The 144179-nt window shown below is 39.5% G+C and overlaps 6 protein-coding genes across 10 annotated transcripts in view; 2 read left to right on the top strand and 4 right to left on the bottom strand.

Annotated features, from left to right (window-relative positions):
* Positions 1 to 8877, bottom strand: part of hgd (homogentisate 1,2-dioxygenase) — a 9758-nt gene extending 881 nt beyond the window's left edge. The window contains exons 1-13 of the mRNA XM_023326307.1: positions 8726 to 8877; positions 7547 to 7618; positions 6646 to 6734; positions 6012 to 6117; positions 5793 to 5852; positions 5272 to 5363; positions 5107 to 5141; positions 4950 to 5029; positions 4547 to 4646; positions 2617 to 2741; positions 739 to 843; positions 498 to 624; positions 1 to 137 (exon numbers count right to left, since the gene is read on the bottom strand). The exon at positions 1 to 137 is cut by the window's left edge and continues 45 nt beyond it. Of these exons, the coding sequence (XP_023182075.1) occupies positions 1 to 137; positions 498 to 624; positions 739 to 843; positions 2617 to 2741; positions 4547 to 4646; positions 4950 to 5029; positions 5107 to 5141; positions 5272 to 5363; positions 5793 to 5852; positions 6012 to 6117; positions 6646 to 6734; positions 7547 to 7618; positions 8726 to 8740 (1143 nt within the window). The 5' untranslated portion in view covers positions 8741 to 8877. The remainder of the gene's footprint in view (positions 138 to 497; positions 625 to 738; positions 844 to 2616; positions 2742 to 4546; positions 4647 to 4949; positions 5030 to 5106; positions 5142 to 5271; positions 5364 to 5792; positions 5853 to 6011; positions 6118 to 6645; positions 6735 to 7546; positions 7619 to 8725) is intronic.
* Positions 8878 to 24836: 15959 nt separating this feature from the next.
* arx (aristaless related homeobox) lies at positions 24837 to 32894 on the top strand. 2 transcript variants are annotated; one of them, XM_005809852.2, is made up of 5 exons: positions 24837 to 25264; positions 25546 to 26116; positions 27403 to 27448; positions 28794 to 29122; positions 31148 to 32894. In XM_005809852.2, exons 1-5 carry the CDS (start codon positions 25075 to 25077, stop codon positions 31413 to 31415), a joined length of 1404 nt encoding a protein of 467 aa, XP_005809909.1. In that variant the 5' UTR covers positions 24837 to 25074; the 3' UTR covers positions 31416 to 32894. The 2 variants fall into 2 exon arrangements, with proteins under 2 accessions (XP_005809909.1, XP_023181662.1); XM_023325894.1 differs by having other exon boundaries at positions 31122 to 31265.
* A 10114-nt stretch (positions 32895 to 43008) lies between these two features.
* Positions 43009 to 99060, bottom strand: pola1 (DNA polymerase alpha 1, catalytic subunit). Of its 2 annotated transcripts, none has more exons than XM_005809868.2 (37): positions 98936 to 99060; positions 98013 to 98140; positions 97227 to 97323; positions 97069 to 97143; positions 96876 to 96991; positions 96666 to 96728; positions 96457 to 96558; positions 96183 to 96339; positions 95926 to 96097; positions 95147 to 95319; positions 94914 to 95026; positions 94709 to 94822; positions 94553 to 94627; positions 94332 to 94470; positions 94082 to 94236; positions 93255 to 93339; positions 92852 to 92913; positions 92415 to 92504; positions 91698 to 91814; positions 91409 to 91584; positions 91173 to 91302; positions 90666 to 90785; positions 90483 to 90573; positions 90283 to 90407; positions 90038 to 90187; positions 89650 to 89772; positions 77626 to 77658; positions 77170 to 77262; positions 76863 to 77068; positions 76604 to 76736; positions 76393 to 76524; positions 76126 to 76300; positions 75047 to 75228; positions 72063 to 72194; positions 61753 to 61869; positions 51445 to 51541; positions 43009 to 43543 (listed from the first exon to the last, which is right to left on the bottom strand). In XM_005809868.2, exons 1-37 carry the CDS (start codon positions 98982 to 98984, stop codon positions 43407 to 43409), a joined length of 4434 nt encoding a protein of 1477 aa, XP_005809925.1. In that variant the 5' UTR covers positions 98985 to 99060; the 3' UTR covers positions 43009 to 43406. The 2 variants fall into 2 exon arrangements, with proteins under 2 accessions (XP_005809925.1, XP_023182382.1); XM_023326614.1 differs by having other exon boundaries at positions 96183 to 96336.
* Positions 99061 to 100424: 1364 nt separating this feature from the next.
* pcyt1b (phosphate cytidylyltransferase 1, choline, beta) lies at positions 100425 to 110808 on the top strand. 3 transcript variants are annotated; one of them, XM_023326437.1, is made up of 8 exons: positions 100425 to 100639; positions 104232 to 104331; positions 105209 to 105325; positions 105415 to 105566; positions 106253 to 106331; positions 106439 to 106581; positions 106792 to 106980; positions 108599 to 110808. In XM_023326437.1, exons 1-8 carry the CDS (start codon positions 100559 to 100561, stop codon positions 108821 to 108823), a joined length of 1086 nt encoding a protein of 361 aa, XP_023182205.1. In that variant the 5' UTR covers positions 100425 to 100558; the 3' UTR covers positions 108824 to 110808. The 3 variants fall into 3 exon arrangements, with proteins under 3 accessions (XP_023182205.1, XP_005809910.1, XP_023182206.1); XM_005809853.2 differs by lacking the exon at positions 100425 to 100639 and adding an exon at positions 101652 to 101815; XM_023326438.1 differs by lacking the exon at positions 100425 to 100639 and adding an exon at positions 102957 to 104159.
* Positions 110809 to 110862: 54 nt separating this feature from the next.
* pdk3 (pyruvate dehydrogenase kinase 3) lies at positions 110863 to 124835 on the bottom strand. The gene is made up of 11 exons (XM_005809855.2): positions 124410 to 124835; positions 119900 to 120041; positions 119725 to 119796; positions 118740 to 118924; positions 118567 to 118656; positions 116027 to 116104; positions 115777 to 115853; positions 115571 to 115672; positions 115379 to 115486; positions 115173 to 115286; positions 110863 to 114438 (listed from the first exon to the last, which is right to left on the bottom strand). Exons 1-11 carry the CDS (start codon positions 124510 to 124512, stop codon positions 114289 to 114291), a joined length of 1221 nt encoding a protein of 406 aa, XP_005809912.1. The 5' UTR covers positions 124513 to 124835; the 3' UTR covers positions 110863 to 114288.
* Positions 124836 to 126553: 1718 nt separating this feature from the next.
* On the bottom strand, positions 126554 to 139348 carry LOC102228390 (organic solute transporter subunit alpha-like). Its single transcript, XM_014472831.2, has 8 exons — positions 139077 to 139348; positions 134489 to 134640; positions 133635 to 133708; positions 133230 to 133388; positions 131177 to 131288; positions 129376 to 129522; positions 129191 to 129296; positions 126554 to 128275 (listed from the first exon to the last, which is right to left on the bottom strand). Exons 1-8 carry the CDS (start codon positions 139147 to 139149, stop codon positions 128127 to 128129), a joined length of 972 nt encoding a protein of 323 aa, XP_014328317.1. The 5' UTR covers positions 139150 to 139348; the 3' UTR covers positions 126554 to 128126.
* Between the last annotated feature and the right edge of the window lie 4831 nt (positions 139349 to 144179).

Here is a 144179-nt window from a genome sequence, read left to right as displayed (position 1 = left end):
GTTCTTCTCAAAGCAGTCAGCATCCGGGCCGTGAGGGGTCATCATGCTGTGCAGGCTGCCTCCCCCAGGCAGGAAACCTTCCTCTTTGGCCTCATAATGGCCTTTGATCAGCCCCATGAACTCACTCATGCAGTTACCTAAAATGACAAGCAGGAGGCACTGTAACACAGCTACTTGTTGAGGAACAGAGAGCGGGGTTGCCCACCAGATGGCCTTAAAGATCTGTGGTGAAAACAGACAAAAGATCCTGGCGTGTGAAGTGAGTCATTCAGCAGGTAGGGAGACTGTCTGTGTCACTAGCTGGTAAATGAATGTGTTAGCTTCTGGCTGGGTTGCTTAAATCCACAAAATATCTCACAAAGAGCACATTGTGACATTTCCATCCGAATTCATTTGCGAAATGTGACCCTGCCGTGCTAAAACAGGCGTACATAATTCATGAAGGAAGCATTTGTTATCGCAAACAATCAGACCAAGTGTGGGTGTTGAGTTCTTACGGTGGTAATACGGCGGACGGAAGGTGTTGTCAGCCACCCCCCACCTTGGGGGGAAGATGACAAAGTCCGCAATGGCCACACCTGGTTTTGTGGATTTGGCGGTCAGCACGGTGAAGATAGATGGATCCTAGAGAAGATTGTATACATGTTTCTGTCAAACTCTGTTTGGGTTTATCCCAATATCAAGAAATGGGATAAACCCAAACAAAGTGCTAGGGCTCTGTTTGAGTCACCAACATACCGCATGGTCAAAGGCCACACAGTTGATCACCATGAAGTTCTTCAAGTTGTATTTGCACGGTGTGTAGTTCCCGTGCCAGGCAACGACATTGAAAGGAGAGAAATCCTGCGTGTAAAAGCACAAAACAAAAAAAATGGAAAAAGAAAATAAGAGAAGCCTACCTGAGCAACAAACACAAAAGACGTTAAATTGAGCTTTTCACAGGGAAAGGGGGAACAATGAATAATGTCTTTGTAATCTTAAATTCCAAGAAAAGTACTTCTTGACATAAAGAGAGGGAAAAAAATGGCCATAATGAAAATTGTAAGAGGGTGTTGCTTCTTTCAATCTTTCTTCTCTTTCATTCCCCTCCCGGTTCTTTGTGAAATGAGGCACCAGGTATTATGGGGTAATTGGCTTCACAATCAAACTTTCCCAAACTTTGAGCATTTTGACGCTCGCCGCGGTGCAGTTATTGGAGGAGAAGGGTGGGCTTCGGCAAGTGTGGGTGTAGAGATATTTCTTTACCTTGATTGTTAAAACCACAGCAATTTTATATAGTTTCTCTGTTCTGATAATGTCACTGTGAAAAAGACATTCAACAGAAGCTCTGAAATCAATATAGTTCATTACAACTGAAGCTGCTGCCAGGCTGACCTCCATGCTCCTGTGTGCGCACAGGGGCGTTTCTACACAAATGCCGGGTTTTTCTCTTTTCTAATTAAGAAATTGAAATAAAACGAAATCAATCAAAAAATTTGAATAAGTAGCTAAAAATAGCTAAAGAGAAATACAAAAAAACAAACAAAAAAAAGGTGTTTCTTTATGCATCCGACTGTCTCCAGTTATCATGGAAAATGGCCTTTTGAGAAACCCTGGTGCAGGTAATTTCTCGGACATTCATCTGTGAAAACTCCCTTACATTCGATTAAAATAAAGACGGGGATGAAGGAGGGAGCGGAGGGAGGAAAACTGAAGGAGAACAACTTCGCACACACACATGCACACAGAACACAAACATATTGGCCCAGTCAAGCAAATAATAAGTTAATTTGAGCAATTTTAGCACTCTGCGGGTGAACAAAACAGCAGGACCAGACAGGAGCGGCAGCATCTTCCCCTGAGACGAGGCCCTCTGTCAACCATGTCTTGGTTTTCCAGCCTCACTCTCCAGTTTCAATGAACTGGGAGGGAGTGTCACCACTCACCTCCAGGACATAATCCCCAAGAAGAAGAGAAGGGCTCCAAAAATTAGGAAAGCTCTGTTTTGTTTTAAAAAAAAAGACTTATTTATATTATCTGTATAGGTAATTACCAAGAGGCTTGAGACGATTATAACCCCAAATCCTTTTCCTCTAAAATAAGAAAAACACCTCTCACCTCTTCCATGCACTAATAATAAAAAAAAAAACCTCATGTCAGACATTATGTGTCGATCCAATTATTCGCCCACCGGGAAATTCAGGAGAGGGAGGGATCATTTCCTGAGTGAAATATGGTGAAATTAATGCTTTACTTGCGAAAAGGTTTTCCCTGCTAAGCAAAGCCTCGCAGGTACGCCGTCTGCGGCACCAGAATGCCTTAACTAATTACAAGTGATTAAGACTCATAAGGGAGTCGAGGCGGAAACCGAGTGAAAGGATAACAGCTAACGCTTGGATATTAAATCATCAGGGATGGCAATTCAGCCGGCAGGAGCAGCTAATGGATCACATGCTTCACTTGGACCGTTTCCTGTTAGTCACAGAGGCACTTTGATGGTGTTTACTGAAGCAAACTCAAACCTAAATAGGGTAATAGGGCAAAGTGTTCAACACGAGCGCATGTCCGTTCTAAGACGGCGTGTATGTGGACAATCCTTGCCGCAGCACACGGAAAACCGCATGTGACAGTAAGCACCTGCTGGCAGGCAAACAGTTTCCCTTGATACTTGTTGATGACGGTGTAACCAGAGGGCACTTTGCGGTCCTCGTACCAAGCAACTGGACACAGGAAGTCTCTTGGGTTCGCCAGACCATTGGCTCCTGCAAAACATGCATACATGATTCCAATAGACAGGTTGTACAAAATATGAAAAGCATGCCGAAAGCATGCAAGTCAATAAATATCGACTTGCAGATCAAGTCGATATTTATTGAGAAATAGAGAAAATAGAAAGTTGCTAAAGGGGCGGCTGATGATCTTAGAGTGGCACACTAACAGCCGTAAAGGAAATTCAAAAGTTTATGTTTAAGTGTGAATATATTCCAGTAAGTAAGCCTAACACTATTCCATAACTCATTTACACTCTACTACAACAAACATAATTTTGAGTCTTTGTACGTGTGGATTACCAGGGTTGCTGCTAACATCTAGTATAAATTTTATATCAATTGGTTCTTTAGAAAAACACTTACAGACAAAACATTAAACTGTTCAACACTTATTTATTCTGCGATATTTATTTGGAATTATAGATCGGTGCTATCAAAATTAACTCAATCGAAGTGTATTGTTTGAACTACACACTGGTTACACAGTCTTTCAGAGTACAATAAACCCAATCTTTATTTTTAAAGGACCCCGCTTGTTTCAGTTATTTTCTGCATGTTGTTCTCTTATTTTCCTCTTCAAATGTGTTGCTCTGATTGTTGGCACCCTGATTAATTGTTGCAAAAATAAATGTAGCTATGGTTTAATTTGACAATAGTATCTACAAACTTTAAATTTGTATCCCTGGCAAGATTACACAACAATCAGGCTAAGCAGATGTGGATGTATCTTAAGAATTTTCTTTTTGGTGGCAAGAAAATGGATCCTTTCTTATCTTCCTCATATTGTTTCTATAACTAGAGTAATTATTTAAGTTTAAATCAATCGGAACTGGAACAAACAAGACCGGATGCGGTTTCAAGATGAAACCACCGGTGAAATAATAACTTCTATCTTGGTTTCAGTAAGTTTCCTTACTAACCTTTAGATGCTTAGAACCCTTAAAAGCTCTTTCTGCCCAAGCATTGCTATATATATATATATATATATATATATATATCACAATGAATATGAAACTAAGCATAGTGGAGGCTCTATGATGATGTGGGTCTGTTTTGTTTCCAAAGGCCCTGGGATCTAATGGTACTTATTTCTTTGAAATACCAGGACTGTTAAATCTAAATAAATCTGTTAGACTCCTCCAGAAAACTGAAAACAGGTCATCTTAACAGAAAAATGATGCAAAGCACTCAGCCAGATCAACAAAGAAACAGTTCGCTAGACACAAAATCAACCTAATACACAAACCTAAATCTTATAGAAAACTCGTAGGCTGAGCTGAAGAAAGGAAGAGGAGAAGAAGAACGCTAAAATATCCCTCGCTCTGTATGCTCTAACCTAGTAAAAGGTGGATGAGTGAGTGCAGTCCTGTCAGCAAAAAGGGGATTGTACAAAGTGGGCGTTGATTCCTGGTTTCAATTTAAAGAGCTCTTGCTATAGTGAGAGCTAGTTAATTTTTTTGCTATTCTGTTTACATAGAATTAGAATATTGCTCTGCATTTACATTAATACCTGTGCATGATATAGGAAACACGAAGACGTTTGCATACATTTGCACGTGAACCCCAAAAGCCTGAGGCAAATGCAGCTAACTGATGGCCAAGTTTGTGATGGTTCAGCCTGAGCTGCAGCGCTAGCATGATTTCAAGAGATAAGTGTCAACAATTTAGATAACAATAGCACGTTTCGGGAAGCCGAGGCAAAGTGGCTGGTGTGCGGTTTTAAAAGAAGAATGAACACATATGGTATGTTTTCATCCTTCCTTATCTACACTTAGAAGTATCATCCAAACACAAACCTATAGGCCCCAGGTCAGGCAGCTCAAAGTGGGCCCCATACACCTCAAGGATGTAGCCTCTGGTTTCTCCAAACACATCCACGCTGAAGCGCATCCCTTGCTGGAAAAATAAAAACAAGAAAAGTGGCAGTTAGAGGAGATTCGGTGCTGTTATGTAGCAAATGTGGGCTGTATCAGTGCTGAGGGGGACTAATCGTCTGCATGTGGAAAAAAAACACCAAAAAAAAACACATGTGCCGCAGTCACAATCCCGACGTCCAAAGCCTGAAACCTCTTTCCACTATTATCTACTTTTAAGGTCACTCTTGAAAAGTGCCAAACCACAGCTTTCTAAATATGGTAAGAGGAGAGTGGGGGCAAATACAGTAGCAGATGGAAAAGCACTGGAGAACTCAAAGCCCACCTGGATGACACAGATCTCGTTGGGCTCGACCATCATCTTCCCGAACTCTGTGGTGATCAAGACCTCGCCCTGCTGCGGGACTGAAGAGAGAAACCGATGATGAGAAGTGCTGAGAAAATACAATTTGAAGCAAAAGGAAACTTAACTTTTTCCTCACCAATCAGAAAGTCTCCATCGGAGTTGCTGAAGCACCTGAAGCAGACACAAAAAAAAAGAAAGAAAAGGAGCTTTGAAATATTAATCAAACCCATGACTGGATACTTTATGTGATCTAAAATAGATCTGTTTAAAAGATCTGTGTAAAAGTTATCCACTTATTAACCTGTCGACCATGGAGGTGTTGCAGGTATACACGTGGATGCCGATGCCGTTGCGGGTTTTGGCGTCTCCTGCGCCGCAGATTGTATGAAGTCCCTGAAGAATCCAGGAAAAGCAGGGATTTACTGATGAAGAGAAATTCCCTGTGATAAAGATAAATCTGTGTCTCTTTTCCCGGACTGAGTGATGCCCCTACGTCTCCTCCCCCCACACCTATCTATCTATCTTTATTTATTTATTTATTTATTTATTTATTTATTTTTCTTCCTCCTTTTTAATTTATATTCTTTTCATTGGGTGTGCACCTGTTTTGTCTTGGTCAGTTGTGTAAGAAAAACAAATACTCATAAGAGGTGAATTGTATGCCTATTTCCATCCATACATTCAGTCGCTCTCTTATACCCATGGAAAAGCTGTGTACTATGTGGCATACTGTGTCATTAGCAGTTAAAATTCCTCTTGTAATGTCCCCTTCCCTCCTAATAAAAATATTAATAATAAATAAGTAAATAAATCGAGACTCACAGCTACAAAGTCCACTTTCTTCTCTGTCGGCTTGGGGATGATGAATGGCAGCCACCGCAGCTGTAAAAGGAACCTCAAGGTCAGAATGGTCTTTTTTAAAATTCAAGGCTGTTTTGAGCATTTTGATCTGTTTCCATGACTGTGACCGTCTTGTTCTTTAAAGAAGTAGATGATGAAATTATTCTCAGTTGAAATTCTAAGTGCTTAATGTTGACACACCTGGTTCGGATCAGGCTCCACTTCGTTCCAGTTTTCAGTCAGATTCCCACATGGCACAGCGGTGAAAGGCTTATGTTTTACAGACGGGAGGATCCGGTACAACCAGCTGCAGGAAAGGAGGGAAGAATACGAGCAGTTTTGTTGAGGTTGAAGTTGAGATGACTCTTAGCCCAGGGCAGCAGGGGCAGAGGGTTACCAGAACACACAACATGTGCATTTGCACCTTGAACAGGTTTTCTGTTGCTTCTATGCATGTAAGAACTGTAAATATGGCCATATACTGTAGCTAATTCCTATTCGGCGACAAACTGTTTTCACAACTGAGGCTCAACTATGTTAAAAATCTGAATTACTACTCGTAATTCTTCATAACACTGTCTGAGCTTCATGAATCGCTCTTTACACTTGTGGAAACACAAAAACATGCCGGCATTAGAAACTTTTTGGATTTAAGTCAAACATTAAAAAAAACCACGCACACACACACAACAGCGATTATAGGTTCTTCATTGATCTTTGTCAGAAAAGAGGGAGCAGATACTTGTTCAAAACCTCATTTGTGCAAGGCCCCCCTCTGACCACAATGCTTTACATGTTTCTTGCAGTGTATTTAATGTGCTAAGTTGATAAATACCTCCTCTTGTTGGCTGGACGAGGACAGGTGAAGGCGGAGCCGGAGAGCTGCTCAGCATACAGGCCGTATGGACAGACCTGAGGACTGTTCTGTATGGACACAATGTAATCGCTTTGTTAACCCTCTCATGCATGAATTATGATCATTTGTGTCAGAATTTCTTTCCATTTTTTAACATTTTTTTCTTAAGGCATAAAAAAGGTAGGACATTTTTTTTGTAAAAATAATTTTTTTTATTTTTATGTGATCAATTGTAATTTTGTCCAATTACAAAGTTGTTATTTGAAAAATACATCAGTAGTATTGCTCCCTAGGGATTATCTGATGTCACAATATTTTTTTAACTTGCAAGAGTCGTCTACAGTAGAAGGAGGGACCGGGTCGGTTCTCGTGCTTTTTTGTTTGTCGGCCATATTGTATTTAACAAAAATAATTTCTTACATTTGCAGCTGATGGCCAGTAGTTGATGGTATATTTTATGATGCATTAGTGTCCACTTCAGTGGTCTGTGTGCATTTATAACTTAAAAATCCACAGGAAGCACAAGAAAATGGCTTTTAGATAGCTGTCCACTGTAGTGACCACTATGCATGAAAGGGTTAAATATGTCAGCATAGGATTGACTGTTTTCTCTAAAACAGGAGCTAAAGATTAAGAATCCGGAGATTATTTTTTGGCTAATTAACATTTTAACAGCTTTGATGGGATTTTTAAAAAATCATTACACAGAATCACAAATTGCAGAAAGGGTAGAGGTTATTATTATTTTTTATACATGGTTTGGTGGGAAGATATCATACTGTGTCATTTAGCTGCTCAATGACTGGATGAATGAAATAACTGTGGCTTTGTCTCCTGTAAAGTTGCCATCTTAGAGGAACAGACCGAACGTTTGTGGTACCTGTCCTTCAGGTAAGGATCCAGGACATCGTGGATCTTCAGAGGAGAACTCATTCCCAAAACCCGTCATATACTGAAAGAGAAGACAAACAGGAAATGATCAATAAAGAGTAATTAAAGAGATATATAAAAACAAAATGTTGAGACTCCTTTATGATGAAGGAGGAATATGTGCATTTTGTGTGGAAATATTTTTAATACTTAGTTCCAGTGTTGCTGTTTAAAAAAAAAAAATCCTTAACAGCTGTGAGAGTAAGAGGAGCACCTGGACCCAGTTGATCAAAAATAGAAAATAAAACAAATTATACACAATGCAAGGCAAAAATATTATTTTAATTTATACCTCCTGCAAATCAACCTCCAAATCTCTCCCTAAAGACAATAACTTTTACCTTATCTTCTGATTAACATCATAATGAACTTTTTTTTTTTAAAAACTAACTTGGTTTGATGTGAACTGCTTGTTGCTGAGTCACTGCTGCTCCGCAAGAGCAATGGTTTCCATATGTGCGCGTTTGTGTGCCTGAAGCCTAGTGTTGTTTCAGGAACATCGCTGTTGTTTTATAAAGTAGTTTTGTGTCTATCAGCAATATTCATTTTGCCTTCAAGTCAAAAATGTGCAGTCTGGCAGATGGTAAAAGCTCCACTTGCATTATGTTAAAAAATAAACAAATAAATAAAAGTTCTAATTTACTCAATAACCAAACAAAGTAAATGATTAAGTGTTTTTTGCACTTTCAACTGTGCCTTACACATTAACTTTTGGAAATTAAGGAGTCACATCATTTAACTGGTGTCCACATAATTATTATCATTTTTAAACAAGCTGAAACACACCAAGCAGCAACTTTTGTTAGTAGATGATGAAGTCAGTCTAAAACCTTTTTTACAAATACAAATAAAACTGATAACAGCAGCTGTATATGTTAAGATTGTTAAGGCATCTCTCAGACCACATCTGGGCAGCTTCTGAATGCAGCCCTCTGATTGGCTGGAGGGAACGCCTCCCTTCAGACAGCTACTGTCACAGAAGTGATGACACTTAAATATTTTAATCTTAGTGCAACACAAAAACTAAGTCGTCCAATTTCATAACCTTTCTTGCACACAGCACTAATCCCCAACATGGAAAAAGTGCATTTAGAAATAAAACTTTTTATGTAAATGAATGCTGGCTTACCTTTAGTCCTGCCATTGTGCCAGCTTTTGTTTTAAGGTTGCGGTTGCTGCGTGTTGCAGTGGTCACAGTTTAACTTCCAGTTCCTCCTGTCTTACCTCTTGGCCTAAAATCCACCTCAGGACTAGCACATGCTGGTGTGTGGACCGAGCTGCACTCAGGGGGCTGGATTTATACTCTTTCTCAATGTGGCTTTAATTACGTCCCGACTGGCTCCGTGACGCAACAGGCTGGGGGCCCGAAGCAGAAAGAGGACGGGTTAGAGGGGCTAAAATGTGTGCAAACCGAAGTCAGCGTGAAGGCCGTCCGACTGGCACAGAATCATGAAAATGGATTCGTACATTACATCTTAAGAGTTGAAACCTACGTGAAAACGTGATTGTGGAAGAAATATTTCTCATGAAGTGACACTGTTTGTGCAGAAAAGCCTCTGAATAAACACCCGTGATGACCTCTGGTGTACTGCTTGTGCAAATAACGTTGTCATGTGCATCGTCACGTCCTGTAAGGTCAACATTTAGTTAAGAAGAAAAAAACAATTTATGGCTTCATGCGAGAATCATATACCTTCAATCTACCTTATGTGTTTACACTGCAAAAGTGTTGACACCCCTTAAACACAAGCTTTGACACATTAACAGGATTTTATGTGGCAGACCAAAACAAAGTGGTGCATAATAGTTAAGTGAGGCGTAACTACCGTGTCTTTTTTTAAATTTTTTGTTTTACACAAATACAAATCTTAAGAATATGCTGTGTATTTATAATTAGCCTCCTGGAGTCGACATGAAAATGTTTTGATTGACTGACATGATCGATGGAGTCCTCCCCAGACTAAAGTCTTTTTCAGCCTCTAACACATCGTTTTCTTTCTTTCAAACGGTGCCCTGTTTTAGCTCCATCCATCTTTCCATCAATTATGACCAAATCCCTGTCCCTGGGGAAATGAATCCCCACAGCATGATACTCTCAACATTATGTTTTGGCCAAAATGTTGCATATTGCTCTTAACTGAGCAATCCATTTTCTGTTAGAATTTCTAACGGCTCCTAAGGTCATGTACGTTTAAGAGCAAAGTATCAAATGTGACAAAAAAGCAGGTTGTTTTTACTAAATGTGCATTTTATGGTTTATTGGGCATAAAATGATCAGCAATCCTTTCACATGTCCAATCAGGGTAATCCCCGAGTTGCATGGGATCTCGAATTGTGGATTGTGGGACAACTCCCACCATTAACGGTGTTTCGGTCCAGATTTGGTTGGATCAGAAGGAATAGGTCAAATTCAATTGACTGGGTAAACAAGCAATCACTGAAAAAGGTCAAGTATTCAATGAAATCTACTGACCAGCTTCCCCAGCTCAAACAGTGCAAAGCAAACTTAAGAAAGCAGTAAGTACAAATTGAAATTTTAAGCTAAACCTGAAATATTTTTAAATTAGGGATTCTGAAGATTTGAAAATTTCATATATCTTGACAAACAAATATAAAATGTTGGGATCTATGCTCAGCAGGTGTTCTCCTGATGTTTTGGAGGTTCTAACCATCCACTCATGACTCAAACGGTCTCTGACTGATGCCATGTTTAACATATTTTGTGTTTATGCAAAATTAGTTGTGAGCCCAACATTTTATTTTATTTATTTAATTTTTTTATTATTATTTACTGACTCGCAAAGAGGAATGCTGTAATGTCTGTTTGGTCTCTGTGCTGCTGAGGGCAAAGTCATTTTTGGTTGAAGGAGAACAACAGCAGCAGATGGCCTCTAAAAGGCCTATACATTACATCAAGCTAAATTTATTCAGTTCATTTCTTAAAATAGGTTGGTCAAACGAGGTGTGCCTAATGCCCCCCATGCAGCATGTATCAGAAAGAATCAATTTCGCCTCTACTGTTGCTTGCCTCGCTTCCCCTGGTTGTCTATTTCTCTTCTCTGTTTTGGGAGATGTTGGGAAGGGTAAATGATGGCAATTCTCATAGCGAGACGCAAATAAACTCGCCGCGGCAGAAGTAACTGTTCTCCGGCGATGCGTGCAGTCAGACCCGGACCCCCGCTGGGAGGCAGTCAGGGTGCTGTGCCGAAGACGAGGAAGCCCAATGGCAGGAAAATATCCCATCCCATCTCTGGAAATTGATCTGCTCCTTGTATGGAGAAAGAAAATGAGAGATTTTAATTTCATCCCCCCGAGTCCTCTGATAGAATTCTGAAATATTTGGGCCCAACCTGGATGGTGCCTCAGTGTTATAAGAGAGGAGGAAATAGCTGGAGTCTGAAGAGTTGTTGCCTATTTATATCTATGCATGTCTAAGTGAGCCATAAATGCTTTGTTATTAGGTACCTGCTGAATTCAATGTCTTGATGGCAAATGATACACTCACTTGGCTCAGTTTATCCCCATGTGCATTAAAAAAGCAATATTTCCACCAAACACACAGTTATGGAACTGTTCACAGCTCTGATAGCATCTATGGTTGTATCAAACATGCATGTGCAGACGCCGCCACATGTTTGCACTGACTAATCCTCTTCATTATAGGACGATTTTGTCAAAATAAGATCTAGAATCTTACTTTGAGTTCTGCTTTGAAGAATTTCACCACAGCCTTATGTAATAATTATTTATATTTCTTTTAAACTTTCTCCCATTTTGTCAGTTTGCATCCACAAACTTCATTTGTGTAATAGGCCAACTCAAAGCTGATTGTAGTTGTGAAGGGCTTTAACATTTCCAAACACCCACAGTTACAAGAATATAAAGAAATCAATAATGACATCCTGTAGGGGAAACTCAAGATGGCTTCTAAATACTTCACTGTAGGTATTTCCAAAGTGTAAATCATGTGAATGCAACATGGGCTAACAACTTTAAACTTGAAGGATTTTTTGGAGGTAATTTAAATATTCGGAGCATTTCCTCCAAAGGAGAATTAAGTTCAACCGAAATTTGGATTTGTTGGTTAGCAGTGAAACATGACTCAACATTAACACATCAACAAAAATCCCTTGTCTATATCTATCTTATCTATCAACAAGATAGGTAATCAGGAAGAGGATGAGGGGTGCTTGTTTATGTAAGAGACACTCAAATGTTGTAGTTAAACTGGATAAATAAACATACAACCAGAGCTGCAAAGATCAAATCATGAGTTAATATGACCCAGTTAAAGTCCAGACTTAAATTCACTTGAATCTCAGACAAGATTTGATAATTGACATTTACAGAAGCTCTCTCTTCAGTCTCACTGAGCTTGTGCTGTTTTGCAAAGTAAAATGGGTAAACAAGTCTGCAGTGTAAAGTTGGTAAAAGATCAACCCAAAAAATTTAAAATCTTTGGTATAAAAAAAAAATGTGAAAGCCGCATACATTTTCTTTCCATTTCATTCCATTACTCACTACATGGACAACAGTTGGAAATTTACATTAGGGAAATTGTTTTTGGACAAACAAAGGAGCTGTGTAGACTTTAGTGGTATTGTTGGGCCAAACTAAATCTATTTTATCCTGTCATGTCAGAGAGAAACAGATGTAATTTTTTTTTAATAAATACCTTGTTTACATTTGTAGAGCTCAACAACCATTCTGAATATTTGAACTCAAAATAAAATTTGCATCAACGATTTTTTTTTTTGCAGCGCTAGTGGCTCGTATTTTTTTCACAGTAGGCAGACAGGAAGGAGGGTGAGGAAAGGGGGTAAGACATGCGGCAAAGGTCGTCGGGACCGGGAGTCGAACGCGCGATGTCCATGTCGAGGACTAAGGCCTCCAAACGTGAGGCGTGCTAACCCCCTGCGCCACCACAGCACACTGCTGCATCAACAATTTCTGACCCTAAACTTACTGACATCAGGGTCAACGCTAACGCTAAACCCTGGGTTGAATTTAGCAATAGACCAATGTTACCATGCTAACAGCATTTTCTCCCCCTACCATCAGTCATCAGGGAGGTTAAAAAGTATCAGGTCCACATCCACACCACTCTGAAATAGTACAAATCCTCAGGAAGTGAGGGCACTCAGCTCTCATAAACCCTCATTATCTGCTTCACTTAGCAGGTTATGTCCCTTGCAGATCTTCCTTAATGCACTGTGCTTTGTTTTCAACTATTTATTTAGTTTTCTTTTATTCGGCTAACGTTGGTGTGTGGTGCTCTCCTCACATCATTATCATGCATCACTGTATATTTTAATAAATAAAGGAAATTCAGTGTATCCAGACTTTTATCCCACATTTTCATTTGGCCTAACTTCAAGTTAAATTGTCTTGTTTATTCAAAAACCTGTTCGGATTTGGGCTTGGGATCATTTACAAACACTAGGTTGTGTCCAAGTTTCCACCGTTCAGTGGATCTGTTCGCTCAGCTGACTTGAAGTGAAGACGTTGGGGGAAGTCATCCGACGTGAAACAGTCCCTGAACATGATGGTGCTACTTTGCTTGAAGTCAGGTGAAAAAACTTTATTTTAACTCCTAACATACTTTTTTCATATTGGTCATATTCTCAAAATGTATCATCATCCTACCTAACAATTATTCTCCCTATTATGATGATACCACCACCATGCTTGACTGTTTTTTTTTTGTTTTGTTTTGTTTTGTTGTCAAGACGTACTTCTTTTCATTGCAACCAAACAGCTCAATCCTTTAATTAATACTCTGTTTAAATGTTAGCATATTTGTCCAGAAGCATTTGGCTTGTGCAGCTTGTTCTTCTTTTTTAAGTGTTGGTTTTGGAACAAGGCGTTCTTTTTTTTTGCTTGGGTCCTTCAATTCTCATGCTGATGGAAACTTCACCGAGGATAGTGACACCTTTACACTAGCATTGTCTAGTTTATGATAGCCTATTTATTGTTCTTGAACATTAAATCCATTTTTCCTTTCATCTGAGAGTGGCAATTTGGGTCAGATGAGCGACACTCGGACACCAGTTGGGCAATAACCTGAAAACTGGTTTCGAAAAGGATTGTGATGGTGGATGCTGAGCTTTGATTTGCTGTTCATTGAGACAAAGCTTACATTTGTCCGTGCTCTGATATCATCCTTGAATGAGGCAACAAGAAGGACGCTCCAGCTCTGAATGGCAAAAAAAATAATGAAGTCAAGTAAGAATGAAAAAATATTCCTCTCTTCTGCTGCAAATGACTTAGTTAGTGAAAGTTGATGGGACCTAATGGTAAAATAATCATGCCCTAAAACATCTAATATTGCTAAATTAAAGAAATATATGTTACATTGGAAAATATTTTATTTTAGGAGGTTTAAAACTGATTAAATTACTCTAAACCTTTCTAAATTATAATAACAAAAAACTTTTTGATTAAATTAATCAGGCAGTAGCATCAAGTGACAGCTAATTAGCATGCACTTGCTCATTGTTTGCTGTTGTATTTCTGCTGAGTGGAGTTCTCGCAACAGGCTTCTTACAGGATGAAAATATAGTCATATTTCTAGGGAAAGCAATTCAAACTTCCCTTTTCACATAGGGCATGTAAATGGTTTTTGGTGTTTAAACATGAAATCGATCTTTTTGTTGGTGTAAGATCATAGAATGATCCAAACACTGGTGCAAAATACAACAAGAAATGGCTCCAATGTAATTTGCTCTAATTGGGTAATGCTCTGTGTGCTACAGAGCTGCTGGAACAAGTATAAAAATTACGACACATTAAGAAAAAAATAAAAATAAAGAAAATGTGATGGGAATCTACAAGCATGCATGTCACCTGCATCATTACTACCTGCTGCATTTATAGGCCACATCAAATGAGCAGCAGCTTGGATTCTTGTATTTTATAATTACAACCCTGTTCCATAGTAAGTTGCAGTTTAAGGCTAAATGACTTCTGACATGAGCCAGCCAGTGCCACACACACACACACACACACACACACACATTTGACAGCTCCATTTAACGCTGATTAGATTTGCAAGGACATGTAGTATACCCTCTCTGTGTCTCCTGCGTCGACTCTCTCTCTGTCTCTCCCCTGAGTAGCTTGAGTATCTCCTGAATCCTATCTATCGCCGTAATGTTATGCAAATGGTTTAATATGAAGATAAAAGACTGTTGCAGCGTGTGGCGCTCTCTTGGTTCACAGCCTCCTGTTTCCAGGACGATAGCTCTAACGAGGAGGGCACTATTTGGGAGTCATTAAATGATGGCCTTCCTGACATGCACCCGCTCAGCGCCATCGCCGCCCGCCCCGCGTTGGCCATTAAAGCAGCTCACACCCACACCAAGACACACACTGCAGACACCTTTTAGCGCCAGCTCCCAGTTTCTTACACATCACAGTGTCACAGAATAGAAAATTACACTCTCCTCCCACAGAGAAAATTGCTTTGGAATTGCTTGGTTATAAAGATGTGCTTTAAAGAGAGGGGGGGGGGGTGCATGCAATAAAAAGAAGGACACACACAAACACAATTACTTAAGCACTCTAAGGACAATTCTTACAAGTTAATCAGAGGATTTACCAATTATTGATGTCAAAAGGATTTTGTTGTGCGTGTGTGTATGTCTTTTGTGGCCTATGTTTATGTGCTACTTGGGTTTCTCTTGGCATTGTGGGTATTTAGTATGCATTGTGTCTGCTGCGCTAAATCATGGCTGAAGAGATCCTACACATATAAATGATGAGCTCTGAATCAGACGTTGCTTTTTGTACAGCCATTGTTAAGTGAAATGTGAAAGATACCCGCAGAGAATGAGGTTGAAAGAATGAAACATAATTTAATACACAAAGGCAAACACAAAAATGGAGGACTGAAGAGAACGGGTGCGAACCAAAGGCAGACGGGACAGAGATGAGAAGAAAATTAGCTTCACAGTTGAAACCAATACACTCTAAAAACTACTGCGCTCTTTCTGTAACCCAGATGTTGGGTTTGTACGGTAGGGAAAGTGTTGAGCAGTTTAACAGAACACTGGAATACAAAATACCATTTTGTTTGGTTGGAGAAAAGAAGACTAGAAGGAGTCTTCTAAAGCTGCCAATTGGATCTTTACAGTCGGATTCTCTTCACTGAACCTCTTCAACAGGATGAAACAAGAAATGGTAAGATGGTAAATCTATGCATGTGAGTCGTTCAGGCCTTTGGAAGTGATGTTCTGTGAAGTCACCAGTACTTGCAGAATACAAAGAATTGGTCATAAAAAAAATCATATTTAATAGACTTTTTTTATTATTTAGTTATCCAAATTTAGTGATTTGTCAATTAAAGTCTTATTGGACATTATGAAGTTTTAAATACAGAATTAAAATAAAATAAAATCATTCACTCTTTTTAAAGATGTTTTAGTACCAAATCCACATAGTACATTGAACATTGAACTCATAAACAGTGTTAGGGAAAAGATCCACCTTATCCAAACCTTTAGGATATGTGTACCAAATCTGCACATCAGACACCTCATCATAAACATAATTAACTTCCTGGACAGAACCAAAAATACCAACACCTGCTTTTCCGCAACCAAATATAATGATACTTGAGAGCTGCTGCTGGTACTTTCCATGGAGAAGAACCAAAAGGCAGGCATATCAGTTCAAATACTTGATATGGTGCCAGTTACAATATTCACTCCTCTTTCTGGAGGACAGGCACTGCCTCCTCCAAAGCTGTAGTTTGGTCAGGTAAGCTTGAAGAGGAGACTTGAGGTGAATGGTCTCTGGACAAAGAATAAGTGTGTTCAACATCAGAGGGAAAAAAACAAACAAAAAAGAGGGTGTGTTTATATCCGTGTGGTTTTCTTATCAAAGTGTGTTTGACTGCTGCAGGAGTGTGGCTGGCGTTATATCAATCTGGGAATGATTATGTGTGGGTTTTGATGTGCGTACGTCCCTCTCAGTGCGCATCCGTGTGTAGATGTTGGTCTGTGTGGAGCACCATCATTAGGTCGCAGGCAGTCCCGGCTGTTGGGAGGCTGCAGCGCGGCCGCTCCAGCGGCCTCTTGGGCCAATTTAGGTGCAGAAAAAGCACTTCGATCCAGCCCTCCAAGTCTGCAGGTCCCCAGCGGGAGGCAGCGCAGCCCTGCAATCTATATTGGATTTATTCCTTTCCCATCTACAGGCCCCACAAACCCCACAGAGAGGAAGTCCCAGCTCCACACTCTCTCTCCCTGCCTCCCCAACCCTCCCACCCATCCCACCCCCGCTCCCCTCCAGACAACGTGTTACGGGACTCAGATGAGTACAACATAATCGCGTAATACCCACACACGCACACATATGAAGGCGCACTCGGAGGCACCAGTCTATCTTGAAGGCGCACTCCCCCTAACAGCGAGGAAGTTATAACAGCTCACTCTGTAACACTGTGGGAGCTGCGCCGGGGTCAGCTGAGATCTGTGACAGACAGACGAGCCTCATCCAACCCGAATAACATCTGAGCTGTACTGAGAACCATTGCCCCCCCCCCCCCCCCCCCCCCCCCCCCTAACAGAAGTGCTGTTCAGGTTTACAAAGGCCAGAATGAAAAATGCATTTTTATGATATTAAAGCATGGAGGAAAAAAAAAAAGAATTTACATAAAACTCAGACAAGGTCAGGAACAAACGAGGTTCTTAATTTAGTCTAATCAACTATCATTTGCATCGCGCCATTTGCGCAAGGTATTGCCACTAACTGAATAAATGGACTTCTTCAGACTCAAGGGGGGGCACTCCGGTTTTGATAAGCTGGCAACATAACTGATTAGCATATATTACTTTGATTATCTCATTACCAGGATGATTCTTGCGGGATTTTTGACACTCGCGCAATCGAATTAAAATTAAGGCACGCAATCAATAAAAGGGCATCGCGGCGGTGAGAACACACCGCACTCCAGGTTGGTGTGTGTCTATATATAAATGGTCAACCGCTGATGAAGATGATGGAGGTGATGATTCGGCAGATAGCCGTGGCCGCGATGATGATTATGACCTCTTCAGCTCAGGAGCCAAAGCCGGACCTTGCGGTTGGTTTCACCAAGAGTGCCCGGGCTCTTGATTCCTGTGATCGCGGCAGTAATCAGAGGAGACAATGGGGGCCGTTAAATTGCCGCTCTTGTGTGGGTGACCTATCCACCTGTTATGAATCCACGAGTGGCCCACAGGCGTCTCAGGCCTCCCCGCCGACCTTTTCTAAATCGATAGCAGCGCTCGCGTTTAGTGTCTTTTGACTGGAAACCATTTAGGGAATTGTGCGTAAAGACCCGCATGGTCTCAGGGATAACTTCATTTCAGCTTCGATAAATGATCAGGGAGGGATACACGGTGACCGTCACAAAAAATCAAAACGTTAAACCCCAAACGAACTTATTCTAATGTTTTATTATATTAAAGTTACGTTCTTTTATCTCAGTACAAAGCCAAGTGTTCTGTGAAGACTTCATAGGCTTATTGGAGAACTTTAGAGGAAAAATACAGTAGACTATGGAAAACACAGAAATAAAGATGTCAAGTTTAAAGGTTGTCTTGCTATGAAACAGTAATTTTTTGTTTTTGTTTTTGCCTCGAATAGCTCAGAAACATAACCGGAGAGAGGATTACACAGCTTCAAATCAATCCAACCAACCAAGACATGGCTACCTAGCAGCCAATGGGCTAATGGTAACCTTGGAGGAGCTACAGCGATCTAAGGTGGAAGACTCTGTTGGTTGTGCATTTCACACATCTGGTCTATGTGGAAAAGAAGAAGTTGGGTAGAGCTACATCCAGGGACACACTGGGTAAAAAAAATAAAAATGGCTGCAGATAGCCTGAGACTCTAAGGACTTCCACCTTCAAGAAGAAAAGTGCTGACCGAAGATGGCATTATTCTTTGGGCATATTTTGATTTGGGGGCTTTGCTCTTTCTTTAAGAATATCACCTCCACAAACAGAGTTTGAATACAGAGTTGCTGGATTTGGGAGAATGGGCCAAGTGAACAAATCCAGGTCAAACTCAAAGACATTAAACTTGAAGCATCAGATTGTAATTAAAACACAACAACCAAAACTTTATATTTAATTTTTTATTTTAAATATTTTAGATTATCTGTGCTGAAACCATCAAATAAAATTTTGTAATATTTTCATCCTTAATAAACAGATGTTTCAGGCCCTATACAGCGGCTTTGGCCAGGCTGAGGTACAAAAACAAACTATAAACTCTGGACCGACAATAGGATAAAGCTTCAATTAAATACATTCATTTGATGGATGAGTCTAGTCAAAGTCCAGTCGCAAATCCAACCAATCATATATGAAAAGTGTTGTCCAAAGACATTCTCATGTTTTTTTCTGAGGTTGAGCAATTTACAAAGAAGAATTGACAGAAAGTTTAGTCTCAAAATGTGGTTTTACCAGGTATTGCCTAATGGGCAATGATTACATATTCCTGCCTCACTTTTCAGATTTTCATTGGAAAAGATCCATGTCTCTTTTTCCATCTACATCACAAATGTGTTATTTTGTGCTGCCTATCACATAAAGTCCAAATAAAACACTTTGTTTGTTGTTTCAACGTGACAAAATGGGAAAATAGCCAAGACGTGAAATTCAAAGTATTGTCAGATATCTGAAAGGACCTAAAACATTTAATTGTAGTTGGATTTGACTGCAGTTTGACGTTTCAAATTCAGCATATTGTGTCTTGCGTGTTTATGCAGATCATCCAGTCTGTTCTGGAGGATGAAGATCTGGAACTCCTCCTCTCCCTAACAGACTCACTTGTTTGCGCATTAACCGGGGAGCAAGGGCGCACGTCCGCGTTTTAAATTCATGATGCAAATAATTACAGGGTTGGAAAATTGATTTCCTTATAGGCTTCCACCTTCTCCGGCACAAAAAAAAAACGCGGCCTCCGAAATCCCCCCTCCCCTCTTTAAAGGAAAGCTACTTCTGCTGAAGCATTAAGTCATTAATTATTTTTTCCTTACATAAGGACAAATTATCGAGTCAGTTGAACGAAATTAGAACCCTTTGTTTCAGATCAGACCGTATTACCGCTGGAAATTACGGATGATGGCTGCGTGCGCGCTCGCCTTTGTTGTTTCGATCATTGCCTGTCGCTCTGAACCCGCGCTAACAAAGTCATTAAATTGACTCCCTCTCGCTCCCATTATGCCGGCTGTTAATAACCGCTAATTAACTTTGCTTACGCGCGCCTTAAAAGCTTCCCTCCTCTTCTTCCCTCTCTCCCCACTTTCTTATTATTATTCTGCTGCTTGGCCTCTCAAGCAAAGCAAGTGTCCAATTATGTCAGCGCGCGAGGATGGATGCAGGATAGGCCATCAAGGCCACTAAGTTTGGTACACAGGAACTCGGCAAAATACTCAATTTAACCTAACTGTTAGCTAAGCGTCATTTTTCCACATCTCTTCAGAGCCCGTATTCATGCTGCGGTTAATGTGGTCAACACAGCGGGCTGTTCATGAGACAGCCAGGTGCAGGAATCGGCGAAATAAGCCACTTGCTTACAACCTCCAGAGCAGCAGAGGGCGCACAAGGGCACTCTGCTCCTCATACTGAACACAGATGTGGAAACTTCAAATCAATAATGAATAAATGTTATTGGTTAAATCTGCTTGGAAGGTTTATGGTTTGCAAATTTGAAACAGGATTGCACAGTTATATAGGCAAACACATATTGCGATACCATTGTTAAATATTTCAATAACTACGTCCATCGGGAATGATTAGTATTTACTCTATCTTTTACTTCTGTGATCATTAAAATCTGAGTCATGTATCTGGTGTAGGGATCAAGGGTGATAAAAGTTGCAAAAGACATCACTCAGTCAGAACATGGATGGCAGTTTGTGTTTTATTATTGTTACTAATGTGGCTTGTTTTTGTTTGAGTGCTGTCCTCCGGCTCTTGGCTGTAGAAATAATTAAATTAAATTAATATTGACATGTTGCACTCCAGACACCAGTGCCAGATCAAATGAGTGAGTCAGATATTACTTTGTCTTCCCAGTTCACTTAGTGTTACTTATTTAATACATCATTTGAAGTGATAGTTCAGAAATAGTTCAAAGTGGATTTCTTTTACACGTTTCCAGCCAGTTAATATTGTGACATCAGTTGGATTTCTTTGTAACTCTTCAGTATAAATCCAGATTAGCTTGTCCCGGAGGACAAAGCTAACAGCTAGTCCGAGATGGGCCAAGATCAAAGTTGGCTTCAACATGTACGTCATAAAATTATTTTATAAACCTTTCAGCTATCATCATATTTGCTTTAGGGGGTTATTTAGATAAATCTAAATTGAAAGTCTTTATTTCAAGACAAAAAGTAGTCAATATAATTTAGAAAGAAACAAAAATTGAGAAAATGGAGGTTGGAGGAAGGATTGCTGGTGAAGATTGCTGGTGTTTCACCAGCAATCTTCTTCTTGAAACACCCACTGAGAACAAAACACAGGGTCATGTTTAATCATATACATAAGTAAGACTGTAAAAATCAGTAAAGTAATGTGCACATAAATCGTGAACGTATTTCTACTTTTTACATTGCCTTAATACCAGTATGTGTTTGATAGTGGAAGAGATTGCTTGCTTTGCATCTTACCTTGTTGTTCAATATAAATAATTATCAAATGGTCCAAATCAAATTCTGCTCAAGGCCAAACCCAATGTTGAGCCGGCCCTGGCTCAAGAAATCTTACAGTTGATGGAAGAGGTACAGTCTTACTAGTTCACTGTCAGTGTATAAAACTGTCTGTGCATCTATTTGAGCAGTGTGTTTATCTGTCCAGGAGATGGCGCCAGTGGAATGACCTCCAAGCCATTAAGGCCCATCCTGCTGGTCCTTGATAATGAACTTCATTGGAGCTTACAGGCTTGAAGGCCTTTACAGCAGAGGATAACCTATACTTGTAAATAAGGCATGCAGCATGTATCACAAGAAATATGGATCAGTGAGCAAATTATTTTTATAATAAAATGCTAAAAACAAAGGGCCAGAGTAAAAAATAATAGTTGAAAACAGAGAAAGGCCGCTATATTTATAATCATCAACAACAGTCTGCGCCTAGAACAAAATAATGAACTCTCCATAGCCCGGTGTTTCCCCTGGATATTATCAAGTTATGATGTTATGAAAATACAAAGAAGGCGCTGATGATGGTGCTGCAACGAAAAGCGCCATCTCTTCACCTGCACGTCAAACAGACGGAAAAATTGGAAATGTGAAAATTGCGCTCATGTCTGTCCCCTCCCTCCCATAATGTATGCGCGTAATTAGTGCATTTAAACAAAGCGCGGATGTCCTGCTGGCTGAAATGGCGGCTGACATCTCTTTTTCCGCGGGGTTAATAACAGAGTGCGGATAAATGAATCAAATTGTGGCCCCCAAATTACAGAGCGACTCTAAATACCCGTCTGTATTACGCGCGTCTGTTTGTGACCGTGCAGGGGGAAAAGAAAAGGCATAACATTTTATATTGTTATTACGCTCATTATAGTGCTGATTTGCGCGCAAATAAACAAGCTTGGGAAGTTTGTGGCACCACAAAGAAAAAAAAAAAAAAAGTTGAGGACGGATTCAACCTGACACCATCTGTGGAGGTGATACTGTGATAGAACTGCTATCGTCACAAATGCGGAAAAGGGCTTGGAGGAAGTGTGAGATGTTACAAAATAAAGATGTTATTGTTTTTCTGTTGTTGCATTTTTTTTTTATATGATAAAGCACCAACTGTTAATCTAAAATGTGGCGCCAATGTTACTGGAACATCCACATTTTAACTAAACTTTGGAGATCAATCAAGCAACAATTCCAGCTACAGTGTTTCTTTAAAATAGAAGAAACGAAAGGGATAAGGGACAACTTGTGCAATTTTTCTGGAGATATATTTCATTGTTATTGTTCGCTTTTGCTGTGAACCTCTGGGCTGATACATAACGGGGAGAACAGAGGAGAGAGAGAGAGAGAGAGAGAGAGAGAGAGAGAGAGAGAGAGAGAGAGAGAGAGAGAGAGAGAGAGAGAGAGAGAGAGTGAAGACAGGAGAGGAGAGAGTGTAAATTGCAGCTTGCTGAAGTTTTTGGATTGAATTCTGAAAATGATCCTTTTAACAGTGATGGGCTCTGAGGCGAGGATGGGGGTCATGCCATTCACAGCGGGTTAAATAGACTTTCATTTAAAATTACATTCTCGGTCCATCTCTCCTTCTCTCCCCCTCTCCACAGCGGAGTCCCTGCGCCCTCTCCCCCCGGCCACCCCGTGCGCTGTCTCATCACCGCCACCCTCACCCCCAATACCAGCCTCCAGCAGGGCGCAGGCAGATGGAAAGAGAGCAAAAACATAGATAGATAGATAGATAGATAGATAGATAGATAGATAGATAGATAGATAGATAGATAGATAGATAGATAGATAGATAGATAGATAGATAGATAGATAGATAGATAGATAGATAGATAGATAGATAGATAGATAGATAGATAGATAGATAGATAGATAGATAGATAGATAGATAGATAGATAGATAGATAGATAGATAGATAGATAGATAGATAGATAGATAGATAGATAGATAGATAGATAGATAGATAGATAGATAGATAGATAGATAGATAGATAGATAGATAGATAGATAGATAGATAGATAGATGTTTCTATTTCTATGTGGCCAACATGACTTTTGCAGGTGCTTTTCTGGGGTTGAACATAAACTCCGTTCCAGAATTTTAATGCACAAGGATTTTAAAAAAATGGTTACATTCACCATTTTGAATAAAGTTGATTCATATATATATATATATATATATATATATATATATATATATATATATATATATATATATATATATATATATATATGTATATATATATATATACATACAGAGAGAGAGAGAGACAACATGTTGTATTTCTGCAAGAAGTCTCTTATGTGTAAAATATATTATTTTTTCATTTTAAAATTCATGGTGTCTCTCTGCATTCACGTACAGTCAGACCATTGGTTCAGTGAGAGCCGGAGGGAATCATGTACATCCTCTCTTTTTAAAAAAGCATACATTCTTATAGAGCGATGTCCATGGATTAGTATGGTCTATATACAGTACATATGTGTGTGAAATAAATTAATTAATTCATGCACACTGTAAAACTCAAATGTCAAATATTTATATTTTTCAGCTGAGTATATGCACAGAAATAACACTGAAACGGCTTAGCTAACTCAACATCTTATTAGACATCATGTGCTACTTATAGGGGGTTTGAAGTAGGGGTGACGCCAAAATGTTATGAAAAGGAGTTACCAGAAGATGATACCTGCTGATATGCAACATCAATGCTACTGGGAGTTTTATGTTGCTGCTGTTATGCTATAGACCGGTAGACAGAAATGGTATGCTATAGAAAACAACAACAACCTTAAATAAATAAATAAATAAATAAATAAATAAATAAATAAATAAATAAATAAATAAATAAATAATGCATTTCATTAGCTTATATTTTCATTTCTACTCTTTTGGAAACTTTAACACGTCTTTAGGTCTTCTGCAACAGTAGGTTAGTATATTTTCACTCATTGTGTGAATCAAAAATATGAGTCAACTTTCAATTGACTTTTGTAACATGAACGACGTTTTAGCATTTCAGAAACAATCTACTTATGATTCACGTTTGAAACATTAACAACAGCAAGAACATATCTCAAAACGCATGTTTATTACAGGAGCTCTCAAACCGAACAGCCCAATAAGTCGGGTATTTTGGGCTGTGGTAATTAGACTAAAAGCACAGGTGTTCTTTATAACATAAATAATAGCCTTGAGAGAGCTGAGTGGAGTTCAGGGTTGTTGTTTACACCTGTTATGAACTCTTATGCCAGCGGGCATTACTGATTAAGTCAATGTGTTTATGTTTTTGCTGACATTGTAGAACTTCAACAATGATCTTCGCTTTTATCCTGCACGTCGGTGAAAATCTGTTAAATAAATAAAGTGTTATTTTTGATCAAACTGAAATCCCATTGACTGTACAATGCTCTGCGTGTTTATTCGCCGAGTTCGTTCCGCGGAGGAAAACCGTGTGCTATTCCATGTCGGGTTTTGTCACCTTTCCCTCAAATTGACTTTAATCGTAAAATATATAAAGCAGCTCCGCGCTGTCTCTCTTCAGGCGGACACGCACACGAGCCAATCAGGCGCGCGGTTACAGCCTCCACGCATGTTGAATGAGCGCGCGGTACAGGAGCAGAGTGCAGCGCGAGACGGACGAACCGCTTGCCTGTCATTAGCTCAGAGAGTGACAGAGCAGCGACAGAGAGACGAGAGGAGTAGAGGACACGCACCCAACACCCACACAGAGCGAGAGGACAGGGGAAGAGGGAGCAGAAGCACCCCGAGAGAAGTGGGAGACTGACAGCCAACATGAGCGCTCAGTTTGAGGAAGATATTCTAGACCGGGGTGAGAGAAAGAGCAGCAAATCCCCGACGTTGCTCTCTTCTTACTGCATAGACAGCATTCTGGGCCGCCGCAGTCCCTGTAAGGTCAGACTGATTGGGGCGCAAAGTTTGACGGGTCTGCCCGGCAGAGGAGAGTTTGACAAGACGACTGACGGTAAGCTGAATCTAAACTTTAAAAAAAAAAGAGAGAGATACTTTGGCGAGTCAGGGTGGAACTGGTGACATGTGTAAACAGTAAACCTATATGTTTGCTTAAGTTGTTAAATTGTGTCAGGTAAGTGTGCATGTTACATGATTAGATTTAAGTTGTTTCCACTAATCAGGACGAATTGTTTACTGCGATGTGAAATTCTTCGATTTTATGTTCCTAACGAGGTATTAACAAATTAATTCCTGCTTTCTTCTACTGTGTTTCCCTCACTCCAATTTCCTCAGGGCCAACGAAAGAGCCCCTTTCTCTCGGCGCTGACTTGCACCTGCCTCCCAAACTCCGTCGGCTGTATGGACCCGGGGGGAAATACCTGCACGACCACACGGAGAAGCTGGAAAGAGAGAGACTGCTGCTAGAGCAGGCCAGCGAGAGCCTCAAAATCAGCCAGGCGCCGCAGGTGAGCATCAGCCGCAGCAAGTCCTACCGGGAGAACGCCTCACTTCACCGGGGAGAGGGCGAGCAGAGTCCAGGGGAGGCCTCGGAGGACGGCGCACTCGGACTGGTGGAGCTCGGGCCCCTCAAGTTCGAGGAGGACGGCGGAAAGGAGGAGGAGGGGAGCTGCGCGGACGCGGCCGCGCTGTCCCCGAAGGACGAGGAGAGGGAGGAGATCTTGAACGCCGGAGACGGGGACGTGAGGGACGGGGAGGACAGCGTGTGTCTGTCGGCGGGCAGCGACTCCGAGGAGGGGATGCTGAAAAGGAAGCAGAGAAGATACAGGACTACGTTCACCAGCTACCAGCTGGAGGAGCTGGAGAGGGCTTTCCAGAAGACACACTACCCCGACGTGTTCACAAGGTTAGAAAATACAAACGAATAAATATAAATTAAATTAATGAATGGTTAAAAAAAATGCAAAATTTAAAGAGGATAATCTACGCAGCAGTACGTGTTTAATATCTGTAAATTATAAATATTACTTAATTTTTCTAGCTCCACGGTATAGGGGACTGCTTGCTATTTAAAAATTGAAAAGAATCAACAGTAGCAGTACTACTAATATTATTAATAATAAAATATTATAATTTAACTTTATGATAATAATAATAATCTATTAATTTTATTATTATTATTATTATTATTATTATTATTATTATTATTATTATTATTATTATTATTATTATTATTGATGTTTTAACACATTTTCCTATTACGCAAAAACCCACAAAAAATCCCTGGAATTTATGTTTATTATTTAATTAACTAAAGTTTTTAATTAATTGCATTTATTCATTTTTAAAAAAATCATCACTTTCTAACAAAGCAATTTAAAAAATCCAGCCCACGGTTCTGTGCGGATCACGTCATAAAGCTGCCCATCGTAAATAGGTTTCTTGCATGTCTTTGCTGCTCGTTTTGGGACGTTTGATGAAAACCCGAACCCGTAAAACGTCTCACCGTCAGGAGGAGAAATTGGATCAGACTAAAGAGCCGATAGGCTTACAGACCAATTCAGGCACATGTCTGAAATATTGGACAGAAGAGCAACGTCGCATTTTATTTGTGTATTTATTGTTATTTGGATTTACAGGTTCAATACGTACGTGCAGGACGAAACAAACTCAAAAAGAATTATACGGTCTTAAGAATATTCTTTCTATAAAGTCTTTTCTGTTCTCTTTGTATTTCCACATTTCCTCTATCGGCGCAGGATTATTCATCTTTTCCAGTCGATTTACTTTAAAGAGAGTCGGTCTAATTTGGACTGCGGGCCCCCATCTAAATCTGGAGGGAGCGCCAATTGCTTTGTGTCAGGCTAGTTTAGATGTCATTATTCCAACCATTATGTTGTTACAGTGACAGGCCTTGGCTAAGGAAAATCTAACAATCACTAGGCCTATTTCTACCCACGCGTGACAGGGGAAAATAGAATATGGGTATGGCGTCTTTTTGCACACACAAAAAAAAACGAAAAAAAAAACTATCCAACCTATTTTGGTCGTCTATTGTTGACAGTTAACAACAAGAGGGGACAAAACAGCAATTCTATGTGCTTCCAAACGATGGCCTGTAACCTCGACTCCTTCCTTTCCACTCTTTCTTCCTATTATTATTTTTTATATTTATATATATATTCTTTGCAGAGAGGAGCTCGCAATGCGTCTGGATCTCACCGAGGCCCGCGTTCAGGTGAGTGCTCCCTTCATCTATAAAGTGAATCATGCAGTAATGCAAATCGAAAGAGAGGGAGGGGAAGTGTGTGGGGGGGAGGGAGTGAGGGAGGGGGAAACAACATCCTCTAATGCTTTATCAGTCCTCTGTGAAATGTCCCCTGGATAATAACCTGCTGATATGCGTCACTGATTGAGGATCAACGATTATGGGCCAATTTGAGGCAATAATTTATTACAGTAAAATGTGTTAAATGGCCCCCAGTCGCTGTGCGGGGAAGGTCCTTCCTGTTATTGAATGTTATTACACGCGAACTGGGGAACGTTTTAGTGGCAATTAAGCCGACGCCGGCGATTCATAAAAGACTCACTTAGTGCAGGAGCAAACAGTGTCTGTATTCCCGGGATGAGTTGGTGTTTGAATTCCCATCAGATGGGGGCACATAGAGGGGGGCGAGGCCGGAATGCGTGCGTGTGAGCGAGGGAGAAAAAGAGGGGAGGGATAATGCTATTTGATTTCCCATTATGTGATTGCAATAGACCTGCATTGATCCGATGCTTTGCACTTGGGAGCGAATGAGAGACCATTAAAGGTGTTTGCACCCCCTCCCCGCCCGTCCATGGTTTGGCTCTGAAAGCGTGTCTTGCATGTCCAAAGGCCGAACTCATAACCACAGAGACAGTTCAAACACGATGGAAGCTCCAAGAGGTTATGGCCGACGGTAAAACAACAGATGTCTCTTTAAGGGGAGGCGGAGGGGGGGCCGTAGGTGAACAAATCACTTAACGGGCGCCATCAGGAGGTGATAAAAACTCATAAATTCCCGAGGGGCTGTGTAATGCTAAACAGCCCCCTCGGGGAATAATGCACGTTACGTTCCTGTCACTTTCCACATGTTGACATTTTGCTCATTGTGAGAGAGGTTCCTCTGCAGCGTCTGCAGAGCAAACTGTGCAGCGGCGGATGCGTGGGAAAGTTAAATACTCTCCTGCGTGGAAGTTCTGCGGCTCTTAAGAATTTAATTTAAAGCGCATTAATTGTTATTGGAGCCAGTTCAGCGGTAATTTTCTGGATCTTTTGTTAACAACGCTCTTAATTATCTCCTCCCCCCCTCCCCCCAGAAGCCCGTCTAAAAGGGAGGGAGTTTAATTAGACAGAAAGTAGATTTAAGGAGCCGTGAGCGGCGGGGTTTACCGTGCATGTAATTATTGCCGACTTTCCGCCTGTTGGCCATGCACCTGAACTAGACAGCACTGACAGTGCAACAGAGACTCGTTGTGTTGATGACAGTAAAGCTAAATTACCAATCCCTGTAATGATTTCACACCGTTAAAGTGACCTTCATCAGCTTTTCCGTCTTTAGGTTTGGTTTCAGAATCGCAGGGCCAAGTGGAGGAAGCGCGAGAAGGCAGGGGTGCAGGCCCACCCATCAGGCCTGCCCTTCCCAGGCCCCCTTGCTGCAGGCCATCCTCTCAGCCACTACCTAGAAGGAGGGCCATTCCCTCCTCACCCGCATCCAGCCTTGGAGTCCGCCTGGACGGCTGCTGCGGCTGCAGCCGCTGCCTTCCCAGGCCTGGCCCCGCCTCACAACAGCTCTGCTCCACCCTTGGCTACCCCACTGGGACTGGGTACCTTCCTGGGCACTGCTGCAATGTTCCGCCACCCTGCCTTTATCGGACCCACTTTTGGCAGGTGAGTTGCTCCTGTAGAGATGTGAACTTTAAGATTTAATCTCCATTTGAGGCATTTATTGTAATGACATTTATTGTAATGGCATTTATTGTAATGGTAACAATTCAAAGTAAAACTTCATTCACGTCTTGTGTAAACTGCATACACTCACAACCCATGATAAAAGTTGCCCATGATGAAAAAGACTTTATCATCCAGTAGTAATAATTATATTCAGACATATTTTTGAAACATAAGTGTAGTGATTGCTGAAACTCTTTTAGAAGCAACTCTGAAAAAATAAGAAAACAGCACAAGTAAATAAAAACTGGTTATTTACTGGTGGTTATGGTATATAAGCCACTCTGGGTGCAGCAGCCATACCATCTGTTTTACCAGAACAAAAGAGTAACCTAGCAATGATATTACTTTTAGTTTGTTTTAATAAACTGAATGATGTTTCATAAATCATAAATCATCAAAACATCCATAATTCATTGTATCCACCATAGAAAAATTCAGTTCAGGCTTAGCCAGGTTTGACCAGTCTTCATATTGTGTTTTCAACATTTGTCTAAATATAAAGTGTATTTCTAATGCCATTTTTTTTAACAAAGAGAAAAAGGTTTTATGAATCTTAAATTGTGCTTTTAAAATTTCTTCAAATCCAGTTCTGGTCTGTTTGGTCTCAGTATTTTGCAATTTAAACTAGAGATTATCAAATGCAGGCTTGGGTCAGTAAAAACTGTGAGACATTTCTTTGATTTGGCTCCAAACTAGATCTTGAGAATTAGACATTAACTTTGCCACGTGTAATTTATGATAATATTTTTCTTACAGTGTATGCTGTACACAGTACAGGTGGGTGCCCATTCCCCATTGATTGGACTTATAAATAAGCAATAGAAAACTCACTGGGCAACTGACATGGTACCCTGTATGTTGTGCCGCCCTGGACAGTGAGCCATAATCATACAAATAGATGACTGATTCCAACATTGCTATTTGTTTCTGGTTTTTGCAAACATCCTTCAGTAGTTTGTGTTGTCATCGTCATAGTATGATTAAGTCTTGTCATGATACATTTTTTAAACAATAACAGAAAAAGATAAAGTAATTGCTAAACCCCAGTTGATCTGATGCACAGGCCTCCTGCAGCTCCAATATTTGCTCTTTTCTCCTGTTTACGTCTCAAGCTGCCTATCTTTGCAGCAGGCCGCCAGCCTCCCATAAAATACGACCCTCACATTCATCCCTGTATTTTAAAGTAAATCACAACAATTGTGCAGAAAAGACCCCAGCTGCAACTCAGCTTAGGATAAACTCCCACTGCACAGTGCAGCTCTAATGGGCGGTGGTCTGCAGTCACACTCTTGTCTATGTTTATCTTAGTGTCTGATTATAAATGTGCTACACTGCTAGCCATTCACAGTTTGCTCTAATCAACCTGTTGAATGTGTTAATAAATTAACCAAATGTGTGAACCTGCAAATCAAGCTGTGAGGAGAGGGTGATGCCCCCCACCCCAACCCCATGTGACTCAATTAGCTTTACCAATATAGAATCCGTGATAGAGAACCTTGTTCGCTGCATTTATACTTCCACTGAACAAAGTGGAAGGTTAGAAATAAAAAAATAAATTAAATATTTATATACAATTATTTATGTATATATTTTTTTGCAAATAAAAACATGTATTAAGGTGAAATAAATAAAAAAAATATCCAATGCACAGCAACTCAATATATTTTTAACTTTTACATTGGATTAGTCAAATAATACTAAAGTTAAAAAAATAATAATAATTTTATAATGTACAAATATTTTGTCAGGATCTAAATTCTGAAGATCTAATTCCATCATCGATCGTTTTTCTGAGAGTGTAAAAGAAAGTTCCTCTTCTGCAACTCTCACACTTCACTCTAATATAAGAGCCAAACACCTTGAGCTTCAAAATAACCACCCTGATGTGCTATCTGACAATGCATAAATCAACCTAAACATGTTTATTTTAATTTAGATGGTTGAACTCTGGTCTTCCTTCAGGCTGTTCTCCAGTATGGGTCCCCTGACAAGTGCTTCCACCGCTGCAGCCCTCCTCCGTCAGCCCGCGCCCCCAGTGGAGAACCCCTCCCATGCAGGCTCTGTCCTGCCCGACCCTTCCTCTGCTTCCTCTTCCTCATCCTCTTCGGCGGCGGCAGACCGCAGGGCCTCAAGTATTGCCGCGCTGCGCCTCAAGGCCAAGGAACACTCGGCTCAGCTCACCCAACTTAACATCCTGCCAGCGGGAGCCGCGGGGAAGGAGGTGTGCTGAACACTCAGCAGCAGCTCTAGCCCCTCCCGTCCTGGGCTCGCGCCCCATTCCATGACAGCCCGCACCCCCTGAGAAAAAACAAAACAAAACAAAAAAAACCAAGAAAAGCAAAACATTCATACCTCTGGAGGCTGTCGTCCTGATGATGAACACCCCCCCCCTGCCCCTTGTTAGACCTTCCCAGTTACCTCATGTTTCCCCAACAAAATAGCACAACCAAATGCAGAAGAGCACTGGCTGAGAAAGTGTGTCTGTGTGTCTCTGATAAGCGTTGTTGCCATTCTTTCACATAGTTTCCAGAAACACATAACATTAAACTCAATATCACGAGAGCTCTCAGTTAAAAAGAATATTTTGAAAAACATCCAAAGATTAAATACATTTATATAGCTATCTATTTCAAATACTTATTGCTCCTTCCACAGTCACTCAAACGTGCATTGGGGATTGTTTACAGTGCATACATATACATATATGCTTAATAAAATATAAAGCAAACAAGTCATTAGAGGCGGAATGTAACAAATAAATGAGCTTTTAATTAAAAAACAGTTTATAATCTTTCAAACATGAGGTATTGAAACAGCTTTTTGGTGGTTTACGTTTTACAACCAGGACTTTTTTTTTTTTTTCATGGTTTCATTTCCTTTCCTGAAGTCGAGACACACACACTCACCCCTAGCGCAGAGCTGAAAAACGGCAGGGGAACCCAGACTTTTATACAACAGAGTTCCTCGGATGTGGACAACACCAGTGCTCGACATTAACTCTGCTTAATCTGTATGCATTATTATGTGGGCTGAGCCAGTCTGCATGTTTAACAAAGGCGAGTCGGAGGAGGTCCCCCTCCTTCCCCCCACACCCACAACCTCACCCACCCACACACACACACACCCTGAACCAAAGGAAAACTTGTCCATAGACCTTCCATAGCCTTCTCTGCAAGCCTGACTCCTCTCCACTGCTCGCTTGTCCATCTGTCACACTCAGCCGCACCACTGCGAACGTATATCTAATTAAAATTTACCTTCTAGATGATCTACGCATCTATGTTTCTGTATTTGGTTAAATTTGATTTTCACAGCAGTGGCATTTCAGCTGACTCTGACTCCAGGACATACGAGCAATGAGATCTGACTGTGTGAGAGAAAAATTGTAAATATTGTGTAAAAAATAAAAAGAAAAGAAAGAAAAAAAAGAGAGAAAGAAAAAGCTTGAAAAGTAAGAGAAAAAGGATCGTTTTCAAAACAAGGTCGTGTATATTTTAAGAGACCCTGTTTTGATCAATTTGCACTCGGTGTAGTGTGTAATGAATGTCGCCCTGTGTAGATTTCCACCTGTGTTTATGAATTATTAGGTTTTTAGATAATTATTTATGTCAAAACTTTTCCCAGAGGAAATGAGTGAAGGATATTTGTTTTTCATATTAAGTGATTGTAATTTCCTGGCTTAATAAGATTAATTTGAATAAATGACATTGGTAAAATGAGTTAGTATTATTATTTAAAATTCCCTCGATAATTAGAGGCTTACTCCAGGAAAAATATTTTTAAAATATATAAAACAATGAATAAAAGGTGCAAAGAAAAATATGTGCTTTCCTGTCTTACCTTGCAATGGCAGGTGCCCAAAAGAGGAATATTTTCCCAAAAGCCAAAATATATTAGTAGGTGTTTAATCCTCCGCAGTTCAGTTGACAAAATACTAACCATATATTCATGAGCTTAATCCCTACATAAGAAAGGCGCGACAAAGGCGAGGGGTTTTCAATTAAAGCGCCCACTTTATCTTTGGGGGGCCGTCACAAAACTTGCCTAAAAACCCTTTAAAGGCGCTAAATTGGTCTTAACATCTGTAATGCCATGTCGATGGAAGAGAGTCCCCTTTGTCATTAATGAAGTAACAAACCACTTCATCAAACGGCTTTCACACACACAACCTGGGAGAGTTAATTCCCCCCTCCAAATCCCCACTCTGATGCCAGACTATTACACCAATCAATGGTTATTCTGCTCAGTTTGACCCAACCATGGTACCCGACCAAACCGCGTGAAATTACCCCACGGATTAATGTAGTCCCCCTTTCTTTTATTAAAAAATATATTGTCTGCATCTGGGAAAAGCCTCCTCTATAATTCTTCCAGCCCTTCAGTTTTTTTTAAACACCAGTTAATCACACAGTTTTACTGCATAAAAAAAAAAAAAGAAAGACTCATATAATAAGGGACTGAAGGACATACTTAGAGCAGGCGTGTCTCTAGAAACTGGGCTAGCCAATGTTGCACCAAAACCAAAAGCTGTGATAGAATTTCAGGAGTTTTAATATTCTCTTTTTATTTACATGTATCAGAGTAAATACTTGAAATCAGAATGTGGGGGGAAAAAATTAAACATTAATATCAAGAAGTAACTTTTGTAACTATTTTAGGTTCATTCTGTCTTGACGTCATATTCATAGAAAAATTGTTTGTAGACTGAGGCACCAAGGGAGGAGTTGGGTGCAGGACATTTGATGGTGCCGCTGATTTACAGCCAAAGATATGAACCGATCAGGCTGATCAGTTCTGACTTTTTTTTATCTGAAGGACTTTAACACATGAAAAACAGTTTGGTACAGGCACCAATTTTGTAGCTGGTGGATGATTGGTGGAGCAAATGCTAAGGTTACCCTGTCAAACCTTTTTGGTGGGTTTTCTTTGGGGGTCTCACCTGCCAATTTTGATTTTGACCAGTGATTTTTTATTTTATTTTATTTTTTTTGTCTAAGGACTATAACAGATACAGAGGTATCTTAATAAAAGCTATAATTGCTTGTAACAAAAAGAATACAATTGTAAAAGGTCTTTTTTTTTTTTTTTTCAAAATCTTTACAAAGTGTAAAAATAGGGGGTGATTTTTGAGTTTTCATTTTATCCAACCTGTCCGGGACCCAAGGATCAGACTTTTCCCGCATGGTATCAATGTTTTGCTTTTTAGGCGTGAGCTTAACTACAGGAAATATTTATAGAGGTAGTAGTTTTTAATTCAACAGGAAATGAAGGAATTGCAAGATTACACTTAATTTCTTCTAACCAAGGTGTGAGTCCCCACTCTTTAGATATTCATTTGAAGTTAATAAAGAGTAATGAAGTTTGTTGATGCATTTATAAAGACTAAAATCAGTGGGAGGTCCGTTTTGATGCATTTAAGGAGTGGTGAAGAAAAATAATTGCTTTTAAAACATTTTATCTACTAGGAAAATTGGCCTATTCCGACATACGGCTGAATGATTGGTGCATTTCTGCACCGGAGCTGCTTCAATGTACAAAACAAAAAAAAAAACTCCAGTATGCCTAAACCAGCAGACACTATGTGAGAGAGCTTCATGTTTTTTTGTTGTTTTTTTTTTTTTTTTTTTAAACCGTCTTTTGCTGAAACTCAGTGGAGCGTGTGTGCTTTCTCTTCCTCCGTGATGAGACTGTCCGGGAGAACTTGTAATCTTATTGTGAATATAACTAATGAATGGCAAACCAATTTGTCCCTAATATCTGGGGGGGATGCCAGGAGGCAGATGACCCGCTGGGAGCGAGGCTTAAACTTTCTTTGCAGCGCAAAAAAAGGCGAGAAAATTGAAATGCTGTCGAAGGTTATAGAGTGGATTTATAAAGTCACACTTGTTGGATGTGTTCCTTTTCATTCAACACGGGCCTTGTGTTTGGGATTAAAGCCAGGAGGCTTCTTGTTGCATGAATGATCACAGTGATGGATGTTGATGGGGGGAAAAGTCCAATCAGAAACATGTTGTTGGGTGGGAGTGGGACGGTGACGGGGAATCATGGTTGGATTCCTCACAGGTAAATCCAGGTGACGGAAAATTTCCACCCATTTTCATCACTGCGTTCCCTCCGCCCTCGCTCGGCCCCCCCTCCCTCCTCTCATCTGGACTTGATTTGGCCCTGATTTGGATCCTCCCGGACCTCGTTGCTCCCACCACGTCCCTACCGAGGAGAATAGACCAAATCACTCCACAGCCTCCGCCGGATAAAGTCCTCACTCAGCCCCAGCGAGAGGAGAGGAACTCTAAAAGGCGCTTTGATGAACGACTCCCCCTCTTTTCCTCCCTCAGGCGGAGAACCAGGCCCCCGATGAAAGCCCTAAATAGCGGGGGCCACGGCTCCGCGCTCCCCTCTCGGTTCGCCCCTTAATTCCCCGTCTCTCTTGCTCTCATCCAATTAGCTCAGTGTATTAAGCGGTTTATCGTCTCATAACCACCCTTTCAGCTCCAACAAGGGAGACACTTTGCAATAGGACCAGCTCTCCTTTTGACACCCTCTCCGGTGCGGCGCTATGAATAACAGGGACAGAATAGGCGACTAATTCCCTCATCAAAGCCTACCTTGTCCATCGCTGGTCAAAACGACAAGCAATAAAGCTTAACGCCACAATTCAAAGAGACTTGTTCGACCTTATTAGCTTAGCGGGGTCGAATTAATGCAAGGGACCTCATTTGACTGGGTTGCAGGGGACAAAACTGGGGGCCCCTCACTTAAAACCCTGCGGCGTGACAGAGCACTGGAAAAAAAAAACGAGCTGTTATAGTTTATCCAATGAAACTGCGTCATCCATTCTGTTTGGAGAGATTTTAGTTAACTTATATCTTATTGGAAATGATATATATCTTAGAAATAAATTAAGTAAAGTCCCCCAACTTTTTAAAGGCTGCCACGGAATGTGTTGTATTTCAATTAATTTAAAATTTATTTTACATACATTTATTCTATTATTGAAAAAAAAAAGGTTAGTTTTAATTAATTAATAGAGAGTTAGCCCGAGTCACGAGCAAACTAAGCTGCTGCTTAGGGTGGCCAGGGCACCAGGGGGCCCTCTAGAGGCCAAACATACTTACACAATAGTGCAGATGTCAAAAGTTGAATTTCTCACGAAGTGAAACCACTGAAGTGGCTGTGATGAAGTCACAGTAGGCGACAAAACGACAGTCTGCCTCATTGTTCAATTCAATTTCAATTCAGTTTATTTATATAAAACCAATTTACAAACAACAAATGTCATCTCACGGCACTTTAGAGGCACAGAAAAGCTCAATAGAAGTTTACAAATTGATCAGTGAGTTCGAGCCCTCGCTTTCATCCTCCATGCAAACAGACAATAGGTGAAAATCTGAATCAACTTTTAAGCAGTCGTATATTTAAATAAAAATATGAATAAAGTTATTTGTCACATAATAATACCATGCTTAAAAAAATCTCTTCATTCACAGAGCGTTCATTTAATCTGAATCAAGGCAAAGGCAAACTCAAAAATCCTACGGATGATAAAACTTTAAATAGTTCTACATTTTCTTTATTTGTTCCAAAAATAAAGAAAAATATTTGGTTTATGATACCTCTACATTTGGTACAAGGGGACTCGACAGAACGGTTCCATCAAATTTTATTTTCTTTCTAAATTTTGTTTCCTAATCCATTTTTATTTCATTCAAACTGCTTTAATCTTTCATGAATCCTGTTCTTATACTGATGTAAATCTGGGAAAAGCACCAGGCGGCCACCAGCAGAGCCGGGTCAAACAAGCTGCTGCCTGGAGCCTCCAGTGCAGAGGGGGGCCCTCAAGAGCCTTCAACTTCTCAGACGGAAACTGAAAAACTCATGAGAAATCTAACATAGTGTAAATGCACTTGTTTTATCTCTTAAACTCCACTTGTTAAGCTGTTAATGCTTGTCCACATTGACTTAACTCGTCTGGAAGCCGACTTGACTTGACTGGAGCTTTTGAACTTTTGTTTCCACGTTCAAGGAGTTAAAGTTTATTATCATGCAGGGTTTATAAGTTTGCATCAATGGTTTATGGATTAGAAATATAAGATATGGAACCATTAGGCCATTAAAATATCACAGTTGAATACTGCAATGATTGACATTGACTTGAATTAATCTATATTTTCCTGAATCTTGTCTTTCTTTTCCATTATAATATCTCTATCGCTCTCCTCAAGCTTTAGTATTTTCATCACTGAAATGAATGTGAAGGGTTGAGCGTTTGACTGATACAAATTCAAGATTAGATTAAGTCAGGGAAATAACCTTCACTTTACTATTTAATTGTTGCTATTCATTTCTTTCCAAGTCATTTGAAGTTTGAAGTTAATTTGATTGCTGACTTAAAAGTAAACCATAAAATTCCAACATTATCACCAACATGCAGGACGTGGTACTGGTCACAAATACAACCCTCATCACACCAGGGTAAACCCTGTTTGTCCAGGTAATCTTTGGGATTCTGCAGTACGTAAGCTGAAGTTAATGCTATCGCATGTCTGGCTCGGATTTTTATGCACTAAATACTTCTCAAACTCAATATAATTTTAAGCTGAGCGTAAATATCAGAATAAGACATTACACAGCATTTCTGCCTTAGCTGGTCTTGACATCTCTGCTCATCGGACCTTTCAAAGCGGTTCATATAAACTCATTTTTGCTCAAACCAGACGGAAGGAAAAGCCGCAATAATCCATTACTTCCCAAACGCAGTGCAACAGAAACCCAATTGTTTCAACATGACTAACTGCTTTGTTTTGACTCAACTTTAGACAGGTCAAGTAATATTTGTCACTCTATATTTGATTAGTAAAGTGTGGAAGAACAAAACGTCTGCAGCAATAACAGTTCCTGAATAACAGGATAATAAAACTGATTTAAAATGTCCTTATGCAGTTCAAACTCATCAGTAATAAATGCGCCTGATTAATAGGGACACAGTTTCACAGCTGTGTGGATTAATGAGCACAAACAAATCTCATGGATGCATGAGATCCCCTTTTATTACACTATGGGCCTCTAATGGGGGCCTCATTCTGATATAAAAACAAATATCAGTGGATTTAAATATTAGCTGCAAAAATAATTCATAACTTAATCAAACATCCTAGTGTGTAAATGCAATGATCAATAATAATCAATCACATATTAGAAACTTTCTTCTTATAAAATATTACAAAAATATTTTCGAATCGATTGGAACACAAAATGGTGGCTCTGTCCAACATTAGCTGCTCTCAGTTACCATGTGCACCAGAGAACTGTGAGGGTGATGTGGTCATTGGGGTCGAGTTATCAATGAGTATCGCAAATTAGATAAAAAAAAAAAAGAAAAAAGGAATGGTCCTAAGAATTGCGGTTCAGAAAGTTGAAAATATCAATTTTTAGCTTATTTTAGCTACAGCGCTAATGCTACTGCTAATGCTAAAGTCAAAGCAAGCTTTGCTTCCTCCTAACCCCTCTGAATTCCAGGGAAAGGGTTACAGCATGTCAACATGGTAGGATATGTTTATTACTATCTCTGCTTCATTTTGTGCTTCAATCACAAACAAATTCATTTTAATAAACAAATTGGCAGCTGCTCAGTTATGATTCTGCTGCCCAGGAGAAGCCAGCAGAGGCTATTGACAGGACTGATCCTTTATGTCCTTAAAAGCTGTTTATGTGCCCTGGCTTCAGCTGTAAAAGTGTATCCTTATTGATCACAATTGATCCAAAGTTGTAAGTTTTACATGTATATTAAGATAATTCTGGAAACACATTTTAGGAACTTAGTCTAATCCTGTTCAACGTTTAACTTGTTTAAGTTATTTAGACTTCAGCTTTAGTCATGCAACATCATTTTAAGAAATATTTAGGCATTCAATCTAATCAGGCATAACATTATGACCAACACAGGCACTCTGCTATGCAGCTCTATACGCAACAATCTGGAATTAATTCTGACTCTTCTTTACCAGAACCATCCTTAATTTCTTTTTGGATTTGAGCAGCAGCAGCTTGTCTGTTTTATCGGACCACCCAAGGCAGCATCCTGACCCTGTCATTGGTGCACTGCTGTCTGTTCCTTGGACCATTTTGATGCAAACAGGCACTGCACAAGAGTGTAGATTTGGAAATGGTCTGAACTCACTCGCCTTTTCTAACACATCACAGTATCCGCTTGCTGCTGAAAATACTCGCCCGGATTTTAGGATGGGCTTACAGGGGCTCCAGCCCAGGGTTGCGCTTTGGGGGCCACCGAAAGATGATTTGTATTTTTGTGAATGAATAAGGTCAGAATGCCTTAATTTTATCCCTGGCTAAGAGGATTTTGACCGTGTTGTTGAAAAACAGTTTGATTTGTTCTGGCAAACGTAGACCATGAATGCTTGATCAAGCATGATTGGTCCAAATTTGAGGCGTTTCATGCATTGGGGGAGAAGCATCAGTGCATAATTTCTCACAATGGCGGACAACAGAAAGTATGACAACGGAGCGCAGGAACGAAAGAAAAAGAAGAGCTTAACAGAGAGGTGATGAAGAAAATATCCAAGCTAATAACAGGTTTTCCTAAACCTCATATTGGACATGGAACAGAACCATCGTCCCTCTCCGCTTCTCAAATCGTTAGCCTTGCTAACGGTGACTCAATGGTCCCACCAGAACCTGGATCTGTGTCTGATCTGGCGCCTGCAAAATCAGAGGCAGTGGAAGGCCGATCTTCTTCGCCAGGTGCAACGATGGGTAATCCGTACGGTTCTGATCCTGCGCTTTGGGTAAAAACTGATGAGTTGGTGTGAGTTTACTGGGCTGAACAAGAAGCAGAGAGCTGTCAAAATATGGATGTTAATTTTAAAGCATCGGTACGTGTGTGTGCATGTTAATGTGCAACTGTATAATCATGATTAAGTAGGGCCCGCACCAGGGGCCCACATCCTCCTAAATCCGGCAAAAAAAGAGAAAAAAAACCCTGCTTTCTGAATAAGCCATAAAATAAACTTTTTAAATCTATTCTGAGACATGTAAACTGTCTCCCTGACAACAGACCAAGTTGTGGTGTTTATTGCTGCGACACGGAAACTTTCTCAACTTCAAATGAGATCTCCTGAAGTCGATGCATTCATTCACAACACAACCCATATAAACACATCATCCTCACCGCTGAACACAGTGAATTACTGAGCGTTACATTTAGAAAATATGAATAATTTGAATGGCTTACATTTAAAACCTTCCAACAGTTTTTTTTATAGTGTGGGGGCCGCACTGTACATTCGGAACTATGCAGTCGACCCTGAAGTTGATTAACTCAAGAAAAGAAAGATGGGGGGGGAAAAAAAGCGACTGTGGGAGAAGAAGTGGAGCCAATATGATTTAATAAATATGTAAAGTTCTGAGCAGTTGGATGCAGACGCATGGAGACACTTTCTCACACACAGCATGTTCTATCCGTTGCAGGAGTGAATCACGGTTTAAGTGTTCAGCCCACTTAAGCTTGCCTTTTGCGAGTCACAGAGGTTTGAAGTGATTTGTGAGGCGTGCAGTGTTTATGGAAATGCACACGGCAGGATGGAGAGTTAAAAAAGAAAAAAAAAAAAACAACAGACTATTAACACAAAGGAGAGTTATTGGGTGAAAGAAAATGCTAACTTTGAGCGTGTGTGTTGAACTTCAGCAACGGCAGATTAAATCCGGGTAACATTTAGAAATGCAGAGCCATGATATACGACTCAAATGTCATAGCGGAGGGGTCAACTCGCAACTCACGGATTTGTATTGTTGGTTTTTAGGTTCTTTCACATTAACGTTGGGTATTTTAACAGTTTACAAAATAAATACAAAAGGAAAACAATCTTTTATTTGACAACCTACAAATTCAGTAAGTGAAACATCTAATTGCTCATCTGCAGGATAAGACTCTTTACAATCAGCTCATAAATAAACATATATGTTGCAGACTGATTAGAGCACATGGTGCACAAAGCAGAAGGGGGCATTAAGGAATGAAATGTTTTAAAATTAAATGTCTGCTGTAAGAACAAAAGGCCTTTGACTGTTGCATTTCTAAAGAGATCAGTTTCACACAGAGCTCAGAGACAGAGAGAATGGGTTTTAAATATAGCTGCTAACATTATCTGCCCCCTTTGTTTTAACCAGTCCAACCATCGACTCATTTTAACTGGGTTTCTTTACATTTAGGTCCTTACATTTTCTTAAACCTCTCTTTCAAAATCTGATAACGTAAATATTTGTCTCTCAGAACTAAAAGAATGGATTTACAATTAAATGTAACAAAAGATAATTCCCCTCCATCAAAATATTCATCAAGCATAAAAAGTGGGAGTCAGTTTGACGCATTTAATTATAGCATTCAGATTTTATTGTATTCGACCTCTTGATCTTTACTGGAGCCGACATCGAAAAAACTGATAGATTTTAACCAAGGTTCAGTATACAAGCGCATTGTTGTGTATTTCACTTGTTCTTCCATGTTAGCTAACACTTTCTGCTAGTGCAGTGATGACTCAGTCACTTCATTTAGTATATAGACCCCCTTCTTCTTCTTTTTTACAATTTTATGCGGATCTTTTGGCTTTTAGACCAAAGTGATTTGTAGTCAGTATTCTAGAAGCAGCTTTTGCAAAGTTCCCCGGTGGATTTATGTTCTCTCTCTTCCAGGTTTGAACATCTAAAAGATGAAACATTTAAACATTCCTCTTTGCAAACAGAGGAATGTTAATGAAGAATTTGAAGCCTTGCCATTGGTTCTTAGTTGGAATTAGATCCATACTTTGACTAACCCATTCCATCGCAAGACCTTCATTCTGTTAGAAGATGAACCGCACAATCCGCTCCAAGTCAACAGATTTTCGTCCAGGATGGCCATGCATTCATTTCTCCTGCTGAAAAGAATCCCCGCAGCATTTTTCTGCCACCACCGTGTTGTGGGAGTTATGTGTTTGGGTTGATGTACGGTATTATTACATTTGTGTTTGAAATTTGGGCCAAACATATATATTCTTTCTCATGTGAAAATCAACTCCTGTTGGTGGTGTCCCCTGAATGATTACCAGAAAGTACTGCTCCCTAATGTACTCAATCAGCTACAATTACCCTGAGATGAACTTTCACAAAAAGCAGGATTTTTGGACCAATAAGGTGACTTTCCTTCCCCTACAGATCAATAATCAGGCGGTAGATCTAACCTTCTAAAGCTGCACAAGTAATAAGTAAATTCATGTTTTTTATTTATTTATTATGGATTTACTTATTTTTTAGGATTTTTGTATAGCAAAAAAAATGAACAAGTTGATAGATTATATAAAACCATTTAATACATGGTTAATAGATAGTAGAATTGAATACATTTATACAACAATAGCAAAAGACAGAGTTCTCAATGATTAAGTTCTTAATTGAGCTTTTTTTTATTATTTAAAACATCAATATCAAAATATGCCACATTCTGGCCATTACAAAACAAAACTCAGAATTGCTACAGTAACTTAGAAAATGTATTAAAACACAGAGAGGGTAGAAGAAGAATGAAAGAGACGACTTGGCCTGAGTTAAACAGAGGCAGTGAGGGAGAAGCAGATCAGATGTTCGATACCGGGACAAAAGAGCCAAGGAGCCGCGCGTGTGGCCTTCCTCACCCCGTCACTCCCCGTATCCTCCTCAGCCCTTTCTTTCATCCCCTGATCCGACACACACCCCTAACACTCACAGACACGCAGCGTGAATGGTGGTAATCAGAACAAGTGTCCGATCGCTGCGGGCGTCCAGTGGTCTCAGTGGCTCGCGGTCACTATCATTGGCTAATTAGCTGCTCCTGGAGTACACCAGCTGCTCTAAGGAGAAGCCATTTTCACACACACACATGTACACGCATCTGGGCTCAGCTAGCTTCTGCACATACAATAGACTGTCATTTAGGTATGATTGCTGCTCCCCTTTACCATGCAACGGAAGGGTGATGGGGTCAAGTCATAACTGTGAGAGAAAGTGTGTGTGTCGGGGTGTGCGTGAGGAAACTGGAGAAAAGGAGAGGTGTGATTGGTGTTTTAAGGAACACAAAAAGCCCATCAGGGCGAAGAAAGAAGATCGGCGGTCCACCAATCACGCTGTTATTTACAAACCGAAGGAGGATTTAAATGTCTGAGGCTCTTGGATGTTTTGTCCTTGCAGATTGTTTTCATTTGAACGACGAGAAAGCTTGGAAGAGTTTGGCCAAGTTAACCTCAGAGTAGCCGCTGGTGGCCAAAGCCCTGTCTGGGACTTCCTTCAGCTTCAGATACACCTGCCGTGTGGAGCCTGATCTCTTTAAACACGCTGCAAAGACAGAAAAGAAACATATTACGATACAATGCCAGAGTTACACAGTGAATCTAAGAATCCCACCACTTGCATCCCTCATCATAAACACTCAGGATCATTTCAGTCATAAACTGCGAAGCTAACCGATCCAGCTCTGTCTGAAAGTAATGCTATTACTTTCAGGAGTGGATGGATGATCACACAGAATTAGACTGATGGATCGATGGCACATGTACCCATGCAGGATCATGAGATCGATGGAAAAGCCCAATGAGAGCATGAAGTCAATACCTCGTCCCTGTTATCTCCTCAGGTGGGCTGTAATAAGGCCAAAGAGAAGACGGAAGGACGGCTCTCCGGGACAGGATGGCAACCACAAGCAAGCAAACCTTTTCAATATACTGACGTACCAAGTGTGAATGAAACCAAGTAATAACACCATCACCACACAAAGGAGGGCAGTGGATATAACAGTGATCTGAGAGGAGCTGTTTTTTTTTTTTAAAGGAAGTTCTCTCTCATAGTAAACATTGTGTTGGGTTTGCCACGTTCCCTACATTACAGCGAAGTCACACTAAACCTGCAATAAATGTTAAAAAAACAAAAACAAAAAAAAAACTACAAATGTCATTGGCCGATATCTTCATTTTGCTGATCTTCTGTCAAAACTGGAAAACACCATTTCACCCATCAGAAACACTCACAAATATCAGTGGAAAAGAAACCTCTGGAAATGACATTTTTCTGTGGGTGTGTGTGTGTTTATTTGTAAGATCAACAAGTTTCTGAAAGCAGTGATGTCACAGCCACACCTCTGGTTTAGCCCCCGACCCAAAGCGCTAAACCATAGCAGATTCTCCAAGCTTCTTTTGCATGTTAGTGCATCCCTGTGGCAGGCTGGCACAGGTTTTAGAGTAAAGTCATTATAAGAAACACTGTTATGTTTACGTGGATCTTTTTGCGATTGGAAAACAGAAAAGTCATGTGTTTTGTTTGAACAAAGCCTAAATATTTCTTGTGTTGCACTCCACTGATGCAGCAGCATGTTTTGATATTTTGACAAGTTTCCAAAAACCCAACTTCCACATGGAAGCAGACACCTACCAGAACGATTTTCCTCATTAAAAGGTGATTTTATTGTAATGCAACAATGACCACAAGCACCTTTTATATGGGCAAAGGAAAGCAGATGATTAGTAAACATAATTAGGGCTAAGATGGTCTCCATTGTGCATATTGAAGTATATGTAGTGTTTTGAGTTACTGAAATAGGCAGTTGTAAGCAATTTTAGAAGGCGATTCAAGTATTTTGCAGATTTTAGTTATCCGTGAGTGACTGTGGTCCTAATAAGACCTAATTATCGTGCTAATCTTTAGAGATGTACTTTAAATAAAGGCCAGCTACTCATTTAGAAAAGAGGCCCATAACAGAGCCTGGTATTTGTCTACTGGTCCGTTTTAGTTGAGCTCCAATGTGCACACAAACCAAGTTGTCCATATGGCCAGTTGCTATCTCCTCGCCACCTCCATGTCCATATCTCCCTGTCTCGTCCTTCCTGTCTGCTGCATTAGTGGCTACTGGATAAATACCGGCCCACCGACGGCACAGAGGAACAAAGGTTAGATACACACAGCAGCCACACGCACTAAAAGGACACACACAACAACGCAGGTAGTTAAACACTTAAAAAGCCTAGTAACTCAGCCGCTAAAAAACATCCACGCGTCAAACAGCAATCACACATGCATGTGCTCACGTCCATGTGTGGAAGATGGTGTGGTTGACTTAAACGGCAGCAGCAACTATTACCAGATAATCCTCATTTCAGCAGGGAGAGGAAGGGAGAGAGAGGAGAGGCAGGGAGAGACTATTTATCCGGGGAATAGAAAGGGGGTGATGATGCATGATCAAGCGAAAGCAATCATGTCATCATTTTCTGAAAGGTAGAAGAAAATAATTCTCCCCTTCCCCTCCCTCCTGCTCCTTCACTCCTTTTTATTCCCCCAACCCAATCACTGTGTGGCGAACAGATAAAAAAAAAAGAACGATGTAAGAGTCACAGAGAAGAAAAGAACGACAGAGAGATCTCTCTGCGAGTCGGAGCATGGAGAGGAGCGTGGTTCAAATAAATAGTCTCCACTGCTGAGGGAATAGAGGAGGAAAGGGCCGAGGGTGACGTTGGGGAAAGGTTTGGATCCGAACTCCGAGGTTTAAAAAAAAAAAGTGACCGATTCAAAGGCGCAAAGATTTTCCATTCCACCTTTTCTACGCTTTGGAGTCCTTTAAACGAGATTCCAGAGCTTCTTCAGGGTGTAAGGGGCACAGAATAGCGCATTACGCCCTTCCCCACCTGTTGCTGCACACTGCCGCTCAGCAGGGTGAAGCAACAGGAAAAGGAAAATTCAGCTACTTGAAAGACTTCCAGGTTGCAAAAGTCATTCTATGGAGCAGAACTACATGTTTTTAAAATACGTTTGTAAGATAAAAATGGTTTGTGTGTAAAGCTGCTGGAGAAAACAGATCATCTAATAAACTGGACTGCTTTACTCTGAATGTAACTAAACAGCAGAACAGTAAAACATTCTGTGCAATAAGCACTGAGTAAATCCATGTGAACCTAAACACCATACTTATTATCATTGTTTAAATTGCTAATGCACCAATCAGGATTTTCTTGACAAATGCTAGCTTCCATTTTCCTCTGAGGTTTGATTTGCCAATTCAGACTCATAAGTTATAATCTTAGGAATCAAAACTGGATAAGAGTAAAAAAAGGGGGTTTAGAAAATGGATCACTGATATAGTGATATAGTTTGGAATATAAATGAAAATTAAGGAATTACAAGATAATGATCATATGAGTCACAAACTGTTTCCGTCGATGCTCTTTATGCATCTTTCAAAGTATGGCATTAAAAAAAGGTTGATGGAAACGGAAAATTTGAAATAACTTCCTCAATTCTGAAAAAAAAACCAAACTTTTTTCGTTCACTTGATGTGGTTTTTCCTTTTCCAAAAAGGATTCAAAGCAATAGAGGGAAGATGGAAAAACATTTGGCAAAAATGTTCTGATGAACTTTACTTTCTGTTTATTGCAGCCATGCTGGAATTAGATGGAAGCATGCCTAATTTGCATTTTTTGCAACATTTTAAAAGTTCGCTCAAAATTTGCATGGCAGTTGGATGGATTTTTTTTTAGTAAAGAAAAAAGGAGTCCAGGTTCCTTGTGCAAAATCCAACAATTTTCCCAGAGATTCGGACCATTTTTCCACGGGGGACAGATACACAGTCAGGCGTTCATATCTTCCCTCAGCATACAGACATAATTGACAAAATACAATTATTTCTTTACATTCCATTTAGTTAAATTTTTTAATGTCTCCAAACTTGAAAAATACCTCAAACAACTTCCATATCTTAACAGTCTTACTGAGAACCAAACAACATGTCGTCTGATGTGTTCACAGACTGAAGATGGTGGGAATTTCAAGTTTTGATACATTTAATGAAGAGGGGAAATCCCCCTCCTCGTCTTCCCCCGACTCTGACATCAATTATTCAGTAGGAATAAAGTTATTTTTTTTCTGCTTTACATACCTGCATGTAGATCCTGCCAGGTTCAATGTAAATACTGTGATACAATGAAACTTACTTTTCCACAAGGTGTTAATAGAACTCAAGCCTATCTGGGGATTCCCAACCATACAAATGTGAAAGACAACAAAATCAACAAATGTTTTGGACGCATTCTTACGCGCTCACACACACCCCTGCACGCACACCCCCACACACACCCCCTCATGTTGGGGCCAGCACGTGCGCGCGCGCTCAGTGAGCCTATCAGAGGTTATCTCTGCTCTAACTAGGTGTTGTCACACACTCGCGCACACTCCGGTGGAGCCGGGCACGAGTAGATCGGGGCTCTGCACGCTCTAACTAGGTGTAAATACAATAACAAGCCTGTAATTAAGTGAGCATGATGAAGTTAATGGAGATCGGCCATTCTGTCGGCCGCCTCCATGAATATTCTATTAGGCTGGTGGCGACGGGCAGCTGGAATAGCAGTTAATTTAATCACTACTCGGAGCACGGGGAAACTTCTTTGTGTGAGTGTAATTGCACAGAATGAATAATTGATTTGACAATCGCACCCGTGGATTTTGCCACCCCGCTTTGTATCAGCGGAGAAAAGGGGAGGAAGGTGGGGAGAGGGAAGCGTGGAAGAGGAAGATGGAAAGGGGAAGAAAATAGGAGAAGAGGAGAGAAAAGAGAGAGCGGGAAGAGGAGGAGGAGGAGGAGCGGGACTAAGCACGGAGCACCCGAGAGGTGGCAGGGAAGCTGTCTGTAAATGGATCATTAGAAAAGCGCAACTCAAGGACAATTTTTATTTTATCAATGCGGCAAAATTACATTATTGCTCACACACGCAATCATACTGCCCACACTCAAGACTGAGACCTAGAGGAGAGGATGGGGGAGGATGAGGAGAAAAGAAGCAGACAGAGGGAACAAGGGAAGAGATACAAAATGATTTGAAAGTCATTGATACGGCATGTTCCATGCTAAAGAACGGACAGCGTGCGTTTTTTCCCTTCCATCTCTCTCGCTTTCATTGTGTGCGCGCCTCTGTGTGTAATCTATTAGAGATCTCCTGCGGCGGATGAAATTACCTCCATGTTTTACTCAGTCGCAGCAATCAGGCACAAAAACGCAACGTACATGTAGATAAGACAGGTCTGCAGAAGGAATGCACGCACACACACAGCGGAGGGCTGCAGAAACACACCGCTAAATTACAATCTGCGTTGAGTCAGAGCTCTTTTGTGTTGTACATACAGCCCGGGCAATTTTCCATTAATGTCTTTTATTATATATGTTCAGAAGCACGGTTGAAAATATACGTTGAGCCTGCATCATGGCTACCTGCAGCATAAAAACTCAGATATTATATCGAAACTGACAGGTATAGTCATGATACACTTTTACCTTCAGCCAACAGCAGCACATGAAAGGAAAATGCTCACATATTCTGGTCCTTTCTTTCAGATAAATCCCCTCAAAAGACCAAAATCCAGCAACTCTTAAGTCATTTCTCCAGCATGTAAATATAGGCATGGAGTGTGTGGCCAGCGTGGAGAGTGACAGATTGGGAGTGCGCTCCTGAGGGGGAGAGCAGGTAGAAATACCGGCTCTTTTACCAGTGAGCTAGCAGTTTCCAGTGTTGATCAGTGTCACGGTGTTCCAACATGTTCATAATCACCGCTCTGTCACTCTGCACCTCCGTAGCATCCGCCACAGCTAACGCTAACACTAACCCAACACTCGGAGGAAAATATAGAGTAATGACAGTGATAGCTGAGGCATCTCCAGCGAGCGTGGCTGTTAAAACAAAAGGAAACTGACTTCTGACTTAAATGGATTACATGCCCGTTCAGGAAGCATCTCGTATCCTTAGTTAGCAACATATAGTTGCTAACTGATTTTGGTAAACTCAAACAGTTTACCAAAATCTGCACCAGAGAGATAAAATATTACTTTTGAATAGACTCCCAGAGTGTGTAGAACTGTATGCTTTCTCCCTGCAATCTAAACAGCGAGATCCTGGGTGTGTAATGCAGTAATATGGGGTATTACTGCCCCAGGACAGAGGGATAACACCTTCAACCTATATTTTATAGCAGCGTGAAGGTGTGTATATGTGTAGCTTTTTTCACTTTGTGTTGGAAATGAATCATTTGGTTTGTGAGTGAGACCAGAGCACTGACTTGTGCAGCCAAAACACAAGTCATAAAAGCAACAGGTGAAGCTTATTTCTCAACATCAGGGATTTGTACTTTTGTTCTTTAACACCAGACGTTTTCAGGTTTTGCTTCTGGCTAGACAAAATGTTACAAGAGTATTATATTTATTTAACATGGTATGCTTTAAAGAAAATTGGTTACACCGCGACAAAAAGTATGCATTTCTGTTTTCTTTTTTTTTTGTCACATTTAAAATGTTTCAGATCAGCAAAACTTTCATTTATTAAGGAATAAAGCTTTCTAAGCCAACCTGGTTTATGTGTATTTACTGAGGTCACCTTTGTCTTTAACTAAACTTTGTTGGATGATTTGAAACATTTAACAAATGCAAGAACAGAAGACAGAAACTGTTTCTGTAATCAACCAAAGGTCACTCAGTCACTTTGACCTTTGATCATATTCAATATTTTCTGATTCAACCACCCCAAATAGTGATTATAGACAATATCGAACTTGTTTGTCCTGTCTTCTATGAAGACCTGTCCAGTATCTCACCTAATGGCTGCAGGAGACAGACACCAGCTCCCCTGCAACCTTAAGGTCAAACATGTATAACATGATGTGAGATTTTAACCTTTTATTAAATATTTATCTCCTCAATTCTTAAAAAATACCTAACTGCCACAAGAGATGAACCGATAAGCAAAGATTGGGTGGACAGTTCAGAGATGATCAGGTTTAACAGATCTGAAAGAGATCAGATTTCTGAATTTCTGGCTGCCATCAATCAGGTCTGGCACATCTTTCTAATAAAAAGCCATTTTTGATTTATTTCCTAGTGAAACTCTTATTAGGGACTTCGCTGTGGGACTTTTGTAAGATTGTTAATGTATGATGATACATGTTGTTAAACATTTAGTGTTTAACAAAAGCTCTGGCCTGTGAATGGTGAGTACATTTCATGCAATGTAGCCCCGAATATAAATGTACTGTATAGGAGTGAGTCTCCAGAAAAAGAGCAGGAAGTGCACACAAATCAACAGCACCACGTTGCACAAGAGAACCTAAAGAAAAGAGGAAAGTCAGGAATTGATTGGTGATGATTTCTTGCATCTGGGCCAAGACGGAAATAAAAGAAAGCAAAAATGGAGGCTATAATCATGTTAGTGCCCCCCCATTCCGCCTCCCCTTCTTCTACCCTGGCCCAATCCCTCTATTTCAGCTCCCTCCATTTTCTGAGTGGTCATCTGTTGATTACACGTTATATTTAAAGTCTGCTGTCTCGATCCTTTGCTGCCTCACTTTGGCCTGAGCTCGCACACTCGCGAGACTCCGGCATACATACATAAATAACATACATACATAAATATTTAATCAAATAAATAAATCACTCGGCCCGGCGGCCCTTTCTAATCAAGTGACATCAATCAGGGAGAACTGTGGGTAAAGAGGCCTTGCGGCCGACGCCTACTGAGTGCACCCGGATCGTTGGAGTAGCGTCTATTTGAGTCCAAGGGGGGAAATATACGCTCCATGTCCCATTACAGGAGAAGGGCTATCCTTTCGTCAGCGCGCCCATTACTCGCCCTATCATTTCCCCAAATCTAAAACCTGTTTTCAATCAACACAGCCAAACGAGTGCCTGTCCAAGAGAGGCAGAGAGAGAGAGAGAAAAAAGAGAGAGGGAGCACGGGAGAGAAAGGAGCAGAGATGGACAGTGAGGGTAGAGGGAGCGAGATGGAGGGCTCTTTCCTTCTTTCTTCCAGTGATTGGAGCGTTTTGCATTCTGTATGTGTGTGTGATTGAATCCGTCTCCTAAATTAGGGCTGTCGACTCGAGGAGCTGAATGTCCTTAACCCCCCCTCCCCATAACCAATGCCTGGGTGCCGCAACTTGCAAGTGTGTGTGTGCGTGTGTCACGTTGCTGGGGAATATTTTAAGTGCAGCCTGGGTAAAAGGTTTATGTTGAGACTTTGATTGCTAATGCTATGTTGTATGTGTGAGAAAGCATTGTTAGGTTATTAAAATTCAAAGTTTCTCAGCGGCTCTGCTAACTTGATTTCAGCTCCAAAGCCATTAAAGCCGAAGAGGCTGGGAGAGACGGTGCAAAAACAAACAGGTATTGTTTCACATTAACTACACAAACTGGAATCAGAATCAGCCGAGAGTCTTACTTTTCTGGACAGTGTTTGGAAGTTTGGCCATGGCGTAGTCCCAGTCGAAGATGTAGCTGAAGAAGCAAAGCTGGTTGTACAGGGCCTTCTCCGAATACTGCGAAGAGAGCAAAAGCAACGTTAAAGCAATCGAAATTGGTTAAGTAACATCTATGTCACCAGCACTACTCCAAAAGATTGACTGATCCCGTCACATTTAAGTTAGGCACATCCAATGTCACTGGAATGACTTTTCGCTCTTGGTAAAGGGCAGGCCTTCTGTAAAAGAACTGACTAACGTTTTTTTTTAATTGTTACATATTTAAATTCCCATAAATACATTGAAGATTTGTTTGTATTTTTATAAATGATTGTATTTCATAAACTCATGATCCACTGACGGATTGTACTATTGGGTTTTTGCCTCTTCCTGCACTTTTTTTCTTAATGTATTCTCTCTGTATTTTAATTCTGCAACATAAACTAAACATTTACATTTCCTCTCCCATGTTGCTGATTAATGCTGGGCTTTTCTCCACCTCCAGGGACGGACACTCAGGATATAAGATACAGTGAGCTTATTCAAACACTGACATGTAGCTGATACACACATTTCAAAACATATGTAGTTCTCAGGGCAGTGCAGCTGTCTCTCAAGGTCATATTAGCAGGGGAGAGTATATGTTATTTCATCAAGAGGTTCACAAGTTCACAGCATGCACAAGTGTGAACGCCAGCATTCACCCACCAGATGCAGGATTCATTTTACTGCAGTCTAACCGTTAATAAAACTCGTACATTACACACACAAAGAAAAGATACTGCTGAATGTTTCCAGGATCATCATCTAATTAATCCTTAAATGGAGATTAAAAGCAGAATCGATCATCTTTATTCGACAAACATTACTCTTTTTAATAATTCCTAATGATTGCAATGTATTTAAGTCTAAACAAAAGATCATCCAGGCATTTCAATAAAAATCTTGCTGTCCTGTTGTGGAACATCAAGTAATATTACAGGCGCATTCAAAAGCTCCGGTCCATCTTCTGAGTTAATTTCAAGTCATCAGGAAGCTTACGCACCAAAATCCAACAAATGTAGCAAAACCACCAGTAGCCTTAGGGGCATTGAATGTACTCACATGTGATCAACAGCAATGAAGAAGACCTTCCTGAACATTGCTGATGACAGCACAGACTCATAATGAGAACGTGCATCGTCATGGCTTTCATGACTGTTGCCAATCACAATCAAGAACAAAATATTTGTGTAGACGCAGTGAAATGATGGTACTATAACTACAAATTTTATACAGTCGGAATCTCAAGTTTTTCTTTTTTTCATTTTCAGCCACCAATCTTACAGCTCCTCTATCTGTGTGACAGGGAACCTGGGCTATAAAGTAGGGATTGAGTAGTGATTGAGTCTGATTGAGAAAAAGGTTGCAACAAATGCAATTTTTAGTAAGAGAAATTCAGAGAAACGTTAAAATTTGAAAGGACTGAGTTATTTATTACCACGGGTTCTGATCTTTTTCCCTACTGACAGTGTTGTGTGTTCCAGCCATACAAACATTTCAACTGCTGCAGCTATAATTCACATCACTAAAAGGTGTATGCCAACACTGACAGATGTGATCATCTATGATCTGATGACGTTGTCATCTATTCCATAAAGAGTTAGATGCTGGTAGCACAGCTAAGATGAAGGACCAAGTTTTGACTATTTGCCTCTCTTACCATCCTCCTTTTAAGAATGGCTAAAGCAACTGGGTTTAACATTCATGCCATATTTATACCAAAGGAAAACAGGAAGTCATAGATTAGAAAATTAATCACTAAGGTTGAAAAAGTAAAATATATGTTACAAAAATCTGTCAGCTCCAATTATTTTATAGGAATTATTACAAATGCATACAAATAAGTGTGAAAAACAATCTACTCGTATATAAAGGCATACTCAACTTATATAAACTCTTTATGCTCTTTAGGGCCTTAGTTTAACTTCATATTTATGGCAAAGTAAAAAAAAAAATTAATGTTATGCTTTATTGCATTTGATGATATCATCCACTCATTAACATGCGAAACACTGCGTACCTTTCATCCGTCGCTGTTGGGGGTACCTTCGTTCAACAGTCTAACAAAGCCACTGATGCTACCGTCCTCAGTTATTCTGCAATGATTGTCTCAATCTGTCACGCCTTCATGCATTAAACGTATAAATGATACTCATTTTCAAGGTACAAGCTGCAACTGATATTTTATTTGTAACAAATTGTAGATGAAGGACATCATTTAAATATGAATGCATGTTTGAAAAAAAAAAGTAATTTATAATTTTGTATAAACAGAATAAAGAGTCATGCCAAAATATGCTCCATACTCAATTTTCTTTTTTTTTTTTTTTTTAAGAACGATAGGTCCTAGTTAAAATCCTGATTAAGGATTTTAACCTGTTCTACAGTCTAACAAGCAGTAAATGGCTCTGTCTTGATTTCTGCCATTAAATGGAAAATCCAGAGATGCACACAGTCTTTGAAGCCGACTTCTCATCTCAGTCTTTGAAGTAAGTGAAAGATGTCAATTTTAAGTCTTCTCTCAGGAAGAACTTCTGCATCAAAGATTGTTGCAGTTAAAGCAACTGATCACTTTGGCATGGTGTGTTAACTGACTGAAAAAAAGTAGGAATTTTTAGATTCGATCTGAAAATCTGAGATGGTCAAAGGTAAATTTTTGGATAGAAATTACACCACTTTTAGTGACTATATAAAAGCCCTGAAATGAAAAAAAAAAACACATTACAACTTTAACATGTTTTATCAGACCCAGATATAATGCTTCATAATATAAATTTTGAAAACTAGTGTACTAATCTGGACAGAAAATTAATCTGGAAAGCTTTTTCACTTCTTTACTTAAAAATAATGGAGTGGTTTCTATGCTAAATGAAATAAATAAGGAAGCAATAATGCTTAGCATTTCAGAGAACACGATAAGCTCTTATGCTGCTACTTTGATAACAATTTCTTCTTAAAGCAAAATAATATATATATATATATATATATATATATATATATATATATATATATATATTGCTCAGACCCAAAATATTCAGATCCCTCAAACTTCACGCCTACTAATAAAACAGAGGTAGCTCACTAGCTTTCACCTAGCGAGTAACAAACATTATTCCAGGCTGTTAAAAGTGGATTTGAGATCATGACAGGACAAAAAAAAAAAAAAAAAATCTTGCAAAACAGAATAATAGACCTGGTAACAAGATTCCCACTCAAATGACTACACCTCCCTGCTAGCATCCCCCTTCCTCTGTGTGACACAGTAAAGCAAGAAAACAAATTTGCTTGCTTTGTTAATTTCCACTGCAATTAAGCGGAGCCACATGACAACCTGCCAAAGGGAGAGAGGGGGGGAAAGAGACTGAGAGGATGAGCTAGACAGAGCAGTGGGAGGGAAAAAGAGAAGAGTGGCGAAGGAGAGAGAGAAAGACATGAGAGACAGCAAAAACAGAGTGAAGAGGAGAGAGAGAGGAAGAAGAGAGGGGATCAGACCTGATACACCCTCCCTCATAATAGTTTGTTGTGATAAGCCATTGTGAGAGAGGCATGCGAACAGCCGAGGCTGTCAATTTGATTAGCCATTATACTGCATGTTTAATTGCAGTTATTGGCTCGTCATTTCCCAGCTACACTGCAGAGGGCACGCTAAGCCTCGACCCCACACTGCCGTCAGGTGTGCGCCGAGTGCTTCATTATTACCACCAGGAAGAATCCCCCGACAATTCCCGCGCGCAAAGCGAGTTTGAGCGTGCCCATTATACCTGCCAATCGGCAACGTGCGTAATTGTAATTTCAGTTTTTACTGCTGTGGCATAATCAAGTGGTGAGAGTATCTAATGCAGCTAAATGCAAACTATGCGATGTGTGTGTGAGCGAGGCCGAGTGTGTGCCTTTAATGGCTTTCTAGCGCTGCCCACATGGCACGCACAGCTGTTGACCGTTGATGCACTGCCTAGTCAACAACCAAACCATGCACATCCCATAATGGAGCCTCGGTTACGGTTGCCAAGGTTGAACGAGCTCAGTCGGCACAAGCGCCGCGCGCCACCTCTTTCTCTCAAAACATAAAACACACGCACGCACACACACACTACCGTCAGAACAATGTGCTGCTGATTGTGGGCGGGCCGGCCGCTGCATACTGATTGACTGACAGGTGTCAGAGAGGTGTGGCTTAAATGTAACAGGATTGTTATTGAATTTAGAGCCCCACAACCCCACCTCACTCTCCTCCACACACACACACACACCTACCTCGTCATTCAGCTCGGCGCTTTGTTCCCGCACTGACACCATTTCAATTTGCTCCACAAATCTGCAGCATTTTCAGCCTGACTGCCTAAGGAGCAAACCAGCTGTGAAATTGCCTCTCTCTCGGGAGTGTCGGAACCCCCCTAGCCCCCACCTCGTACCCCTTTGCTCCTTTGCCTCCAGCATCCCTGACTCACCACCCCTCGTCCCCCCCTCAAATACACATATACACATTCTTACCCCCTTGTAAGGACTCAAGAACCCAAAGATACAAATGTTTAAGAGAAGAAAACGTGACGAAAGGATGAATAGTATAAAGACAATGGCGAGGAACATAAAAAGGGCCGTAAAACATAAAAATAATCCAAAACTTTCAGAGCTTCAGGATAAAATAGCTCACACAATAAAACAACCACTCAAGTCATCCCCAGACAGAGAATAACACCTGCTTCTACTAGACATGGCCTGGTTACCAAAACTCAGCTATAGCAAGTATTTAAAAAGTTAGCCTTTAACATATACCAAAGAATCATGCCCCACCCCCCACTTGTTGCTGCGCACTGCCAGTCAGCTAGCTAAAAGAAGGCTAATACATTTTCCTACCAGCCTGGACAGAAAACACAGACCCTCGGAATAAATCTGGTTCCCAAAAAGAAAAAAAGCAAGGACAGACTGAAACTCATCACTATCACTGTTTAGAGTTAATAAAAGATGGCAAGTGGGTTTTCCTTTCTTAAGAACAAAAACAATTGCAGCTGTTTGGAAATCAGAATCACAACGTGGAAATTGAAGGGGTTCCACCGATCACTCTTTTTAGTTAGCAAGCCACCTGCAGAGTCCACCCAGCCAGATAAGCCGGCGAATTAACCAGCTGATGAATGCTCTTTAGGCTCCCAATGTTATTCTATAAACAGCAAAAACAACTCTGGAAAAGACTCGACACGTCAACCACTGGGTTTGTATGCTAGTATTTCTACAAGGGTGTATAATAGCAACACCAAGCTAGTATGCTGCTTTTACAAAGGAAAAACTGACATCTAATTAAAATTAAATATCTTAGTTTCAGAAGCTTTATGCTTATTTCTTTCATGAGACAATACTGTTCCTTTTATGTTAGAATACAACATCCATTGATTGAATATGCATCAGGTTGGTTTAAGTTATTTGGTTTAATTTCTAAACAAAATCCCATATTGGGAACCACTGCAAAGAGCAAGTTTTTTTTAGAAGCAACTATTACGATTTATGCTACAACTTTAAGCATAGGCTTAAATGGTAATGTTACATGCTAGCATAGCTAATTAGATCAGGTTATATATTTCCAAGCTTAATATATGTTAATACTGTCATATTGGCTAAGAATCTCATACATGGATTAACACACGACCTCTGAAGAACTTTTCTGCAACATGTTGTCGCTCTACTACACGAGATATGCGGTTAATGAAAAGGTAATAACTGACAATGTTTCTGCAAGCAGAGAAAACAAACTCACGCTCACAGCCAGGTTGAACCGCGTTCACCCCCCTCAAGTGTTCTGGGATTCAAGCACAAACGCGGCCTCTGGCTGCAAGCTTTTTCGTCGATACTCGTCTTCAGCGTTCCTGCAAACGTGCCCTCTAAAAATTCTAAAGCTGCAACATCTAAGCCCTCGCAGAACTGCAGCTGCAGGTTAAAAAAAAAATATAAATAAATAAAAAGAAAGAATGAAAAACGAGAGGGAGGGAGACGGAGAGAAACAAACATACATTTTCTCCCCCTCAGCTGTGAGGCCACGAGGCTTTAAAACTCTTGAGCTTTTCAGATGCGATGAGCATTATTGCCGGTTGTGGTAGTCACGCCGATCAGCTTCACAAGACACCATAATGAGTCAATATATGTAAATCTTTACTAGGCAAACACGGCGGGAAACAAAGGCATTTAACTGGTGCTCTCGCCCGCAAGCCTCAAACGATTCAGCACCGGTAATTTCTCCCCATTGAAAGGCATAATTGCCTGCTATTTGAAGATATTCATGCTCAATTTTTGAAATTAATTTCAATTGGGGGGAAATGTAGAAATGTCAGCTCCAGTGAAAGGGATTTGATTTCAATTATCCTCGCTCAAAGGACTGTGATTTCCAAATACACTTAAGCAAAATTATGACAAGAATTTTTGTTCGGCAAAATTCAGTGTTTAAAGAGCGATTAGGCGATAATGGGGCAGCTTTGAGCCGGCAGTGAATGCAGCCGTCTCCCTCTGAAAGGCACTCAATTATCTCTGATTGCTCCCGCTATAATGTATCAAATAGAGATACCTGCTATTGCCGTAATTTGTGTGAAAATTAACATGCTGCAATTTCCACTAGAGGGAAAAAGGGAGCTCTAATGGGCGCCTGAGCGTACATCAATAAAACGAGGGGAGAAAAAGAGGGAGAGGCAGCGAGGGCGGAGGAGAGAGAGAGAAAGAGAGAGAGGACGTGCCAAGAGAAAACAGAATGAGCGTAAGAGCTAAGGAGGGAGGGAAAGAAACGAAAAGAAAGGAGCAGAGGAAGAAAAGGGAAAAGAAAAGGAAAGTCGGGACAGATATTTAAGAATGGACGAGGGAAGAAAGGAATTAAGCTCAGAGGAGAGATGGAGCGAGTGAGCGAGAGAGGAAGAGAAAGAAATTTAATTTACTGAAAATATTACAAATTGCACCTGTGCATAACTCCCCCAAATTACCAACCAATCAAGGCAGAGTGCCTATTACTCTCCCATTACATGGAGATCAGATCACGCTCTGAATCTGTGTCCAAAGAGAGAGGGAGGGAGGGAGGAGGAAAAAAGGGACGAGGCAGAGCGAGAGAGATGAAGAGATGGAGGGAGGAAAGGGAAGAGACGGAACCCAAGGCGATGGATAATGTACCAGAGGAGGAATGCAGCGACATAGCTGGGATGTTTCTGAACTGAAACTTCCCAGAATGCTGATATTTACTCAATATCCTGACAGATTTCAATAAAGGCAGAGAGCAACAATCAGACGAAACATTCAAACAACTCCAAACTTCGATTAAAGAAATCACATGTCTGATTGGAAAATGGTGGCTTCTTCTTCTTCTTTCCTTTTGAGCAGTCTGACTACCGCCAGCTCAAACAGCCACTGAATGACCTCTCGAGTGCTTCGTATAATTAGCACCAATTAAATATGTAAGCTGCTGGGCTATTACTCTCCGTGCACCAGCTCAATTCAGACAACTGTGTTACCATATACTGAGCAGCCAATATTAGCCGAATATGAGCCATAATATAAATGTTTCCTGGAAAATATGCAACAGAGAGAGAGTTCAGTGGCAGTAATTAGGGTTTAAGCATTTGGTTTAAGGGCACTTCAGCAGGGCAGATGCTTGTTTTGCTGACTGGCTGATAGACTTTAAAAAGGAGCATTTAGTGTCCAGACATTAAAGGCTAAAAAAAGACAAATCAACTAATGAATATTCTGATTATTTAAAAGCTGTAGGTAGTAAGAGGAACCTTTAAATTACAGGGCTGAAAAATGGACTTCAGATGCAAACTGCAGCAGTTGTGTTTAGCAAACCCTCAGTTTTGTCTCTTGATTACCAAGTTTTAAAGGCAATCTGGAGTTTTTATACATTTATGAATGTAGACAATCTTATGTGTTAATAAAGTGGAAGTGATGGCAGGATAAACACTGAAATGGAGCTTTAAACAGATGACAACAACATCAGTCAAAGAGAATAAAATCAGAGACAGAAACAGGAAAATTAGGTTACTGATATGACAACTTAAATGTCAAATTGAAGTATTTGTGCTGATTACAGAAGCATTTTAAGAACAAACCAAATAATCTTTACTCAACTTCTGCATATTTATTCGTTCGTCTCATTATCGCATCTGTTTTTGTTTGTTTAAAAAGTTGTTGTTAAAAGTTTAAGAGTAATTTAGCACAGCGTGGTAGTGGGAACCTTCCAAATATATAACTACTGTTATTCAACACAGATGGAAAAACTAATGAATCAGATTGTGGAAGGGCTTAAATAAGTTAGTATGTCATAGCAAGAATTACAGTTGGCTGTCTTTAATAGCATTTATATCTATATCTGTAAAGATCAATTTCGAGTCTTGCCACAGATTCTCAATTGGGTTTGAGTGTCTGACTGAGTCATCCAGACATTGATACGCATTGATCTCAACTTTTCAATCATATCTCTGGCAGAAGGTTTAAGGTCCTTGTCCTACTTGAAAGTTAAATTTGGCCTCAGTACCAAATGTTTTGCAGCGTTCCTGTGCATGCTGGAAGTTTTACCCACTGCATTATGCTGCCACTGTTTTGTTTCCTAGTGCAGGTGGTGTTTTCATGGAGAAAGGCAGTCACACAGTATTTAGCATGTGGGCTAAAATGCCTAGTTTGTGTTAGCCCAAATAAATAAGTATTAATTAAAAAAAAAAAAAAACCATACATTGAAGCCTTTGGTTGTAATGTGGAAAAAAGAAGAAAACTTTCAAGGAGTACAAATACGTATACAAGGTGATGTAGGTGGTCTGACGAAGGATCAGTCCAGCAGTTTAGCATAAAATGAAGTAAAAGAGTTTTGGATGTTTTGCCGTGTTAGCAGCTTTACAATCATCAAAATGAATACATAACACTAATGAACAAATCTAGGTTATTCAGTAACTTGCATTAATTACTCCGTGTGAGAAGGTACCATGTCATTCTAATATATTGCTGGGTTTGTAAATACAAAAACAGTTGAATTAAATAAGAAAATAATGTTTGAATAATGTCTCATGATATAGTAAGATTTGTGTAAAACTGTCTATTTGTGGTTACACTTTCAGCAGCTTGGTGAATTCCCTAAACTGTGTGTTTGGGCATGTAAATTATCACCAAATAATATTAAGTAAATATTTTCTTCTTACTTTCAACACTATTTTATAACAGAAAGAGCATATACATGGGATATGACAAAAAACCCATCAAAATAAAAAAAGTTCAGACACGCGGTCCTTAACCGTTAGTTTTATATTTGCAAGGGCAAAATGTGTTAGCTTTAGTGTTTAACTATGTAATTGTTGAAATAAAACAATAAACTCCTCCACATTGGTAAGAGAAATAAACAAATCCAAACACAAACAGCTTTTCTTTTCAATGGTCAGTCAAATATATACATAAAGATATGTACCAAGGACTGAGGAGTTAAGAGAGAAGTCAAATAAAGGCAGGCAGCAAATTTTGGAAAGGAAAATGTTGCATGAGCAAGCAGAGAAAAGTTAAATGTTGTATTCAGCCTGCAGTTTAAAGTGCCACGGCCCTCCGGCACAGCAATGGCCGCCTAAGTGGCTACAGTGACAGCAGAAATTGGCCTTCTGGTTTACAACCTGTCGCCACATCGCCAGACAGAGCAAAGCAGCCGGAATAGGGGGGAGACACACAGGAGCAGAGCATATATATATATATAGATATATCGATATATATATATATATATATATATATATATATATATATATATAGATATATATAAAAGACCCTGAAAAGAGAGAGTTAAGAGAGGCGATGGTGGAAACAAGGAGAGTGAGAGTGGGACAGAGAAATGTCATGCTCAAATTGAAAGGAAGAGTGTTTTTCTCAAATCCAGTGGTCAAACTAACAAAGTGTTCATAGGAGCAGAGTCACACAGACAGGTGGTTTTAATGGCTGAACCACCAACCAGCTCTTAGACACACACACACACGTGATGCAAGACAAAAAGGATATTATGTCATGCATATGATGAAATGTGACACTAATAAGCAGAGATATCCAGCACATATGAGGAGATGTTAGACTGCAGCTCCATAGCACCATCATCTGGAAAAGATCTACAGAGCACAAAGAGTTCCCGGAGAGTGACATCGCCTGAGGAGCAAAGAGGCAGCTTTGTTGTGTTTTCGTGCGCGTTACCACTATACTAGAGTGCATTTATTCAGCACAGCAGGGAAGTGCAGACCTCCGGTGAGCGTAAAACTGAGGGGCATTACCTCAGCTCTGAGCGTAGCACGGGTGCAGGCTGGGCAGATGGGTCCGTGTCGGGAGAAGGCGATCGGCAGGCGCCTGGTTCTGTTCTGGCAGGCCTGGTCCTCGCACACCAACCAGCCCTGTGCGGCAAATTCAGATCAGATTAATTTCCATCCAGTAAAGGAATATTTTCAGGTAGATTTCTGAAAGGGCTCAGAAGTTAACATGGATTCAGTTAAGAAAATGTCTACACACACAGACGTTTTCATAACATAGTGGACATTAGGTCTCAACTTTTAACTGCTTGAACAGTAATCCAGTATAGCATTAGGTCACTTCGCTGCTTTTTTGGCACCTGAACTAAAATAAATCACCTCTGCTGCAAAATTTCCTGGACTTGTAAGCACTTGTAAATAAAGATTATACTATTCTACACTAAATGCTGATCTTTTGAAGAAGAAAAAGTCTGTTTTAGTGAAATATCCATCCATCCATTTTCTTACAGCCTTGTCCCTAGTGGGGTAGGGAGGTGCTGGTGCCTATCTCCAGCTAACGTTCCGGGCGAGAGGCGGAGTCACCCTGCACAGGTCGCCAGTCTGTCGCTTAGTGAAATATATTTAAAGAAAAAAAAACAATCATAGGTTCAGTTCAACTTAATTTCCAAGTTATCAAGACTGCAATAAAGAAGCTAAAAGCAGTTTTTAAATCTTATAGAAAGCATGTACATTCTGATACTAAGTCGAAACATTAATGTGTAAAATCAAATTGTGATGTGCGACATAAAGCATAAAATTTAAACTTAAATCGACTGAACAAAGTTTGTGCATAGCTGCGAAAGTGATACATGCACCCATTTCTTTTCTGTAATTTCTGAATGATTTTCAACATCTGGATATTTTTCTTAGTCCAACTTATTTGTCTACGTTAAAAAGAGTCCTGAGTATAAATGTTTAAGAAAAAAAACGTTCTTCTAACTGAAAAGATGTTTTTTTTTTTAAATAGATGTTCGAGCAGCAGCCAACTACTTGTTTATAAAACGTGTTTATGTAGCCATTTATTTGTTCGATAAATATGTTCTACAAAAAATTGATAAAACTTCTGTTGACTGGAGACACTTAAGGGGAAAAAAAAAGCAGTTTCTCATAATGAGGAAATTTTGCTGAAAATTGTTGCTTCCATTTAGCTGCTCTAATTCAGCACAACAATCTGACAACAAAAGTACTCTGGGGAAGAGAGAGAGAAAAAAATGGATAAATAATAAAAAAAAAAACAAGTGTGTCAGATGGGCAAAGAAAAGGGGAAGAAAACAGAGGTTCACGTCTGACTTGACGTCCCGCCTCGCTGTCTTCCTTTACGTTTCAGATTATTCAGCGCGTATGAGTGTCAACGTGCTGCTCAGTCACAGGCAGAGCAGCGGACAGCCAAAACGGCAGTAGTTAGGACCCCCTGGGGTGAGGTGGCGACCCTGGGCAGGTGCTGCGTTCTAACCCTCTCAATCTTCCCATACTTTTCCAGACTCCTCCTCCCCCTTCTCTGCTTCTTATGCCCTGTCATTACCACAGGGGTTTGAAAAGGGGGGAGCTGGTGGAGGGGGTTAATGCCCAACTAATGACAGAGCATAAGACCCACCGTCATCAACGCCTTTGCTCCTCTGCTGCATCCATCTTTCCTTCCTTCCTTCCTTCCTTCCATTCACTCAAAATAAACCGGAGCACCTGTCTCCCTGTCCACACCCCTTCACTCATAGGAGCTGCACTGGTTCTGAGATTGATTTTTAAGTCTTTGTCTGGTGTCTTGATCAGTTCTGAACAGGAGGAGTTGGAAAATAGTGATGAATGCATTTTTGTCTTCAAAGTTTATTCAACGTTCCATACAAACTTGAGTATCTTTTCATGAAAAAACCCCTCCACCAAAACAAACCAGCGCTGATACAAACACAATTTGATTTTTCTATATTTTTTATTATGTCAAACGGCACATTAGAACATATTTTCTTTTTCATAAAGTTGCAGGCAAAGTGTGCAACAACATTAAAACTTCTTGCTTGATATTTCTTGTCAAAGTTCTTTGCCTGTTTTCAACACAACTTTGGTAAAACACATTTATGCTACTAATATAGCATCCTGATATGGTGCTAGGTGATAAGGTGAGTTCTATAAGTTCACAACATTCTCTAATTAGAGCTGGGACTCTTATTTTGAAGGAGGGAAGGATGTAGTTCTCAAATGGCTCCATTGACAGATTCCTGTAAGGCCTGGTCAACAATACTCTGCTATAAGAACAAATTAAAAACCCTCCTCCGTCAAAGTGACGAACCCACATGAGATGCTAAGTTAGCTGCTAATAGCGCTACAGTTACTCTTTGGTGCTAATCTAAGAAGCTATTTCAGTTTTTTGAGATGCATTTGATCAGCTCTGGTTTTTAATCAAATTACTGTCTCAACCTAAAATTAGCACTGAACAAAGGTCCTTAAAAACAGTTTGAATCTCCATTTGTGAAAATATACAAAAAAAAACTTAACTAATTTCAGCTGCTTTTGTTGAATTGGACTCAATTATTCAAAACTGATTTTTCTTTGCTTTTCCAAGAGTATTACAAAAATGTAAACTCATCTAATTTTCCTAGACCCATTGTCACACATCCCATTATGTAACGGGAGTATAGTTATGTAATGTATTTCTAATGTATTTTTTGTGGACTGAACAGAAGCTGATTTACAAATCTTCACAGGATTTTGTTAGTTTTAACAAAACTTAAAGGCACCATGACAGAACAGATCTACTAAGATTAACCAGTGGATAAAACAGCCACAATTTTCTTTTAATATACAGATTTTGAAAGTCAGTCTTGGGTCAAACCCTGAGTTCAAATTCAATATGGCTGTTGTGTAGCTAAAATACATGAAGGTTGCAGCAATAAACTGTTTATTTGCATTTCTAATTGCTTTTATTTCAAAGAATTAACAAAGTACTTTATAACCCACTACTAAAACATGTTTCTTCAGTGTCTGAAAGCGTAAAATGGTGCTAAACACATTGTTAGTGGCTTGTACTGCTAATAGCAGCTTGCTTTATATAGATTGAAACTGGACCGCCCTGAGGTTTGGCGATAGCATTCATGGATCCAAGTTCTGAGTAAAGACATAAGAATCAAGTGTAGGTGTTTTATTTTGTTGAATATAAATGTTCACCTGCAGATTGCATGAGAAGACAACTTAAAGTAATCTAAAACAGGTTAAATAACAAGAAAAAAACCCATCAACAATATGAAAGTAATATAGCTAAAGAAAAATGGTTCGACTTACAACATATGTGACACTGGGAGGTGAGATAGAACTTTGATCAAAAGAGATTAATAAATAAATTTCTACAGAGTTTATGGAGGCATTACTAAATTAACACAAAACAAAACCGTTTCATTAGTCTCATTCTTAACACTTTAAGAACAAACAAAACATGCACAATAGCTTTGACTAGAGACTTGTTTTGAGCCTCTTATCAAAAATAAAGTGCATAGCAATATTCTGCTTTTGCAAAAATCATGGTTTGAGGTCAGCTGAGGACAAACTAACAAAATAACTTAAATCATTGATAAAGTGCTGAACGTTTCCTTGTATTGCAAAAGAACATATTGAAATGGAGCAGCTCTGTGGCTATTTAAATGTAAATAAGGTCGGTCTCGTTTTTATGGGTCAGTCCACCAAAGGCATTAAATACTTTCAAGCTATGTCACAATATTGTTCAATTAAATTTTATTTAACTTTATTTTTTAAAGGATGCTTTTTCCCAACAAATGTCTCAAGGTGCTGCAAAAGAAAAAAATAAAATAAAATTTATGTGTAGAATGTAATCGCCAATTCAGTCTAATCACAATCAAGTAAAAGAATACTGTTTTTGATAAGACTAAAGCAAGTAGTGTGATCTGTAACAACCAATTGCTAGGATGCATATCTGCTTAAATTATAATATGCACATAATAATAATAGCAGTACTTTAGCACACAGAAAATGTAAGAGGTATATAAAATTGGCTAGCAAACAAACTACAAGCTGAACACACACACACATACGCACACACGCCCACACACATAGACCAAGCCAATCTCTTCTAAATGAAAACCAAACACACACATGTCTAGAATCAATTAGAAAGTCCCAGAGTTCACAGCTTTACCCACAAATCCCAGCTTCAGGTCTAATTACCTCAACCTTTAGCCACCCTTTTGTAAAAAAAAAAAAAAAAAACTGGGCATCATGGGAAACGAGGATGTTTCTCCTCCTATAATAAACATGGATGAAGTACAGTGGATCATAAAGATGAAAAAATAACAGGTGAAAGTAGGAGGCGGCTGTTCGTAGAGTTTCTTCAGTTTTGTGTTCGTGGAAGTACCTTTTGCACACATTCCTGTTCCTGTTATGACACATACATACACACACAAACAACGCGTTTGTATCGCACTCAATCTGTCAACATTCACGGGCATCACAATGAATTAATTAGAACACATTAAAGACCGAGGAGGTTCAAAAGAGGAAAAGCTTCCCACAGTGGCCTTCTGCCCAGCTTCGCTGACCCCACAGCTATTTGCACAAAGCAGAAAAATAAAAATCAAGGTAAGATTAAGTGCATTAGACCTGCAAGCCACGCATAAAGGATTAAAAACAAGAAGCACATCAGTAGTGAGGCAGGATGAAAAGAGAAAAAAAAGAAAAACATCTAATTGAGGCATTTTCCTGGAGGAGGGGGTTCGGGGGGTGTACAGTCGGACGTGAGAGAATAAAGGCTCATAATTGCATAATTATAGCAGTGGATACCTGACACACTGAATGCAGACGTCAAATGAGTTCCACATAATTTAACCAAACAGAGGCAAGACCAGGCCACGACAGGGCCCACCACGAAATATACCCTCCCTCTGTTCCTCCTCTTTGTCCGCACACTTTCCTTTCTTCCCATTTCCTCCAAATACTTTTCTGTTGCAAGTTGTGGTTTGAGATTTGAAAACACTGCATAGTGGTTTTAGTTTTGCATCGCTGTATGCTCCTGAATCATTCTGTAGTCACAGTAGCCATCCGTCCAACCCGCAACACTTCACTAAAAAGCTGTTCACAGCTGACACATTTCACTCGGTTCACTAAAACTTATTTGGCAGTATCTGTAACAAATTGATTGAAATGTATGTCATTTAGTATTTTTGTATTCATGACTGTGAATGGTTTTATGCCATTTCTAACAAACTTGTTTTGAATCAATCAACTAACTCTTTATCTCCCACTTTGGTCTTGAAATTTTATTATGTTTCTCAAACTGTGGCTCAATAGACTTGTTTCTTCCACCTACTATTTGGCAGACTTCTGCTGATCGTTTAGTGTGACTTTGTGAGCTTTCAGTCTTGTGTTCTCTTCATTTTAGAAAAACAAAAATCAGTTTTTGCTTCATTATCTCCAAATTGTAATGAATAGATTTGCTGCAACTATGTCTTTAAATATTCTTCAACATAGCAGTAGATGTAATGCTTATTTGCTGCGGTGATCTTTGTAATAAATAATTTGAGAACTGATGTAAACTGGCCATGTTGCGGCTTGGTTGTTCACATGACAACCAGATTCAACAAGTTATTTAAAAAAAACAAACAAAAAAAACAAGACATATGTAATACATTTGAATTGTTTAGACTCAGAAATTAGAAATTCCTCCATTGCTAGCACTCAAACTGGGTTCCATGCAAGAAGATTTTCCTTTCACTGAGCAGCATTGCTCATTCTGTTGGCTGGTTGGTTTGTCTACGGTACTCATCCAAAACCAAACTGAGAGCTGCGATGTCTATTCAGAGGATCAGAAATTCTTCTGTTGATTCTAAAGCATAAAATGATTAAAATGTTTTTCTTTAGATCAAATGGTGAAGTGTGAGCCACTGCAGGTTTGCATGAAAAATATTTTCCTCAGTTCCACATAATTAAAAAACTAAAAGTGATGCTGAATATCAGGTAATGCATCAATTCAAATGCACTTAGTACTCAGAGCTGCTGATGCACCAATCAGACAGCAGGTGATCACAATCTGACAATTTCTCCTCAATCACCTGTGACTGGTGATAATCAGATCAAATCTAAAAAGAAAAAAATGTTTAATTTGACAAGTTGTTTTTAGCTTTTGGGGATAATCTTATGTCCTCGTTATTCTGTTCAATTCAATTTCTTCTTCCTGAGTTAAGCTGTGTTAGGTTTACACATCAGATATATGTGTTTTATTGAGTGGGTTGGACCTCTCTGCTTAGGCTTTGTAAGTAACTGGAGAATTATGTTGTATTAAAAAAGGTTTTGGGATTGAAACTTCTACTTATGGTTATCTATGATTTTGATTACTTTTTCCAAATATGCAACAAAAAAAAAACAACAAAAAAAAAAAAACTAGTGGCCAAATAAAACAGTTTTTGGTCAGAGTTCCTCCAAAGGCTGCCTAACAACAGAGAAAATGGTTTTAAAGTTGTAAGAAATACATACTCTTAACATGCTCCACCAATAAAAATGGACTAATTAAGAAGCTGTTCTCCACTGCTATAGTGAACTATTCCCACAAGAATCCAACCTGCCAAAGTCCCACACACAGACCAGAAAGACTCCTGTCTGGTTCTTGTGTTTCATCAGTCCACATTTCCAAGGAGATCAGACCTGAAAACCGGTCCACTTTACAAACACACGCTCTCACACAGACCAGCACAGTGAAAAGAGCTCAAACGGCTCCACTTTGTACCTCCTCCGCTTAATCAAAGCTTCACTATTCAACAATTTGACCTTTTGTTCAAAACAGGATTATCACCTTCTCTGGTCTTCATGCACCCTTTTCTTTATCCACCCCTCCCTTTCTTCCCTTGCCCCGTAGCCCGTTTCCAGGGGCGACCCACATGACGAGGGTAATTGCAATAATTTGTTAAATGCCATGGCAACCGTGGTTAGATGGGAGGGGTTTAAAGAAGAAAAAAATAGGGGGACTGGGCGGATCAGGAAACAAACAAATCCTTCATTTTGCCAAAGACAGGGGTCCGAGACAACGAAAGGACAGCGTGTGTGTCTGTGTGAGAGGGCTAGTTGTGAACAAGTGTTTGCTCTTTCTCAGGGTGCCGGTTTATTGATAATCATGGAGGTGATGGTGAGGAGGGGGATAAGAGGTAATTTCCCTAATGATTAATGTGTCTCTGGTCTCAATTCAAGATGAACACACACACACACACCCAGAGGTGCAGAGCTTTCACTCTATCTGGCCAGACAAGCAGCTCTATTTGAACTCTCCCTCGGCCTGAAAGGAATCCTTAATTACACAATATTACCCCTCTTCATTGCCCCGCTGTGTGTGCTGTGTCCACTGCTGTTCAGCCTACAGTGGTGTGTGCATCTAAGAGTGTGTGTGTGTGTTGCTGTGTGACATGTAAGTATTCAGTGGTAGCAGCTGTTTCACACATAATAACAAAAGGGGCTGAGGGGGGAGTCGATCCCCTCACATTCACCACACTAATTGATTTCTGTTCAGCACTGTGGGAGAATTACCCCCCACCCCCAACCCCTCCACACATACACGCACTTTTGCAGACGGTGCATTCCACACACACTTAAAACCAAGTGTGTGTGGGCAGCTTCCAATACCAAGGTGTTGGAAGCTGCCCTGGAGAGGGAGGGATGGCACAGGCATCCAGTTTAATTTATTCTCAGGCTGCAGGCTGGGTATAGTCACCAAACAGTCCTCCATGCTCCTTCATGTCCTGTGGTCCAAATAAGGTCTAAAGCTGAATAATAATAGAATCACTTTGTGCTGATAAGTGAGCATAAGCTGAACTAATAAACTAGAGTGAGAGAGAGAGTAGGAGATGAGTGGAAGACCATATTTTTTTGCCAGATGCAGATTAGATTCAATTAAAACCGGTCAGCGGAGAAGAGTCTCAAAGCGATACATTTTCAGAGCTGTTAGCGATGTGCTGGTTCGTTCACTAAGAAAAATAAATACATTACAACCTGATTTTAGAGATCCCATCACTTTGATTTTGTTCTCAAAAACTGCAGACTGTCGCTAAAGCTTTGCAAGAGACGCTGTGATAAACTTTAAAATGATGCACTTCTAAATTCTGCCATTGGCATTTCTCAAAGATAGGTTATAAATAACCATAAAAAGAACTGATCTCTGACTATTATTAATCAATTCGGAATTGTCCATATTGGCAACTAAAAACAGATGTAATGAAACATCCCCAATATGTTGTGTATTGGTGTTAGATCAATAAACTGAGTTGAAATGCAAGCTTGACTGTTTTACAATCAAAAATGTTCAAATTGTGGTGTGCTTTGTATTTAGACTCCTTAATCAAATATAGTATAATTTATTGCCTTATAGGTATGGTTTTATGTATTTTACACGCAAATAGTGCCATTTTATTGCACAATCAAGCAAGTATGTTACATTCAGTTGTAACAAAAATGTATATATCAAACATGCCTTAAAAGAAATATGACTTCGCCTTGAAATGGGCCTCTGTCTCTTTAAGAAGCTCCTGCTCTGTCCGACACTCCACAATAATGTTTCTCCTTTAAGCAAAGAAAGGTGGAATACACTCTGGTCAGATTAGATCTTTTATGAACTTTTTGGCAAATAACTAGGTGTGGAGAAATACTACCAGCCTGATCGTAGCAACCCCCCAGAGAAACATGGCAGGGGCAGGTTCATGCTGTAAGGGAGCTTTTCCTCAGCAGTTTCTCAGCAGCACAACAACCCTAAACATTCAAACAGAGCTACAGTGGATGGTTTAGATAAACTCATATTCATGTGTTAGAATGGCCCAGTCAAAGTTCAAACGTAAAACCAAATGAAAATCTGTGGCAAGATGTTGCTTAGATACCATCTCAATGCAACGTAACTGAGCTTGAGCTGTTCTGCTCTCCAGGTGTGCAAAGCTGGTAGAAAGCTCCCTTAAAAGGCTTGCAGCTGTAATTGTCCGACTCAGCGGGGGGAATACATGTATACACCTCTTTATTTTTATTTCCAATTTTGTTCCATTGAACTGGCAAGTAGATTGATGGTTAATAAATAAAGTATCTAAACATAAAATATAACCTAAAACACAAGAGTAATAAAACTACATGAGCTTAAGGCAAAAAGTAAGGAATCACACAAGGTAGAAAAACAAAATACAACAGCCAGTGCTGGTGATGCCAAATGTGATCATTCCCACAACTCCTTATAGAGCTTCTCCTCATTTTCCACACAGAGTGTGCTCTCTGGCTGAAAATGTCAGCCGCACTGCCCTGCTGGGGTTTTTATCTTTAGTGTAACATCTTTATGATGGCTTCTCTTACTGAAGCTGCATCTGTTGGAGCCCCTGTTATTTTAAGCAGAGCTGGAACATTTCAGAGATAGTTTTTTAGAAGCATAGGCCCTTTTATTACATTATGCAGTCATTTATCTGACTACTGTAATTTGTCAGTTGGCGCTTTGATTTAATTTACTTAAGAACATGTGTCGCCTGTTATGTGTGCAACACCCGTCGAGTAGAAAAATCCTGATGCTAGAGAGGAAGAGAGAAATTGGCTGGTGACTGAAATCAAACAATTTAGAGCTTGATCGCTGACTAGCTAGTAAGAAAATGAAAAATCCAATCGTTTTCCGATGAGTGAAAGCACCATATGTAAATGCTCTGACAAATAAATTACTGAGTAAATAAGAGTTAAACTTAGCTCTGTATCAATTACGTAGCAGAGTTGGAAAAAGCGATTTAAAAGGAAAATATTTTTTAAGACAGGTTTGCTTTTCATTTAAGGTTGAGTTAAGTTCTGCCATGTTTTTTTTTTAGCTTTCTGCCTCATGAAACATGTTCCATTTAGAAATGCTTTTGGAAGTCACAGTTATGATGAGAAACTACCATGAAAAATACACGTGAAGACCCTCAATTTAGTAATGCTGGTAGTGCTAATCGCTAATCTAAGCTGCTAAAGAAAAATTAATGAAGTGCACAATCATTTGATCAATTTTAATATATTATTAAGATGTTGCCTTGGCTCATACTATAAATTATCAATTGTAATACAGATCAGAAGAGCTAAAACAATATTTTGAATGCTACTCTTATCTTCCCTTAAAGGAAATCTAAATAATTGAAAATCAAACTAAATCAGAGTAAATTAGGAGAGAGTAGGATATCTGACAACAACGAAAAAACGCAGATTTTTTTTTCCAAACCAAGAGCAAATAACACAACTGTTGATTAACATTTTTGCACTTCTATATACAAGAAACATGTCTGAATTGTACATTCATTAGAACTGCTTCAATATCTGTCAAATATACTTACAGAGTAGTATTTTTTGATGTGGCGCCGGATGTCGAGTTGCAGCTTGTTGCTTATGTTGACAACGTTGTTGATGGGACTGTTCGTACAAGGGATGTGACAGCAGCGCATCAAACTGGGCTCAGCCCTATCACCCTGGAAAAGGAAACACGTCAAATCCCAGAATATAAAATCATGTAAACTTTTTTGTAATAGTTTACAAATTGGTTAGGGAATTATAACCCAAAACATATTATAAGTGCTCTTAAAAAACACTTTAAAAAGAAGCAGAAATGAAAAAGAGGAATAAAAATCCAAATATGTCATGTATTTTTTTTAAACAAAGTTTGATTTTAAATGATATAAAAGAGAAAGAATTACTTGCAAAAGTAGAGCATGCAACACTCATCACAGCTCAATTTTTACTGCAAAAATCTGAAAAAAAAAACATTTTTATGTATTGCAACATGGAAACTTGTCCATTAACTTTAAACCACAACCAAAGAGCATGTCAAACACTGGCAATATAAAAGCTGAACGTGCCCCCGCTCATGCACAGTGAATTTTAACATTATTGTCCCGTGAAGGAAAGGGGTCAGTGTGACCCCTTGAACTGTCCACTTGACAGGATGGCTTATAGTTAATGCAATGAAGAAAGGAAGTCCCGCTACATAACAATTACACTAACTGCAATGACTTTAAACACTTGGCCCTTAGAAGCTGAACTCCATTTACCTGTCGCATTGACAGCAGAAAAAAAAAAAAAAGGTTTCTGTAGAGAAGTCAATGACAAGTGACACCCCCCAGCCAGCCACGAAGAGTGATTTTTGTTTGCTTGCATCACTTATTTTTAGAGAGAAAAATAGGATAATATTTCACTGTCTGCCTCAAACTTCTGGGCTTTTCTAATAAGAGCCACACTTTCATCCTTCCCCACTGTTCCACATTACTCCCTACTTTTCCAGGATTAAATTCCGGGTTAAATTTCTTAAACTGTCACATAAAATAACAGCCAACTATGTTAAAAGTTTAAATCAATTGGTAAGCAGCCACCCCAAAAGAACTGGTATCCACGATGTGTATCTGGGTCCTCAGCAAATAAAAGTCCAGTTCTTTTATTTAGAAGATGGTTTTCTTCTTCTGCAAATACATGCCACAACTAGTTTTTAATCAACTGTCAGGACCAGGACTTGACATCAGATATGTTATTCTAAATGAGTTGGATCAAGGTAAAACAAATCCTGACCGGTGCACACGTTTAAAAAGAAATCACAAACCTTTCAAGAGTAATATCACTGCATATTATGCTGAATCACAGTAATCATAGCAGTATCAGTGTACGCAATGTCGCGAGTGCAATATCTGGATGCAATATTTGATAGAATGCAATACATCAAGTCACATCCATTCATATCTTTAACATATTTGGCCTAAATTCCTTTAATGCTGAACCAGATATATTTCTGGTTCAGCATGTCAGAGCATGTCAGGGCTAGAGCTCTGACATGTTAGAGCTCATGGAGTGTGGTGGGGACAAAGTCCTATTCAGAATAGATAAATCATAATCAACATCCTTGATGCAATAGTATCAAGATAAAGTATTTTCCTGAAATCAAGCAGCCCTACTGTAAAGGAACCCTTCTTCTCTTTACTTTCCTCTTTTTCTTTTTTTTCCCAGTCTAGCTTAGATGAAAGCAGACTCCCTTCTTCCCACTCCACAATCTCCTTCCTCTTTTGCTTTTTATCTCTCTTGTTTCATTCCAGACTTCATTTTGATATGCGACCCCCTCTTACTCCCAACCAAACAAGTTGGGTCTAATAAAAATTACACACTATTAACTTGTAAGATTAATGATCAAGAAGCAGGTAAATAAACTAGAAAAGGTGCTAAGCAAACACGATCAAATGTCATCTTTACGTTCTGCAACTTAAAAAGACTTTGGTCTGTTTGATAATATGCAGCTTTGCATTTTAACTGCCCACACAGGACACCCAACGCTCTTTTCATCCTTCCTCTCTCTAGCTACCCCGATCAAACAACCTTCCTCCCCTCCATCGCCCATCGCCGCCGCCTCCTACCATCTCTGGCTCTGTGTCAGTGCTGGAGTCAAGGCCCATCCGTCCTCCCCTCTCACAAAGCTGTTAAACCGTGTTCACCACCTTAATTAACTCACAGCCTTATCAGTTTGCAGTGTGTCTGTGTGCATACCAGCCCTCAAACACGTGGTGGATACGGTTAAGATAAACACTGAGTTAATAGTTATTTTGAATTTTTGAAATGATTCAGACTGATTATATCCAGGTCATTCTGGTATTAGTAGAAGATTTATGACGCTCAAACAGAAATATGCTTTTCGTTGAAACACAAACGTTTGTCTAATGGCGTAAAGATCTCCTCCTTTTATGGTGAGTGCATGCTTGCGTGTGAGATACTCCTCTTTTAATTTAATGCACCTTCTTTCCTCCTGCCGAGGACAGAGGCTCGTCTGTTTTATTAGAGCCTTCCAGACAAGAAAAAGCTGTGCCCTGCTCCTCATTAGAAGCTGATAACACACCAACTCAGGACCTTGGCCTGACAAATGGTAGGAGATGAGTGTGTACATGTGTACAAGTGTGTGTCCACAGCGCAGAGGGGTTAGGCTTTTCAAGTTGCAGAATCCAAGCTATGCCAATGAAAACAAGTCCGCTTCGGAGCCAGGCAGCTGTCTAAAAATACAGCCGGAGACACAATATGGAGGACGGCGAAATCATGAATCCCTCACAGGAAGCGTTACTAACAGGCTCCCACACTGACGCTCCTTATTTGTGTCAATGACATCTTTTTTGGTCAAGGCTTTGTGTGTCCTGCTTCTGTCAAATCTTAACCCTTCTGTTTCATAATAAAGATATTAATTGATATTGGATTACTACATGGACCACATAAGTGGCATTAGAGAATAACCCTTTACTTCTTTACTTCGTACCAGCATCCGTGTGGATTCAGCGTTTGGATTGGCTCAGTCACTCACCGCTCCTTCGAAGACGCTGTCATAGATGTTGTCGGTGCCACACTGGGGGCAGGTGAAGGTGAACCTCTCGCAGTCTTTGTAGCGCTCCTCGTCGTTCAGCTGGGCCGCCGCTCCCAGCGTGCCGTCGGCCTCCTCCTCCCTCTGATGCTGCTGCTGGGATCTGAACTGACCTGGGTCCAGACCTGGGACACACATCGCCTTTCAATCAGCGCGTTTTCACAAGCGAGATCTACTCAAGTCCAATCAATATGTGAAAAAATACCTTTATGTCACCCAAGCTTATCGAGAAAAATCCTAATTGAATGCAATACCATTTATTTATTTTTCAAATATACTAAATTAGAGAAGACTTATTTTAAGTCAGTGAGTTCATGATTCTGTAGACTCCAACAAAGTCCTAGAAAAGGACTAGGTGTGGATGATAAAAATTCTATTAATTTAGAATTTTATCACAATATTTTATGGTACTATCATGAAGATGAAAATAATGACAAAAAACATATATTACTTATATTTTTAGGTAGCTGTATGGCTGTGAATGCATAGCACAGAATGCATACCACAAAAAGCACAAATACTGATCTTGAAAAACATTCTGATTTGAAATACGTTTCCTCAGGATGACAGAAATGTCATTCATATCATTAAACTGCATTTAATCACATTATTGAATGTATTTAAGCTCTAGTGGAACAAACAGAGGAGGAAACAGTAAAAATAAAATTTCCAATAACACAGTCAGTTTTCCATCAATAATAGAAATTTATTAACAATGAAAGATCAGAATTCTGATGGTGATAAGAAGATAAATGATAAATACGATAAACGCCCCTAATTCATTGTTTTATTGCAGGCCCACCAGGAATGTTTGTTTCCAAAAAGCTCATTTTTAAGTTCATCGAACCAAATCAGATGGTTCCAGTTAATACATGGTACATGTTTATATTTGGGATAGTAGGACAGAGAAAGCGTTTTTTTTTTTTGCAAGCCTCCCAAACAATTAGTTGCCAACTATACAAAGTTTGAATGTAGGCGATATAAAAGCTTCCTGAGCATATCATATTGTGTGATGACCTTACCCAACCATGAGGCTATGAGCACTGCATCAATCCCGTCAATGGGGTCGCAGATGCGAGAAACCACAGGGTGAACCTGCTGGGCCAGATAATACTGTGTGTCCACGCTGAGACCCTCCTGCTTCTGAAGCTGCTCCAGAGCGTAGGCCCTCTGACTGGCCGCCAACGTGGAGCCATCCTGGAACAAAAGGTAATACACCAATGCATTTCAGGTGGAGAGAAATAGTGAAAAGTACCTAATGAAGATGTTTAGGTCTCATATTTAAGCACCTTGCAAATGAGGTATGAGATTGTATCTCCGGCTTTGACACGCCGACCTCCCTGTGAGTTTATCCACAGAGCAACGTGCACATGAGGAAGACTCTTCTTATCTGGGTAGTCCTGAGGGTCCTTGGTCAGTGCCTGAAAAAGGAGAAACAAATCAGAAAAGGAACACAAGAGATTTCGTCGTGATTCCATTAAAAGTGAGCTGAATCTTTACCTTGTGGATCTCATACTGGTTGAGTGGTATGTTTCCGTTTGCCACCTTCTCTCCAACCTCCACCAGATGCTTCTGGATGTTCTCCACAATGACATCTCGACTCTGGTCCGACAAGATCTGACCAATCACGTAGCTGGGGAAGGAGAAGATGAGTCGCGTTTTCCAAAATCATGAATGAAAACATTCCTTCTGAATTTGTGAATGCTAGTTTGTGTTTGAATAAAACAGACACTGGGAACACTGGTTCTGTCGAACATACTTCCCACACTCCTTGGCCAGGTCACACCAATCTCTGCGAACGATGTCCAAGCCTTTGAGCTCCTGCTTCACACTGTATCGCCCCTCGCCGTGCTGTTCCACCACCAGGGCGGCATATTTCTTCTTCTTCAGCAGCAAAAGAGACTTGAAAACACCATCGATGTCTATCTCCAGGAGTTTGTAGAGCTTGTTGACCTCTGCCTTTATCTAAAAATAAATCATATTCACAACAATAACATTAAACACATAAAAACAGCTGAAAACCAGAGAGCTTTTCTAAACCAATGAGTGTAAATAAACTCGCAGACCTTATGTCCAAGTTTGAAGACTTCCTCCAGTGATTTGCTGTTCGTGTTGATCATGATTGAGTCCGTGTCTCCATAAATGACTTCCAGGTTCATCTGAGCCACAAAATCGACAAATAAAAGCAATGACTATATAATAAACCATCAGAACTCATAAAACACATACCCAATATGGGCGTTTTGACTTTTTTCTGCAATATGTGCTTGATATGAATACATGGCTTAAATGGACATACATTTTTGCAACAATTTCACCTGTAATAATTGGAGTGATTTTACTCACAAAACACAACTAAGAAAAAAAAAACTAATCCAACTGTAAAGACACAAAGGTGGTGGGAAGAGCCAAAGAAATGACAACAATCCCAACAATAAGGACAAGCAAAAAAGGACAGCAACAACAAAGAAATGAAATTAAACAAACTTCTAGTTCAAGGGAAGAATATGTTTCCAACTCACCTTCTGAACCATGTCTTTGGTGTGCATCAGAATCTGAGGGAAAGAAAAGACAACAGCATGAATAACAACCAAAATCACGCAACAATACAGCTCATACACAAGCTCAGTAAACAAACAAATCACTCAGAGACAAACAATGATTAAATATTAAGCTTCTATGTTATTGGCTGAGTTGTGTGAGCCTGTGCACTTGCATTCATGTGGACACAGGGAGCAGAGCAGGTGACTTGCTTTTAAATGGGGGATAATTGGCTAAGAGGGCAATTACGAGAGCGTGCTGTGACAGGCATCTTTTCAACCCACACACACACACACACACCTTGAAGACTCGTAATGGTCTTTATAACCAGCAGGGCGAGTGTCAGAAACAAGAGAATTCTGTTAACGCAGGCCGGCCAATGTGTGTATGAGAGTGAAGAAGGCTTTGAGCTGCAGAGCGATCCTAACAGGTGGGGGCTCCGAGGAAGGAAGGGAAGCTGGGAGGAAGGGTTGTTGGGTCGATAATCTAGGGGGGGTCAAAGCGACGGAACGCAGTGTGACCTGTCACCAGCAATCTGCTCCTCAATCAACCGCGGCCGCATATATACAACACTTCGACTCACACTATGATCCGTGTGGGGACAAGGACGTGGCTATTTCAGAGTGTGAGGAAGGGGCGGGGCCGGGCTTCCACTCCCTGAAATCAGAGTGGGATGTAAGCATGCTTTATGGGCTGCTACATACCACCGAACAGTGAGGGGAGTTGGAGTCATTCACAGAACAGCCTCCTACATTAGGGGCTGCAGTCAAGGTCAAGGTCTCACCAAAAACACACACACACATCCAAATGTTGGTCTAAGCACAGCACAGACTTCTGCCAGTATATTTTATCAAAATTACCCAACATTTTATTTCAGTAACTTTAAAAATCTACCAGTCCGGGTCGAGTCTGCAAGTGCCAATAAAACGAGAAATCGAATGCCAAAGCTGAGCCACATTTATTTATTTATAGGTTCAAAAATGTGAATCTGTGGCCAAGAGGAACACAGTCTTCACTAAACAAAATGCAGCGCATCAAATCACGACGATTTATATTACGATGTGCAAAAATTCTCGGAAAAGCTGTCCAAGTAACCTAATTTAACAGCACATATAACGCACACTAATGAAAAGGGGTTACGTGACACTCATTGCTGAGGTTCTACTGGCTCGAGAACATTTGACGGTGTTGTCTCTCAGCAATCAAACGTCAAGCAGGGAGCGGTTTATATTGCATATAAAAGACACCCGAGCGCCCGGACAAGGGTTCAAACTTGAGAGCACGATGTTTGGAGATTCTGCCCATTTCTGAGTCGGCATATGGCTGCACACAGGGTAGACGTTTTTTTTTTTGAGTGAAACAGCAGAGGAGAGTTGCACAGTATATTGAATCACAGTGTCAGTAAATGTAGTATCACACTTAATAAGCACTTCCCTCATGCAGTCATTGGTAGGCTAATATATTTCAAGTGCAAAGCATTTACACTCTGCATCCCAATAATATACTTGGCCAACAAGAGGGACTGTTACTGCTCTTAATTCCTAAATCTGATATAGGTTTGTGTCTCAGTCTCTAAAGCACCATGGGAAATGATGATGATAAAACTGAGACAGAGGAGTCAGGAAATTACAAATTAATCAACAGAAATATCAAAAATGCATGTTTTCCTAATTTTGCGCAGCCCTACCGCTGAGTTTTGAAGGTTAGTAGAACAAAATTTGCACTAGCTGAATTTTACCCAGGGTTAATCAAAGGTATTTTAAAGGATCGAGGGAGTTTACAGACTCCTATTAGACATGAGTTGCAACACTCAAGTTAAAACATTTCAGCTTGTTATTTACTGCAGTTGCGCAGGGTACAGATTATACAGAGGGTAGAAAAAGTTTCAACATGATTCATCATGGCCTCATTTTTCTGAAACCTGACAGGTTTTTATACCGACTGGGAATCACAGTTATGCTGTTCTTCTACAAATATGGGAAAGCTACAAATAAAGACACTGAAATCAGTATGACGAGCTCATTTTAAGTAAAATTTCAATAATTTGGTAATAAAAAGTAGAACAACTGACTACTTGGAACACTTCCCAAAACCACATTACAATCCTGACTGTTTCCAGGTTGACAGTAATACAATTTGGCACAAACAAAATGCAGCCTTGCATAAATTTGACGGGAACCATTGCAGCAGTTGTCAGACAATGTTGTAATTAAAACAATGTTGAGAAAACTTGCAATCAAAATATTAATTACAAATAAAACAATTGAAGCCATTCCCATTTGTTTTAGCACAGGAAAAGTCTTTAACTACATCATAATAAAGTGAGGTCAAAGTAGAAGATATAATTATACTATTGAATAATCTGCTTCAAATTTAGTCTTTCAGGTTTTACTTGAGGAAAGGCTGAGCAAGAAGCCCTGAGTTGAACACATGCAGAGGAGCGAGACTGAGCAACAGCAAAGTGAGGCGACGTGGGAAGGCGAGAGAGGCGAGAATGCGTCGATGTAATTGACGAGCGGACTCTTTTTGGTTGCTTTTCCATACGCTGTCAGTTCCAGCAGGACGAACGTCTTTGAGGAATGAACTGTGTGAAAGACAAGTCGTTTGACCATGACTCTGGCATGTGTGCGACTGATGGTGCATGAGCGCTCATCTTTAAACACATACCGACACACGCATACTATACGGACCAATGCAAACACATTTCCCCCGGGGTGGGAGAGCTGGAAGAATTCCTGAGTGTATGTCTTCGAGCCGATGAGTACCCTCGTCACCACCGGACGTTCCCCCCATACTGGGCCCAACAACTGAAAAAGCATTAAAGAGGGCTCTCCTTTTACTTGACGTTAACCAGATATCTAATGTTCTGTTCCGTTTAATTAACGTCAAACAATCTACATGGACCTATAGGGCTAAAACTATAAACTTTCAATGATGTTGTTTAAAATCCCATAAATTGTGAAATCCCATAAATAGATTTTTATGTTTCAAATTTAAAAGTTCACTTTAGTGGCAGATGTTTTTTATGGAAGTTACACTGAAAGAAAGTGAAAAATGAGAAAGAAAGGAAGAAAGGCAGATACTGCAGGTGAATAGATGTACAGAGGAATAGTAGGATATGGATTCTCTTCAGATGTGTTTGTGCTTTTTTTGCTCACATTTTCATTTCCCATTCTTCTCCAAAATTTAAACTTTTTTCCCCCCCAGAGTAAGTAGTTAACAGAAAATGTTCAACATCTCATAAAGCCTTCACGTCCTGTGTGCCGTACATCGCTGGGTTTTCTAAGCTGAGAGTTCAGCCTCTCAGCTTGTTGGTGTTAATAAACGGTAATTAGACAGGACAGTAATTGTGCGGCTCACTGAACGATCCAGGCTTGTGAACTGTTTTTCCCCCCCAGTTGTAGTCACTATTCCTGCTTATTCTGATCATGAAGACAACGGAAAGGGGAGACATTTTTATTCAATGTAAGCATAATGCCTTTATTACTTATGCTATTCGTCAAGAAAGTTTGACGTTTCACAAACATGGTTGCCTTAATTATCTTTAATGCAACATGGATTATCCAATTACATCCAATGTTCACTTGATCTCCAACAAGTAACATATAAAAGCATAAAAAGCAAACTGCTAAATTACTACAAGTGACAGTTTCAAACCTAATAAAGTTAAAAAACTTGCAGCACACAAAAGCTTCAAAAACATGGCAACCACAAGCTGTTTTTTTCTTTCCCTTTCAAAAGCACCAAGTTTGGATCCGACATTTCAAACGCGAGTGCTGTGAAGTGTTCTTTTATTACTGCTATATTTCAGCGTACAAGTGACATTTTTTCCTTTGTGCAGCCCATTTTTAAAACATAATGCACCCAACAAATCTACCTTGAGACTGGAGGGATGCAGGCGTCAAGGCACCAGAAGACATAGTTTGGTTAAGTGGTGCAACAGCAGATGGTGACACTCAGAGGTGCTGCAGAAATGACCGAGAGACGCATCTACTGGAATAGAGTTTAATTCTGTCCAGCTGACAAAAAAACAACTACAAATCAAGATTTTTTTTAGATGCAATGGATTTAAAGGCTTGATGTGTTAACAAAGCCCCTTAACAAAATGCCTTCCATATTTCTAACACCTGTCCGAATATTTCTCTCTAAGTGCTGCACTTCCCCACAGTCTGCCTTGACTTTTCGCAGCTAGCCATTCCAGTTTCATTTAGTGCTTTTACAATATTTTTTGTGTGTGTGCATGTGCACCTGGGTGCCTACTCATGAGCTGTATCCATTAGCTGCAAGTTATTACACCCTGCCGTGCTAATTGACGAGTGCTCCAGCCATATTGTGATAGCTGCCTTTTTCCTCAGTCGCTCCTGAAACTCAGATTTCCGACAGACTTATCTTCAAGATTTGTGTCTAATCATATTATTCGTTTGAATTCTCTTCATTCTTATCTGTATTAATATGCCATTTCTTTTTCCCTGCAGTAATGTGACTGGAAAAGTGGCCCTCGCTGGCCTGAGTAAAGCAGATGAAACCGAAGCAGACAACTGAGCATGCTAGTCGAAAGAAAGAAAAAAGGAAAGAGATCTGCAGGTATTTATATACACCGTACACCTTTCTGCTAATCAGCAGATCACAAGCGGCTTTTTTGAACTTCAGCGGGGCAGAGGGCCCTTGTAAAAAGAGCCTTAACTACTGACGACTGTTTTGAAAAGCACTCAGCTGAAAAGCATTTTGGGATGACAGTCGGCCGACTGAAATAGCACCTGTGGGGGGAACACGGCACTGTCAGAGCCGGGTGGAGGGTGGTTTGGCAACACACACAAAGCCGGAGTATGCGCGGACGAAGCCATGGTTTTAAACACTTATTCACCAACACAAGCTCACTTACTAAAGTGGAAGGAGGATTTGTAATTTTAAGGTGCATTTTCTTTCTCTGCTTGAAGGTAAAAATCATTATTTCTTTTGCATGTGATAATGTCTGATCGCAAATCACACATGTGCGCACACACACACACGAACACACACACCTGTCCTTGCAGATACCATATTTGTGTTCTCATGTCTGATGCTTGGAAGGTCAATCGGCTGTAAAGCTGCCTCTGATTTAATACAACCGGCTGAGATCACAACAGCCGGCTTTGACTGAAAATAATCCGACAACGCCAACAATCCTCTTGTTGTTCGCTCAATTAATATGTGTCACTTCCAGTGGTACAGCGGATGTCTTGTGGCATTGCACTACACTGGTTCTGACACAGGCAAATAAGTCCCAAAATAACTTTTATAGGCTCTGTGTGGGATACTTTACTTATCTTTACATTTCAGGCATTGGTCGTTATGTTTATGTTCCTGATGATACTCAATTACTGTAAACAGTTTTTGGCCTCCTGACTATAATTATGCCAACTCTAAGCTCCTTCAATTAAAATTGATAGAAGCCATTCTGACCGAGTCCGTCCCTTCCCTTTCAGTGGCTCACATGAGCCATAATGGCGGACAAGTAACTAAATCTGGACATTTAAAACTACTGTAAGACAAGTGAAACCAGAAAAGCCCCTTTGCAATACTGAATAAATAATAAAACAAGTGATCCTAAAGAACATGTTACACAGCCTTCACATTTCTATGCCAACAACTTGATCTAATTTAAGTGAAAAAACTATTTTGTGTCTGAAACACAAAATGAACCTGTGTTAAATAAACCTGTTTTTATGTTATTTTTTCAGCTTTCATCAAGGACATTAACACTTCTAGTAGGAATATTGAACAAGTGTCTTTAATTTAGTTTTAGTATCAGACTGGAACACAGCTACTAGCTGATCCTTATTCTTAAATGACTTCAGCAGAAATAAAAGAACAAGTTTAAGGTTAATTAAATTGCCAGAGTCTTGGAGACCCCAGAGTTTTATACCCAACAGAGCATACAGTAAAGCATCACTGTCCCTTCCCAAACACCTGCTGGCAGGAGAAAAATATCTACATTGTAAAGGTAAAACTTGGTTGTTTGTTCCAACAACACAAACATTAACATGCTGGTAGAAAAGCAACATCACCTGTCACTCTTATTAAGGTCAAACAATTGTCTGTAGGCAGCCTTTTTGAGCAGATACCACACCTAAAACCAGCTTTTTCACTTCCAGACTGATGCCCCAGTAGAAATAAAATGACCAAGTATGGTACGACTTAGTAAGTTAAAACCATTTACTAATTATTTATTCATTTACAGATCTATATGTCATCCTGAGAAAGATGGCAGATGCTAGATCAATCTTTTATCAATTATAATCCCAGCCATTAGCCTGGTCTCACATGGCCTCATTAGTAGGTGTTACTAATGTCGCAGTTTAAATGCTGAACTCAGCCCTTCCACCGTTAGCCCCTCACAGACGAGCTAACGTGGCCAAAATAGCATCGCTGCTGCTCCCATGTGACTATTTGTTAAGTCCAGCTCTATCAGGAGCAAAGCCAGCTCTTTAAGGAGGAGGACCATGGGATCATGGAAACATCACAGCCGCCAGAGACACACACAAGCATTCGGGTCCAGATCCAGACTCATGAATACCAGCGTGACCGGGCTTTAACGCTTAAATCTAATTCACAGAAATGTAAAAATGATTCCTGTGACTCTGAGCTAGCAGTCACAATCGAAACTCTCAATGAAAGAACCGGGTGCAATGTCGCTAAGTCGCAAAGTCTAAAAGACGGCGTCGCAAATGAGACGTGATAGCGTGAGTTTAAATATTCCTAGATCTAATTCTGGGAAATGGTTTGTCACTCTCGAGACAAGACAGATGATGGAGAGTCTGAACGATGGACGCCTGGGGCAACAATATTTACTTAGCCTTCATTACAGCTATTTGCACACATGTACGGGCAGAGGTTTAACCTAAACCAAACTCTGACCTCTCCCGCCACCGGGGCTCTGTTACACAAGCCCGCTTCTTCTAGTCTTCCCTTTGCATGCCTTCCTATAATGTCAGCAACGAGCTCCTGTCAGGCTGTTTTTAAACACAAGGACACAAACTCAATTACAGCAGAATGGCTTTCAGGAGTCATCCACTGTCCTGAGACATACAAACACCTGCTAATGGTTGTCAGATTTGCTGGCAAAAGGGGACAAAGGTCAAAGCAATCTGCAATCCACAACAATCAGCAGCTTCCACAAGCATTGGGGGACATAAACACACGGATGGACTAACAACTCTGCTCAAAGTACAAGAAAAACAACCATTTTGCGTCCCGTTTCAGAGAAAAGGACATGAAGTTAAGCTGTTTTGGATAAATTATCTATAAAAATTGGCCAGAGTTAAGTTGTTTTTTTCTATAGCTACAGTGTCCTGAAACTATTCATGTACCTTAAACATTTTTACATTAAGTCTTTTGGGTTTAGCGGTTTACGATACTATCAATAATGAAAAAAAAAACAACAAACATTTATTACCTATTTTGAGATTACTGTATGGCTGAAATTGCATAGCACAGCATTCATAGCACCACAAACACAAATACTGCTCTTGAAAAATATTCCCATTTAAACAAGTTTTTTCAGTATGCCCTAATTCCTATGGTCCATTTCAAAAACTGTTTTCTTTTCTCTTTTGTCAGATTTATGGAAAGCAAAATAAATCCTTGTGCTCTTAACTAATTAGGTGATTCCAAAGTAGGCATTTATTTTGGGGGCCCAAAATAAGGAAGGTTGGACACAAATACATTGTACTGTAAATACAGATACTATGAATTTTCCTGGACAATAAATTGTCTCAATTATTGCGATAAATATAATGCTGTTGTTTTGAGTCCATTTTGTAGTGACATATTGATAATGGCATAGTAATGCTGCAAGTCCACTCTATCAAAAACCAATAAACTGCAATTTTTTAAAGAACACTTAATTAGAACTGGAAGATATTTTAAATATCCAAAATAAAACCTAACAATCAAAAACCATTTAAAAACAGAAATAAAAACACACAATGGAACTCATAAATAAATTTGCCCTACAAAATATTAATCATAAGAACAAAAATTATTTAGCTCATTTTAATTTATCATGTGACAAATTGCTTATTGCGACTGGCTTACAAATACTGAAAACCATAGATAATTAACCAATTTTGCACTAATTTGTGTCTGTTTACCACAAATCTCCAAGAAAGTACACTTAAGCCTTAATGTAAATTAAAACTCAAGAGTTATACCATCCGGTGATTACAGAGGTCTTATAACCAGCAGTCAGCGGACAATAAAAGTCTGTCTCGCGGAATAAATACATTAATCAGCCAGTCATAACCCACATGTGTGGGAGATATCCGAGTTACATATATCTGTTCCTCTCTGCATTCAACTGTTCTCTGGCCAACATACAAAAGAACTCAAAATATCACAGAGGGGTTGAGGGGGACATCAATCTGTAGAGGACCCTCAGCCGTGTAATCCTAAACCTTCACCTTCCTCTTAATACCCATCAAGTCCCCCTTTTAATACCCACACATTCCGGGACAGAGTAGGCCCACAACAAATGGTCCTCCGACAAAGGGCAGAGTTCGGCCAGTAGTACACGGAGGGTGACATGTGTGCGTCTGTGCACATTTCTACAGTCGGGAGTCAGAGAAGAGGATAAGTGGGGGGCTTTCGTTACTCTTAAGTAAGCTAATTTGAGGAGCTTCGGCCAAAAGTCTGTCAACTCGCTCTAAGCCTCCACATCTGAAACCCACCGGGGGTCCGAGAAACCGTCGTGGCTCCCGGCCCGTCCCACTCTGCCCAGGCCTCGGTTTAAAACGAGAGTGAGAGAAAGATGAGAGCCGGACCAATCAATAAATACGCAGAACACATGCACATTCACCAGGGACACCCGTCCAAACAGATGAGAGCGGTGGGAGGGGAGGGATTTGTACGGCGGACAAAGTGGTGATCAGTGTACATGTTACAATTATAAAAATAAAAAGCCTCCTAAATCATGAGATGAAAGTGGAGTGCAAATGTGATGATTAAAAAGGGGGCAGGAGTGCAAATGGCAATACCCACAAATACACTAGAAACGCAGCTATAAATGCCAGCTGGCTTTTCTGGCTCGCTGCAGATGGAAACTACCGAGAACCACTCGCATGATGTTCTATTAACTTCAGGCCACCACAGAAATACAGCCAAACTTCACTATTTACTGTGTAAATCTGCAGCTAGGGGACACTCAACCTAGTTTCTCTGACTGTTTTAACTTTTACTAAGGGAGAGGTCTATCACAATCGGTCCATCTTGTAATAAAAGTGGGAGTCCCTGTGTTGTGTCTCAACATGCAATATAAATAGAGCTGCACGCAGAATCATAGATACAAAGTAAACAAACACCAAGACTGGGTGAAGCAGGATCTCCCGCTACATCAGCAAACCGAAGCGCATTTTAAGTACTGAACCCACAGAGGGTTTAGATGTTACTGATGACCTTTTGATGCTCAGCTCTGCAATGTGTCACATCACTCCTCACTGTGTGTGATGCACTAATGCAGTAGTCCCCCCTAGATCACAGTCCACTTATATTTACTGTCCCCTCAGCACACAAGGTAACTTAAGGAAACATCAGAGGTAACCCCGACCAAAAATATACGGCGCCCTGCAAAAGTATACACACCCCTTGAACTTTGAGATTTGTCCCATTAAAAACAGAAACTCTGATGTGTTTCGCTGGGATTTTATGGGTTAGACCAACACAAAGCTCTGCATAATTGAGAAGAAGGATGTTGCCTCACTGCCTGAATGTTATAAAGGAATATGTAGCTAGAAAGTGCAGCATGCATTAGTATTCAGTTGTCTTTATTCAGACACCCCTAAATAAAATCCATTGTCACCAAGTGGTTTCAGAAATGTGCTAATTTGGAGAGTCTGTCTGTATTTAAGTATTAAATTATCTGTTCTGGGACTTCAAAAGTTTGTTTGAGAACATGGGCAAATAAACAGCATCACTGAAACCAAGGAACATACCAGACCAGTCAAGGATAAAGTTAAGTTTTAAGTGGAGTTATGTTGTAAAACAATGTTTTTATTGCCAACTTCTGAACATCTTAGGGAGCTGTGTTCGATCCACCTCAACAAACTTTAGATATTCAAGTTGGGTAGCAATGCAATAATAAAATAAAATAAAATAGAAATGTGTCTAATTGATAAGTAAGGTTCCTCTAAAGTGTAAACTACGTGAGGCTGAATTCATAAACACGGCATGCTTTCCAGATTTTTAGTTCTGAACATTTCTGAAACCCTCCCATTTAATAGTTATGTGTTAATGTAATGGTAATGTGACAAAATCAGAAAAAGTTACCAATAGTTATGCAAATCTCTGTAAAAGTGACCAAATTTATTTTATGGTAAAACTAAGACTTAGAAAGAGGTGAGATCTACTTCTTAACAAAGACATACTTTTTAATTTTTTTAATCACACTGCTATTCACTCAATCTAGGTTTTGACCTTACTAAAGCATCAACTCTTAGAGATTACTGACAGTTTTAGATAAGGGCTCCCTGCAAGACTGTCTAAACTAAATACAACTCAAAACTGTTTAAGACAACTCCTGTGGGAGGAGGCCATATTTTCATTCAAAGGAAAGTGGAAAAATAGCCCACTTATCGTCAAAGACTGTTGATGCAACCAAGATGAAGCAAAGCAGGCAGGAGGGTAAATGTAATTAATCCGTCCACCTCTAGCTGGTGACAGACAGCGGCTGTAAGTGTGCAGGCAGAGAAACTCCCACCTGCACCGGCGAATCAAACACACAATTTTAACAATGTAGCTCTGTCAGATGAACATCAAGCATGACTGGAGGCACAAATGGACTGACAAAATAACAAACACGCACAGCGAGTTGGTGTCCTGCCCTCCGTCAGACAGCACAATGAGTGTGTAAGGGGATCTTAATGAAGGAGTCCCCCGAGGCAAAGCCTGATGCCTCCGTTGAGGACTTGTACCGTTAGAGCTCATTAAATGAACATGAGTACCATCACTGACATGATGGGAGTGTGTATGTGTGTGTGGTGTTCAGTTACAATGCCACCTTTAGCCGTTTGTGTCATGCAGAACACATGCTGCTTTGGATAAATTTATTGGATGTGCACCCCTGTCAGCCCTTAAATGAGGAACGTGAACATTTCCTAATCCATCTATTGGCATTTCATCCCTGGAAAGGTCACAGATTTGAAAAATAAAGACACTGAAAACATGACCTGGGATCTGGCTGAATGGAAGGGGAGAAATTTTCACATTTAAAACAGAGAAAAGCCAAAGGTGAGGAGGACACAGAAAAGTTTCTCAAGGAAAATAATACCAAGTATGAGGTAAGATAGGCCACACATAAAAGTTCAGAAACCAAAAGAATATTTGTTTTAAAAATTGGTGAAAATGTGGACTATGGCTTAACACTGCCATCTTGTGGATGAAAATCATAGTGCTTCCACAGCAAGGTCATTCAATTCACCTATCTAAACTTTATTTTATTGATCCCGAGAAGAGGCAAGAGAGGGAGGAAGTCAGGAGAGATGGTCTAGCTAAGGAAAGGGATGATAGATCAAAATCCATGCAACTCATTTTTCATTTGGAGCTGCATGATTTTAGAAAAACAATATTTCTGCATTTCACAATGATAATTTCAACAATGAACCCACATTTTCACTGGTGCCCTCTAACCTTTTCATCACCACAGAGTTGCCTCCATTTTCCATGTCTATTCTAATCTTCTGCAGTTTGTATAAGTTGAGAGCATAAAAAACAGTCAAAGTCCTTCTTTGTGGCCAAATGTTATTGGAAAGCAGAGTTACACTCCATGCCACCTGAAAATGTATTGCCTATCACCATATTATATATTTTTTTGATATTATAGATATTGAAATTGGTGATGATGATTTGCTGTCCGATATGTTCTGCAGCTCCAATTCAAATTCCTATGAATATTGTAATTGTAGAAGATTTGAAGGACTTGAATATTAATTATAATAATTAACATTTATTTGCAGAGAAGAAGCTCAGTTTACCTCTCTTCCCTTGTGGGTGACCAGAGCAGCAAGTGGTTTAGCATAGAAGCGGCTGTAGCTGAATCCAAGACAGCCGTACATGCTGTTAGCAGTCAGCTTCAAGGCCTTCTGACGGATGTCGTACTGAGGGGAAAGAAACAGAAAACAGCTTAGAAACTCACAACTATCTAGTATTTCAATCATTAAGAAAAACTTACATTTTTTACATTTGTTCTCAGCAAGAATTTATGCTGCAGTGTTCAAGTTTCACCTAGTTAATGTATTTATGTTTTATTATGATACAACCACAAGCTTTAATGTATATTAAAGGGGATTGTTATATTAAATAATGTCAATACAAAGTACAAGGACTTATGCATGTGAGAAACATCATTATAGAAGGACAAACCTGCATGTAGAGATCTGGATTGATGTCTTGTTGTTTCATGAGCTGCTTAACATGTTTACGCCGTTCAACCAGTTTTCTGATTTCCTTGGGCAGGATTCCCATTTCCAGGTTGGAATCTGGAATCTCAGGAATCTCCTCTGGCTCATCATCCTGTTACGAAGTGTGTACAAAGGTTGGGACTTAGTAATCTGCCTGACGAAGTACATCAGTTGTAATTCATCTGAACGCGAGTGAATTTCACTCACATCAGTCTTTTTGTGGGAGTTCTGTGCCTGCCTCTGTACAGTGGTGAAGCAAATGTTGAACTCTTGGATGATTGAAGGGTACAAGCTGTTGAAGTCGAGCAGCAGCACAAACTTATCATAGAAACCTGAGTGGACAAATGAGATGGGGTCAGAAAACAGACTCAATTCAGAGCTAATCAACATTTTTAGGAAACACTTACCGACTTTCGGATCCAGCACCAGACCTCCTGCGTAGGCTGCCTTCTTCTTCCTCTTACCCTTTCCTGTATCTACATCGTCCTCTCCCTCAACCTGGATCAATGCAATCAAAAAGGAAAAAACTTGCTTAAAAAATGTAATTTAAAAGAAAAAGTACATTTTTGTGCAGTTCTATGAGCACTTACAGTGTCCAGATGGGCCTTTTTAAAGCTCGGTTTGTCAGGGACAATAAAGTTTTTGTCGTGGAAGGCATGAAGCAGCAGGAACTCGTTCCTCTCAGAGCGACCACCCATTAGTGTGCGAGACTGCAGAGAGGCCGCAGAGAGAAACTCAGAGTTAGAAGCACAAGAGATTAGAATTAGGACAAAGTAAACCGTACAAAGCCAGACAATAGCTGGATATGTTTTTAGGCAAGACACGTGTCTAAAATATTAACTTTATATCTTTATTTCTCATGTCCAAAATCACTCAAACTGTGACTGCCTTCCTCAATCTATTAAATGTACTGACTCTGCAGATCATTTGGGTGAGCCTTCAGGTCAAACTTTTATTTAGAACGATGATTTAAAAAGGTGATTAAAATGCTAACGATCACGATTAACACCAAAGAGACGGACAGAAATTCATAGTTTAGGAAAACAAAAGGAACAGTGAGTTTTGAAGAGGTATAAGGTTGAATTGTTGATTGTTACCAGGACATTGCCGGCGATGCTGGTGATCTGCAGGGCGAGGGGCAGCACATTAAGCTCACACATGATCTGGAGGATCAGCTTTGCATCATTCCATGTTAACTCCAGCAGGTATAGCAGGTGAGGAGAGTCGCTGAGGCAAAAAGAGGCACATTTTACAATAAACAGCTTCATTTCCCTCACTCCTTTCTAATATGGTAGTAGCTCGCTTTGGGTTAGCCATGAGCTTTGAAATTCACCTGTAGAGATTTCTGATGCTTTCCTGAGGAACTGTGACCCGCTCCACCTTCAGTACCTGAGCTGCGAGCTCCGTCAGATGATAACTTTTACAACGAATCAGCTCTTTGGCCGAGATCTCCACGTCACACACCAGACGGCCACACGTTGCACTCTTCTCAGCAAATGCTCCACGGCCCTGAAAAACCAGGAATACAATATAGCAGAGAAAACACAAAATGGAAGATTTATTTATTTACAAACCTACTACAGTACAGAAACATATTTCTGCTTCTGATTCTGTTTTCTTACCCCCAATTTGGGCATATTTGCCCTCCTGAGGCGTCCAATCTTAGACCAGTGGGGGACCTTGCACACATTGATCCTCTGCAGGAGAACTTCCAGATCAAAGCCGAAAATATCATGACCCTGCAGGTAAAAGCAGGTGATGATTCAAAGGGTCGCTGAATACTGGTTTCCCTAAACTCTGTTGTTTAGCTGAACAATAGAAACTTCCAGGTCGCAGTGACGTATAATTAGGCAGAAAAACAATATTTCTGAAAAAATCTATTAGCTGTCAAATTTGTGACTCACACTAGTGACGCGCCAACCAGAGATGTTTGTAGACCATAAGTCTGACCCGCCAACAGATTTTATCCAGTTTTGTTAAAATTCAAAAATTATTTTTTAGCAGAAAGAAAACGTTCCTTCTGCTAAGCTACTAGAGCTAAAAGAAATCCAGTCAAATTCTGAATTTTATTGCTGAACAGATACAGTATGTCTGAATAACTACAAAAAAAAATTTGAAAATATCTTCCTTACTTCTTTACGAGAATAAAATCTACCTGACACTGAAAAGGCTAACCGAGTCTTCTTTCTCATCAAAGTGTCTCGTAAGTATGGTGCATTCACTGATCAGGAAAAACAGATCGTACTTTCAGTTCCCAACCACATGGACCAGCTTAAATGCCTCCATTTCAAATTAATGTGGATTTTTAGTATTTGCTTGTACGACTGTCTGTTGCTCACCACCAACACATCAGGGTCAATTTTGTGCATCTTGGCCAGGAAGCAGCCGAGCAAGGTCCGCTCTGAAGTTGCCATCTCCACCTTCACTTTCTAAAAAAAGATTGAGGTCAGTTGGTCTATTATTAATTTTATACAGCAAAATGTATTCTTAGTAAAACATCTGGGCTTCCGATCATTATTAGGGGACATCATTTGTACTGCTGCAACTGAGAAATGAGCTTTATATTTAAATGTTAGTGTGTCTTAAAGAACAAGAGGAGGGTAAAAAAAATGTCTTAAATATAAGTAGCAGCTTCAAGTGATGATTCAAATTATGGCTAAACAATATAAGAAAATCTTTCAAAGGTATTTATATTGGTAAGTATTGCCCATTAACTATTTTTAAAAATGAAAGCAGTGCTGCTAAAGCTAGGGTCTGTCCTTGTATGGTCACTTACCTTCTTCTTGACAGCATCTTTGAAGTCGTAAGGAAAAATGCAGTCAGATGGTTTACTGATCACTGAGGAGAAACATTGTTGCAATCAGTTTGTTTTAAATCTCATCCAAGTTTTTATTGCATTTCATTACAAATTTGTCAACTTCATTCATTACAGGTGACTGTGGCTCAATGAGGAAAGTATTGCAATCCAAAATCTTGTGGGATCACAACAGCCTTTGGCAAGGCACTTAAACCCAAGTAGCCTAATGACCTGACTATCCATTTATGAATGTGTGTTTGTGAGTGTGGCTATGTGAGTGATTGGAGTGGTCGCTTTGACTACAAAAATACTATTTAAATTTACTGCTTCTACCAAGTGAATAACAACAAAATACCAACAGCAGAAAATGTTCAACACTTACCACAGAAATGAGTTTGATAGGGAGGCTGAGGAGGAGCTTTATCCATATGGAAGCTGTAGTGGATGAGCGCAACAAGAGACACGATCTGCAGAAAAATTTATGTTGCATTAAGTGAAAAATGTGATCAACCCCGTTAATCTACTGCATATATTCCTTTTTTCTAAAAAATATATACAGCATATAGAAGTGTTTCCTACAGCAGAGTATAAAGGCAATTCTAGGTAAAAGAAAAAATATATTTGGCCACAGAGAAGAAAGCTTCCACCCAAATATTTAGATATTTCTTGAGAATTTCACATATTTACCAAAAAATAAAAAAATAAAAAATTTAAAGACATACATTTAAAATATGAAACTACAATACTATCGAACAAATTGTAAATTTGTATGAAAGCCACTTAATGTGATTATAAAGTCAAACATGTCAAATGTAAATTCATAATGATACATGGTGAATTTAAAATGCATTTCTGGCTATTTTCAAAGTATAAGTGGTACATCTGGGCTCTGGTGTCAGAACAACTCCCACATATCACAAAACAAAATGTCAGATTTTGTTCTAGCAAACTTCTGACTTTACAACGGCAGAGATTTTCCCAGATTTGAAATATGTCTTTAATCATAAAATCATATCCCAAAAACATACAACTTATTCAAGTTTTATCTTGTAAAAACTTTATCTTCCGCTGCCACATTTTTTTCTCCTCCATTTATCTACAATTGTTCTAGTAGTACTTCATTGTAGTTTTCAAACTCAATTTACCAAAAAAAAAAAAGGTTTCACTTTTACATAAATGTTTTCCAAGCGCTAAATCAGGTATTCCAACCTCATTGTGATGCGTCTTGGGGTTCTGAACCGTCTTGAGGCTTATGGACATTATGGTTATGGGTGGAGGCTGCAGATCTTTAATCACAGAAACCAAGTCACTTCTCACAGCGAGAGCCTCCACCTTACACCAGCTGACCGGTTGGTTCATCAGCTCTAACAAAGACAAGGTGGAGAAGTTAGAGCTGCAGAAAAAATTGTTTAGATACATGGATCACAGAAGTAAGTGATATTAATGGCATCATTCTTACGTGGTGCCTTGATGTCCAACCAGCAGGGGCCTTTTATCTTCCTACTGAGAAGGAAGTGCTCCAGGCTGGAGGTGTTTGTTCCAAAAACATGGGAAAATGTCGTCCCTTTAAGGTCAGATGGCAAAGCAGGAAAGTCTGCCTGTAAAAGTAAACTTATCCTAATAAACCAGCATCAACCTGAGATGAATTTTAGGACATTTTGCTCATGTGTGTCTGCTTACAGAATATCTCACTTCCAAGTAGTCGCACTGACTGGGCACGTCAGGAATTTCAAAAGCATAGCTCTTCTCCACTTTCTGCAAAGACAGAAGCAAAAAACAGGCATGGGTGCCAGTTTTCTAAAAAAAAAAAAAAATCAAGCTGTAACTGATACCAACCTTAGATTTAAACTTCATAATCTTGAACTTCTCCGAAAGCTCATTGAACTCCTGGTAAACGTCCATCATCCCCACTGGTTGGTCCGACACGGCTCCGGTTTTCGGATTTGTTTTCTGTTTTTTTTGCAATACAAACAGTTCAGATATAAGCAGTTTTCATCAGGAATAAGTCAATTGCAGTTTTCACTGAGTGTGTGACACTTACAAATTCCCGAGGAAGAAGGTACATTGTTCTGTCAATGTTCTTCACAGTAACGCAGCAGCTGACATGAGACTGCGCCGACTCGATCCACACTTTCCCGAACAGATACACCACGCCTGGGTTGCAATTTAATATCAAGTTATAAAATCTCAACAATGCTTCTTTTAAGAAAAAACAAACCGCCAAAAGAACAAAACATTTTGTTTATTTTGATAAAAAATGCCTAAATATCACACCTGGTTGGTTGTATGGGTCTTCAAAAGCATCCAACCAATAGAATCGGAAGACCTGTTCCCCATCTGGGCCTTCCACCAGAGGGAGCTTGCTGGAGTCGACCTGCACCTCCACTGGAGCTTCACTGACTCCACCTGCTGCCTCCTGTCCCCAAGAGCTTCCAACTCTGTTGGGCCTAAAAACAAGAAAAAATATAAATATCTTCTAAATACATACTTTTCACATGTTCTTTCTAATACAGATTCTAGATATGCATCTTGTTGAGATTTGTTTGTCAGATTAAACGATAATAAAGGTTCATTTATTGAAAAAAACCTTTAAACGGGTATTATGCACTTTTTATTAAGTCCACATTTCTGTTTTTTTTCTCATTGATCTGCTGTATTCAGACCTTAAATGTTATATTTTATTTGCTGGAAAAATCATCAGAATTAACCAAAACAAAAGCTGGAAAACATCAGTTTGTGTGTAATTCATCTATATATGGTTCTTCTCTTAGTCAATTTAGTTATTAAAATAATTTATTAAATGGGACTTTATGTGTCAGAAATATCTCAAGTACAATACACAGAGAATCTATTGTATGATTTTAGAGCAAGTCAATTTTTAGCTCGATTGGTTTTGATCGATGACCAGGCAGTTGAAAAAAGAAAAAATAATAATCTGATCTTTACATTTTACCCAGGTGTAAAGATTAACCAGCCACTGATGAACCAGAACTGACCTGGGAATTTACTTGATCCTTAGGGAAAAACATCTAACTTCTAAGCTACAAACTCACAGCAGAACTGGATCCTGACGTTCAGCTTTGTGCTCCACTTTAACTTCAGTCGCTGTCAACCCTCCTTCGGGTTCAAGTTTGGCTTCATCTTTAGCTACAGCCTTCTCCTCCTCATGCTCAACCTCCATTGGCTCATCAAAATCGACCCCCTCAAAAGCCAGACTGTTGTCCTCTGTAACAGACAGCAACATCAAGATTGGTTTTGTCTTATTGCGAAGGAGCTCAAGAGTATAAAAACTCCTGACATTCCATCTAACCTCTCTCTTCGTTTGGCTCCTCCAGCTCTGCTTCATGTTTTTCTGGAAGAACCTCGGTAGTTGTGGGTGGAGGACGGGCTGACGGCTGAGGAGAGGGGTCCAGAGGCGGAGGTCGGATCACCTTGGCTTTTAACCCCGAAGATGAGGGCTTCTCCTGCTACATCAGGGTGTTTGCATAATTATTCAACTGTGATGTTTGCGCTGACAGATTCTTGCAAAACCTCCACATAAAAAGCAATAAAACTACATGTAGGTCAGGATATGATGGCTTCACCTTTGGCACATGAGGTTTGATGGAGAAGAGGTTCAAGCTTGATCCCACTGGCTTCTTTTTCTTCAGGGTAACCAAAGGTGGAGGAGTGAGAGCTGAAGATTTCTGGAACCGCAGATGAATGAGATATTAGAGAGGTTAAAGGCAGCAGGAACTATTTGTTATTCCAGTCAGTGGGAGAATGTTTGGCTTAATTTTCCACTCATACAAACCTCATTGTGTAGATCTTGTAAAATATCCCCTAACAAGTCATCTTTGGACAGATCTACATCTTTCTGTAAAAGAAAAAAATGACAAAACATGAGAAAAATGTAAGAACATCATCTAATGTCTGACAAACCATCTACAGCATATGTGGCAAAAACATTAAGCATCCAGTGAGTTTAGAGAATATCTTGTCAAAGGTTCTCATAAATACCGACCTCTGCAGGCCTCTTAACATTGCTGTTCATGAAGAGACTCTTAATAGTGTTAGGCTTCGCTACAGAAGATTTCTTCAGAGTTTTCTTTGACTCTCCCCCTTTTGCGCCCCCTTTTCCTGTAAGCACAAACTAAATACTTAAGCACACAATGTCTGTATTTTTCAATTCTTCCAAAGGATTTTCAGCTTGTTACCTTTGCTTTCTACGACATCATCGTCTAAATCATCGTCGAAGATCTCTCGCCCGTCTTCAACATATCCTGTGCCGTCTGAAAGAAGGAAGGCGTTACTTGGGATAAAGAACCCTCCATCAGCCTGTGTTCTGCAGCGGTTTCTCAAAACCAGATCTCACCATCGTCAATAATCCAGTCGTCCTCCTGCCTCTCTCGCACCATTTTCGAGTACTGCTGCTCATCCACCTCTTCGTACACGCTGGTGATCTCCTCCACCTGCAAAAGGCAAACACCAGCTAAACACAGACTGAAGAGAAACACAGCAGAAATCCATCTTATGTTCACTTCAATTGAGCTTTACGAATTAATACCTAGAAAACCAAATGGGTTTTTTAAAGTTTCTTGAATGGATAGGCACTATGATGGAAAGTTGAGTGGAAGAAAAACAGCATAGCAAAAAAAAAAAAAAAGTACACGTAACATTGAAAGCCGCAGGCTTGAGTGGATTATGAAGGAAAGCCTGTTAAAGAGTTTGGGGGACAATTCACAAAATGTGGACTGCAGCAGGAGTCAGATCTTTAGAAACCACCACACAGACCTGGGACCAGCAAGCTGATCTCAGGCCTTGAGGAGAGTCTTTTGAGTAATGTCAGGAGATAAAATGAGAGAACCCGGACCAAACAATGCAGCTTAACTAAAGGCCACATGTACCTGTAACAAACCAAGACCAAGTTCTTACCTACACATAATAAATACCAAAATCAGCAGTAACAAAACACTTCAAATAAATCACTCTGTATTAAGAACACTGACTAGGAGTAATTGTTGCTTACTGCAAGATGTTACTGTAGAAAAGCAAAACAGTAAAAAAATAAAATAAAAAAAACAGTCTCAACCTGCCACTGGTTTTATGAATTACATAAAGAATCTACAAAAGCAAAACAGAAACATATTGTCTTCATCACCTCATATTTGATCTTTTCCCCCTTTTTGGCCTTCTTGAGCTGCTCCAGGGCAGACTTCCTGCCCACCTTCTCCCGCTTCTCTCGTCTGGAGCGAGATTTGGCCAGACCACAGGCATCGCCCTTCTCATCTGAGGAAAGTTACACAATGTTTTATATATATATATATGTATATATATACAAAATCCTCCAATTCTTCTACATTTACACTCAATTAGAAATAAAATTCTGATGTGGGTAATATTAGAGGTGAGTTTCAACAGCAAAACTGTCAAAAAAAATTAAAGAATTAACTTTTTTTAATTACCGGTAAACTAAAAAAAAAAATTGCTTGACCACTCTCGAATTAAGGCCAAGAGAGCCAATTATACCAAAAACAGTAATATTAATATTTACTAAATAGCCTTGTAACACTTACATGTAGCAACAATTGCTACTTTAAGGTGACCTTTCTGATTGCCATTGTGTGAAAGCACAGCTGTATGTTTCACACCAGAGGAATGTTTTCTTTTCAACCTTAGAAGTTTTTATGACACACTTTTTTAATAACTCGCTAACCAGTCAGGTGAATTTGATTAGCAGCGAATGGATGGACACATTGAGATAATTCTTTTGGAAGTAAAGTTGTAGTAAGGCTGAAACGAACAATGACGCTGAGTCAGTGTCCTTATGTGGGCCAATATTACCTTCTGAAGTATCCTAATTGTTTCTTTTCCTCTTTTTATCAAGAACAAATGCCAGATTCACGTGACAAACCTAATTTGCATCTATCTAATCCCGTCGTAAAGAAACAAGCAGTACTCTACGCCAAAGCCTTAGTTTAGCAGGTGTTAAACTAAGTTAGCCGCCGTGTTAGCTAATAATTTCATTTTGAACGCCCAAACAAGCAGCTGTCCTGTGACGGAAAACCGGAGACACAAACTCACCACCGTCCGGAACCTCCATGTCTTTATCTGGGTCTGCAACCGGAGCCATTACTTCTGTTATTTGGTCTTTATTCCGACAGCAGCGCAACAACACAGCAACCCGCGCCAAAGCGCCTTCCCGGGGAAAGTCATATGCAGGAAATGACGTCAAGTCGCTGTCAGCCAATTACCGGATATGCTGTTTATAATGTGCCCAGAAGGGGGCGGCATTGGTCTATCGTATCGTAAAGTGGTTTTACTGTGTGTTATTTATTGGAAATTCACTAACCTGATGGATTACATTTTATTTGCATTTTATATAATTGTATTAAAATGCAGCTACGACAAACATCCAAACATCTAAAGGTATTATTTAAAAAAAAATTATTTGTTTATGAAATGGAAAGAGAAAGTTTTCCTGTTTTTATTCAATCAGAAAGACTTTTCATTCAATTGAAAAGCTAATCATAAACCCACCCCTTCTCTATTTTGCCAAAGTGAGCAAGTTAGTTTAAGTTCAGAGGAAAAGAGTTTTGTATGTTGTTAAAAGGTACTAGGGTAATTGATTAAACAGAGAAAATATTTTCAAGTAAAAGGAATTAAATCTTTATCTTTTCCAATCTCGCTGTCTAAATAAAATTTCATGTAATTTTATTCAGTGTAAAGGAAGAAAATTAACTTGTTTGCCTAATAAATAACCTCGTCCTTTCTTAATATACCATTTATGACCACAACTTTAAACTATTGTTCTCCAGTTTTTAGTGTCTGTGTCACTGGACCTCCATGATGTCCATTGCCACAGAAACGAAGCCGGTCTGTAAAGGGGACAATAGATTCCTGTCCCAGACTGGGGCCACAGAGGAACTACAATACAAGCAATAATGAAAACACAAAGCACAGTTTGTCTCTTATTCAAGCTGCTCACTTGAGCTTTCTCCGTAAGCACCGTCACTATCTAAAGTACTGTGTTTCAAAGCTTATCTAAAAAATTGCATACAGTAATATTTGATATACGTATTAGTGTGGGAGTATTTAGAATAGTATTTATAAAAAACTATATGCTCATCATTCTTTTAGCCATAGTATTTTTAAAGAAATTATACATTTGACTCATACATGTTCTGATACAGATATTAATAAAAACCCTGATATGTTTGGGAGTTTGCTTAAAAATATATATTTATTTATATTTCTATATTTTATATATTTGTTTTGATAACCATGGATATAACCATTTATATAACCATGTATATTTTACGAATATTTTATCACAGCACCACTTTTAAATTAAGTTACAAGACAGAAAAAAGAAAACAACACTTTTCAGGGATACCCTGTTAAGATGAATCTGTGCGTCTCATATGAATTGATAGTTAAAAGCAGTTGCATGTCATACATGAAGTTAACTACAATAGGGGGAGGATTCATGCATGTCTGACAGCCGGATTATCTGCTGCATGTGGCGCTGTGTGGACGGTGGCCCACACTTATCAGTGGCGAGCAGCTGATCTGTGTCTGGGACGGACTGGACAGGGCGGGACGTATTTGTTCTGCTGGGCAGGAGCAAAACGGATATATTCAACAACAAAAAAAATAAGAAAAAGAGGACAGAGCTCACTTATTTCAATCTACCACAGGAGCAGGATGGTGAAACAGCGCCGCGTCAGAGTGAACCCCGACTGCGCGGCTGTTACGCCTCTTTGTTGCAGAAGAGGATCGTGGAAGGTAAAATAAGGTCAAAACAACGACTAGACGTAATTTTTTTTATTCACTTATCTTTTTAGGCTATTAGTTAACAGTTTGACGCATTTTCCACGTCTAAGTAAAATAGGAATAAACTGCTTTACCGTTGAAAAGAGAAGAAGAAGAGACTGGTTTTGGCACTGGTTTAATATATTTTATAACACGCTGTAACATAAGTAAGTTTAGAGTTAGTTCTATATGTATTGAACATTTGACCTAAATATTTAGTATTCATGCTCTGCCTACTGTTTTGTTTGTAATGGTGAAACGGTTTCGTCCACCAATCATCGCAGTTTATATTGCTAAGGTGGGCGATGATTGGTCCAAATTTGGGAGCTCGCTCTCCTCTCCTCCGTCACCATAGAAATGGTCCAGATGGTCTCCTTAGACAGACGCTCACTCACATTATTTACCTAATCTCTCATATGAAAAGTGTAACGCAATGTTGCGAAGTTATGACTGTTGCAGGATTTTATTTTATTTTTTTATTATTCTGTTTAAATATCAAAGTTGTACTCTGAGGCAGCTTGATATTAGAAATAGCCGTGGAGTGAGTCCTCTTCCATGCGTCTTTGTCTGCAGCAGCTTCGGGGTTACAGTGGGTGCGCCCTATTTGTCAACCGGAGAAGCAATTGATGCGCCGTGTATTCGTGGTCGGCACATTCTGTACACATGATGCGCCATACAGACCCACTGAGCAGAAACCGATTTCGACCATGTGAGTTATACAAATGCCAATGAGATTTTTATATTATTATTATTATTATGCTTTTTAAAGAGTCTTTACTTATTGTGGAAGCTTATATTATTAAGTATTTACAGCAACACGATGCATATCTTACATAAATCTGTTGTGGAGAGTGTCTTCTTTAAAAATAGAAAATAAAAAATCTCCCCTGACTTTGATTCCGCATCGCTTCTAGCCAGGTCTTTCCCCGGCTGACTGTGAAGGACTGCACCCGGTGGGATGAAGGGCAAGAAGGAGGGAGAGGGAGACAGAGGAGAGAGTGGGCGGGGAAAATAGAGGAGACAGAGTGGTGAGGAGAGCAGCATCTCCTCATTGATGCTGAGTCACAAAACAGAGAGAAATCAGCTGCATCCCATGAGGCTTTGGGAAAAATGGAGGAGCTAGAACACACCTGCCCTCATCCCCGGACGGTAGGGAGGCTGTGCACGGCTGTTTGCTTGCCTTTCTGTGAGATGAGAGTGTGTATACTGACTGTGTGTGTGTGTGGGCGTGTGTGTCTGTGTGTGTGAAGAAGGGAGACAGGAAGTAGGGGGAAAACAAAAGGTTCCTCTTCTGCCCCCTGTTATGAAACAGATCCTGGATTGCATGAGGGAGATGCTCAGAGTGCTGAGTGGACGGTGTTGTTGTTGAGGGATCTGCCAAAGGAAGAGAAATGTCCTGCTGAGTGAGAACTGTCGCAGTGAAATCACAGAGCCTCCTGCGTTGGGATACTCCGCTTTAATCCTCTTTGACACAAATCATGCTGTCAGCCCTTTTGTCTCCCCAAGTCGTCATTTACCTATTCCTTCTCTGTCCCAGCCTGTTTTCTTTAAGGCAGTCTCTCTCTTGGCTACTCATGCTATGGCTACTGGCTCTCGTCCTTTTATTTCCTGCCGCTTTAATCCTTCTTAGGCCAGATGCTGTATCTTGTGCCAGATCGGGCTTTATACTGAGCACGCTCCGGCCGCACGCCCTGATAGGCCCTTGTACTCTCCTGATCACAAAGTTTAACCTTGGCCATCTGCTTTTTGCTAAATCTCAACTATCTCACCATGCCCAGGGAATCAGAAGTGATGAGGCATATTTCCTGAAGGGATTTTTGTAGCTGCTGCTGTCTGAGCTACGAGTTTTCCTGTTTAAATTACATACAGCAAAAATTTTGGAGGAAAAAGCATCAAGCTAAATGTATCGTTCATTGGTGCAGCACAGTCCACAAAATTCCACCCTTTGGACCTAATTGAGTACATTATGTGTTTCAAAAAGTAAAATAATTGTTTTCAACAAAATCAGTCTTGCAACATTTATAAGCACCCATATTTTTATGGCATTGCATTTATGTTTTTATTTTTTACTGTTCTACCACCATAAAAGGATTTTAACTGGAATAGCTGATTGAGCTTTTTGAGAATGAAATCTCAAGTTTGGTCAAGGATAAAACATAAGATGAACTTCATTCCCTTCATTTGCTAAATAGGATGTGTCATTCTGTGGGCCTGTTTCTGTTTCACAGAACAGAGTCCATCGTGGGGTTGTTTTTTTTTTTTTTTTTTTGGACTACTGGGATATTTTCATATAAAATCTATGGGTTTTAACCAGAAAAGAGAAAATTCATTTTCAATTGATTTTCTTGCTGGATGAAGATCTTAAACAACATGCAGCCAAATCAATACAGAAATCAACCTTCTTCTTTGTCCATCACACTTTCCGGACCTAATAGAAAACCTGTGGCGTGAAAGACGAGCCAGGACTTTGGAGAATCTAAAGAGGTTGTACAAAGAAGAATCCTCCGAACTACTGAAATATCATAGTAATGTAAAAGCGGAGTTCTGTTCCCTACAGGAGGTTGTAAAAAGTACTAACAGCAGAGTTAATTGCCAATAGGTTGCAGGGGTTCTGGAGCTCCAAAAATGCTATCTAATTTCAAAAGCAGAGCAAGGATGCACAAAACAAGTGTAAACAAGCTTTGCACCTGTATTAAAGCAATGAATTCTATATTTTCATGTGGTGTCTTAATAATTATGTTTACCTGTGTAATTACTGCACAACAACAGTTGTGGGCTGTAGTCTGCAGTAACAGACTGCAGCCCACATCTTCGTCTTACTCCGACATTTTTAACTAAATTATCCACAAGTTTAATAACAAGCTAGCGTTTCTTACAAAATGCTTGTGTCCAGAACCACCTCACAGATTCTCTGCGACTGAAGGTCTATGAAACCGCCCCAACTGATTACCTGTTTACCTGAAAACCGCCATCGTTTCAGACTCTTATTTTTCGCCGCTGCTCCTGGAGGAGCCACTGACGTCAGGGGCCTGGCTGAACCTGTTTCCATGTTCTCTTCCTCCTCTCACACTCCCACAGTTTTCTGCTCTGTTTTGTCTCTCTTTCACGGGTGTGAATGAGATTTGGTGAATATTCCCCTGCAGTCAACAGATGGCACACCAACACAGTTTTTCTTTTTTAGGAGGGCTCACATTGCAGCATTTTGACCTTGATAATAGTCTTGCCACTTGCAAATTAGTATATCCCGTATCTGATTTGTTCATCTGTGCTCTCTGGTTTTAATTTCCTTTCAGAGTGGAAGAGAGTTCACTTCTCCCTTCAGAGCCACACTTACCAAGATTTTTGTCCTCTCGTCATGTTCAGTACATACAGTTGATTGCGGAGAGAGGTGAATGTCAGTGATCAATAGCACTGAGTGCAGCCCTTTCTGTCTCTGCCGTCTCAGAGTGCAGAGTGAGCATCAGCTGTAGTCAATACCTTAATGGTGGTTTCTGTAAGTGGCGAGGGAAGGGGCAAATCGCTGTTCTCCAGGGTCTTCCTTTAACCCAGTCCCTTTCTGACTCAGACTCTCACCGAGCCTGCCATCTTCGCCTCGGAGACCAGCTGCGACTGTCGAGCGCCTCACGAGAAGCTCAGCATCACGCAGGCCCGCAGAGGCACCCCAGGTACACGTTCACCTTCATGCTGCTTTTATCTCCGTTCTTCACTCTGTCTTTGTTTGATTTCCTCCCCTATTTTGAAAGTCATGTTTTCTAAGCTTTGTCTGAATCCCTGCATTTGCAGTGAGTGCCATTGCAAACGTATTCAAATCTCTTTAACTTTTTCATATTTCCTCACATTACGACCACAGAATTGAATGATTTAGTTTCCACAACTTTTTTTTTTTTTTTGGCCATAAATATTTCCAAATCTGTATTCCTTTCTATTAGTAGCTTCCATTTAGTTATCTCTTGAATTTGTATTTTAGTTCTAAATTTGGCACCAAATGAATTGAATTACATAATTACTCTTTGTTAGTTATTCAATTGAGTGCAGTTAAAACAAAGTAAGTAATAGCATGAAATAAGGAATCTTTTGTAAACAATATCAGTATAACCACAGTTATACTGATATAACCACATCAATTATATGTGACCATAACCATACTGAAACGTATCAGTATGGGTATGGGTATACTGATACGAATAAGTATAACCACAGTTATACTGGTATAACTGTGGTTATAAGGGTTAGGGTTAGGCAGAATCTGATTTAAGGGCTACTTGATTGTACGAAATCAAGTAGCCCTTAAATCAGATTCTGCCTGCAGCTCCCTTGTCTTATATTTCAGCCTGCTGCCTTGGGACTGGAGTAAACTTCTGTCATATCTCGGATCAGTCAACACTCCTTTGTATTCGTCTTTTCCTCTGTCATGGCTTGATGATCTTTTAAAAAAACAGCCTTTCATAACTCCAATTGTTTCCCCTTCTAAGTTTTTTCTGAACATTACACCAATTAACTTATTGCGCTAACCGTAGCTGTATTGTTTTTTTTTTTTTTTAGTGGACCGGCCGGTCAGAGTCTATGCAGATGGCATCTTTGACCTGTTCCACTCGGGCCACGCTCGTGCGCTTATGCAGGCCAAGAACTTGTTTCCTAACACCTATCTCATAGTAGGAGGTAAGAGAGGCTACTCTTCCAAACTCTTCACAACAGTCTGATGTTTCTGTCTGTGTTCATGTGTTTTCTCTCCATTGCTCCTGGAACAGTGTGCAGTGATGAGCTGACCCACAAGTACAAGGGTTTCACAGTCATGACGGAACACGAACGCTATGAAGCCCTGAGGCATTGCCGCTACGTGGACGAAGTCCTGAGAGACGCACCGTGGACTCTCACGCCGGAGTTCCTTGAGAAACACAAGGTGCGTTTGTGAGAAACATTCAAGTGCCAGCTTCCCAAAATGCCACTAAGAAAGAGAGAGAAAAAAAAACTGGACATGAAAAAGGTTGACTCACCACAAATGCAGTTTACGTTGAAATGATGTGACCAAACATTGGCCTTCGTTTATTTTAAGTCTGCCTGTTTTACGCCAGTATACAGTAGTTTTTGATCATCTTTGTGTGTTAATGCACAGTATGCTCTTGGTATGCTTTCTTATCACTGAAACAGCAAGATCACTGTTTGCTAGTGTCAGTAAACTAGTTGAATAATATGATGCATAGCAACAGGGCTGACCAGTACCGAGCATGAACAGGGTGAAGTACAAAATGAAGCAAATCCATTCATAGAAAAAACAAAAATATTTATTTACCATCTAATTTCTGAATGAAATGAGTAGGACTGGATATTATCGAGGAAGGGGGGTAGAATACATAGGATGTACTACTCTGTGTTAATGTATCTCATAAAAACCCAAATAAAATGCATTGAACTGTGAAAATCTCAATGAGGATGAATACTTTTGCAAGATTCTGTAAGTAGTGCAGAACTTAAAGGGCCTACTGCATGTTCACTTGAGCTCTTCTCATGTTTTATTTTATTTATTTTTTATTTCTGCCAGTGCTGTGTTTTCTGCCAAACAGTACATGTCCTTTGGTTGTTTCTCAGATCGATTTTGTGGCTCATGATGATATCCCGTACTCCTCAGCAGGATCTGAGGACGTTTACAAACACATCAAAGAAGCAGGTCGGGCGGTGATCTGCGGGGAATCAGAAAATCATGTCGCACATTTCACCACTAAATGAGGATCAGGCCGAAATAACCTTCTGCTGGTATCTTTCACTATTAACCAGGGATGTTTGTGCCCACGCAACGGACGGAGGGGATCTCCACCTCTGATATAATTACTAGAATTGTCAGAGACTATGACGTCTACGCCCGACGCAACCTGCAGCGGGGCTACACGGCTAAAGAGCTCAACGTCAGCTACATCAACGTAAGACATTGCAGCTCTGCTGCACTTGCATCATGTCAGAACAGCAGCCAAATCTTAATTTGCTGCAGACAGAGCAAGTTCTGGTCACCTGACTAGAACATTTACTTATCATCTTAGATTATATTTTGAACACTTTGGTACTCCTCCTTTTTTGTCACTTTTATAATCATTTTTCCTGAAAATTTTTTTTTAATTTTTTTATCCCCTTAGGAGAAGAAGTATCGGCTACAGAACCAGGTAGATCGCATGAAGGAAAAGGTTCGAAATGTCGAAGAAAAGAGTAAACATTTTGTTTACCGTGTGGAGGAGAAGAGTCACGATCTCATCCAGAAATGGGAAGAAAAGTCTAGAGAATTCATTGGCAACTTCTTAGAACTTTTTGGACCTGATGGGACATGGGTAAGTCAAGCATGGTACTCAATTATAATGCTACAAACAAGGGAGGCAGATATCCACCACAGTAATGGTTCATCATAATTCAAGTCTTCTGTCAAGAAGCTTAAATCTTTTTAAAATTGATCTTTTATTGTTTTATATTGAATTTAGTGAAAATGACAGAAATTAGATACTGCTGTTTGCTTTAAAATTTATTGACAGATGAAGATGTGTAAAAATCACAGTTGTTACCACACATTGACGAAACATTGATTTTGTTTTCCTTAGGCCACTTTGTGTTTTATTTGATCATAGTCCGTTTGGAAGATACATTTGATCAACTTTCTGCCTGGTGTTTCAATATTTCAACATAATGTTGTTCTTTCTTCATGAAGCCACCTATCGTGCCCCACCTAAAGAAAAACAACAGCACAACATGATGCTGCCACTCCTGCACAGAAGAGCTGGGATGGTGTTTCCAGGCTTACCCTCTGTGTGCTGCAGATATAACAAATGTGTAAATTGTAATATGACTTTTTGCGTTGCATTTGGAATAATGGCCTTCCTGCCCATGTTGGTACAGAAATTGTTCTATTGTTGAAAATGACAGTTTCTTGCTCGCTTCAGCCTGACATTTATGAGCTCTACTGTTTCAGTTCTGAGGTTCATACGCGCATCTTGCACTCTTTCCTGAGCCATTCCTGAGGTGTTTAAACTTGCTTATAATTCTTTTTCAGTGGATGACACTTTGCATTTTCTGGATGAATCAAACTTGCAAAGGTCAACAGTTCTTTCCCTGTTGCTTTCACCGAGTCATATTTAGTTTTCCATGAAGGAAGCAGTGTGTTTGTGATTTTCCTGTGAAACGTGTACACACATATTCCTCTATTTAACTTAATTCAGTCTAAGAAACCGAGTATTATAGACTGGGCTCTTCCAAGTTGTTGAAAGGCATTCTTAGTGTATGTAACCTTTTGAATTAAAAAAAAAACACATACATTTTTTCCCATATATTTCTTTTTGGGGGTTTTTTGTCTTCCAGTTTTGAATCCATCAGGCTACTTTTTTCTATTTTATACCACCAACCTACCTAAAACGACATCTGTCCTGCCAAACAACAATCCTCCTGACAAGCCAGAGTTCTGCCTCCTCCTCTTTGTCTTAGCCTCAATGTTTGCAACTCAAATTGTGACCTTTCAGGTGGACAAAATTAACCGGATCCCATCAATAAATTGCCAGAGGCGTCAAAAGGCAGTCCTCAAGGGCCGATGCGTGTTCTTGCTCCATGACAGCTGAATTAGCTCCTGAGCGTTTCATCCAGCTCTGCAGGAGCAGACTAATGAACCATTCATTTGATTCAGGTGTGTTAAACCAGGGGAAAAAAAACGAAAGCATGCAGGGCACCAGCCCTTAAGGGCCGATTGCGGTTCACCAGTGATTTAGGTGGAATTTTAACAAGCAAGGATCGGATGAGAAAAAGAAGCCAGGGGGAGTGTTTTCATTTTTTATAACATCCACCCTGTTGTGTTTACTCACCAGAATTTGTTCCCAGGTCTGCTTTGGGTTTAGAAATTGCACTGCAAATCATAAGCTACACACGTACAAACCTTCATTTTCTTCTTCTTCTTTTGCTGTTGAATAGAAACAAGTGTTTCAGGAGCGCAGTGGTCGGATGCTGTCCTACGCTCTGTCACCCAGAGAATCGCCCTGCAACAGCCCCCCGCGAGAACTGTCCCCGCTGCGCTCCCCGTCCCCTCCGTCGCCCCCTGCCCGCTGGTACAACGCCCGGCCCTCGCCTCCCACCTCCCCCAAAGGCGCATCGGCCTCGATAAGCAGCATGAGTGAAGGCGACGAAGACGAGAAATAGATGGATTCAGATAGAAACGTTTCACTTTATGGTACACTGCCTGGGAACACCTCACCAAAAAAAAAAAAAACAACAACAACAAAAACAAATCAACAACAACAACAAACACTTCTCTTCAAACAGCGCCTGGAAACAGAACCAGGTTTCCTCAAAGACGTTGCAGATTTGCAATGCTGACATTGATCAGGGGAACTGTGGTCCGGACCTGTGGAGCTAATAAAAAAGCCATCATTCTCTGGAGACCCAAGCAGGAAAAAAAAGGGTGAGATGCGAAGACCAGGATGTGGATTTATTCGATGTATTTAATGTCTCCATTTTCTACAAGGACAAGAAGCCTGTCTGCGACAGACTGGCGACCTGTCCAGGGTGACCCCCCCTCTCGCCTGGAACGTTAGCTGGAGATAGGCACCAGCACCCCTTCTGACCCCACTAGGGACCAGAGTGTTAGAAAATCGATGGATGGATAGACAAGAATCCTGTGCAATATCTGTGAAGAGGACTTGCTTTGGATTGTCCGGGACTAATACAGACTTTCAACCAGCCTGCTTATAATATCACTGGATTGTTTCTTGTCCTGCTTTTTGTCCTTACTTTGTAAGATGCCATCCTTCCATAAGTTTCACTCTAGAATCCCCCAAACATAGAGCTTACAATAGCAGAAAGGTTACAATGGGCAACACAAAACACGCCACTAATGCTAGTTTGAACCATTTTTATTTGTGATGCCCCCCCCCCCCCCCAAAAGTTCAAGCTTTACTAATAAGATCCTTTTGCCTTTTTAAAGCACTTTTCGAGAGAATTATTATTCAAATCAAAATTCTGCATTCACGAATTTGATGACACCACTGGTAAAGATGAATCAAAAGTCCTAAAATAAAGTCACCTTATATGCAAAAGCTTAAATTCCTAATCAAAAAAGCTGAATAACCCAACCTCTAATTTGACTGTATTTCTTTAGTGAAAGCGCAAACTCCGTGTTAAAAATCTTGTTTTCAACAAAACAATGTCTGGCACAGTACCTCTTTGCACAATCTACGTATCCAGAGTCCTGGGTCCTCCGTGACGTTCTTATGGAACGCTGCTCCAATGGTTTCCTGTGGGTTTTACATCCAGGCACTAAAATGGGCATGAAAGAAGGTTGATTTTGTGTCTGGGGAACCATTTCTGTATTGATTTGGCTGTTTATTTTGGATTGTCCTCCAGTGAGCGTGATGTTTTTCAATGTATTTGGCCAATCCTGCCAAGAGGCTTTGTTACAGAGAAGATCAATGTTACTTTTGTTGTACCTGATGGCAAGACAAATGTCCTCATCCTAGTGGCTAAGAGAAATAGCCTTGTGTCTCATGTCATATTTAAGCCTAAAGGAAACAAAAACTCACAGAAACTCTTAAGAAACTTTAAAAGAAAAAAGTGTTGCATAAATTTAAAACAAATCTGCCATGGTTGCTATTATTTTAAAGAAATTGTTGGCAATACCACAAACTGTGCCTCTGGGTGTTTTATTTAAAACAATGTCTAAACAAAGTCTTTAAATATGACATCACGCTGCTACAGTAAATTATTTTACTTTGAGGCTTTTTAAACATCTTTACTAGAGGTGCCAACCAGCTTGTCTGCATCTGTATAATTTATTGCACCATGCATTCTTTTAGTCTTTGGATATGATGTCAGTTGTCCATAGAAAAACTCAGATGATACTTGAATTGTGTAAAAAAAAAAAAAAAAAAAGTAAAACTCGCCATGTGACTACCTTTAGAAACTTGCTTAATATCTGTTTATCTCAGGTCTGCTTGCCCATACCAGCTCAGTGCAGATGAGCTTCCATCACCAACTAAATTATAACTTTAATGCAATGTAGACACATTCTATGTCCTGTATGCACATGCTAATCTCCACTGTATGTAAACACTTTAAAATTATGTCTGTTTTTTTTAAATCACCATTGTTCAAAAGGCTTAACAAGTTAATAAAGATTTAGATCAGAATGTATATTGCCAGACATGTCTTTCTTTCATTATAGCAAAAAAACAAGACAGACGGACGGACCACACAAGAGTTTTCTTTATTGTCAGGTTTGATAGTTTCTACTGCTGATCTCATGCTGACTGACGAGATGAGTCTACTCTGTTACTTCCAGGTGAATGTGGCATTATTGGTCTATCTTGCATACAAATATATAATTTAAGCAATTTGTACAGAAGGATGAAAAACACAGTGATCAATCCACACACTATATGTACAGCTTACACGCTAGGTTTATCTGCTATATATGTATCATATTCTTTGAAACAGATCACGTAGATGTTTTGATGACAGCAGAGGTTCACAACATCCGAGCATGAAAATGGAGGATCGTCTGTGTTGCGGCGTCTTGTTTTAAGTCAAAAAGTACATTTTTAGGACAGGTCTAAAGGGAGACCAAACATTTACCCGCACAATTACTGCTACTCAATAACATAGCACTTTTTTTTTCTTTTCTTTTTTTACAGCAGGTGTGTGACTAAGCGCCCCTCAGTTTGACTGGCAGGTTTCGAAGGCATTGGCAGTGGTGAAATGCGGAGCATATACAGGATGTGGAAGATTTTCCAACACCGCATTCTTCTTTTATTTTACTTCAGGTGACGCTAAAGGAGATGAAAGAAGGAAACTACTTCAGACTGAATAGTATAGTTCAGAACCATTGAACTTATGTTCTGTAAAGACGTAAAATTTTAAGCTCAGTAGGATTCTCTCTTGGTGTCTTCTTTTTTTGTATAAAGACAGATTGACTTTGTCCCAGAGGCTGAACCTGATGGCAGTCCGACATGCGGCAATTCCAAAGGGGGTCTCAAAAGAACTTCAATCTCTAAAATACAAACGATATTTTATGTGCCTTAAGAGATTGTTGTGTTTGCATTGGATGGGGATTTGCATAACAGTCCATTTCTTTTAACAATGGAAATGGAGGTTGTGCATAACCAATGATCTTCCTGTGTGAACGCACTCAAAGAGGGGAACATGTAAAGCATTTTTAGATATGCAAAGGAATGTTCAATAAATGGAGATTTTTCTGTGGAACTTTTGAGTGTAGTTCAGAAAGCAACCAATCCAGGAGAGCTTTCCTTGATTGATTTTTACCCCCTGAGAGCAAAAATAAGAAAGCCCATGGATGTTAGCTTCTGCAGTAGTGCTAAGATTGTTTCCACTGTTCGAATCTACCCATACAAGGATTTGATGTCTGAACTGTTAAAGGCAGTTAAAAGCATTTTCAAAGCTGTTTAAAATATTCATGAATTGTAACTATTTGCGGGAACTTGTGGCTCACTGTGTAAGAAAAAGTGGATGTTTTTATTACTATTATTTTTATACTGCTTTACTTTTATATTAAGCAGATACTCTGACTGTAAGGGCTTTGTATGCTCTGCTCTCCACACGTTTCCCGTAGGAACAGAAATGGTGATGCACGCCTCCAACCTAAATTTCCTGTGGAAATATTCATTTCTGCATCCATAAACACCGAATGGAAACATTACGGTGGTGTAAAGGTTAATAAAATGACACTCGTTTACTTAACGATAATGTTTTATGCAACTTATTGTTGTAAGATGGCAGATGTATTCCCAAACTAGTTGTTGGTGTCAGCCTGCACGACCAATTGGATAATAATCAGGATTTATACTAGATGCAGACACTAAGAGAGTTACCTGCTGCACAAAAGATATTAACCGTGTATAACAGCCTAACAGAACATGGCCTGAAAAACAACTGAATCATCCGCTCGGCACACAAGTTAAAGACTTGGTCAATGTGGAACTGCAGTCTTTTCTTTTTTCATGTAGCTCTGAATGACATTTGAAGTTACTGCACTAAACCACTCTAAAGAATAAATATAACAGACTTAATAAACTGCTAAAAAAAGCTCCTCGGTGAAATAAAATGGGAGAACCTAATGGATTTTATTTAGCGCTCTGAGATATTTCACAATCCAGGGTCTTTTCTTTGAACATATTTTCCTCTTACAGCCTCTCCAAACACTCATCTTTGTGTGCCGTGTGACCTTTTTTTCCCCCTTTTTCTTAAATAACAGCTTTTTTTTTAAAACAACAAAACATAAACTAGATGTTCAAATCATCACTAAAATATCAAAAAAGTAAACAACAACTGCAACATCTAGTTCACTTTAACTCAGCATAAGAAAACGCAAAAGTACATTTACAAACTTTGTTCCAACTCATTCAGAAGACTGCAGGGATCAGCAGGAATTCAAGTGAAACACAAGGCCGACCGGATGATGCCAAAAGCGCACAAAGCAGTGAGCCTGTTGTTTATTCCCCACAGCAGCATGAAATGATGACAAGCAGAACAGCGTCCGTTGTTCAGGTGCTACAGGTCCATTTGTACCTATGAACATTAATACATTACATATTGCTGGTGTTGGGAAAGCTACTCGGCGCACAATGCTGGAATGGTTGTGTGTCTTATACATACATGACTCGTTTGGTCCTTTTAGTAGTTGTTAATCAGGGTTGCAAGCAGTAGTGTCTGATGAGCGATATTACTTTTAAGTACTGGTTTGTGGCTGGGTAATCTTGGACAATAAAGCTAAGCAAGTAAAATATAAACAAAAGTATTTTAGACTAGTTTCATTTTCATTGCCTCCCTTTAAAATTGTTCAAAATCCATTACACCATGAACCATGGTTCTAAAACAAAAAAAGCATATAGTAAGCTCCCAGAAATAAGGCTTTCTTTCATAAATATAACAAAAAAGGTTATCACGTCTAGAGCTTTAAATGTAATGTCTTTGAAGCATTACCTGTTCTACTTTCTTTTTTCAAAAAGGTGCATCTAGTTTCTAATTTATAAATATCATTTTTAACAATTAACCCTGACTAAAAATCTGAAAAAGTGCAATCAAAACAAGTATTTGCCACAATAATAACAAACTAGCCTACTGGCGCATTTAATCAAACGTGTTTCACAAAGAAAAACACAAATAAAAACCTCCTTCTCTTCTCATTTGCACTGAAACATTGCACTGTGTTTTGAGAGAAAGAAACAGAATAAATCTTTCTAAAGCCAAGAAAGAGACTCAATCAGCTGAGTCGGGCTTATCTGGCCAGAGGGAGGAACAGCTTCGTCAGAAAACGGCACAAGACAAGAGGTTAAAGACAGGAGTGTTGCAGAGAATTTAACTTCAACAATGAAATTGATAGAATCTACAATTGGGGTTAGATACGTTGCAGCTACAATACCGAGAATTTTTCACTCTGTTCTGAGCCACAACAACAAAAGCTACGCTAAAGAAGGTTATTTGCAATTGGGTGCAAATGTAAATCTGGGTCACAACACCCTAACAAACCTTTCACCACCAGTGCAATGTGAAAGCAAGTCTCATCCTAAATGAAGCTTTTACCCACGGGCAACATTTCAGCGCACATGCTCCACACAGAGAGCAGCCGTTTCATGCTGGCAGGCCATGCAGAGTTATCTGTTGGCTTTGTATATGGACTTGCTGGCGTCACGCGGCTCTTTGCTGGGGTTGCTCCAGTCGTCCGCTTCGGGGCTGGTCTTGTAGTGCCGCCAAGCTGACTTGTTGAACACAGGGAGGCGTTCAAAGGACTCACTGGACAGAGCCTTTAAGTGAGAAAAACAGAAGTCATTCACTGAAAAACACAGTCAAGAGCTAGAAGGAAGCTTGAAAGAGACAAGCTGAAGTGAACAGGTCCGTATGACTTTTTTGGGCTTTTATTTTGAGGTGTTGGTATGCATGGCCTTCAAAAGTTCATTCAGTGTAATAAACCAATAAAGTTCAACTAATGTTTGAATGTCAGTGCTAAATACCGGTTTGTCAAAATTCAATAATGTAAGAATTGGTGATTGTTTCAGCTGAATCAGTAGTTAAATGTGTTAGAAGTAACTCTTAAGTCTAAAAAATATATATAATTATATACAATTAGTTAATAACATTTAAAATGGAGACACAATTCCAAACTCTAAAGATGAAATTAAGCTCATAACATGAATATATTGCCTAGAAAACAGGTTTATCAAAACTCCGGACCTTCCTTTAATAAAAAAAAACAGTCTGTTGGAGACTGCCCCTAGTGGCCAGAATAAGTTTTTGCACTTGTACAAACTTACAAGCGCAAGGTGAACAAGCAGCAAGACGCCCTAAAGGAAGTCTGTGCTTTCTAATATCACAAGCTGACAAACAGTCATTGATGTTGCGAACACAAAACACCAGAAATGCTCTTATCCCCATTTTCTTCTTTTGGAAACTGAATAAAAGATTCTCTAAAATCCTAACCGTTTACTTAAATCATATTAATAAAAATACTACTACTCCACATCTGGCTGACCCAGGTTACCTTCAGATAGATGACAGCATCTGTGCCCACTCCCTCCATGGAGTAGAGCTTCAGGTCGCCCTGGAAGTATCGAGCATAGAGCCGGGAAATCGGCAAACCGTAACCAAAACCAGCCTGGAATAGAGAAAAGAGAAGAAAAACAAACTTACCATCTACATGCTAATTTAGATCATCATAAAACCGAATGATTTTGAGAGCGGGTGCACCAATGGGACGGCTCCTGGTTCCAGGCTGGGCGTCGGGGCAGTGGAGTACATGTAGTTAAAGAGACGGTCTATCTTCCTCAGAGGAACTCCTCCTCCTTTGTCACTGATCTTGAGACAGACGCCGGAAGAGTTAAAGATAATAAAAACACGGAAACAAAAAGCTCATGTGTCACAATGCGCAGATCTATTTACCTTTATCGACAGATCCTCTTTACCCAGAGTGACTCTCGCCTTCACTGGCGGCAGCCCCTCCTTACTGTTTTCATGAAGCTCCACTGTCGCTCTCATGGAGTTCTGCAAACAGCCACAACGTCTATAAACTGAGCTTATGAGGGCAGAGGGGTCTTCACAGAAAATCCAGCCAAGTCATTATATTTAAAGAGAACAGCTCTGCTCACCTTGAAGAGCTCAAACAACATGTGGAACAGATGCGAGGGCACGTATACCACCTGGATGGGCTTCTTCGGAGCTTTCACTGGAAAACAAAAAGAAAGAAAGTCTCTTTAAGCTGGTTCTTGGGAAGTTAATGACAGAGTGAATACTTTAATCACTATGGAGCTAAATTCGGAGCATCCAAACACATGTTTTGGTGCAACATCTGTGTGGCAGATTAAAAGAGGCGCAGGGTTTAATGCACAATGCACTTACTGTTGAACTCCTCAATCTTGAGCTCAGGAGCAGCTAAGTAGTACTTCTCACACAACATCTTGGCAGTGTCATAGGCATCTAGAAGGAGAGCAAAAAAAAAAAAAAAAAAAAAAAAAAAAGGCTGAGAACAGAGCAGCTGAATGTCCATTGTTTATATTTGCAGTCATGCTTTGGGTCACTAATGCTCTCTCTGTCCGCTCGCGGTTCACTCAGAGCGTTTGATCCACGCTGATGAAATGTTTTTTGAAACTATCGGTGATGTATGCGTGTCTGTGACGGAGGAAGCCACTAATTTCTCAGAAATCCCAAACGCTCAGGAAGCACAGAAATGTTTTTTATACAAGCTCAGGTCAGGCCACATTCTTGACTCCCCCTGAGAGCAGGCTGAGAAAAATAAAAATTAAAATAACACAGACAACCAGAGGCAGCTGTGGCTCAGGTGGAGCAGCAGGTTGGAATAATTGAGAGGCTGGTGGTTGGATTTCCCTTCAGGCAAGGCACAGAGCATTGTTGGCATTTGTGTGGATTATAAAGGGATATTATTACAAAAACAACCGCAGAGGAGTTTGATATACAAAGCAGAGGTCAAAGGTCACCTGTGATGCTTCCTGGAACGAGTTAGGATAGGTCTATGGGCTAGACAAAACATGTTCATAACTTTTTTCTTTGCACAAAATCATTATTGGATAATGAGATTTTAGTCTGTTCAGCTCTGTCCATTTTGAGCTCCTTTCAGAATGAGCCGTTCGTTTTAAATGCAAATAAACCCCACAACTCAATGTTTAAACTCGCACGTGAAAATGGCTGCAAACACAACCGTACAACACTAGTAGAGGTTCCTGCACAACCAGCAAGAATGCAACAAGTGGTTTCTGAATGGCACGTCAGCAACAAAACACTCATCTTTTCCAACAGCCATTGTACAGAGCATGCAGCGGTAAAACCAGCTGACTAAACATCTCAGCTTGAGTTGCTGGGTGAGGGTCAGTGCCTGCTAATTTGTGGTATTACATTCCAGAGGTTTTTGAAATGGCTCATTTTCTAGACTAAAAAACGGCTGGGTGTGTTTAATTTTTTTTTTAAGCACTTGGGCTGTTTTTAGAAGCAGTAGAGACCCAAATGAAAGTATAGACACCTGCAAAAAGGGAATTTTGCATAGGTTCCCTTTAAAATTAACCGCAAATTATTAACAAAAGGGGAAAAAAAGATATAAAAAATATTTGCATCCTCACCACATAATTCGGCATCACTTTGAAATACCCAAGGAGATGAGACCAAGCAATTTTGAAAACACTTTTTTGTTAAAAGAAAAATAAAGCTAAAGATTTAAATGTTAACAATGGAGGTGGAGCAATCGTGTCAGAGCTGTTGTAATGCCAGCTTCACAGGAAATATGATACTGACAGATGCTGCAATAACCTCAGTCAAATATCAGCCAATGTTAAGGTGAAAAAGCCAATGAAAAGCTGATTTATGGAGTTGTGTTAAATCCATGGTTATTCTCATATACACACTAAAGCATAGGTCGCCATCCATTATTAGAGGCACTCAAAAATATGCGCCAGTATCCATGCAGTAGGTTAAATACTGATGTATTTAATCAATGGAAAAAAATCAGGAGGAAACTAATTAATTGGTGCATCTCCAGTGACTGCAACTCCAAATAATCAATTATAGATATTATTCTAGCAGCAGTGGGGAGAGATCCAAAACAAATAAAGGCAATTTGTTTTGGATCACTATTTTAACACTGTAATGCTATGGGATTTGGAAAGAATCTAATTCTAGCGTATTCCTAAGTTCTGACAGCGTCTGCTCTGGTCGTCATATTCCCTAAAATAAACATCCAGAAAACAACTTTAGAAATAACAGGAAAGCATTTCCAAGCTGTAATATTTGCCATGGGGGCCAACAGTCCCCACTAACCAGACCGTGTCCCCATTATTTCTCTTGCATCCTGCTAAGAAACTTAAAAGAAAATGGAAAAAAAGAGAGAAGTTCACACCTGGTGGAAAGTTTATTTTTTTTTTTTCTGCAGAGCTCTTCCCCACGTAACCTTTCTACATGTGAGGACTCTGTTCTCTACAACAACATCTGGAAGAAATTTCCTAGAGGTACAGCACGTTATATCGCTTGAAGTGAGCCTTCATGCGAGTTTCTTTTGGTTTTTCTTGCCCTGTAAACAGCTACACAACACGGTTCTTGAGAGAAAAACAACAGAACTGTTCGTAAAAAGCTGAAAAGAGAGATTTTAGGTTGATATGTATGGACGTTTTTTGGAAAATAAGTCCAGTAACTGATGAAAACATAATAATTAGCAGCCTGAACCACAAACAACAAAGTAATCCAACAAAAAGAAAATACTTTAATTATTGCATTTTCAAACATAATGTTTCCATAATAGGCTGTAATTAAAGCCTAATTTAGCCCACAAGTTGGATGGAAGACACTCTTTTTGTATTTTAAGAAACTGATCAAGAACATGTGGGCCTTGGTTAAACAAAAACAAAAACAAAAAAAAGCACAGTTCTTAAACTCACCACTAACAACTTCAGCCACGTTGCAGTTGGGATCAATGCTGCCGATGTGTTTGGGATGGGCGGGGTTGGTGTCGTTACTGAACAGCAGAGCTGAACACAAACACAAAGGAGAAATCCAGCTTGCAGAGACGGACCTAACGAGAACGTGACGCCAACGGGAGCATGAGACTCACTGTGCTGGTTGATGAGCATGCGGAAAGAGATGCGGTTGGTGTAAAAGCGGTCGAGAAAATACTGGATGTTGCTGCTGATGAAGGGGTCAAAGCCAAATTTCTCCTTGTACTCGACGACGCCCTGAGCCATGGTGGGCACGACGTCGTTGTGGCGGTTTCGGATGTCAATCAAGATTTCCAGAAAACTAAACGAGAATGAAAGAAGATGGAGCAAACCCCTCGTCAGCTCTGACTTTTCCCACGTTTGTCTATATTAAAACCAAACTTCGGTGTATTTTAATAGGATTTTATGGACGCAAAAAGGAAAAATTTCAAAAGTATGGAAGTAGGACTTCCTCTATCAATAGCTTTCTTCTTACCACACTGCAATAAAAGGGCAGATCTTTGTTGTGAATGTCCTCTCTACAAATTCAGAGTTACCATGGGTATCCAGGCTTTTTTATTTTATGTACAAGTTTGTGACATCTGTAACAAAAGTCTGTAGAACTGGATTTTATTTAGGGGCGCCAGACTAATTGGGAATGAAAACAAAAATTCACTGTAGCCTGTGTATAATGTAACAACTACTTTTGTAAGGTGTAGCATAGACATAATTTTAGAATCCAAAACCATTTAGATTCTTCAGATATGACTTTATGAGGAGAGAATCAAACTCAAAAGAAGAAGAAAAAGAAAACACTTGGGGAAGGCAAGTACCAGCTTAGTATTTCTGCTGAGTCATTGTCAACAAGAGTTAAGTTCACAATGCAGTCAAGCCTCTCCTTATTCCTTACCATGCGTTTATCAGTCTTGCGTGGCTGTTTATCAGACGGGGTATTGTTATGATATCAACACACCAACACACACACACAGTAAGGGACACAGTCAGCACAGATATATGAGCACAGAGTCAATGTTTCAACTCCTGCTTCTAGATTCACTGAAAGCTGAACAAACTGTTAATGCATTCTTTACATTTCTAATCACAAAGTCAATATTCACTCACTCATTCAGAGTGTGAGGGTCCTCTGCCTTCCTGTTCTCGAAATCCAGCAGCTCCACGAAGCTCTGCATGTACCTAATCACGTCAAACAGAGACCAAAAGTCAACTTTCACACCCTGCAAATCATAAACTTTGTTGCCCGGAACCGACCCAATAAGAAAAGAAAAGAAGCCGTTACCACTTCTGGACCAGTTTGACAGACGGCTGGCTGAGCAGCTTGTCAGGCAGCAGGTTGACCTCTCTCATGGTGTTGGCCAGCCGTACTGGCAGCTCCTTACGCAGGAACATGTAGGATGTTTTCTCACAGGCATTGTCCCTGCCTGAACAAGGGTGAAAAAGTTGCATTTATTAGTGTTAACTGCAATGTTTTCAAGTTGTTGTAGAGTTTTCTGAGCTTTTGTGCAAACAGAAACCTCCCAAAAGTCACACATGCCATTTTTCATATAAAAGATGCTGGATCAAAACTGCCTGGAAATGGTTTCTATGCAATCCAGGTTTCCAATTATCTGCTGCATAATGTCGGCTTCATGGCTAATTGGGCACTGTATCACGCTCCGACCAATTAACTGACCAATCAGTCAACATCCTGACATTCAGGAGAGAATTCTTAGAGAGACAGAAACAAATTCTCACAGCATGTAACCAAAGCTGCAAAAGCAATACCAATGATTGTGCTCAAGTCATGTAAACATAATCTGTTATGCCCTTATTATGTGTGAAGGAGAACAAAATAGTTTTACTCATGGAGGGTCAAAGGTTAGTTGCTGAGGTTCACTGACAATCTGGTAAGTTTAACAACGAAAGCAGAAATAAAAAATGCCTCTGTAAAATAAGTAAACAAACTGTTCTAAATGCAGTTTTAAAAACATTTATTTTAAGGAGAGAGCAAACAATTAGTTGGCCGTTTCCCAAACAACTAATTGGGAAACGCCCAAATAATAATAATATATATATATATTTTTAGCTCTGGGCGATCAACATTAATGTTAGCCAATTAGTTTCTTTCTATTACAACAGATGACAATATTAGAACAGCTGTAGAAAAAATATTATTTTAATATGGAGGATCAGAGATGAGGTCACACTGTGTGAGTCAGAGAGAACAGCTGTAAAAAAAAAGGGTTTACTCTATTTTAAAACAAAGACAAAATGACTGAGTTGACATCCGAAACTGACTTTAGTAAGTTATATGAGCAATTACAAACAGCATTGCCCCCACTGCACATTGCAGAGATTGAAGGTCATAACTGCGACTTTCAGATTTCCAGAACACTCCTAATGTTTCCAAATCCACCTTTTTACAAGACAGATCCACTAAAAGTCTTTTGCTCGCTCACTCTTGCCACATGTTGTGCTTCCTTTCAAATGGCTTACATTTAGAGTTTCTGACCAGTATTTTACTCAAAATTGGCCACCAGCAAATTTCTAGGTACACGTTCAATTTTGAGACTCTTTCAAGAAAATAAACTGTGGAGAGTGCTGCGCTGCCCACGTGATCTCACTCCCAGGCTGCAAAAACACGTTTCTCAACTCTTCTTGCAGTCTTGTATGTGGAAAAATCTTTAAGGAACATCCCACCTGAACTCTCATAATCTGCTTTCAACTTTTGATTTGTAGCTTGTGATTTTGATAAGAAACACTAATAGCACTTATCTTGAGGCTGAGAAAAGAAAGCGCAATACCTTTCAGCTTCTAAGATAATACCCAACCTTTGTTATCCGACTGGAGATTCGCTCACTCTCTTCCAACTTAAGCTTTAGCAGATAAGAGAAACTGAACTTGGAGATCATAAATCTTTGGAGCAAAAAGAGATGAGGGATTAATGTTTAACATTTGAGTGCAAGAAGAAAATGTCACTCTGCTAAATTATCTTTCAGCTACATCCACAACTCTGTGCACCTTTCACTTTATCCTATCGTATCTGACAGTACATCGTGTCCTTCCAGCCTGCCGTCTCATGTGTGCAAGAAAGGATTCACGCATCCTACTAAGCCTTTGGAGGGCAAATCTGTGACTCGGTCAAAATCTGCTGCTCTCAAGTTACAACCCATTTTAGAAAAACAGCAACAAAGCATCTCCTGCAAGAGTTTCAGAAAACTCTTTTGTGCAACTGAATTGTCTTCAAGTGGAGAAAGAGGCCAAAAATTAAGGTAAGTAATCAGACCTACATCAGATAAAAGTTCACCCACCATCAGCCATATTACTGGAATGTGTGTGGATTGCAAAAACAAAGTACTGTACTAATACTGTATGTAAAGATTTTAGCGCTGAGGGAGAGAGATGGCCATGGCAGATTTTGTGTCCATTTCTGTATTGATCTGGCCACATGTTTTGGATCTTTATTCTACTTAAAGACTGGGATGTGACCTGAGATCATTAGATCTGAATTTAAAATCTCATGATATTTCAAAAATGTTTATGAAATTATGCTTTTTAACGCTTTTTTCCCCCCCAAGAAGCCTTAAACAGGCCCAGAGGCATCACACCTCCTCCAACATCCTTTACAGTAGCCATAAGGTGCTTTCCCACAGATTCAAACAATGTTTTATGACAAATCCACAGTGAGTGTTTGCTTCTGCAAATATGGCTTGAACTCTGTACATGTTTATTTTTGTGATGGTAGGGCACAAGCAGCTTTTGTTCTGGTATCTTTCCCAAATAACCAGTTAGAAAATTCTTCAAACTTAGATCAACATCAATATGCTAACAATTAAAAATTTATATTTATTTGCTGACAAATAAAACAAGGGTTTTGCTGACCGGGTAACACCAACAAAACCCTTGGTCTTGACTCAACAGTTGACACAAACTTCCTGTTGCTCACATCCAAACCACAGCTGTGGGGACAAATTACATAACAGCTTCTGTTTAATCATATGGATTAAGAAAAGCCTTGAGTGCAGGAGTGTGATCCTACGGTATATCTTGTTATATCTAAATCTGAATTAGTTTGTTTTTTTTTTTGAAAATGAAAACAGTCATGATGACTTTCATTTTTTAACACAATGAATCATGATTTAATTATTTTTTTTGTATGAGGAACCTGTTGGGGGGGATTATTAAGTCCTATTGAGCAACTACAACAATGTGAGTGGAGGTGCTGTATACCTGCACGCACCACCACTAGCCTGCATGCTGCTGCTTGTGCTAGCATGGCTGAGTTACCACAGTAAGAGTAAATTCAAATCAATTCAAATGCCACCTCTCATTATGATAGTGTTTCCCTGCAACATGTGGTGGTGCTCTTATTCTATTTATAAGTCAGTGATTCTTGAAAAGTGGGACAAAATGGGTTTAAATTTTCCCCCATTTTTTTAATTACAATTATTCCTCAGGCTTATGTATACAAATATGACAAATAATGTTTTGGAAATGTAAAGATGCAGGCTCCCAGTTGCAACATTTTTTTTAAATTTTATTTAATTTTTAATGGACCTGACCCTGACCTTTGTCATCACCATCTAACAAAAATAAATATAAAATTATTTTTAATGACCCTATTAGTGATATTTTTACTCAGTTTTACAGACAAATGCATCTCAAGAAATAAAGAAAAATTATTTAAAACAAAAAACAACATAAAGTCCATCTGACGGAGTTGACTGCATGACGGAGTTTATGCAGAACGGAAGGAAGTGACAAACTAGTGAGTAAAAAGAAATACTTGATACATGTGAAGTAATGCCCTTTATGTAAAATACATTAAAAGGAAATTAACTGCACGCTTAAGTAAGATTTGTCAACATTATGACTGAAAGAGTCACACTGACTAACTCTGATGGAGTGGACATCTGAAAGAGTTGACGAAATGCCAAACTACCTCAATTTATATTCTGAAGGAGGCCATATTGTAGCTGATCAGGTCCATGCAATCTTTACAGTACACTAAAGTTAAGCATTTATTTCACAAAATTTCAAAGTTTTGTAAACTGTCAGTTATGGTGTTGACATATCATGGTTGTGACGAACAACGTGGGAATAAAACAGAAGAAAAAACTAAAGAATAACAAGCTAACGAGAGCTGCCCTCTTAGCAAAGGAAGAGAAAGGAAGAGGTCATGGGGTCCTCAGAAGTACTGATGCCCCCCAATAATGCCTGATTTAAAAAAAAAATAATTTACATTCTTTTTATGTCTGATGGTGTTGACAAAAACTTGGGACAAATTTCAATTGAGTTGGAAAATATATATAAAATATATTTTTTTAATTAAATTTATTGATACTTTTATAATTATTTATTTGAATACTTATACTTAATTGTCATAATATATTATCTTAGTATTCCTTTAACTGTTTTAAACTATTATAATGTATTGAGTTCTGCTCCAGGACGAGGGATTTTAAAGACACCATCCACCTACTACAATGTTTAAAATAAAAAAATATTAAGCAAACACCAGGAAAACATACATTGTTGTGCTCACATGGCCCAGGTTAGTTTAGTCAGATATTTGAAAAAAAAAAAAAAAAATTATTTTGTGTATATTTTATTCAAATTTTGTACTTTATCGATAGGATCTCTTTTGTCCCTGTCAAGAATCACTAAAGTCCGACATTCACTGTGACACTTTAAGAAGCCCATAATAGCATCTGAAAGAGTTGACATGAGACTATAAAAGGCCCCTGCTGTAGTTGCCATCTCCAATTGCAAGCCATTCCTTATTTTATTATTATTATTAGGCTACTCACCAAAATCCAGGAACTGCTTGATGGAGAGCGGAGACGGTGAAAATCGGGAGTAATACTCGATTTTGGGGTTAGTGTTTTTCAGCAGACACAAGAAGATCCTCATTTTTTGAAAGTTCAACGACGCTCGTCTCGTATTTGTCTGTTTGTTTGGGATGTGACGTTTCAGAGTCAGAGAAAATAACACGACCGCACCATCATTGCCATCTTCACCGCCGGTAGCGATGGCAGAAACTCGGCCGGTCCGTGTCTGTCTTCGGCGTCCACATTTCCACCGTCCACAGTGGACACGAACCGATGGGACTCATTCATGTAAATAAGACGATGAATGACCAGCGGACACGAAGAGCTCTCGTTGCGGCTTCCTGTGTCTACATTTCTAGATATTCAGGTCGGCTCGTCGTTGTAAAGCGGCAGAGTGGAAGAAACCTACTTCCTGTGACGTTTTTCAAAGTAAAACGCGACACGCTGTGACTTCGAAGGAACCAATGACGACCACAAGTCAGTAATGTGCACAGATAGACACTAGGTGGTGCTAGAGCGTAGCCTTTTGTTCCCCAGGAGAAAAAAAAAAAGTGCCCTTCTGAAGTCGTTTGTATTGTATACTATGTAGCTCAAAGTACCATTTCTGGATTTAAAAGCATATATTTTCAATGCTTTAATTTTTATATATTTTTTTTGCATGACAAGATTCCCACAAATAACTAAAAAATAGAGGATAATACACCACTAAACAAAATATTCTACATTCTTCTGGCAGTTTTGGTCATTTCCATTCCTAAGAAACAGCAAATTACCATCACTTTGTGAAAGGTATTAGCAGGCCACTTTACATTTTCGTCCTTGTTACTTGATGGAAAATATTTATTAATTAAAGTTTGATCTTATTTACAAAATCAAACAAAATTTAAATGCACATTCCTTTAAATAGGTCCATTATATGAGAGCTGCAAAAATGTTTCTATGTCAAACTAACATTTTACCTCCTGTTAAAGCACAAAAGTAATCAACCTAATTGTTTTTCAAACATATATACAACAGTGAACAGTTAAAATTGTGTGTCTTTTGTTGATTGTTTGATTATTAGATTATTTTCATTTATGGGGAAGAAAGAGGTAGATTAAATAAGCTTATGTATTATATATTTGGTGTTATATTTATCTGGATATGAGCTTTAATTTTTTTTGGCTTATCAGTTACTTATTAGTTTTTGCTTCTGGTCAGTTTTAGTGTCCGTTTTCTGACGTTTTGTACGTCCTCTTGTGGTCCAATGTTCATAACTATATTTGATTAAAATCAATCATGTAAATATGGTTCATAGTACTTCTGATTCTTTTCTTTATGCTCCAGCATTTTCTAGCAGTCTAAATATGTCTGTTTAAAATTGAAAAATGAATAGTTTGTCTCATTTGACTATTTGATTTCATGACTGACCGGCAAAATGTCCATGAAGACCCCATTATTACTTTATTTGCATGAGGTGGAGTCATGAAACCAAGGAAGAGTCAAGCGAGACAAACAATTCATTCTTTTGCTGTATCTGGATCCAATATTGTTTGTGTTTTAAATCTGACAAACTATGACACCATACCCTGTATCGACTTATTTTGAAGCTCCGACCTATTCAACATCCGGTCCTGTGGTGACGTTTTCAAAGCACGTACTTTCAATTGCGACTCAACCGCACTTGGCGGGGAGGCGCCGGCTAATGCTGTGCAGTGATTGGCTGAAAACTGGGAAGTGGCCAGCAGAGTCAATTCAATTGGTTAAAAACGCGTCCATCAACATCATTCATTATCGCTTGTTTATTTTGTAAAGTAACAGCTGGACGGAACGAAGCACCTGTATGGTATGCTTAAATGTCGTCTTGAGGAGTAAAAAAAAAACATTATAAGGATTGATTATTGAAATCTGAGTCGTGCTTTTTAGCCCATAAAAACACCGGGGAAATTCAGGTCGTGATCTCTACTTCCCTCTAGTGGCAGAATGGTGAAATCACTAATATGCAACACAAGGGCAAAGCCATTCGGAATCTGACATTTTTATGTTTAAGCTCCTTTTTAAGACGCAGGTCAAGAGGTAATAACACAATAAAAGTTAACCAGAAGAGCTTAATAACTTTACGATAGTGCACAAAAATACAAATAAATGGTCAAGTTGTTTTATTTGTAGTTCACATAAATTGAGGGAGATGGGTTTAATTCCACACTGAGTTCAAGCAGGTTTTTGGAGACTATTAATGCATTTATTTCTGTAAATTCTTTTTACAATTATCAAATTAAATGTCAAAGATATCAAAACAACCTGCACATAAAGATGCAGTGGAAACATTTAATAGTAAATGTAAAAACAAACAAAACAAAAAAAAAGAAATACATGAAAAGTTCTTTTCACATTCAATGCAGCTAAACTGAATTCCCCTCTACTTCCTTTATGTAACCAATTTTGCTTGATATATTTTATATGGTGTTTTCTTTTCTTTTTTATTGTTTCCCTAATTTAGAGTTGTTTGTTAAAAAACTGAAAGGCAAATGAACCTGAGAGACACCAAGTTTTGTACCCTTTTGTTTCCACTCAGAACTAAAAGCAGCACACAAACAAGGAAACAAAATCCTGCATAAAAATACAAGCAATTTTATCAACAATGGCATTGGTTAACAACTCTAAAATGTTCTCCGATAACAAATATTTGGCTTATGACTTCCACTTTGTTTCATCATTCATATGAAACAGCTGTTCCACATGTTACAAGGAACACACTTCATGGGAAAATAGAGGGTTATTTAAATCCCTGTAAGGCAAAGATCCCAACATTTATAACCACAAAGGCACAAATTCAATACACGCATAATATACTATATACTCTTAATAGCAATGGAAAAAAGATTTTTAAAAAAACACACAAAATAAAAGTATTTGATTCTCTTTGAAACATTAATTTGCCATCTGACTAACCATAGCTGAGAGGGGAAAACGAGGCAGACAGTTGATGTTAGAAAAGAACAGCAGGGCAAATATAAACAGTGAACATATTGTCAGAGAGTAGTTTTCTCAGAAGTGTAGTCTTAACTTGATCCAAAGTCATAATAATAGCAGCGAAAAGTACAGACAAATGACATGCTCCTTGACGAGCTACTCATTCTGCTGTGATGCACAGTGGTGGAGGTGTTACAATTTGGGCTTCACAGTCTCAAGGACTAGCCAGCTTGAACTTACTGATTTAATTTTACTCTGCATCTTTAGAAAGCATGCCTGAGAATAAAACCTGAACAGTTAAACTGAACTTTGAAGGGACCATTAAAAAAACATCAAATTAACTGTATAAAAGCCTCACTTAGTTTGGAAACTAAACATTTTTATACGTAAAAGGTGCGAAAAATTTCAATAAGGTGCCATCAGTGGATGAAGGACAATTATTCACAGCAAGTAGCTATACATGTGGGTATAGCTAAGTTGCCTCAGCTATATTAGCATCAATAGTGTTTATATCCAAGAGGTTACAGAGAGGAGCTTTCCAACTGAGCTTTCCTCAATCTGAAGATGAATGCTTACTTGCCAAAACATATTGCTAAAAAGTGACCTGAGTGTTCCAGTCAGTCAGCTGCACAACCTCAAAGTTCATTTGCATCGATTTCATATTTATTGATTAACACAACTTTACATAATTCTTTCACCAAACCCCTGCATAAAGACTCTCAGACGCACACATTCCTCTAGCCCTCACACAGAAACTGTTAATGTCATCAACTTGTTGTTTTCATTGTCGCCCGGTTCTTCTTCTGGGAGAGGCTCGTACTGTCGTCGATACAGCAGCCGGGTTACCAGAGTGATGATGAACATTTCCAGGATGAGGAGCTGCTGACTCAGCACTGCGGAGACAGACAAAATCATTTTAAGGCTTCATTGGAAGAGAGATTGGGAAAGTCAGGAGTTTGAGTTTCTTCGTGACATTTAATGATGGACTGAAAAGAAAATTTACTATTGGTCATAATTCACCACAATCCTGTTTGACTTGATCTGTTTCACTCACTCATTTAACAGTAACTCACACCTCTGTTGAAATACCAGATTAATGAGTTGGACAGTTTTTTTTTACACTATTTTAAGTTTTTTTCGCCTTTGCTATGATAACCGCCTGTGCGATACCACTGAAAAGCAAACCAATTTGTTATGGAGAAAATGTGAAATCTAAAAAAGCTGTCACTGGCATGTTGCACACACATCAAGAAATTTTGATTTAATTAACATATCAGTTATAGATCATTCTACAAGTCAAATGTCAAGCTTATGCATCCTGGTGACATTTTCTTTAGATTTGCTTAAAGATCGCAATGAAATGATACCATTGTACAAAAAGTGTCAACATAACAGTCTAAAGTTTTCTTCAATATCATAAGACAAAATCCATTCAAATTTTTTGGGAATTTCTGAATTTTGTTTAGCAATACCTATAGCTCCAACATGAATGATTAGATTCTCAAGTGTCAGGTGATCAATAATAACAAGATGTATTTTCTCTGTCGTATCAGACACCACGTCATGGGAGAAACGCATCAACTTCACCTTCTTTGCATTGCAGAACAGGATGAGCAAGTCTTCTTGTTTCTTAATCACTTTAAAAGGAAACTGCTTGGATCTCTGCTCCAACAGAAAAACAAATTGGCTGACTGATTAGATGATTAATTAAATCCATCGGCAACGTGTGAGCAAAGAGGCTGAAGACGAAAGCCTGGTTTAACAATGACAAGAGCCCAAAGAAACCGATAGAATATGTTGAGACTCACTGTATCCTCTGGCGGGAGACGAAAAAGGCGGAGAGCAGGCGATAACGCCACTCATGGCCAAGATGTTGATAATAGCTGTCTGCAGCTGGCTCAGGATCAGCACCAGCTACCAACATAAGCACACTGATACAGTTAACTGCTGAGAGCGCGGTGCTGGGAAACTCTGTGTTTGTTTGGGATCTTACCTGATACATGGCATACTTGGGGATGATCTTAAGCGTTCGCAAGGTGGTCCTCAGGTGCATGAAAATGATGGAGACAGGCCACAGAGCAATGACCGTCAAGATGCCAACAAACGGGTTGATCCATATTGCTGCTCCAGTAATGCTCGTCTGAAAAGTGATGTCATGTAATGTTTAAGTATGCCAAAACCATCGTCAAAACTTCTGGACATCTGATAAATCGGAAAAATTTCGATTTCTGACAGAGATTAGAGAAAATAACAGTACTCAACATTTCAGGCAGCAGTATGAGCTCACCACAAAAAGTAAGAAACACGATGCCTTTAAAAAGCATACTGAAAGAATATGAACAAAAACCTTTAAAGCGGAAACTGATTTCTACAAAAATAATGACAAACCATGTTTTCTGGGAATATAAAACATACTAGCAGGGGACACATGAAAAACAGCAAATATTTGGAAGTCATCTATCTCTAGAAAGTAGATTGTCTCTTTTCAGAAGGAATGGCCTAAAGGGATAAATATTTCCTTGGAATTTTATTGGCAGAAAAAAACCAAGGCCAACACAAGGAAATGGCTTCTATGTGAGAGCCCAACTATTGACATGTGGTTTGAGATTTTACCAGAAATTGACAGGATGGAGAGAACAGGAGCTGAGGTGAATTGTTTTGAGGGAACGGTTTCTCTCACGGTGGAGGAAATGGATGGACTACAGAACAGAATACCAAGGAAGTCAAACATTGGCTGGGTAACCTGTAGATATTGTGTTTACACAAGAGTGTAGATAAAAAGAAAAAAAGGAAGAAAAATCCACTTTCACAGAGAGTTAAAAAAAAATCAAATTTCATGTAAATATACGTCTTAAAATGTCAACAAAAAAGAAGAGAGAAGAAAGCGAAAGTTTTAACAGTTTATAAAATTGGACATCAAAAGGAGGGCGAAACAAAGTGATTTATTTTCTCTTTACTTAAAAGGAAATATAAAAAATAAAGATAGCATTTTAAAGATAGATTGATCTTATCTTAAAGTCTTTAAAGCAGCAGATAAATATGAATGTCTAATTTTAAAGAAAACAAGTGAAGCTCAAAACAATATCAAATATATTCTTCCAAAAGTAAAGAGTTAAAATATTGCTCTCTTCTTGTTTTAGATTTTTAATTACATGTTACTTGTTCACTAGTAACAGAAACCGAGACATTGACAGGCACCCACACAAAGTAAAGATGAGACTGAGTGAATCAATATAAGCTCTTATTCAAACAGAGAGAGGAATTTGTGACTCCTCCAACATTCACTCACACACTGAAGCATCTGTTAAAGATAACTCGCATATTTAGTCCTAATGGCACTCATGAAGAGTAATCAGAAGTGATTTCCTGACAAAATACTGACCATTCCCACCCCAAAAGAAGAAGAAGAAAAAACATCCCACAGCATGATGCTCTCTCCTCCTTGTTTCACTGTGTGGATGGCGTTGCCGGCGGCGCCTAATGAACATCTGGTGCATGTTTGGATTTTCTCATTCTAATTTGAATGCTTTCCAAACTTCTTTTTTTTTCTCCGCGTCATAAATCTACGTTGTGTGGATATATCCACATCAGATGTTAATAAAACACATTGAGGTTTTGTGGTTGCAATGTGACAAACTACGAAAACATTCACGGGGAATGAATTTGTGAGGTGCTGCATGTACGCATTAAACGGTCTTAAAAATCATTAAACTGGCATTAAATGAATAACTATGTAAGAACACACACACATATGAGCTGTGGGAAAATAATGGGAGTTAATCTCTTTAACTTACATCTTGCAGGTTGAAATTCCCGTCGGTCCACAGGATGATGGAAAGGAGGGTGAAGATGAGCTTCAGAAGGGCAAACTGGAAGGATCCAAGCTTCAGCAGGAAGAGAGTGCGTCTGGAGTTGGAACAGAGGAAATCAATTTACGGGCGCTTTTTTTTTTCTTCTTGAACTTCATCTTGGAGACATAAAGTTACCACAAGTCCATTGTTGAATCCCCACCTGAACTCCACCATAAAGATGTTTTTTTTTTGTTGTGTTTTTTTTTTTTACAAGACAGAGGAAGGCCTGTTTTATTGGAGAGGTGCGGCAAGTGAGGATCTGAACATGCCCAGAGAATGTTAACAGTGCCAGATGCCTCTGAGTGATGTCTTATAAACAGATCAGTCGAGAAGTAGCAGAGCATGCCTTGGCATGATCATTATCATCAGCATCACTGTGTGTGGGGAAGTAGAGATTTTCTGTTCCACAGATTAGAAGAAAAAAAAAATCTCCTCAAATTTAGCTCTGCCTCTGTCTAACAACAGCATGCAAGCAGCATAAATGACAGGGTTTAATCTAAACCTACCTGTTAACAATTATTAACAGGAACGGAGGGATCACGACATCCATGATGAGTATGAGAGGTAAATGACCAGGAGGTTGCTCAACCTGTGTTGTTTGGAAATCCTGCCTTCCTCCTGTTGAATCCAACACTGGTTGCGCACAGGCTGATTATGTTCAAACAGGCTAAAAACTGCTTCAAAGCTCTCTGACATGACTGAATCCGTCACTGACTGCAGGCTGCATCTGTACATGATCAGTGTTGCAAAATCCTCCACACAGTGCTCCTATGTTACATCACAGACAAAGCTCCTTCAAATCCTTAGACAACTGCGTTTGTTCAGCACAGATTTTCAGCTAAAGCAGGGCAGTACCTTGCAAAAGGTTTCACGCTTCATCACCTCTCTCATACTTTGTAAGGATACAACTATGTACAACGTCTTTATCGTTTTACTGAAGACAGACGACATTCATGCAATAAAAACAAAATGGAAAACACCACGGTTAAACTTCAGTATTGTGTCATGTTATTTAACAAACAAAAATGAATTTCAACGGCCAAAAGTGAGCAGGAAACCATCACACGAAACCAAAGGGATGCTGACGATAAAACAAATAAAATGAATCGTAAAGATCCTTGATGCATTTGTACAAAACACATTTACAGTATGTTTTGCGAACGCAATTCAGCATTCCTCGGACCTTTGAGTATTAACATCAATTTCTCTGTTGTTTCCCGTAAATAACCTGATAACCTGATTGTTTCCCTGATGTATGACTCATTTGAATTATTTTTGCTTTTCTTCTTTGTCTTAACATTAGCCAATGAGGCTAATGTCTCACCAAATGTCTCTGGTCTCGCAGTGAGCATCACTACCTTCACCATGTAACGGTGTTTGTCGGAGGTTTGCTCTACTTCAGCAAGGGGGGGACAGACCGTTCTCGCTTTGGCATCATGTCAATTGTGCCATAATTTTTCCGTTCTTTATGATGACGGCTTGAACGTTGCTCCAATGAGATGTTCAAAGCTTGTGGTCTACATTCCAACTCTACTTAAAACGTCTCTGAAGCTAATTTTTGCAAGGCCTGGCAAACAAAACAGCTATTCTTCATCTCCTCTGATCTCCTTCAAATCTCAGATGCCACAAATGTGAAAAAAAAATATCTCTCTCTTAAATTTTATGAATGCAAAACCTTTTACACGATCTTTCAAAAGGTTGTGTCATTTTTCTTTCTTTTGTTTTTGTAATAGTCTTTTAAACGAATCATGGGAAATAAAACAACTAGTGGGACCAGATAATAGGTCATTTTGATTAACTTTCAATACCCTGTTTTTACTTTGCCAAGAATATAAGGAGACTGCCTAAAAACAACATGCCAAGCTAATGATATGCTTTCTGTGGAAACTCCACTCATGCTTCGATATTACAAGGAACAATCCCTTGGTTGAGTAAGTAAAACGCTGAAAGGGTTTATTCTAATGGGCAGAGAGAGTGAGTAACTGCGGGAGTTTACCCTGTGATGGCCACGTGTGGGAGACAGGGGCAGCAACAGCAGCAAGGCCCAGTGCTGATCTTCAGTTTGTGTTTGCTAGCTCGCTTCAGGAAGGCCTCGTCCCCTCCAATCTCCTCCAACATCATAATCAGGAACTTAAACACCACGATGGCGAAATAGCTACAAGGACAGAAGAGCAACACAGGCTATTAAATCAGGAAGAAAAAGAAGAAGAAGAAAAACTATAGGAAAGTGAAAGCATGTTGCACAACAGCACGGCTGTTTTCTATAAAATGTTCCATGGAATAACGAGGTTTGAGTTCCCCTTTGATCCTTGAGCAGTCGGGATGTAAGGGTATAACTCACACGGCATACAAACAGAGAAAGAAGTGAGAAAAAGAGAGGGGAAAGGGAGAGAAGTCTTACGTGGCCGAAGTCAGATCTGTAATCATCACGGCTCTGGGGATCCACATCCCTATGCAGGACATGGTGCTGATCACCTGGAAGAGCCCAGGAGAAAAGAGGCATTACTAAACGTGCAACCTGAAATGAAAGACGAAGTATTCATGATGCTTCAACTTATTCTCATTTTGTCACATTTTAACAATAAATACTGTGTATTTTAAAAGGATTTTATATATTATTGCTAAATTGTTAAGCTCAAGCGTTGGCCTGGCTAAAAACAAAAGTATTCCCACAGCATGATACGGCTACCGCTATGTTTCTCTCTGGAGATGTCCAATGTGTGCAGGTTTTCAGATGGACATTTCTTCAGAGTATCAGAGTAAAGGAGGTTGAATTTATGGTAATAAAAAAAACAAAACATATTAATCCACTTAACTATTTTGTACTTGTTTGTGTTGGTTCATTACATAAATGATCAAGGAAATGTAAAATGTAAGGCATCTACTCTCTCTGCGGGAAAAAGAAAGCCTTCCCACAGCATGCCATTGCCAAAACTTAAGTTTCTCTGAAGATGGTGTGTTCAGCTTTTCATATTTACGCTGAGATTAAGTTACAAACAGGTGGGCTTGATTCACTAAAGCAACTTCTGAGGGCAGCAAGTTGTCTTTGACTTTATTTAGGGGTGTCAACGTAAAAGAGACGGTAAGTAAAGGCATCGCCAACCTTTTCAGATTAAAATTTATTATTTAAACTCTTGAAAACTATGCTTAGTTCACAATTGCACACATGTGTACTATATACATATAACCCAGAGAAGTGTGATACTTTAAAGTGACAAAATGAGACAAACTTAAACCATCCATTTGTAACTTTACCGGAGCTGCCCCGTTCACCCAGATGATTACACTCTTCTTGTTGGCAGGCACCTTCTTGTAAATGTACACACACTCCTCTAGGAAGACCAGCAATGAAATCGTTGCCATGAAGGTGAGGACTGAATACAAAATAATGCCAAATATGTCTTGATCTGAAGGAAGAGAAGGCAAATTAGATTAAACAATTAGATTTATGTCCAGAAGACAGTCCTTTGGGGAAAAAAATTCAAGTCAGAAAGAAGGGTTTTTTTTATTTCAGATCTTGTTGAAAAAAAGTTCATGCTCATACTTGCTTTTTCAGGCTGGATAAAAAAAGAAAGACAGCCTAAAAGTCAAAAGAACTTCAAGTCCTCACAAGTTTTAAGAGGCAAAGTCAGGGAATCGTTGCTAGATTAAAGCGTTTATCTTTGAGCCAAAATAAACTTTGGCTCTTCTTTTGCTTTGCTAAAACGTTGGCTCTTCTTTTGCTTTGCTAATGTCAGAAAGATAACCCAGAGAAAATTGAATATTGAAAATGTTTTAATCATATTTGCCACACTTAAAACCAAAGCAACACACAAAACCCCAAGAGTCGATCAAGGAAAAGATTGGCGGATGTGGCAGGATGTTGATGATGATGAAGGCAAGACGATACGGTTGACTGTAATGGAGGTGGATGTCGCCATCAGCGCACCAGTGAGAAAGGTTTTTGTTCCAGAGAAAGGAAAATGTAAAACAAAGAATGGAAGGAAAGGCAGTAAATAGCTGAAGCTCTTTAGATGTAGCTGAGTCTATTCTTGTAATCTGCGTCATTTATTGTCAGGAATTCAAAGTCATTAGTGGTAGTCAGACTGAAACAAACCCCGCAAACAGGTGTTCCTGTTTTGCTTCGGGTTTTCTGCACTGCATGTTGGCTGTTGTGCCTTTTTGATTTCGCTCAATAACTTTAAGGCTAATCCACACAATTCAACTTTCTGAAGCGTCTCTGGATTCTATAGTGAAATGCAACTATTCAGCTATTTCAATCTCTAACAGATGTGCAGGACATACTAGAACTTCTCTCTTTTTGATTAGAATTCCCTTTTTTAACTGAGCTTACAGTTAGGGATGCTGGAGAGTATGGATGATCGTTATAGTGCGTTGAAGCCAAATACTGACCGGTTGTATTTGCTTAGAAATTTACTAATCAAATGTTTCTAGATATGTTGTAGAAATTTACTAATCAGGATTTGATTTCGGGCTGCATGATATCCGGTGGTTAGTGCTGTCGCCCCACAGCATGAAGGTCCAGGGTCTCGCTGGGGTTTTTCTGTGCAGAATTTAATTGTTCGAGTTTGATTGGTTGTCTCTTCTGTGGAAAGTTTTTGATACAGGCAGTTGCCCAGGGCACCACCAGAAAGGGGCCCGCGACCCCCATATTAAAAATAGAACTTATTTATCTGTCAGCTTGAACACCTTTTATGTTTGGCCTCACTAGAGGTGTCCAGGCCATAACATGAAGGTGATTCATCTTCATCTGACTGGGTCATGTTGTTGAACTGTACAATTTCTACAGTGATTCCAGGGCGGGCCTAAGCTAAAGCAACAAAAAGGACTGCATCAGAAATATTGATCAGAGGTACCGATTCAAATTAAATAAGCCCAAAAAACCCCAAAAATGTATCCCCCTAACTAAAATAAATAAAGAACGCTCGTTCCAAAATAAAAGGGACTCAAATCCTACAAACTGCTTAAAAATCACAAAAGTGAAGGTGTTCAAAGAGGAACCAAACAGCTACGTTAGCTGGAATGAGCAGGAGATGAATTGTGATGTATGCGGCAGGATCCTCTTAAATGAGGAGCCCTCTGCTTGATCTCAAGAATATGGCAATCCTACAGGGGTTGCTGTCTTTTAGAGGCAAAACTTATTCCTCAGGATCTTTCCTCTTTGGTGCAACTGAAAATGTTATAGAAATTGCATCCTCCCAAACTGGGACCATTTCTGTGGATGAGTGGATCACAAAATTGGTCACAAACGGGACAAAACAGAACCAGCAAGAACAACATTGCCTGTTTATTCATGCATAGACATGGATAGACTTATAAACTGGTGATCTGTTCACAATACATCTTACCACTATCTCGTCTGTTCGCTGCTGGGTAAGGCTGCGAACATTTCTTTATTTCTTTAAGAAGAAATTAGGCTTGAAAATGAAAGAGCACCAATTTGATCGGGACTTTAGACGTGACGTTGCAAACACAACATCATCACTTTAGAAACACGAGTTTCTCCCCTCCTCCCCCGAGAAAAGCTACTAAATTTTATGCTCAAAGTGAACAAGAATCATTAAGGAAAAAGTCTAAGACAAAGACCAAGAAAATATATTACGGAGAATTGAATAACATAAATACAGAACATAATTTAGAGAACAAAAAAAATGCAATATGTTTTGAGGAACATGTAGGGAGAACAGATTAAGATTATGAAAAAAACAACAACAACAAAGACTTGATACAGAAAACACCTATATAAACCTAAAATACAGTCAGTGAGGTGATGTAAACAGTATTCATATAAAGAAAGCAGATAGAAATACTGAATCTGCCAGTAATCTTCTAACATTTAAAACTAGTTGAGTAAAAACAACATGCTTGTAAGTTAAAGTTCACCAATGCAATGCATTAATAAGCAGATTTTATCAGGTATTTTTTGTTGTTTACATTTCAGCGTCTTCAAACATGACGAATGAGATCATTTGCAAGTGATCTCGAATATCTGTATGTCAAGAATGAGCAGTGGGTGATGATCAACAAACAATAAACTAATCACAGGATGCAATTCTGAATTCATGGTTTGTCAGCGGTGAGCAACAGGAAACCTAATTAATTATTCAGTTATGATTCATCCTGAGGAACATTAAGGGTGCCTCCAGAAAATGATGTAAGAGGGATACCAGATGTGAACCATTAATGATCTCCAAAGGGTATGCCCAAACCAATAACATTTATAAAGCGTAACAGTTTAATCAACCTTATAAACTGCAAATTCATGCTTTGAAGTAACTATACATCCAAAAATGTACAAAAATATCAAGTGAGACTGAGGCAAAACGACAGGTAATGCAGGAGAAGGGTCTTCAAAACAGAAGGATCTGGTGAGGAATGAAGAAAACTAAATGGCTCATAAAAACTGTGGAGGTGATCAAAGATGTGTAAGAAGTTAGCTTTATAAACAAAACGTGTAGCAGTTGAGAGGAGAAAACTATTGAACATAAAAAATAAACAGAAAACTTAATAGAGTGCAGACAGACTGCAGCTAAAATGACAATCTAAATACATGAAAACCAAATACTGAATGAGAATTTAAATACTGAATGTCAAAAAAGACGAAAACAGAAGGAATCACAACACAGTGATTAAAGAACAAAGTCAAAAATCATAAAATCCCAAAGAGTCACGGATCATAACAAAGCAAACATTCGCTTTTGTTGAGATAGCTTGAATGTTGAGTCTACTGGCTCTCAAAAATAGCTTTTTATTTCCTATTGTGGGCTGCAGGCTTGACAAGTTCTACAGATAACATGGCTGTGTATCATTTTCAGTCCTGTTAACATCATATGTTTGAAGTGGTCCAATGGAACCTTGTTAACAGAAGACAAGTAGGATTTTTTTTTCTATTAGTAATTCTTATCAGATACCAATAACCAAAATCAAGCAAAGTCTGGTTTTATTCCCAATTGAACGATTTAATGAAAATGTTAATTTTGAAAAAGAAAAGGTGAATGTTTTATTGCCTAAAAGTAGGATGTTCCCAATCACTGAATTTACTGATTTTTCTATAGTCGTGAATATAACATTCGGGTTGAAAACTATGGCTTGCCACATAAAAAAAAAAACTGTATACACACACACACACACATATATATATATGCACACAACTATAAAAATTGCATCTTTGGAACAACTGCTGCTTTATTTCAGATCTAGATGTAATTTTCAATGCTCTTTCAGGTGAAAGGCTTTGTTTTTGTTCGTAAAATACAACTTTGCTAAAATGCCTCCTGTTATGAACAAAAACTAAATCATAAATAAAAAATTTTTTTTTAGAAAAATAAGTAAATAACGCTGCCAGTCAACAAAGTTTATGTTTCCTTCTCTTGAATCCATGCATTAATATTGTGCATTCAGGATTCTGTATCCAGTGAGGGGATGGGCAAACTACTGGCACCCCATGGTAAAATTATGCTTTCTTTTTTCAATAGTGATATTCCCAATATTACATTCTATTTGTATCATCTATCCCTTTTCCAAAAAAAGAGAAGAAAAACAAACTAATTTTGAGTCATATAAAGTAGAGATTACATATCTAAGCCAAGAAAACACCCGTGAGCCAGAGCTTTCTAGGGTCAAAAACAAAATCTCGACCACCTGTATTATTTTGTTTCCATGACACCGCAGTTAAACACTGCTTAAAATTTGGCTCAGACTAATTAAAATTCCAGAGGGGGAAACTTGTTGGTGCGTAAAGTGCAAATTCTTCATCCAGTCGCTCATCATCATCAGGGGGGGGGGGGGAAACTGCTCAGTAAGCTGAATCTGTGCCACAGAACCAGGTCCAGTTTATACTCACTTCTGATGTTGTCGATAGCGAACGGAGGTTCGCCGTCACACGGGTTAGCGGTCCGGTTGGATACGTTACTCATGTTGGATGATGGTTGATTGGATTCACCCCCCGCAAATGCGCGACTTCCAGTTGAGCGTCTTCCCTGCTGCTCACATCAACAGACAGCTCGGTGCGTAAAGAGCCGGTGGACGCGCACTTTCTCCACTGCAGAGTCCGACAACTTTTCGCTCAGAGATGATTCTGCCTCCCTCTGCAACCCGTTCAGAGACATTTAACTGCAGTCGGTGGTCCCGCCCCGCCCCCATCTACGTTGTCATGGGGCTGACGTGATTTGCTGTGTCATTTACTGTAATGTAAACTTTTTTTGGTTACTGTCAAAAAAAACACACACACACACATTATTTTCCTGTTTTAAAGAAAAACAACAAAAAAAAAAACAACAGGAAAATAAAATAAAAAATCCCCAAAGCATTTCTTCTTTTTTTGGTCTTACACTGTTTCCTTGAAGTACCAAGAAAGTAGAAAACTTCAGCTGTCCTGGTAACGATAAAAAAAAATGGTGGAGGTCTAGTTTTATCTTGGTGAGCATTGTTGGTAAATGAATGTTTTGAGCATGTGGACAAATCAGCCGTCACATGCCCCCCCCCCCCCTGTTCCCATGGTAACGTGTGCAGGGGCCATTATCATGTGAGGTTTGCTGCAATTGATTTTTTTTTTTCCTTTTGTATTCTCAGCTTTTTATGAATGGTTTTCCTCACAAATTTCCCAGCACTTTTATTAGTTGCGTACATAGTTATGGAGTTTAGAAAAATTAGACATGGTTTTGAAAATCTGAAAGGTGTGGCAGGCATTCGCATGCAGCTCACCGAGACAAGACATTGTTGAAACACTTTTGGCTGCAAATCTCCTGGGGCATGTCCATACTGGCTTTTTCCAAGCATGTTTAGTGTGCTGGTGGATGCAGTCTTTGTCTTGGGGTGGCAAGATAACAAAGTGACTAACTACTGATTAGGCTGATGTTTGTTGTGCTGCATGACAGGCTGGCCGAGGCAGACAGGTGCACACAAACAGTGTGCATTTGGGATCTGACAGGGGTGGAAAGTAAACATGTAGCGAGACAGTGTGGCTGTTCAAGTGGGTGAGATATTCAGGTGAGTATTTGTGAGTTTGATCCTTCAACAAACATCTTTCCCATGGCCAAAAAGGGAGTTCCAAAAGCCTTTTCTGAAATGCAGAGATATATAAGAGGTAAGTACTTCAAACTTGGACAGAGCAGACCAAAATCCAAGCCAAAAACAATTCACTGTCTCAAGTTGAAAGCACATCTTCTCAGGTCTTAAATATCGACTGCTCTGGTGATGAGGTGCTAATAAGTGCAGCTGCGCTGGCATTTCCCAGGATCAGCTTCGCCAACTCAAGCAGGTAAACATGCTGCAGGAAGCAAAGAGCGTAACAATGCAGCCACCAGCCATAACAGGACATATATTAATATGACCGGTCTAGCTGTGGCTGCACGCTTAGGGATGTCAAATAGCTGAAAGCGATCCTGCAGGCCCAGTCTAAAGTTTTTTTGCAACTTCCAACAGATTTACTTGAACTTAGCTTCTCTGGTTTTCAAATCCACTCAGACCAGATTCTATTTCTCTTCTAAAGAAAAAAACAACCCCACAGGATGACTCTGCCACCACTATATGCATGCATTCATTCTTGCAGGGGTGTGCTTACATGGGTTTTCCCCCTGGTGCTCTGGTTTCGTCCTGCAGTCCAAAAACATACATGTTGCAGTGCCTTGCAAAGGTTTGCACATCCCTCAGATTGTTTCGCATTTTGTCACGTTACACGTCTAACTCGGCTTTAGACGCCTCCCGAACTCTTTCTACCTGGCTGCTGTGTGTCCCATGGTCTTTGTGATGGCATTGGCCGTCACTGAGATTAAAATGCACACAGGTGGATTCTGCTGCCGACGTGTTTGGCTTATGAGGGGAATTGTTTGCGCTGGATTTCATTTAGGAGTACTATAGGTCATGGGGTTGAAAATAAAATCCTCTACACTCTCTTCAAAATTCATCCCAAACGTGTGCAACTTTGTGTGGGTCTATCGCATGAAATCCAATTGAATGTTGCAAAAATCCAAGCAAGTTAAAGTTCACCGGACGCTTTTGCAAGGTATTGTATATCTTCAACTGGAACTTTTAAAATCTTCCCTCCTCATGGGAGGGCTGAGAACAGAACCCCTTCTCAGTCCTCCCCCTATGCCCCCATGTTTAAAATCTCTTTTTCAAGCCGGCATGCTTGCTCAAGAAAACTTCCATTATCCTTGTGCCGGCTGCCTCATCCCAGGGACGTACCCAGCAGCCTCAAAAACAGACAAGTGTGGACGAATCGCAGCATGTGACCTAATGCTCCTCTTTTACGAAGTATTCCATTTAATGAAGGACGAGGCTTTCACAACACTGTTACAAAATGCAGAGTGTGAGCTACCTACAAATGTTAGATCTTATACGACCATTGATTCATTTATTCAAGTTAGAACAGCTCGACTTGGTGCACACCTTGTTAATATTCCTGTATTTGTGATGAATTTAAAAGAATCTGTCCTGACTGGCCTGAAGGAGGAGCTATTCAGAAAACAAGTGTTCCAAGAATCCTGTCCAACAAAGCTGACGCTGGTGGGCTATATTGCAATTCTGAAAAGTTCCCCTGTCAGAGTCTGTGTGCTGAGACAAATCTGATGCTGCCGGGACTTGCTCAAAGCTAAATTTACATCTGGATGCCAGATATTTATCTGGAGTTTATCAGGAAGCAAAATCAGAAGCAAAGCTCCAAAAAGTATGGCATGGATTTCTGGAGTCCTGCCAGTAGTTGGTATGTTTGCAAAAGCCTGAGATCACTTTCCAGTATCTCAAATACTTATTCCGTTAATGGGTGTCCCATGTAGATACACTGTGCTCACTTTGGGTTTAGGTCCTTTTTTTCTTTTTCTTAAGCAAACGAGTTTATTATCCAACTTTAAAACTGACCCAGAGTTCATGACATTGAGAAGCAAACAGCAGCAGTTTGATGCTGAAACACAGGAAACGCTTAGATTTAGTTTGGTTCTCGTTCTTTAAAGCACGTTAATGCAACACATTTTGGCCTTTTTTGGTTCTATCAGTACAACAGGAGTTGTGGCCTCTGCAGTCATGTCTGCAGAGACCATATGCTGGAGTTTGGCACTTTCAAAAAAAATCACTTCTGTTGAGCAGATGTATCAGTTCAATTTCCTGCCCTGATTTGCCTGTAGTTTCATTTGCGGGTACTTCTAGTAAAGGCGATTACAACTGCATCAAAAGAACGGGTGGAGCATGAGTTAGTAGGAAGGGACGGGGACGTCTCTCTGCGGCGGATGTCAAGGGCCGGGGTGCCACACAGATAACAGGGGTCAATGATCAACTGGGTTCAGGATTTTGAGTGCACAGAATGCTAACTGAGGTTGAACAAAGCTGTGTTTACTGTTCCTAATCAGTGTCATCTGCTGACAGAACAAGGCTACCCACCACATCGCTCTGCTGTTACTACATCAGATGCAAATCTTTTCCCCCGAACAGCACCAAGCTTGCAAACTTGTGATCTTTGTCAAGATGCCATTTATGTGGCTCTGCCTTTAATTTAACTTCTTGTTTTGTTTCATGCCTGACTCATGTTTTTGGTGTAGTTGGCACCACATTTTTATTGTCGCATCCTGTGTGGAGCTAATCTGATGTTGATGATCTAATCTTGTGTTGCACACTGCAGTGTGCATGTAGAAAACCCACTGCTTTCGGGTAAAAAAAACAAACAAACCGTGGGTTCAACACCACACAGATGCTCTTATACATATATGAGTAATATGGCATTTCCTTAACCAAAAGGCAGCATCACTTCTTCTAAGATGCCTTCATGTTTTTCAGCCAAATGTGAGATCTACCTCATAAAAGGTTTGTGTACTCTTGCGTTTGTTGGAAAACTGAAAAAGCTGTAAGTTACATCTTATCATCAGTATTTGTTTAATCCAGTCACAGTGCGCCAAACCATCCCTACTGACATATATTGGTGTAAAACAAGAAAAGGAGAAGATATCAAAGGCAAAGTTTTATGCAATTTAACACTACACATCACATCTCCCAGTAGTCTTAATATTATGACATGAATGGGTTTTTTCATTTTTATTTTTTATATATCAATTCTAAAAAGTATTAATTATTAAAACAAAAATACATATTAAAAATGCATTAAAATACATATTAATAAAATAATCATTTTAATTTGGGGTCTGGTTTAGTCTTGGGGAAAATAAGTATTTAATGCACTGCTGATTTTCCACCTGACCTTTTTAAGTCTGGAGAGGTCGGTCATTTTCATTTTAAGTATACCCCGACTGTGAGAATCTAAAAAAATAAAATCCAGAAAACAACATTGTGTAATTTTTATGTAACTAATTATCATCTTATTGCATGAAATAAGCATTTGATCACCACGGACATCATGTCCTCCACATGCATTTATTGGGAACTAGTTACCTATAAAAGACACAGCTGTCCACACATGCCATAAATCAGACTTCAACCTCCCGAATACTTTATTTTTTTTTATCTTAATGTTTTCAATTCAAGTTTTTCTTTTTGGGTACTGACTGTTATTTATTTACAGAAACCAAATTTTTTGTCCACTGGAAAAAAATTTCTTTAGTTTTTTTCCCCCTTCTGTGTTGTATGAACATTTAGAAGCCTTTATTTCTGTTGATTATTCTGATTTTAGGCATATGGGTAATGTAAGTCTCACAATTAAGATTGCAATATTACATCTGACCAATAAATAGACATTTTTATTATTACTGTTTTATTATTACTTGTTTTGACATGTAATGGTGAACATACATGATTGCACTTGTTTATTTTTGTAATATACAACATGCCTATATGTAACTGACTGCTTTAAAAAAAAAGGTATGAAATGAGTATATTGAAGTTAATTGAGGGGACCCTTTATTGCTGCTTTACTCTGGATAAAATCTCAACTCTACACCATCTCACTGCATTTCACCTGTCTGTTTGGAACCTTTAGGGTTTATGAGGTTCCTTTATGCTTGTT

The sequence above is a fragment of the Xiphophorus maculatus genome, chromosome 21 (genome assembly GCF_002775205.1).
Source record: "Xiphophorus maculatus strain JP 163 A chromosome 21, X_maculatus-5.0-male, whole genome shotgun sequence".
Taxonomy (NCBI): domain Eukaryota; kingdom Metazoa; phylum Chordata; class Actinopteri; order Cyprinodontiformes; family Poeciliidae; genus Xiphophorus; species Xiphophorus maculatus.
The sequence above is the reverse complement of the archived record's forward strand: the minus strand, read 5'-3'. Positions and strand labels throughout refer to the sequence as shown.

What these genes read in the sequence shown, in the direction of transcription:
- arx (XM_005809852.2), top strand. Translation starts at nt 25,075, where the DNA reads ATGAGCGCTCAGTTTGAGGAAGATATTCTAGACCGGGGTGAGAGAAAG. An exon ending in GTTTGACAAGACGACTGACG is followed by an intron (nt 25,265 to 25,545) that starts GTAAGCTGAATC and finishes CAATTTCCTCAG; the next exon opens with GGCCAACGAAAGAGCCCCTT. An exon ending in TACCCCGACGTGTTCACAAG is followed by an intron (nt 26,117 to 27,402) that starts GTTAGAAAATAC and finishes TATTCTTTGCAG; the next exon opens with AGAGGAGCTCGCAATGCGTC.
- pcyt1b (XM_023326437.1), top strand. Translation starts at nt 100,559, where the DNA reads ATGGTGAAACAGCGCCGCGTCAGAGTGAACCCCGACTGCGCGGCTGTT. An exon ending in CACCTATCTCATAGTAGGAG is followed by an intron (nt 105,326 to 105,414) that starts GTAAGAGAGGCT and finishes CTCCTGGAACAG; the next exon opens with TGTGCAGTGATGAGCTGACC. An exon ending in TCAACGTCAGCTACATCAAC is followed by an intron (nt 106,582 to 106,791) that starts GTAAGACATTGC and finishes TTATCCCCTTAG; the next exon opens with GAGAAGAAGTATCGGCTACA.
- pola1 (XM_005809868.2), bottom strand. Translation starts at nt 98,984, where the DNA reads ATGGCTCCGGTTGCAGACCCAGATAAAGACATGGAGGTTCCGGACGGT. An exon ending in CTATCAAACTCATTTCTGTG is followed by an intron (nt 92,914 to 93,254) that starts GTAAGTGTTGAA and finishes GTTTCTCCTCAG; the next exon opens with TGATCAGTAAACCATCTGAC. An exon ending in CCAAAGACATGGTTCAGAAG is followed by an intron (nt 77,263 to 77,625) that starts GTGAGTTGGAAA and finishes TTTGTGGCTCAG; the next exon opens with ATGAACCTGGAAGTCATTTA.
- LOC102228390 (XM_014472831.2), bottom strand. Translation starts at nt 139,149, where the DNA reads ATGAGTAACGTATCCAACCGGACCGCTAACCCGTGTGACGGCGAACCT. An exon ending in GGGTGAACGGGGCAGCTCCG is followed by an intron (nt 133,709 to 134,488) that starts GTAAAGTTACAA and finishes GGGCTCTTCCAG; the next exon opens with GTGATCAGCACCATGTCCTG. An exon ending in GGAATTTCAACCTGCAAGAT is followed by an intron (nt 129,523 to 131,176) that starts GTAAGTTAAAGA and finishes ATCACTTTTCAG; the next exon opens with ACGAGCATTACTGGAGCAGC.
- pdk3 (XM_005809855.2), bottom strand. Translation starts at nt 124,512, where the DNA reads ATGAGGATCTTCTTGTGTCTGCTGAAAAACACTAACCCCAAAATCGAG. An exon ending in CAAGATTGAGGAGTTCAACA is followed by an intron (nt 115,854 to 116,026) that starts GTAAGTGCATTG and finishes TTTGTTTTCCAG; the next exon opens with TGAAAGCTCCGAAGAAGCCC. An exon ending in TGTTGTTTGAGCTCTTCAAG is followed by an intron (nt 115,673 to 115,776) that starts GTGAGCAGAGCT and finishes GGCTGTTTGCAG; the next exon opens with AACTCCATGAGAGCGACAGT.